General features: G+C 40.6%; 1 long non-coding RNA gene and 2 pseudogenes across 1 annotated transcript; 2 read left to right on the forward strand and 1 right to left on the reverse strand.

Moving 5' to 3' along the window:
- Positions 1 to 28,950: 28,950 nt before the first annotated feature.
- On the forward strand, positions 28,951 to 37,401 carry LOC101060199 (acyl-coenzyme A synthetase ACSM6, mitochondrial-like; annotated as a pseudogene).
- Positions 37,402 to 41,999: 4,598 nt separating this feature from the next.
- Positions 42,000 to 117,585, reverse strand: LINC01284 (long intergenic non-protein coding RNA 1284). The gene is made up of 9 exons (NR_110382.2): positions 117,492 to 117,585; positions 55,115 to 55,136; positions 52,833 to 52,910; positions 47,721 to 47,781; positions 47,575 to 47,610; positions 47,433 to 47,494; positions 47,218 to 47,312; positions 44,062 to 44,214; positions 42,000 to 42,161 (listed from the first exon to the last, which is right to left on the reverse strand). It is a non-coding gene; the product is annotated as a long intergenic non-protein coding RNA 1284 (long non-coding RNA).
- Positions 109,057 to 109,651, forward strand: LOC100420331 (MAGE family member A10 pseudogene; annotated as a pseudogene).
- Positions 117,586 to 133,724: the final 16,139 nt, after the last annotated feature.

The raw sequence follows: 133,724 nt of genomic DNA on the forward strand, positions 1-133,724 counted from the left end.
CTGGACTGCCTTTCAACTTCACTTAGAGACCGAGAGCACTTTTGGCCCTCAATGGTTAGATTTGCAGGCAGACCGCAATTCCCCTCTGGTTAGGACTGATTTAAATGCTCCCTCTGTGAGTAGGTGTCAGCTGAGCTTGGTCCAGTTTTTTTTTTTTTTTCTGCTCTAACAGAACAGCACTGAGTTCATTGCCTCACAATTGCTGTGTTCTCCCTCCCCCCACACCCAAAGATGCTGTCAACACCACGCTGCTGCTTCTAGGGGTTTGGGGAGGGGTCGCATCAGTGATTCAGGACTGTTTTTTCTATCTCTTCAGTGCCTCTTTCAGTGATATGAAGTTAAAGCTAGCGATGTGAAATTAAAATTGTGAGTGCTTACCTGATTTTTGGTTCTTGTAAGGTGTTTTTGCTTTGTAGATAGTTGTTAATTTTGTGTCTTTGTGGGGGGACAATCAGTGGAGCTTTCTATTCTGCCATATTGCTCCACCTCCTTAAGCCACAATGGAATATCATTAGCCATACAAAGATGAAATCCTGTCATGTGTAGCAACATGGATGAGCCTGGAAGACAGACAGTATGTTAAGTGAAATAAAACATGCACAGAAAGACAAATATCGCATGTCCTCACTCAAATGTAGGGGCTAACAAATTAATCTCATGGAAGGAGAGAGTAGAATGGTGATTATCAGAGTTTAGGCAGGGTAGGGGGAAGGGGAACGAAAAGAGGTTGTGTTCAGGCACAAAAATACAGTTAGAAAGAAGGAATAATTTCTAGTGATCAATAGCAAAGGAGGTTATAATTTATTGTATATTTCAAAATAGCTAGAAGAGAAAGTTCCCAGCAGAAAGAAATGATAAATGTTTGAGGTGATGGATATTTCCATTACCCTGATATGATTGTTGCACATTGCATGTATCAAATTGTCACATGTATCCCACAAATATGTACATTATGTCTCAATAAAACATGTGCACATAGGAGCATGTATAAGAATATTCACTGCAGCCTTGTTTGTAAAAAGTGGAAATTTCTAAACATCCTAGGTGTCTATCAATCGGAGAATAATATGTGGTTGTTTAAAGAATGTGCTATCTCTACACATTGTCTTGAATTATTCTCCAAGACACGTTCAGTGAAACAAAGCAAATTTTTCAATGATATGTTGTGTTGGTCTGTGTACTCTGAGAAGTGGATGACAAGATAAGATTAAAGGTCATTTATGCTCTCTGTAGGAGGCCTGTGACACACGTTCTCCTGGCCACCACACAGATCAACTTCTTTACTAAGGTCTGGGGAACATCCTCAGTTCAGGATGACTGTACATGTACATTCATAGTTACAAGGGGGAAGAGAGTACTAGGAGGCACCAAAGTGAATCACCCGGGCTTCACACATATTTCTCCCTGCCCTCATTGTGTTGCTGTAACCTTATCCCCTCCTCCTGATCAGGAGCCTACCAGTATGATGACTCCTCTTCGCACCTGCTAGCTTCTGAGTACCAGTCCCAAATGACGACAGAAGATGTAAGGAAGTTATAACGTGTAGTTCAATGGGGCATTTTCTGTGTTCCCCAAGAAGAGTGAATCAGAACGTCTCTTTGGAGCCAAGACCTCCAACAGTGCAGAACACAGAGTTGTGAGTACAAAATCCACAATGGGTGATCAGAAGTGATGGTAAGTGGGGCCACTCTTGCCTCTACCACTAGGTTCCTGGACCCATGTGTCCTCCTTACTGAGGTAAAGGCACCTTATAAGTTTTCTGATTTAATACATACACTGGTTCCTGAAAGATAGCAGCCCATCCTCCCAGAGTGTTTCCTCTGAGTTGTGCTTCAATTGTGCATTGAGATTATTCTAGCATTCTCTGAGAATGGCTATCTCTGGATTTTGTAGCATGTGATATGACCAGTGAATCCCATAGTCAATGCTGTACCTACTTTTTTATATAATGGGCCCCCTCATCAGATGCTATGCTATGAGAAATCCCATGCCTGTCTACGGGGTATTTCATAAGCTCCTGAGTATTTTTGCTGGGTGAAGTGCTGCAGGCAAGGAAGACAAATCTATAGCTGGGATAGGGATTAATCCCTGTGAACACGAACCACTGGCCCTTCCAGGATAGATGAGACCCAGTGTTTTCAACTGTCCACAACAATGAATAGTGTAATATTTGGGACTCAGAGTTGGTCCTAGTTGCTGGCAAGTTGAACGCCCAGAGGCATCAGACTATATATTGGTCTTGGTAAGTGGGAGTCCATACCGTTGGACCTGTATGAAGCTTCCATTTCTGCCACCATGTACACCTTATTCATGTGCCCATTGCTGGTTTGGCAGTGGCTGACAAGGGCTGACTAATGTCAACTGGTTGAATCATTTTATTTACTTGATTTTCAATTCCTTTCCCATGGTGTATACTTTGTGATGGATGTTAAGGTATGGTCCAAAAATCCTCATACGTTGTTTCCATTCCAGCATGGCAAACCACAAGCTTCTATTTCAGACCTCATTGTCTCTGATTTTTCAATCATTTTCTTTCTAGCCCCAAGCTAGACAGGTAGGGTATTGTCCACTCCCCAGAAATCTGTATAGATAATTAATTTTAGATGTCAATTTGACGGGACTAAGAAACACCTAGAAACATCATGAAAAATTCTTCTGGAGTGTGTCTGAAAGGGCATTTCAATAGAAGATTAGAATGTGTGTCTGAGTGGCCTAGCTGGAGAAGATCCATCATCCAATTTGCCAGGGGCCCAGAGGGGGAAAAAAACAAACATAGAAAAGACCAATGTGTCATTCTATCTTCTGGAACTGGTATACACACTTCCTCTTCTGTCCTTGACAACTCCAGACTCTGGGGTCCTTAAATGCTAGGATTGACACAAGTGGATCCCAAGGTTCTCAGGCCTTTGGCCTCGGACTGAGACTAAGAGTTACACCATCAATTTCCCTGGTCCTGAGGCCTTGGCACCTGGATTGAGGCACGCTACCAGCATCCCAGTGTTTCCAGTTTCCCTACAGCCTGTCTCTGGACTTCTCAGCCTACATGATAATATGATATAATATTCCTAATAAATTTGCTCTTATATATTGATTGGTAGGGTTGATTCTAGGGGCCAATTATTTGGATTCCAACTATGAACTCAGGAACTGAGCAAATGGTCAGGAAATTACTATTGGATAAATCTGGATTCACATTGGGTACATTGTGAGCCGACTTTAGCCAGGATTTCATTTACTACCTATTTCCCATGAACTCCTACTTTAAGAAGTAGGCATTATATACATTTTGGGTTTCTGAGTATCAGTGTCAACTTTGACCCTGTGTCTAAAATTCCTTGAACTATTTGGTCATTCCATCCAGTGTCCTATATGGCCATAGATCCCTCTATAGAAGAAAGAGAAGAATCATTGTAGCATATACTTACCATGGTTTGCAGTGTCCTTACTCCTACGAAGCTAATCACCTCTTCAGTCTGTGGGTTTCAGATCAGAAAGTTGGCTCAGAACTGGGAACTGAGGAAGGAATTATAACTTTTTCTTGGAGTGACTGTACTTCACCCTCTGCTTCTCCATTTTTGCTTTTTTCTGTTATACATGCTAAACATCACCCTTATTGGATCCGTGTTTATTTTGCCCCTAGGAATACCATTATCTATTAGCCATCTTTACAATTCCCTGCAGATTAAGCCATATTCACTGCCCTTCTGAACTTTTTCATCATTATAGTAATTGTGGTCTCTGGGCCTATAGCAGAGAAGTGCCACAACATAGCTCTGTTACTCCAGGTATCCAACAACAGAATCAATACTGAGCTGTGCTCATTAATATGTGACCATTTCTCCCATCATCATCCCTGCTACAGGAAAGAGCTACCCTCAAATTTCCTAGTGATTTAAGTGCTCCTCTCACTAGTGCATTCCTCATGGCTTTGGTGAATCAGGTGTTCTCTAGGCCCGGTGAAGAAACACAATCCTCTCATGTGTCTTCTAGCTTTAAACAATCTATCCATTCCAGCATTCTCACCTCCTTCACCTTCTTTATTCTTTCTTATATCTTCCTTCCGGGGGAACTCAGGCATTTCTATTTCACTGAGATTTGGCCATTTTCTTCAAGGTTTTTAGAACCATCCAGCTGTAAATTTTCACCATTTCCTGGGGCTCTTGCTGGTGTATTTACTCCCATACCCTGAGGAAGCACCCCCAAGTCAAAGAATTCTTGCATATTCAGCCTTATATTTTAATCTGCTTAATTAATCCCTCGCAAGACACACTTCCAAGGACACTCCTCTGCTTTCTGCCAGTATGTGCTAGCTAATCTTTGTAATTTGTGAGGTCTATAGTCTCTTTCTTTCCGTTTTAGGCCCAGAATGTCCCCATTTGCATTATGCTGAGATTCAACCTTATTTTTCATCCTGGCATCCAAGATCAGAGGTAAGGGTAGCTTGTGAGCCACCTGCTGCCTCATGGGGGTGAAAATCCTGCAGCATCTTCCACAAAGTGGAATTTCTAGTCCTTAAAAGGGGAGGATGGGCCACTTCTGCATGCTCAGAGGGCCCAAGGTGGTTACAGAGGCAGCATCCTCCAAGGTGACCATCTTGATGACCTCTTCAGAGTTTTTGGGATCTCAATCTTCCCTTGGATTGGCATTCAAACATTTCTGGAGCTCTATAATCTCATAATTGCATCTTCAGACTGCCTATTAACAGTATCTTCTCTTCCAATATAGGTGATAAAGACCTCTTTATATCCTACAATGAGGCTCTCTGGTTCTCACATTTACTATTAACTGATGGTTACCTGCTCTCAGTCTTTCATTTTTCTTTTGCAAGTATCAATACAACTGAGCAATTACCAGCCAATTCCACCTTCTTGGTAGACATATTCCTACCAATAGTTTCCAGATATTGGCATCACTGTACCTATTGCAGTGTTCCCCTGAATAGGAATATGTGCCCGAGTCACCACAGTCGAAATCTTTAGAACAATTTGTGCTTTGAGCCATCATCCTGTGTTATGTGCCCCACACATGAATAGAGATGCCATCCTCTTTGCCTGCAGAGAAGTAGATGAGCCAGTTCCAAATCCTGTCTTTGCACCTATTTTCCAAACCAGTCCTTGTACTATTTGAATCTTTCAAGAAGCAGACAAGAAAGCTGTATTAAACATGCAAGTATTTAAAAGGGGAAATGCTTGTATGAGGAAAATATGGAGGGGTTAATGTAAAGCTGAGGAAATCATCAATCATGAAGCAAGTCTGAGCCTGAGAGAAGGATACAGAGAAATTTGAGTGGAAGTGTATTAGACTGCCCTGTAGTCTGTGAAACGTTTGGAAAAGTCCTGAGGAAGTCTTCAGTCATTAGTTGGTTCTCAGAAAAGTTCTGTGTCTCAGGAATAATTATTCCTCAAGAACAAGTTCCAGGATAGGTCCAAGATGGCTGACTAGAAATGTTGGACAACAGTTATCCTCAGAAAGAAGAACCAAAGTCACATGTGAATAATCATAACTTGAATAGACTATCAAGGGGAAAGTATTGGAGCCTAGTGGAAAACTAATGGGAATAAGCTGGGGCACAGAAAAAGAAGGTAGCAAGAGGCTGGCAGGGATTGTCTAGGCATCCCAAGTGACTTAACATTTCTTTTTATTTTTTTATTTTTTTTGAGACGGAGTCTCGCTGTCGCCCAGGCTGGAGTGCAGTGGCGCAATCTCGGCTCACTGCAGGCTCCGCCCCCTGGGGTTCCCGCCATTCTCCTGACTCAGCCTCCCGAGTAGCTGGGACTACAGGCGCCCGCCACCTCGCCCGGCTAATTTTTTGTATTTTTAGTAGAGACGGGGTTTCACCGTGTTAGCCAGGATGGTCTCGATCTCCTGACCTCGTGATCCGCCCGCCTCGGCCTCCCAAAGTGCTGGAATTACAGGCGTGAGCCACCGCGCCCGGCCGTGACTTGACATTTCATCAAAGTGGCAGGTTGGAATGATCTGAGTCCTCTTGGCTCTGTGGCAGACCACTGGTATCCAAACTGTAAGAGAGTTTCTCTGCCCACATGGACCCAAACACTAATGTTGGTGGTGATTTGGGGATTTTTTGAGGTCTTTATACCACACTACCAACTCACTCCCCATTGCTCTCCCTCCCCAGGACCAGAACTGTGGCTGCGGGTGCCATACTACAGGAGCAGGCCTCAGGGGAGCATTTTCTGCCCAGGGAACCTCAGCCTCTGTCTGTCCACATTACAGGAACCACCCTCTTCCACAGACATTCCCCCGGGCCCACACGGATTGCCACAGTTGCACAGGGGTGGCCAGACCCAGGGGAGCTACAGAATTTTCAGTGGTCTAGCCTTTGGACTGGTGCTTATAAGGGAAGGGAGAGTGTAATGAAGCGAGGGAACAGTTTTTGGGACAAAGGAAAGCAGCTCATGCATTTTCCAGTGCACAAGAGCTCCTTGCTTGTGAGCTCTCAGGGATGGTGTCACTTCCAGCAGAGACACAGGGGCTGTGCTACACTCTGCAAAGGAGGAGTGTAGTTTCATTGCAGCAGCCAAGTGGCCTCAGTGCTCAAGTCAAGGCATGGAGAGGGGCACTTCCCCTCTCCTCCCTGCTACTGATACAGACAGAACCATGGCTGCTCCCATGGGAAATTGACCTGGGCATGCTGGGGGACAGACTTTCTGGGGCTGCTAGGGGCAAATGCTAGGTCCTGCTCCTCCTATGAAAGATACGTGCTCCCACTGGCAGTGTGGCCACCAAACTGCATGAAAGGTGCCTCCCAACCTCTTACATGTGGTGGCAGCATTCCTGCAGGGGAGAGCAGGAGAGCTGGTGTGTTTTGGTCTGATGGAATAAGTTCATCACAGCCATTTTGGCAGTGAGCTCTGGGACAGGCATTTTTCATGGCTCTCAGCTACACTGCAGCCTAGAGATAGATGGACTTTAAATTAGGAACAGTTACTAAGGAAAACAAAGTTCATTATGTAATGATAAAGGGATCAATTCAAGAAGAAGATGTAACAGTCCTAAATATATATGCACTCAATGCTGGAGTAACCAGATTCATAAAACAAATGCTACTAGACCTGGAAAAGGTATACAAATACGTCAAAACTAAACAACCTGCTTCTGAATGATCTTTGAGCCAATGATCAAATTAAGACAGAAATTTGAAATGTATTGTAATTAATGAAGATGGAGGCACAGTATACCAAAACCTCTAGGATAAAGCAAAAACAGTGCTGAACATCTACATTAAAATAATAGGAAGGTCACAACTCAACAATCTGATGTCACTCATCCAGAATAATGCTCATCAATAAAAAAGAAACAAACCAAACCTAAAGCTAGCAGAAGAAATAAAAAAGATCAGAGCAGAATTAATTGAAAATGAAAACAATAAAAATACCAAGTGATATGATTTGGATCTGCATCCCTGCCGAAATCTCATGTCAAATTGTAATCCCCAGTGTTGGAGGTGGGGCCTGGTGGGAGGTGATTGGATCATGGGAGAAGATTTCTCTTTTGGTGCTGTTCTCATGATAGTGATTGAGTTCTTGTGAAATCTGGTTGTTTAAAGTGTGTAGCACCTCCCCTCTCTCTCCTGGTCCTGCTCCTGCCATATAAGATGCCTGCTCCCACTTTTCCTTTCACCATGAGTAAAAGGCTCCTTGAGGCCTTCCCAGAAGCAGATGCAGCCGTGCTTCCTGTACAGCCTGCAGAACCATGAGCCAATTAAACTTCTTTTCTTTATAAATTGCTCAGTCTCAGGTATTTCTTTATAGCAATGTGAGAATGGACTAATACAGAAAATTGGCACTAAGCAGAAGGACATTGCTATAAAGATACCTGAAAATGTGGAAGCAGCTTTGTAATTGGGTAATGAGCAGAGATTGGAACAGCTTGGAGGGCTCAGAAGAAGATGATGGAAAGTTTGATACTTCCTAGAGACTTGTTGAATGGTTATGACGAAAATGCTGATAGTGATATGGACAGTGAAGTCCTGGCTGAGAAGGTCTCAGATGGAAATGAGGAACATATTGGAAACTGGAAAAAAAGTCACTTTTGTTATGTTTTAGCAAAGAATTTGGAGGCATTGTGCCCCTGCCCTAGGGATCTGTGGAACTTTGAACTTGAGAATGATGATTTAGGGTATCTGTTAGAATAAATCTGTAAGCAGCAAAACATTCAAGGTATGGCCTGGCTGCTACTAACAACCTATGTTCATATGTGTGAGCAAATAAACGATCTAAAACTTGAACTCACATTTAAAAGGGAAGCAGAGCATAAAAGTTAGAAAAATTGGCAGCCTGGCCATGTTGCAGAAAAGCCCACTTTCTGGACAGGAATTCAAGCAGGCTGTGGGAATTTGCGTAGGTAAAGAGGAGCCAAGTACTGATATCCAAGACAATGGGGAAAAGGCCTTGAAGGCAATTCAGAGACCTTCATGGCAGCCTCTCTCATCACAAACCTAAAAGCTCAAAAGTACTAAATGGTTTTGTGGGCCAGGCCCAGGGTCCCACCATCCTGTGCAGCCTTAGGACACTGCTCCCTGTGTCGCAGCTGCTCCAGCTCCAGCTGTGACTCAAAGGGGCCCAGGTACACCTCTAGCTGCTGCTTCATAGGGTGTACACCATAAGCCTTGACAGCTTCCATGTGGTGTTAAGCCTGTGGGTGCACAGAGTGCAAGAGATAAGGCTTGGGAGCCTCTGCCTAGATTTCAGAGAATGTATGGAAAAGCTTGGATGTCTAGGGAGAAGCTTGCTGCAGGGGCAGAGCCTTCATGGAGAACCTATGCTAGGGGAGTTTGGAGGAAAAATGTATGTGGGGTTGAAGCCGCCTCCCCACAAAGTCCCCAATGGGGCACTGCCTAGTGGGGTGTGAGACTCTTCTCACACCACTGTCCTCCACGCTCCAGAATGGTACGTCCACCAACAGCTTGCACCCTGTACCTGGTAATGCCGTAGGCACTCAAAACCAGCCTGTGAAAGCAGCTGTGGGGACTGAATCCTGGGAAGCTCCAAGGGTAGAACTGCCCAAGGCTTTGGGAGTCTACCCCTTGCACCAGGATGCCCTGGATGTGAGACATGGAGTCAAAGGAGATTATTTTGGAATTTTTAGATTTAATGACTTCCCTGCTGAGTTTCAAATGTGCATGGAGCCTGTAGCCCCTTTCTTTTGACCAATTTCTCCCTTTTGGATAGGGAATATTTACCCAATGACATTGCATCTTGGTAGTAACTAACATTTTTTTATTTTATTTTATAGGCTTATAAGTGGAAGGGACTAGCCTTGTCTCAGATGAGACTTTGAACTGTGGATTTTTGAGTCAATGCTGGAGTATGTTAAGACTTTGGGGGACTGTTGGGAAGGCATAATTATATTTCACAATGTAGAAGGACATGAGATTTGGGAAGGGCTAGAGGTGAGGTGATATGGTTTGGATCTGTGTCCCTGCCTGAATCTCATGTCAAATTGTAACCCCAATGTTGGAGATGGGGTCTGATGGGAAGTGATCAGATCATGGGGGCAGATTTCCCCTTTGGTGCTGTTCTCATAATAGTGGGCATATTCTCATGAGATCTGGTCATTAAAAAGTGCGTAGCACCTCCCTCCTCTCTCTCGGTCCTGTTCCTGCTATGCAAGATGCCAGTTCCTGCTTTGCCTAATGCTATGAGTAAAAGCTCCCTGAGGCCTCTCCAGAAGCAGATGCTGCCATGTTTCCTGTACAGCCTACAGAATTATGAGCCAATTAAAACTATTTTATTTGTAAATTACTCAGTCTTAGGTATTCCTTTAGAGCAATGAGATAACAGACTAATATACCAAGGGTCAACAAAATGAGAAATTGGTTGTTTGTAAAGGTAAACAAAATTGATAGGCTAACCAAGAAAAGAATAGAGAAGATTCAAATTGGCACAATCAGAAATGTAAAATGAGACATTGCCACTCATATCACAGAAATACAAAAGACGATCAAAGAACATCTCTATGCTCACAAACTAGAAAACCTAGAGGAAATGGATAAGTCCCGGAAACATACAACCTTACAAGATAAAGCTAGGAAGAAATATGAATCCTTAACAGACTAATAATATCTAGTGAGATTGAATCAGTTATAAAGAATCTTCCAGCAAAAAATGGTACAGGGCCATTTTTTGGAACCACAGCCAAATTCAACCTGACATATGAAGAATAACTGGTACCAATCCTATGGAAACTGTGCTAAAAATATGAGGAAGAGGAATATCCCTAATTCATTTTATGATTCCAGTATCACCCTGATACCAAAGTCAGACCAGGATGCAACAAAAACAACAAAACTACAGACCAATATCCCTCATGAAGCTAGACGCAAAAATCTTCAACAAAAGACTAGCAGACTGAATCCAACAGCACATTAAAAAGATAATACACAACAACCAAGTGGATTTTATTCCAGAGATGAACAATGCTCAACGTATGGAAATCAATAATTGTCATTCATGACTTAAATAGAATTCAAGACAAAGATCATATAAGCATCTCAATGGGTGCCAAAAAGCATTTGATAAAATTCAACATCCCTTCATAATATATATCCTCAACAAACTAGGCATAGGAGGAACATAGCTCAAAGTAATGAAAGCTGTATATGAAAACCCACAGCAAACACCACATATTACACTGAAGAGGGAAAGGTTGAAAGCATCCTTACTAAGAACTGGAACAAGGCAAAGATGCCTACTTTCAACCCCCTATTCAACATGGCACTGGAAGTCGTAGCCAACACAATCAGGCAAGAGAAAGAAATAGAAAGTATCCAAATTGGAAAAAATAATGGCAAATTTTCTCTGTTTGCTGATGATATAATCTTTTGTTTTCATATCTTATTTTTAATAGCTTATTGAATTACTTTAAGGTGAACATCCTTGTGACCAACATGAGTCAAGAAATTCAAGTTTACCAGCCACCCCAGAAGCCCTTACATATGCTCCATCCCAATTACAGCACTCTCTTTCCCTTAAAAAATGACAACTATCTTAAATTTTATAAAGTGATCACTTGTTTGCATTTTTAAAGCTTTTATCACCTAAGTGTGCATCATTAAATATTATAGTTTAATCAGGCCCATATTAAAATTTATATGTTTCAGTCACTTTTAATCTAAAGCTCCCTCTTTGTGCCTCCTTTTTTTCTTACAATTTATACCAGCCTATTTGAATTTTAGAATTTCCCAAAGTAGAATCTTATGCCTAGAAAACCCTAAGGGCTCCTTCAAAAAACTCCTTGATTTGATTAGTGAACTTAGTAAAGTTTTAGGATACAAAATCAACATACAAAAATCCGTAGCATTTCTAGACACCAATAAAAATCAAGCGGGTAACCAAATTAAGAAGTCAATTCCATTTACAATTGCTACAAAAAAATGAAATACCTAGGAATACATTTAACCAAAAGGGTGAAAGATCTCTACAAGGAAAACTATAAAACACTGATGAAAGAAATTGTAGATGACACAAACCAACAAGTGGAAAAATATTCCATGTTCCTGAATTGAAAGAATCAATATTGTTACAGTGATCATACTTCCTAAAGAAATCTACAGATTCAGTGCAATTCCTATCAAAATACCAATGTCATTTTTCACAGATTTGGAAAAAATTACTCTAAAATGCATATGGGACCAAAACATAGTCTGCATAGCCAGAGCAATCCTAAGCAACAAGAACAAAGCTGGAGGCATCATATTACATGACTTCAAATTATAATACAATGCTATAGTAACAAAAACAGTATGGTACTGATATAAAAATAGATACATTGATCAGTGGAACAGAATGGATAACTCAGAAATAAAACCACATACCCTCAGCCAACTCATCTTTGACAAAGCTGACAAAAACATACACTAGGGAAAGGACACCCTATTCAATAAATGGTGCTGGAAAAGTTAGATTGTCACAGGCAGAAGAATAAAACTGGACTCCTATCTCTCAACATATACAAAAATTAACCAAGATGGATTAAAGGCTTAAATGTACAACATGAAACTATGAAAACTCTAGAAGAAAATCTAGGAAAAACTCTTCTGGACATTGGCCTACGCAAATAATTCATGACTAAGACCCCAAAAGAAAATGAAACCATAAGAAAAATAGACAAGTGGGATTTAATTAAGCCAAATAGCTAAACCAAGCAAAAGAAATAATTATCAGAGTGAACAGACAACCTAAAGAATGGGAGAAAATATTTGCAAACCATGCATTTGACAAAGGACTAATATCCATTATCTACAAGGAACTTTGACAATTCAACAAGAAAAAAAACCATTAAAATGTGAGCAGACCTTTTACAAAAGAAGATACACAAGTGGCTAACATGTATATGAAAAAGCCCAGCATCACTAATTATCAGAGAAACGCAAATTAAAACTATGAGATACCATCTGACACTAGTCAGAATGGCTATTATTAAAAAGTCAACAAATAACAGATGTTGGTGATGATGGGGAGAAAAGGGAACATTTATGCACTGTTGGTGGGAATGTAAATTTGTACAGTCTCTAAGGAAAGCAGTATGGTGATTTCTCAAAGAGCTAAAAATAGAACTGCCATTCAATCTAGCAAGCCCACTACTGGATATCTACCCAAAGGAAGATAAGTTATTATATTTAAAAAGACATCTGCACACATATGTTTGTGACAGCACTATTTACAATAGCAAAGACATGAAATCAACCTAACTTGTCCATCAACGGATAATTGGATGAAGAAAATGTGATGGAATACCACTCAGCCATGGAAAAGAATAAAATTATGTCTTTTGTGTAAACATGGATGGAAATGGACGCTATTATCTTAACTGAAATAACTCAGAAAGTCAAATACCAAATGTCCATATATTAGTGAGAGCTAAAAAATGTGTACACATGGACATAGAGACTGGAATACTAGACACTGGAGACTCAGAAAGATTGGAGGGTGAAAGCAGGGTGTGGTATGATAAATTACCTACTGAGTACACGTACGTTATTTGAGTGATGTTTACACTAAAAGTCCGTACTTCATCACTATGCAACAACATATCCATGTAACAAAACTGCACTTGTACCCCCTAAATCTATAAAAGTAAATACATAAAAATTTAAAAAATAAGAAAGAAAGAACAAGTCCCTGCCACACTTGGTCATTGGCTAAGACAAGCCAATGTGAGATTTGCCTTCGACACCAACACAGAAATGCATTTACAAGGACAGCAGCTGACGTCTTTTGTCAATTACACTCTCTATAGGCAGAGTTTTGCAAGGAATATTATTGCGGCCATTACATATATACTCCCAAGGATGCTATTACTGTTACAAATACCCTTCAGAAAAATATGGCTATTTCTAATTATACATCTAAATGTATGTATATGCATGGGAAAAAAGGTGTGGAGGAGATATACTAAACTAACAAGAGTGGTTACATATGGTTGGAGGGGTGGGAGGTGGCATGTATAATGGATAGTCAAGAAGGATTAACAGATTTAAATGTTTTGTTTAAAATTTAAACATAAAATTATATTGACTCATGTATTAATTGTAGAAGGAAAAATATAAATTTTTTAAAGTAGAAAATCCAAACCTAGTCAACATTTTTGAAACAGTGGAGGAGAAAGATGTGATTATACAAGACCAATGCCTTACCACTTGGCCACAACACCTGATAAAAGATGTTCATATAATGGCATGATCTTGCTTATTGATCTTTGTCATTTATTTAAATGATGAGAGAGAATTGAGCTTCTTTAAGTGCTGATTAGAGGGAACAGGTATAGAAAAGAGATAGAGAATAGTGAAGGGCAAAGAGATGAATGATAGAAGACATTTCCTGATAAGGTAGAGAAAAATGGGATCTGGTACAGAGTTGTAGGGATTGGCCTTTGGTTAGAGTGGGAAAACCTCTTCCACTGCAACAGGAGAGAAGGATAAGGAGATGCTTCAGATGAAGTGGAATTCCTACATCCTAGAGGATGTTAAGAGATTTCCCATACAATGGCCTTTACTGATCCTTGTGATATGAGATAGAGTGATCTTTTAAGAGTGAACAGGCAAACAGGAGCCCATGGTCAAATGTTTGAGGAGAAAGGAACAGGCTCAGAAGAGTTCTTGAATAAATTGAAAAGATTTGCTGACATGTGATCCACATTGCATGAGTGTTTAGCATAGCGGAAAATCCACTTGCAATTGGTGATCACAAATCCGGACTGGAACCAGTATGACTGGCTGTGTAATTTTATCCAAGTGGGTGAGAAAGTCCCAACGAAGGTAAGAAAGGATAGATGTTTGGGTTCATTTAAGGTTCTGTGTTGCTGAGTAGGTGTGACAGTGAAGATATGGAGAATAAGGAAGTCTTATGTAATAACAAGAGAGCGAATGAAAAATAGAAGGGTGGAATTCTAGACAAGATTTTTTCAAGATGTTGAGGATAAAGCATCAAAAAATGGTAAAGTAGGCAGCTCCAAGCACCTGTCTCTCCACAGTAACACTGAAAATTAAGCAGAAGTTGTTAAAACAAAGTTTGTCAGACACTGGCAAACAGCCAAAGTCTTATAGCAACAAAAACAAAATGTGGTGAATCAAAAAGAAAGCAAACTTGAAATGGTAGGAAAGCTTTGTAGTGTTTACTTCACATTGCCCCACCCACTCCATGGCTCTGCAGCCATTTTAAAGATGGTAGCCTGTGTTTCCAATGTGAAGCCCCGATTCCAGATTCTAGAAGGAGCAGAACAGATCATACTCACAAATCATTCTATTTGTCTGTCCTAACCTTCTGGGAGCTGCCTTAAGGAGTGACACAGGCACCCATCTCTGTTTCACTAATGTGGAATCCACTAAGTGTGGGAAAGCAGCAGTCATTGCTGAAAAACATTGTGCAGATAACTAAAACCTGAAGCTTCTTTGGGCAAAATGCTATGGTTGAGACATACAGTAGACTGCCTAAAGACTCATAGGAAAAGTCAGGGAGAGCCTGTTTGAAAAGTTAGGGCATTGGATTGAAGGAAAAAAAGGGGGCTTATGTCCAAAATATATATGAAACTCAATCTACTCATTAAGAAGAAAACAAATCATTGAATTGAAAAATGGGCAAGGGACTCGAGTTGACATTTCTCAAAAGAAGACATACAAATGGCCAACAGATATATCAAATAATGTTCAACATCACAAATCATCAGAGAAATGCAATTAGAAGTGTAATAATATATGATCTCATACATGTTAGAATGCCTATTATCAAAAAATTGAAAGATAAGGGTTGATGAGGATGTGAAGAAAAGGGAAAAATTGTATGCTGCTGGTGGGAATGTAAATTAGTACAGCCATTTTGGGAATAGTATGGAGGTTCCCCCAAAAATGAAATATAGAATTATTGGATGATCTTGATATCCCCTTCTGGATATATAGCCAAAGGAAATGAAGTCAGTATGTCAAAGAGATGACTGCACTACCATGTTCATTGCATTATTATTCACAATAGCCAAGGAAAGGAAAACTTCAGTTCCCATCAGCACATGAATAAATTTTTAAAGTGTGGTATTTATATACCATGAAATAGTATTCAGCCATAAAAAAGAAGGAAATCTTGTCAGTTGTAAGAACATGAATGACTCTAGAAGATGGTATGCTAAGTGCAATATGTCAGGTGCAGAAAGACAAATATGGCACAATTTCTTTTATATGTGGAATCTCAAAAAGTCAAACTCATAGAAGTGGAGAGTAGAATGGTGATTACAAGAGGCTTGAAGTGGGTGTATGGGGAAAGGGAAATGTTGGTCAAAGGGTGCAAAATTTCAGTTAGACATGAGGATTAAGCTCTGGTGATCTATTGTATTGCACGGTAACTATTGTTAATAATAATGTATTGTATACTTGAAAATTATTTAAGGACTGGACTTAAATGATCTCATTACAAAGAAATAGTAAATATGTGAAGTGATGGATATTTAGTTAGCCATTGATAATTCCACAATATATACCTGCACGGATGGAAGCATCACATTGTACCCCATAAATGTATACAATTTTTATTTGAAAATTAAAAATATGAAAAAATGTATAAATGGATTAAGTTCTCTAACCAAAAGGGATTGCCAGAATAATTTTTTTAAAGCCATGATGAACTACATGCTTCCAACAAAAGACTCACTGTAGATCCCAAAACACAAATAAGTTGAAGGTGAAATGAAGCAAAAAGTGATTCCATGCAAACAGCAAAGAGAAGAGAGCTGGGGTAGCTATACTAATATCAAGCATTTTGGAACTGAGTAAAAAATTGTCACAAGAGACATGGAGGGACATTACACAGTGATCAAAGGGTAAATTTATCTGGAAAATATGCCAATGATAAATATAGGTGTACTTAACAACAGAGATCCATAATATATGAAGCAAAAATTGACCAATTTAAAAGAAAAAATATAGACAGTTCTAAAATAATAGTTGAAGGTTTCAAACCTTACGTTCAATTATTAAATGGAAGACACATAACAGCATAAACCAACTAGATATAACAGATATATACAAAATAATCCATCAAATATCAGCACAATGCACATTATTTTCAAGTACATATGCAATGTTCTCAACCATAGGACATATGTTAAGCCACAAGACCTGTGGCATAGGCCTATGGTAGGTCTCAATGAATTTAAAAAGAATGATCTCATACAAAATGTCTTATCTGAACACAATTGAAAGTAGAGATCAGTAACTGAAGGAAAACTGGAAAAATCACTAAAATTTGGAAAGTAAACAACACACGCTGAAACAACAAATGGATTAAATAAGAAATCACAAAGCATACTAGAAAATAGGAAGAAATGAAAATGAGAAAAAAACATGATAAAAAGCATAGGCTGCCATGAAGTCAATGCTGAGAGGGACATTTATGTGATATGTAATATAAATATCTACATTATAAAAAAAGAAATATTTCAAGTGAACAGCCTAACTTTATACATTGAGAAACTATAGAATGAAGAGAAAACTAAATCTAAAGCTAGTAGAAGGAAAGAAATAACAAAGAATAGAGTGGAGAGAAATGAAATAGAAAGTTAAAGAAACAACACAGTTGTAGCTCAACTTACAACTTAAAAAAAGAAAAGACACAAATAACCATAAGCTGAAATGAAAGTGAGAACATTACTACAGACATCACAGAAATAAAAATGATTATAAGAGAACACTATGAATAATTGTATGCCAACAAATTAGATAACCTGGATTAGAGAAATCCCTAGAAGCACATAAATTACTTAAACTGACTCACAGAGAATGAGAAAATCTCAAAAGACCTATAACAAGTATAGACACTGAATCAGTAATCAAAAACCTCCCAAGAAAGAAAACTCCAAGCCAAGATGGCTTCACTCATGAATTCTGCCAAATATTTAAAACATAGTTAACACCAATTCTTTTAAGATTTTTCAAAAAATTGGAAGATGAAATAACACTTCTTAACTCATTCTATGAGGCCAGCCTGCATTACCCTGACACCAAAAGCAGATACAGGGAGCATAAAAAAGAAAACTATAGACCAATATCCCGTATTAATATGGATGAAAAAAAGTCAACAAACGAGTAGCAAATTGAATCCAACAGAATATTAAAGGAATTGTATACCATGACTAAATTGAATGTGTTCCAGAAATTCAAGGGTATTTCAACATACAAAAATCAATCAATGTGATACACAACATTTGTATAATGAAGAAAAACCACATGATCATGTCAATGGATTCAGAAAATGCATTAAAAATCTATCGTGCTTTTATGATAAAAACATGCAGCAAACTAGGAAATCATGGAAGCTTCCTCAATATCATAAAGGCCATTTATGACAAATTCACAGCTAGGATCATACCCAATGGTGAAAGATTGTTTCCTCTAAGATTAGGAACAAGACAGGGATACCCACTTTAACCACTTCTATTCAACATACTACTGGAAGTTCCAGGAAGAGCAATCAGGTAAGATTAAGAGTAAGTAATCCAAATTCCAAAAGAACAAGTAAAATTATCTGTATTCATGGATGATAAGAACTTGTATAGTGAAATTCCTAAGAAAAGTCCACGAAATTGTACGGTTAATAAATTCAGGAAAGTTGAGGATATGAGAAAAACACACAAAAATCACTTTTGTGTTTGTACACTAGTACCAGAATCTGAAAAGGAAATTAGTAAACCAATTCCATTTAAAATAGCATCCAAAAGAATATAATACTTACAAATAAATTTAATCAAGGAAGTGAAAGACTTGTACAATGAAAACTACAAAAGATTGCTGAAAACAAAAGAAAACCTAAATAAATAGAAAGCTATCTCGTGTATGGACTGGAAGACTTAATATTGTAAAGATGACAATACAGGTCGGGTGGGGTTGCTCACGCCTGTAATCCCAGCACTTTGCGGGGCCGAGATGGGTGGATCACTTGGGGCCAGGAGTTCGAGACCAGCCTGGCTGACATGGTGAAACCCTGTCTCTACTAAAAATACAAAAAATTAGCCGGGCATGGTGGCAGGCACCTATAATCCCAGCTACTTGGGAGGCTGAGGCAGGAGAATCGCTGGAACCCGGAAGGCAGAGGTTGCAGCGAGCTGAGATCGCGCCATTACATTCCAGCCTAGGTAACCAGAGTGAAACTGCATCTCAGGGGGAAAAAAGAAAAGAAAAGAAAACAAAACAATACTACCCAAGGCAATCTACAGATTCAATGCAATAGCTATCAAATTAGCAATAGGATTTTTTATTTTTGCAGAAATGGAAAAGCCAATCCTAAAATTCCCATGGAATTGTAAGGGGCCCCCAATTCTCTCAAACATTCTTGAACAAAAAGAAAATAATTAGAAGACTCATATTTCCTGATTTGGAAACTTAATAGAAATCTGCAGTAATCAAAACAGTGTGATACTGGCATATGCATAGACATATAAATCAACAGAATAGAACTGAGATTCCAGAAATAAACACATACATCTACAGACAACTGATTTTTGATGAGTGTGTCAAGTTCATTCAATGGAAAAATAATGCTCTTTTTAACAAATGGTGCTGATACAACTGGATAGCCACATGTAAAAGAATGAAATTGGACCCCTACTCACACTATGTATAAAAGATAACTAAAAAGGGATCAACAACCTTAATATAAGAGCTAAAGCTATTAAAATTTTAGAAGAAAACATATGGGTAAATATTCATGGCCTAGGATTCAGCAATGGATTCTTAGACATGACACAAAAACCATGAGCAACAAAAGAAAAACAGATATATTGTACTTCATTAAAATTAAAACCTTTTGTACATCAAAGGTTATTATCAAGAAATTGAAAAGAAAAATCTGTAAAATGGGAGAAAATATATGCAAATCATACATTTCTTACAAGCATTTATTATCCAGAAGATGTAAAGAACTCCTGCAACTAAACAACAAACAAACAAGCAACCCGATTTTTAAAAATGATAGAGGACTTCAATAGACATTTTTCAAGGAAGATACAGAAATGACCCATATGCACATGATAAAACCTCAACATCATTAATCATTAGTGAAATGCAAGCTGAAACCAAAATGGGATATCACGGCACCTTCTAGGATGTCTATATTTAAAAAAAAAATGAAAATATCCAGTGTTGGTGAGGATTTGGAGAAACTGGAATGCTCATTCATTACTGGTGGGAGGGTAAAATGGTGCAGACACTGTGGAAAAAAATTGGGTGGTTCCTGAAATAGGTAAGCATAGAGCTATATGATCCAACAATTTCACTCCCAGGTAATTAGTGAAAAAAAAAAAAGGTAAACAGTAACTTGAACAGATACTTGCATGTCCGTGTTCATTATAACATTATTCCAAAAAGTCAAAAGGTAGAAACCCATGTTCATCAACAAATGAATGCATAACAAAATGTAGCATACACATACAATGGAATATAATTCAACCATAAAAAGGAATGCGTTTCTGATTGATACATGTTACAACATGGATGAAGCTTAAAAACAATTTCCCAAGTGAAATAAGCCAGACACAAAAGGACAAATATTTTATGATTCTGCTGTTATGAATTCTCTAGAATGGGCAGATTGATAGAGACAGAAAGTACATTTGTGGTTTTCAAGGGCTAGGGGGAGAAGGCAATGGGGTGTTACTAATTAATGGGTATGGAGTTTCTGCTTGGAATGATGGAAAAGTTTTGAAAATAGTAGTGATGGTTGTGCAGCATTGTGAATATTACTAATGCTGCAGAATGGTACACTTAAAAATTATAGCCCAAATGCCTTTCAAATGTTGTTGGATAAGCAAATTGTTGTACATCCATACAATGGAATACTACTCAACAGTAATAGTAAACTATTTGATATGCACAACACTTAGAACAATCTCAAAGGCATTATGCTGAGTGAGAGAAGTCCATCTCAAATGATCACACTCTGTGTTATTCCATTTTTGTAATTATTCTTGAAGTGACAAAATTATACTGATTAAAAAGATATTGCTAGGTTCCAAAGGTTAGTGTTGGAGGGAGAGTTTGGCTGTAAAAGAGGAGCAACCAGAACAGTCTTTGTTGTGATAAAACACTTCTATATCATGACTGTGATGATGGTTACACAAATATGTACAAATGACAACATCTCACACACACATATGCCATAAGAAAGTATATATAGGAATGTGAAATCAGAATAAGGTCTGTAAGTGAATTGATAGTATGGTGCCATTATAGATTTTCTGACTTTTATAATACACCAAGATTATGTGTCATGGTTATGTTATATTTTGGGGAAGCTGGGTGAAGGGTGAAAGGTACAGTGAATTCTCTGTATTATTTTTGCAATTTCTTGTGAGTCAAATTTTTTCACGATAAATAACATATAAACATAAGAAAGGAGGCAAGATTGCAAAATATTTGATAAACTATACTTGATGATGCTCTTCAGTAAAGAGGAGGTAATGTCTTTGTCAAGGAAAGCAGCAATAACTTCGACCTATAAATACCTATACAAGTTATTGCAACACTGTTTACTTCAGGAAATGAAGCTCTAATTCCATTGTGACTATATCGTACATGCAATAATTTTTGGAATGCGTAGTACTACCTGATAGGGAGAGTGATAAGAAAAATCTGGTCTAACATAACTAAATTTCATTTTGGGTTTAATATGAACAATTATTAGCCAAAATTCAGAGTCCATCTAGCTTCTACATTTTGTTTTCAGGAGATGACTATTAACAAAAAAAAAATACAGTAAGCAGCTTGGAAAATGACAACAACATCAGAAGCCCCTTTGAGACTAGATGGATGCCTTACCCATTGTGAAGGGCTTTAACACTTGGCCTGCCTCCCTTCCTGTCTCCCTTTCATCGGCGTTTATTCCTGAAAAAGAGCTGCCAACCAGAACCAGCTATTACTTGGCATATGGGAGGCAAAAGCCCTGTCTCAGAGACTCACACAACTGACATCTGAGCAAGGGTGTTGCATTCATTGTTTTCTCTATGGGGAGGCACCAGTAAATTACTAAGAGACTTCTAAAAAGATTTCCTCAGGTATTGTCTCCTGGTCAATGTTCACATAATATTTAGTTGAGTTTTATAATACAGAAACAACCAACAATGTAGGCAGTAGTCTGAAGCAGCTCTATGACTCAGATCCAGCCTCTTTTATCTGCAGACCAAAGCCAGTACTGTTTGCCCGGGGCCCACACAGTGACCCAGTGGGAGCCCTCCCACAGACCTGGAGGAAGCCACCCCTGTGTGTAACCAGGCTACAGACTTTTAGTGTATGGGCCCTGAAGTGGACCCTAATCCCAGCACCAGCCCTACTGACCAGATCCTGAAAGCAGTCAAGTTCACCTAGAGACCAAACTGGATTCAGGCCCTCTTGAATTAACAAGCCCACCAACCATAGACCCTGCTTGCAGAACCTGTAGCAACTACATGTCATTGCTCCCTCCCCACTCAACTGTGATCCTGGAGGCAATCTCATCAGACTGAGGACCCAACAGGAGATGGTCTTTATCAGTCAAAACCAGTCCATAAAGACTGGGGTTGGCTCCTTCAAATTACAGACACCAATAAATGTCTACAGGGATCACAAAGAATGAGGCAAATATAACAGCACCAAAGGAAACAAATGAAACTCCAGTAAACTACCAAACAATTTGAAGTCTATAAATTGCCTAAAAAAGAACTCAAAGTAATCATCTTAAACATAATTTTGATTCATGACTTAAACAGAATAAAGAACAAAAAACATATGATCATCTAAATAGATGCAAAAAAGCATTTGATAAAATTCAACATCCTTCATTATATATAATACATCATGCCATTCTCTTTTCCAATTTGAATACCTTTTATTTCTTTCTCTTGCCCGATTGTGCTGGCTAGGACTTCCAGTGCCATGTTGAATAGGAGAGGTGAAAGTAGGCATCCTTGGCTTCTTCCAGTACTTAGGAACTGCTTTGAACTTTTCCCTGTTTGGTGTGATGTTGGCTGTGGGTTTTCATAAATGGCTTTCATTATTTTGAAGTATGTTCCTCCTCCGTCTAGTTTGTTGAGGATGTACATCATTAGTTTCTTTCTATTACTAGATATTGGCAATGTTTTATTATAAATGCAGTTTGAGTTTTTTCATACACTTTGCTATGCTGTATAATTTGCTATACTTGAGTTTTATCAAACACTTTGCTATGTTGTATGATTAAATTTATTGAGATAATCATATGATTTCCATGCTTTATTCTAATAATATAGTGGATTATACAAATTTATTTCTTAATAGAGCTATCTTGGTCTTGATATATTCTTTTGTGTATAGATTGCTGAATTAATTTACCAACGTTTTCTTGAGGATTTTCCATTTATTTTCATCAGTGTGATTGATTTCTTATTGCCCTTTATTTATGCGTCCATTGTCATATTTACTATCAAAATTATCATTATCACATGATATAAACTGGGAAATGTTCTTTCTTTCATATGTTCCTTAGGAGACTTTGTATAAAATTGAGATTATTTTCTTCTGTAATATTTGGTGAGTCTAGCGTATTTTATTATTGCTTTTACTGTTTGGGGGAAGTATTTTAAATTACCCACTCATTTATTTTAATGGCTATAGGTCTAGTCACAATTTCTGTGTCTTCGTGAGTCAAGTTTGTTGAGTTATATTTTTCTAATGTTTGTTAATTCACTACATTAAAATGTTCAAATGTATTGTTATAAAATGTTACATGTTTTCTCATAATCCTCATTTATCCCTATGATATATCACTCATACACAAAAAGTGAATGAAATATAAATATGTGTGTAAAAATGAACACCTATAGATCATTACCAAGGTAAAGAACTAGAACATTGTTGGCATTCTCAAAGTCCCCATGTGCCTCTTCCTGGCATCTTCCACCCTCACTCCTTGAGGTGACCACTATTCTTTTTTAGTAATTACTTCTTTGCTATGCTGTATAATTTTCCAACTACATATGCATCTCTGGAAAAACAGAGTTTCATTTTCCGCATTTCTTAGATATATATGAAAGTTATCAGAAGGTGTGCATAATTCTGTGTCTGGCTTCACCTACTCATCATTATAGTTGTAAAAATCATTTTCATTATTGCTCCCTAGCATTCCATTATATTAATAGGCCAAAAATGCATCTATTTATCCTTCTGTTGGTGAACATTTAATATTCAAATTGGACAGTCAATTTCCCATGGTCTGCAATGCCGAATTATCATTAATGAAGTATTTCATATGCAAATGAGTCCGTGTCAGCACCATGCCAACTTCACACCTGGTTCTTTCTAAAATGAATCTTCTTTTTCATGAACATTTGAATATTATATAAATTTTAGAATCGGTTTACTAATTTCCACACACTAAAATACAGAGTTTTTTGGATTGCATTGAATACGTAGATCAATTTTGGGAGACTACGCATTTCAAAACTATAGAATTTTCCAGGCCATTTACATGGACTATCTCTCCATTTATTTGTTCTCTCTCACTAGAGCAAAATTCCATGGCAGCTATGGTGGCCACCCTAGGATGGCCTGCACTCTGGCAATCCTTCTGTATCAACAGGATCTGTGGACCTCCAAACACAATGTCCTGAATACCCAGCAATAAAAAAAGGATCGGCATGAAGCTCACTCTGACAGGATGAGGGAACCACCCATGGGAGCCAGAAAAACCTAGGAACCTGATTGGTACTGGATCTAAAGTTATGCTCATCTCCCAGGAACTTGATCTGCATAGTCACTGAGGTCATCAGTCACAGGGTTTTGCCCCTCTATTTACCCACCTCATGCAGCTTTGCACTTTCTCCCTTGCTCCTTGCTTCTCATGGCCTTCCTTAGCTGCCTGTCACTTCTCACCCCTCCACCCACCACATATCCCTAACCCCACAGGAGGGAGATACACTGTAGACAAGAGAGGAAAGACCTGGCCATTGCCAGCAATAAATAGCTCCCTGTACTGGTATGCCGGACCACCAGGGGATACAAAAGATGTTGTTTCCCAGAATCCTAGAGAGTGGCAGTCACTGGGTGATCTTAGCGTTTATAGACTGGATGTTTTTGTTCCTCGCAAACCCATATGTCGATACCTAGCCCCGTAGTGTGAGGATATTAGCAGGTGGGGCCTTTGAGAGCTAGTTAGGATTAAATAAGGTCATAATTGTGGAACCCTCATGGATGGGATTCGTGTCTTTATGGGAGTCAAGACAGAGCTTGCTTCCTCTCTCTGCTCTCTGCCATGTGGAGGTACAAGGAGAAGTCAGCTGTCTGCAGCCCAGAAGAGGGCCCTCACCAGAATCCGGCCACACTGGTATCCTGATCTCAGACTTCCAGCTTCCAGAACTGTGAGAAATACGTTTGTTGTTGATAAGCCACTCAGTCGATGGTGTTTTGTTATAGCAGCCCAAGCTGATAAAAACAAGGGTGTTCTAAGAATGGGCGAGGTGTCCGGCCTTCCTCTGGTCCTTTCAGCCAGCAGATCTCCCACTCACCTTGCAGCAACCAGCAGGTACTGATGAGTCTGAGATGCCGTGAGTCTGCTCAAGTAACTTTTCTAGACACTCATTGCAGATTCCTCAACTTCTCTCACTATGGTTTCTTGTTCACCTGATAGGGCCCACTAGATCCAGAATCCGGAATTTAATGAAATAGTTGCTAACAAAGTAACGTAAGTACAAAATTATGTGAAGGTTGAAAGTAATTAGTTTTAAATGCCTCATTATTTTATTATTTCAAACACATGGACATTATACAAAAATTGAAAATACAGATTAACACAAAACAATAAAAATCAGAGATTATGCATTATTTTAATTTAATGTTTGTTTTCTGTTCACTTTGTACAGTATGCATAGATTCTGTTTCTAGTCATAAAAACATTAAAAATGCTGAGTCTATTTGTGTTTTGGTTCATGTTGAGCACTGCAGTGGGTCTTTGCTTTTCTAGTTTTTGTAATCATGAATTCAAATTGCTGAAGTCATAGGGCCCACTGCTCCAGCATTAATTTGCTTTGTAGCTTTCTTGAGTTTTCCCAGGCTGTGACATTTGGAACTTGACAAGTCAATGTGCCGAGCAATGAAGATGACTTATTTGATGAGACTGGTGTTCTTTTCCAAGCAGCTGATATTATGCTAGAGTCAGCTTCATTTAAAAAGCAGGTGCAACAGGAACCGTCCCTTGAAAATGTAGATCCCATCCCAGTATTAGAGGCAGCAATTCCTGTGATAAAGGGATAGGGGGAGCAAAAGATGAGGCCACAGGGAAGGGTCTCTAAGGGACCCTAAAAGCTGCCTCATGAATCCAGAGTCCATTCAAAGCTCTCCCTCCTATTTCTTGAAAAGATTGGCCACTGGGGTGTTGAGTTTAGAGAAATAGGTATGAGCCTCATAATCTCAACCCCCAGCCACTCCCAACAGATCTGACCTTTACTGTCTGGGCTTGCCATGTGGGGATTGTGCTTACCATGCCTGGCACCCTCTCCACTCACCAGGTGGTGAAGTGCAGCTGAGGCTTGGGGTGGGTCATATGTATAAGGGGTGGGGGCAGGTACATTCTGAATAAGGGAACTGTGAGACAACATGCCTCCTCTCGAGCACCTCAATAGACATTTACATAACCTAAGGACACGTGAAGATGTTTTCTTTTGGAAGTTTTACTGGTGATCCACATTTTTAAAAGGAATATAATTGTCACCAGAAAATACTGTTGACCTTTTGTTCTCCAACAATGACCAAACAACAAGACCAAAATTAAACAAAACAAGCACCTTTCACTATTGTTATTGCACTCAACAGCAACTTCTCAAACTAGGTCCTCTCAGCCAAAACTGTACACTTGAATCTTACTTGGAACGATAGCTGTATTTTTGAAAAGTTATATACATCACATTTTTTCTTTGGTTATGCATTCATTAAACAAATATGTATTTATCTCCTACTATGTACCAGGTCAAATTCTAAACAAATGTAATTGTGCTAAAATGTTCTATTAGAAAGAATTCTTGTTTTAGAAAACAAAGTGAATAAAGTCCCTTTTACCTGTAATATTTTAGGATTCTAGTTAAAGTCACCCAAATGGATCCCTTTTATGAAATACAGTCCTTCAAATTTGTTTATTTGAAAAATTTACATTTTATATATTTTGCTTAATTACGGGATACCTATATCACCTTCTTTTAATAAAATTATAATGTCTGTCTAGGTGTTTGTGTACAGTTAGAATAAAATCTTAAGAGGTCCTCTATGTGATCCCACCCAGTGAGTGATTCCTTCCTACAACTTCCCTGGGAACGGGCATTTAACTTCTGCTGGAACATCGCTGGTGATGGGAAGCTCACTACCTCACAAAACATTTTGTTCTAGGATCATTCTCCTCCTTTAAAAAGGTCCTTGGTGAATTTCACCTACAATGAGGGTGAAATTACTAGTGTGCTGCCAGTCATCTGGGTTTATCTGGAAAAATAGTAAAAAGAGTAGTAGCTCATATGGCCTGAGACAAACATGGTATAGGAGAGCTTCAAGAAAGGATAGCGGGTATTGGGGAAGAAGACTCTGAAGGTCATAGAAAGATCTAGTCTGAGTCCATGGTGGAGCCTGCTAGAGACCAGAGGAGGTTCTCTTGGTTTTAGAAATCCAGCTGGCAAGCAGGGAAGCCTTTGTGACTGGAGCAGAATGAGAGAGGAAGCAGGAAGAGGCAGCTGAGGGCAGAGAGGGAGGCAGGGGCTGGATTTGGATTTTCTTCCCTAAGTTTGGAGGAAAACATTTGTGTATTTTTCAGCAGGCGGTGATGTTTTTGGCTTTTTGCTTTTAAAATACCATGATTCTATTTGGTCAAATCTCTCAGCATTCCCCCTGCCCTGTCACTTTATACCTCACTCCAGAAAACCTGGACTACTCATAGTCTCCTGAATGTACCAGGTGGAAGAAGCCTATCATGGTTCCTTACACTTACCTGCCCATCAGCTTCCCTGTTCCTGTCATTCCTTCCTTCCCCTCCTTGTCTACCTGGCAAAAATCTCACTTTGCTGCCAAGTTGGGCTCTACCATCACCTGCTCTGGTAGACTTCCTTTACTCTCTCAAGCCAGTCTGGGTGCTTTGTATCTCCATTACCTCAGGTAGTTACAATTGGTGATTTATGTGAAGCCCTCGAGGGCCAGGGCAGTATTTGCTTCACCTCTGAGTCCCCAGCATCTAACACTGTGTCTGGATTAACCAACTAATCCATTTACAAATTGTCGAACTCTTCTAAAACAATGAAATAAAAATTTGGGAGCAGATGTATTCTAAAATATAACCAGTTCATGTTTGGTGATACCATATGGTACATTTTCATTTCTTTTCTGGGTATCTTTTGTAACTATTTTTTCCTGGTAAGATCGTATGAAAATAGCATAGCTCATATTAGCTGTTTCCTGAGTGCATTATAGAGTCTTTTCAGGATCTGTGATAGATGACCCCTGACAACTTCTTTAAAAAGTTCCAAGTCAAAACCATCTACGCCATGCTGTAAGGAGTAGAATCTGGGGTCCTGGACAATTGTTTGCTCCAATAGCAATAGCTACAAAATGTAGGACTTACAAGAATAACTAAGGAAAGTTACCAGGGCAAGGAGCTGGAGGCCAATAGCAAAGTTTATCAATTCATCAGTCAATAGATATTTAGATTGTTTAGATTGTTTGCACATTTGGGCTATTATGAAAAATGACTTTTTTATGGTGCCCAAGAATTTCAATTTGAGAAGCAGAAGATAAAGGTAGGGTATGTGGGAAAGGCCTGTACTGGTTAACTAGATCCTTTTCCATAATCAGTATATCTATAGTAGGGAGTGTAAGCATTGAAAGACAAGCAATGTCATCATCAGTTGCTCCTAGAAGTATTCTAGTTCTCCAAGCTTGAAAAGTGAAGAGAAGCCTCTGTTAGAACAGCCTCTGGCACACAAGTGCACCCAGCATGTCCCAGTCTCATAGAAGGCCCCCAACAGGTGTTAGATGGATGCAAAAGAATCTACAGAAACAGCCAAAGGCCGGAAGTTGTTTGTTGTTGTTGTTGTTGTTGTTTTTCGTCTCCAATGCAAATCCAGAAATCCATAGCACAAGCCATTCTCAAGCCAGGAGGAAACAACAAAGGGGAAGTTTTCACAACCCCCTTGCATCACAGTTTCAAAATCAGGCTACATTTCAAGTAACTAGTGGTCTGAAGCCTAACCATATAAATTTAGGACTGCTCGAGGGGAAAGGATAACAGCAGCAGAGCCACTGATCACTGGATTGTTTCAATGAGCTCAGTCTCCTGCATGTCTCAGTTCTTCCTCAGCCACCATCATGTTGCTTCCCCAGTACAGAGGAGAAACTCCCAAGAGAAAGGGTATTCCAGAGACCTCATCTGTGCCTTCCGGGATGTTTGAGGAAATATTCTCTGCTCAAAAGATATGTATGAAGCATTATTTGAGACCTTTTCAGGAATCATCTTTGTGCCTGGGAGTCTCCAGCTGACTGCCAAGGAAATTTGCTAACAATTACACGTGTCTAAAGCCCAATGCTTTGGTGCGAGTGAGGCTATGTTCCCAGTCATGGTCTCTGCCATGTTTGACTGCCCTACCTTGAAGACCAAGCTCCTGGTGTCAGATAAGTGCTATGATGGGTGGTTGGATTTCAAGGAGCTGATTCAGTAAGTGGACATTGCAAATGAGAAACTTAAATCAAGAAAATGTCTGATTTTGGAAGATAGAATGTTGTATGAGAAGGTGGTGTGAGTGGTTGTAATGAGAAGCTTAATGGTAATTTCTAGTCCTGAAAAAAAAAACAAAACAGAGTAACTCCCCAACACCCTCAACAGAAGAATCCCTGATCTGGCCTACAAGTTCTCAGTCTGAGTGAACGTCTCATCTTCTGATTCATACTTGACCATTCATTCTGAGATGGTAAAAAAATAGGTGATAAAAATATAAACACATTACAAAACATAATAAAAAGCTTATATATATACAAAATTATATAATGGAATACCATTCAGTCATTAAAAGGAATGAAATTATGTCTTTTGCAGCAAGTTGGATGGAACTGGAGGCCATTATCTTAAATGAAATAATAGAAATACAAAGTCAAATACTGCATGTTCTCACTTATAAGTGGGAACTAAATAATGTGTACACACAGATATAGAGTGTAGAATAATAGACACTGGAGACTCGCAAAGGTGGGAGGTTTTGAGAGGGTGAAGAATGATAAATTACTTAATGGGTACAATGTACACTATTTTGGTGATGGTTACACTAAAAGCCCAGATTTCACCATTATGTAACAAAACTGCACTTGTATCCCTTAAATTTATACAAATAAAAAAAAACCCACTGGCCCTGGGATATGAGAAAATACATATTAAAACAACATGATGCCATGTTTATCCTCAGGTTAGCCAAATACAGTAGTCTCCCCTTATCTGTGGTTTTGTTTTCTGTGGTTTCAGTGACATGTGGTCAACCATGGTCCAAAATAGTTGAGTACAGTACGATAAGATATTTTGAGAAAGAGAGAGAGATCACATTCACACAACTTTTATTACAGTATATTGTTGTAATTTTTCTATTTTATTAATTATTGTTTTCAATTTCTTACTGTGCCTAATTTATAAATAAAACTTTATCATAAGTATGCATGTTTAGGAAAAAAGATAGTGTATATAGGGTTCAGTACCATTTGTGGTTTCAGGCACTCACTGGGGGTCTTGGAACATATCCCCCAGGGATAAGGTGGGACTACTGTATTAAGTTTGATAATTATAAATGCCATCTTTAGAGAGTAATATTTTAGTGTCCAGAGATGTAAAAAAAAAAACCATGAACAAGACAGACAAAGCCCCTATCCTCATGGATTTTATATTCTAGACAACAAAATGGACAACAAGAAAACACATAAATGATCAAGATAATACAGTTTCCAAAAGAAACTCCCAACAAAAACAGGCAAATTAAATAGAGTGATCTCATGTGGAGATGGGGGAATTATCTTAGATTTGGTGGCTTCTTAGGAGAGGATGAGCTGAGACTTGAATACTATAGAGCCAGCCTTTTGAATATCTGTAGGAATAATATCAGAGAGAATACTAAGGTACAGGACCTGAGGTGGGAAAGAGCTTGACTTGTTTGAGGAACAGAAAGAATACCAGGGTGCCTGAAGTGTGGTGAGTGGAAAAGAGAGTAGGAGGAGAGGAGGTTGAATAGCAAGGGAGAGCGAGATTACAGCGGGTCTTGTAGGTTATGTAGGAAATGTCTGTGGAATGTGGAGGAGAAGGACTTGATCTGAGTGACGTTTTAAAAACTCCTTCAACTGCTGTCTGAACAATGAGAGACAAGACAGGTAGTAAAGGACCTGGCAGAAGGCCAGTGCAGTCGTTTAAGTGAGAAGCCGTGTTGGTATGGACCATGATGGTGGCAGTGGACACAGGACTGGGAATTTGCAAGGCGAATAAGGAACTCGTCTCAGGCACAAAATGTAAAGGGGCACTGAAAAATCCAGTGATCAAGAGAAATAATATTTTAATTTTCAAATACATTTTAAAAATCAAATTATAAAATAATTTTCATAATTGAAGTTTAAAAATTTGTATATAATTTTACATATTTATTTTATATATTTATATCATCTGTTTATAATTTATAATTTCATAAATTTTATGCTTTTAATACAATAATTTAATTTTTTTAATTAATAAAATCATATTGGCAAACTTCTGCTGACAGATCACCTGCTTCTATTTTTATAAATACAATCTTATTGGAACCAGAGACAACATTAGGGTGACCAAGTAAGGTGAGTCATGCAACTGCCTGGTTGGATTACAGGCTGTGTGAGAACTATACTTTGAAGCTGGCTTGGCTGAATCCCATTCCTAAATCGTATTGGGTATACTTGGCCACTTTGGGAGCATTCATTGTCATGTACTTATTTTAAATTTTGTGGCTGGGCACGGTGGCTCACACCTGTAACCCCAGCACTTTGGGAGGTCGAGGCGGGCAGATCACTTGAGGTCAAGAGTTCAAGACCAGCCTGGCCAACATGGTGAAACCCCATCTCTACTAAAAATATATAAATTAGCTGGGTGTGTTGGCAGGTGCCTGTAGTCCCAGCTACTTGGGAGGTTGAGGCAGAAGAATTGCTTGAACTCGGGAGGCGGAGGTTGCAGTGAGCCGAGATCACACCATTGCACTCCAGCCTGGATGACAGAGCAAGACTCCAACACAAAAATAAATAAATTAATTAATTTAATTAAATTTGGATATTTTATTATTAATTTTTGACAGTTTTGATTATTTTAAAAATATTTCACTAAAATATTATTTATCTTGACTACTGAATTTGCTGGTATCCCCTTAAATATCATGTCTGTCACAAATGTTTCACTTGCTCCACCTTAGTCCCAGCCCTGAGTACAGATAATGAAGAGAGACAGACTTGTGACACGTTGTAGAGGTAAAGTTGTCAGGGCTTGCCAGTGGTTAGGATGTGGCATAGATAGCTGGGTAGATAAGTAGATACATAGGGAAAGACTGATAATAAGGATTACTACAGATTTTTGCCTTGAGCAATTGAGTAAATAGAGGGTATTTTACTGAGAAAAATAAGGCTGGAACATAAAGGCATCATATATTACTTATCCAACAGAAATTAATGCAAAAAAATTAAGGGAAAAAATGGCAGCTGCACCTCTAACAAATCATCACCCAATATACCAAGATACTAGCTGTTATTTTAAAAAATCAAAGATTACCAAACCAGGAGCCTAGGCTCTAAGTCAGAGAACCTAAATTTAGAACCTTGCTGTTGCATCTTTTGCAATTTACAGAGTTGTACCTCCAAAGCAGACCTTCATGGGGACCAAAAGTCAACATCCAATGGCTATATTCTTCACCAAAGGGACAATGGGAGTTTCCAAACTGGCCGAGTATTCCCAGTATGATTTGGGAATGGATTTCAGCCAGCCTTCCAGATATAGTCCTCACACACCCTATTCAGGCTTGAAAGCTCTTCTCTGGAGTGGTAAAGGGAGAGTTTCATGAGACTAAAGCTAAAAAAAAGAGTTCGTTACTCAAGATTGCAGAAAACATCAATATTGAGAGAAGGAACAGGGCTGAAAGCAGGGTGGGAGGGTGTACACCAAAGGATCGAAAGTAGATTACTATAGATCAAAAATCTAAGAGTACACGGTAAAAAGAGGAAGAGCAGTGAATCCATGCAGTTGAGGAGGGATCCAGGATGATTATCCCAAAGACGCACCGTTGGATGTTACTTGTTCTTCAGTGCTACCAGCACCGGGGTGAATAATTGTGTTGACCCCTATATGTAGTGATAAACACAGAGATAGAGTCACAATTTATGAGGGTTTGGGGTTCTAGAGTCAGATTCTAAGATGAGAATCACATGTCATCACACTACCCCTTAAAAAAATTATTTAAGTAGCTCACGAATACTTTTGGGCATGAGTCACTGGGCCAATGCTAATGCCTCTTTCTAGCATCAGTAAAATTGCCACAATTTTACTGGCAATATCCAGGCTTATTAATCAAAGCAACAATGATCAAAACAAGGCTTCTGGGGTTCAGAAGTAAACGTCTCTCTTGGCAAATTCAAGGGATGCTGAAACTGATTTCAATCTCTTTGGTTGAACACTCAATTAAGTAATTAATTGGGTTGCATTTGTTTTAGTTTGGTTTGTCTGTGGTTAAGTTTCTCAACCTTACATTCAATTCTGCCTAAGATAAATGGTTGTGTGTTGTGACTCCACACTCAAGTTCTCTTAACAAACTCTACTCAAAGCTTCCTTAGGGGAAACAGGTGTATGTGATGTTCATACTCACCTCAAAGGCTTTGACTCTCATAAGCTATAATGGCCAGTGGATATCAGGTAGAGAATTAGAACAGGAGAAACTATTCTAACTCATTTATTAAAATGGTTTAGGAGATCATTCATTTATTCAATTAATTAATTAATAAAAGTGCTTACTAGAACACTTCAGAGACCCCTGAAAGCCATGAATCCTGGAAGGCAATATCATACCAATTAAGTGATACTCACAGAATTTAAGGAGACTCCATTAGCCTCCTGGCCTCATAGCCTTTGTTTGTTTTCATTTGGGTGGTCCTTGTTTCTCTCCACAGATTAGTACTTGATAATAGCAAGTATTATTGTTGTTGCTAGTACCAACATGAGAAAATCCAAATGGCTTTCCTATTCCTCTTTAGATGGTGGATGGATCTCCAGCCAACAAATATTTTTTGGTGTAAGTGATGCCTTTGATGGATCTTTAAGTACTGCCTTGGGAGCTCAGCTCCAAGGAGCCTGTGTGTTTCTGTGTCACATGCCAATTTTCTGTCCCGAGACTGTTCTAAATGTAAGACCAGGTCCTTGTTGTGGGACATGTGGGGCAGAGGCCAGAAAGAGGCATTAGCAATGGCTCAGTGGCTCATGCCCCAAATGGGGCAAATCAAGAATTAAATTCGGAATGTGATCTTGACTTAAAGATGCTCTCCCTACTTCTGAGAGCAATGCCCCCTCACTTCTCTAGGGCCTTTGGAATTAGGAGGACTTGGCTACTTCAGTTGTAGCACTCAAAAGAAAGCTTTTTTTTTTTTTTTTTTTTTTGAGACAGAGTCTTGCTCTGTCACCCAGGCTGGAGTGCAATGGCGTGATCTCAGCTCACTGCAACCTCCCGCTTCCCGGGTTCAAGCGATTCTCCTGCCTCAGCCTCCCGAGTAGCTGGGATTGCAGGTGCCCGCCACCACGCCCAGCTAATTTTTGTATTTTTACTAGAGACAGACTTTCACCATGTTGACCAGGCTGGTCTTGAACTCCTGACCTCCGGTGATCCACCCACCTTGGCCTCCCAAAGTGCTGGGGTTACAGGTGTGAGCCACCGTGCCTGGCCTGAAAAGAAAACTTTTAAAGGACAATAATGACATTGAAGAAGACAATATTAATATCAGTTACTATTCATTGACTATCCACTGGTACTTCATATGCATTATTTCATTTCATCTCTCCAACAACCCTGTAAGGGAAAAACTGGGGAAACTGAGTCTCATAGAAGATAAGTACCTAGTCCAAGGAATCACAGAGGTGGAATTAGACATTAAGCAATCATGGTCTATTGGACTCCACAGCACAATCTCTAAACTGTTGTGCTAACCTCTTAAGTGCCTCCACAATCCACAATTTTACTGGCAATATCCAGGCTTATTATTCAAAGCAACAAAGATCAAAACAAGGCTTCTGGGATCCAGAAGTAAATGCCTCATTGTGTATCTATTCAGATATCAGTGAATAACATGATAGCTGCTAGGTTCACACAGCTAAAGCTAAATTATCTCCCAAGGTCTGGAGGGTGAGGAATCACTAAATCTCCAAGACAAATGGCATGACCCAGCCGAGTCTCAAAGTTAGTGGCCTTCCCTGGACCTTCCCCCGCCACGGTCTCAACTGTCTTTCCTACTTAACATATAGATTTGGTTTTTTCTTCCTTGGGGTCCCAGGCTCTGTCCAGGTCTTCCGTCACCACTCTATCTGCAAATCCACTGATGTACCAGGAACTGCTTCAGCACAAGTGTTTCGCCAGGTAAGAGAGGATCTTTCAGGAGAGAGTCCATTTCCACTCACGGTATCATAAATAAGATTAGGAATCCTCAGTTTGTTGAAGTAGATCCAATCCTATCTTTCATTAACACACCTATCTTGTTGCCATTTATGACAATAACTTCATTAGAGTGTGGGATTTTTTTATTCTCTTGTGACTTTTCAAAGCCGTATCTTCTGGCTCCACAGGAGTCCAGAATATAGAACTAAATTATAATCATAAGGTTGAGTTTGTTTAATCAATTTGTAATTACACCTCCCTTTAAAAAGATAAACATTAAAGACAAATACATTACCTATAAATAAGGTAAATATTAAAAACAAAGACCACCTTCCTTATTGGATATAAATCCTTTTAGGCCTTTTAAAAATAAATTTATATTTATCTACCCATCTTCATTGCAATATACTGAAATATTGGGATGGGATTATATAGATGGTATCATACTATGTATATCATAGTAAAACCTGCATTTTCACTCCACACTGTTCCTTAGAGCTCTATTTATGATAATATGTGTAATATATTTTAATCATTGCATAGTATTCCTTAGTATGAATGAATTATATGTTAATGAGCCCCAAGTACCTATCAAGGATACTCGAATCTTTTCCAAGCTGCTGAAATAAGAATCTTTGCACATATCCTAGAATTCTCTAGAGTAACCACTGAGAAGTGGAACTGCCAATGTTTTGTGGAGTCTGGGTGATGCCCAGATTAATCATCACTAAAGATTAATGAGAAAGCACAGGTTCCAAAGCATTGTATCATGCCTTAGAGTTTGCTAAATAATTATTTAACTCTAAATTTTACTTTAGCTGTGTGAGCAAGGACATATACTCTCTGAAGGGAGCATTTGTGGGAGGAAAGAATAGCAACGTATTAAATTATGATGACATAAATGCCTAGTTCATTGGCATTTTATGGAGCAATTAAAAATAATTAAGTTAAAATACAGTATATCTTTATTCATCAACATGCCATCCCATATAAAATGTTCAGATTCTTTCTTTCTTTTTTTTGAGACAGGGACCTGCTCTGTTGCCCAGGCTGCTGAGGTGCTCAAGGGATCCTCCCATCTCAGCCTCCCAAGTAACTGGGACTACAGGCACATGCCACCACACCTGGATGTTTTTTGTTTTCATTTTTTCTAGAGACCTGGCCTCACTATGTTGCCTGGTCTTGAACTCCTGGGCTCAAGCAAGTCTCCCACCTCTGCTTCCCAAAATGCTGGGATTACAGTCATGAACTACTGTGCCCAGACAGATTATTTCTTATACTCTTGATAGAAAAGGACTTAAAATTTTACAAATAGTCAACTCTCACTTGTACCCTTAAATTAATAATAAAAAGGCAATGATAAAATGGTGCCTTTGGAATTAACTCAGAAACAGTTCTCCAATTCTGATCTTTCTTAGTCTCAAGACCTAACTCGGTGGGCAGGTCAGGTATTATCTAATACAGATGAGCTACCACATAACAATTAATTGACACTCTTGTGTTCAAAATACATAGTCATTCTATCTCTATCTGAGACCATGAAGAGGTTTGCTCTAATCATCTTCCCACACTGGACCCTTCTACCATCACCAAAATAAAATACACATAAAATGAATTGTGGGTTTATAAAAAGTGTTCGCTACTATTTATCTATGTCTGGGGCCCTATGGAAACTTCTCATATATCCAGAGACTTTCAGCCCAGTTTGTAAAATTGGTGGCTGTCTCTCCATCCCCAGACTTCAGAAAATTAGTTCCTTCTTTACCTTACCATTGCTGACACATTCTTCATGCACAGGTAAGGTTTTTGGGGTGATAATAGAACTCAGAAGGGTTTCTACAGAAGGCTGGCTTCCTACCATCAGTTAATACTTACTTACTTTTAGCATTAATACTTCTTGTCCAGAAGAGTAAATGAATCTTCATAGAGACTGATGTAACTGAGATGTCTGAATAGATTATCTAAAAGACTAGTAATAAGAACATAAACTACCACTTAATGAGTACCTCCTATATGTTTGGCAATATCTGTATCATTTTTGCAAGTTTCTTTCTCACAACAGACCTGTTATTGGTAGAAATATTCACTAAGGCTAAGAACAACTTTTGATGCCTCTCCAGCTACAGATTCAAGAGTCTGAAGCTTTGTGTGTCTGTAGGAGGATCCATCAGCCCTGGGGTGATTGAGGACTGGAAACACATCACTAAATTGAACATCTATGAAGGCTATGGGAAGACAGCAACTGTAGGTTGATGCTGATTCACCATTCAGCCAGAAACCAAACTTGTCCATTCACTGTGTAAGCACATTGTCAAATCACTAGCACACACTAGAAATGCAGAACTGGATATGAAGCACGGGAAAAGGAATTGCTTTAATCTAAAGGGACCCCCCTTCCATTGCAAGACAAAGAATTACAAGTACAGATAACTTATAAACTTACAGATTTCACAGCAGGAAGTTGAGCTAGTTTCCACCTGACAATTCCTGTTTACTCTGTGAAGTATGAGGCAATGTCACCTGACGAGAATGTGAAAATGATGTGATAGAATTCTGAGTGGAGGATGTTTAAAATGATCATTGCTGAATATGGAAGAAAGAGCAGATTGCGAAAATAAAGGAGAAATGGGTAATTATAAGATCACATTTGAGGTTGCTGAGCATTCATTTTCAAAGTCACTAATCTATGTAGTTATGTGATTTTCTCCAATATCACTCTAAAATACAGATATAAGCATAGTGAAAGTAAACAGTTGGATTGAAGCAGGATTAAAGTTGTGCCAAGAAGATCCAATAAAAGGGCAGTGGGCAAGGGATCTAGTGATATTGGAAAGAAAATAGTTAAGATGAAAGACTAAGAAACTAAGCTGACTGGGGAAGGAAGAGAATTCAAGAAAAGGCAGATAAGTTGTGTGAAGGCAAAGCACTGGGGATGTCAATGGAGCTGGAATGACTGAAGGTAGTTGTTTTAGGCTGCTGTAACAAAATATCATAGATTGGGTGGCTTAAACAACCAAAATTTATTTTACTCACAGTTGTAGATGCTGGATGTCCAAGATCAGAGTGCCAGCATGGTCAGGTTCTGGGGAGGGCCCTCTTCTGAGTTGCAGACTATTAACCTCTGGTGGTATTCTCACATGACAGAGAAAGAGAGAGAGAGAGCAAAAAGTCTCTTTCTCTGTTTTGTTGTTGTTACTTTTTTTTTTTCTTAAGAGTTAGGGTCTTGCTCTATTGCCTAAACTGGAGTGCAGTGATGCAGTCATAGCTCCCTACAGCCTCAAACTCCTGGGCTCAAGTGATTCTCCAACCTCAGCCTCCCAAGCAGCTGGGACTACAGGTACACACCACCACACTTGGCTAATTATTTATATATTTTTTAGTAGAGACAGGGTCTTACTATGTTGCCCAGGCTGGTCTCAAACTCCTGGCCTCAAGTGATCCTCCTGCCTCAGCCTCCCAGAGTATTTAGGACAGGCACGAGTCACCGTGCCCAGTGTCTCTTCTTATGAGGGCAGGAATCCCATCATGAGGGCATCACTCACATGACCTCATCTAAACCCAATTACCTCCCAAAAGCCCCATCTCAAAATACCATTACAGTGAGGAGAAGGGCTTTAGCACATGGATTTGGGAGAGATACAATTTAGTCCATAGCAGCAGTGGTCAAACAGTGAGATACATAGACTTAAGATTTCAGAGGTAGAACATTTGCAGGTGATGCTAACACAAGAGTATAGCCACAGGTGGATTAAGTGTCATGACACTCCCTAGAGATCAGGGTCAATAAATGAAGAGACCAGAGGGTAGAACTTGTCATTCATATAGATGTAGGAGGCACTCAGGATGATGGTGGGACGTGGAGTAAAGGAAAGATCATGAACCTCGTGATGAAGGCTTTAATGGATAAGGAATGACTGGGAGATTGGTAAATTATAGCAACCAGGAGTAGTAGAGGGTGGTAAAGGTAAGTGGTGTGAGTCTTAGAAAGACAGGGGCATTGTACATAGGGTCAGAAAAGTAATGGTTAGGAGTAATCATCTCTTATGTTTTAAAATATTAGACAAAATGTGAGACTGGTGATATTTTGACTAGAAGTCACATGACCTAGATTCTAACACAACTCTGCTACAGAACAACTGAAGGAGTCGTAAGAGGGCCCTCTGTCTTTCTCTGTGCCTGGTTTCTGATTCATTCATTCACTCACCCATTCCATGAACACTTATGGAAAGCCCACATTCTCCTAAGCATGGGGACATCGTGATAAGCAAAGCCACAACAACCTTCACAGGGCTGTAGAGTAGCAGAGCAGATTTAATCAAAGAATTGTGTAGTAGAAGTATAGCCAATACCAGAAATAAGTGATCTGAAGTGAAGGACCAGAACTCATTGAAGGTATATTACAAAGAACCTAACTTCTTTTACGGAATTAAGAAAATCTTCCCTAAGAAATTCCTGTTCTGAGAGCTGAAGGATAAATAAGGGTTCACCAGGTAGGGGACGGGGCATCTTGGGTGGAAGAGATCAGGTTGCACTAGAGAAACCCTCTGAGGGTTCATGCACAGACTACAGAGGGTCAGGGGGCTGGGATGCAGGAGTCACTGGAGAGGTGGGGACCATCCAGACCTTCCAAGTCCTTTAGAGCCAATACAGCTCATGGTCACCCAATGTTCGTCCTGCCTTCTCTCTCATGATAAGACAATAAGCTGAATGTGCAATGAATCAGTCAAGGTAGAAAAGCTAAACAAGTTGCCAAGGTCACACAGCTACTTGCTTTAAAATATTTTAAGTGAGATATGATTCATATATTATAAAATTCACCATTTTAAGTATATACCTGAGTGGTTTTTAGTATATTTGTAAGGTTCCAAAACCATCAATAGAAGCCCTTGTTTTTAGGCACTACTTACTTTGGCCTCTTTTAACCTCCAGAAGAGATCATTTACATATATATATATATAATTTTACATTTTAAATATATATTGTTTAATATTTTATATCTATTAAGTATATTATATATTGTTTAATATTTTATATTTATTAAATATATATAATACATATAATATTTATGTGTTTAAGTGTGGCAAAACATTCACACAATAAAGCGCATGACTTTTTTTTTCTTCAACTTTTATTTTAAGTTCAGAAGTACATGTGCAGGATGTGCAGGTTCATTACATAGGTAAACTTGTGCCATGGTGATTTGCTGCACGGATCATCCCATCACCTAGGTATTAAGCCTGGCATCCATTAGCTATTCTTCCTGATGCTCTCTCGCCTGCCACACCTTCCTCTGACAGCCTCTACTGTGTGTTGTTCCCTCCCATGTGTCCATGTGTTCTCGTCACTCAGCTCCCACTTATAAGTGAGAATATGTAGTGTTTGGTTTTCTGTTCCTTCATTAGTTTGCTGAGGATAATGTCTTCCAACTCCATCCATGTCCCTGCAAAGGGCATGATCTCATTCCTTTTAATGGCTACATGGTGTATATGTACAACATTTTCTTTATCCAGTCTGTCATTGATGGTGCTTAGGTTGATTCCATGTCTTTGCTATTGTGAATAGTGCTGCAATGAACATACACATGCATGTATCTTTATAACAGAATGATTTAAATTCCTTTGGGTATACACCCAGTAGCGAGATTGCTGGATCAAATGGTATTTCTGTCTCTAGGTCTTTGAGGAATTGTCACACTGTCTTCCACAATGGTTGAACTAACTTACACTCCCACCAACAGTGTAAAAGTGGACCTAAACTATACCCTACAATAAATGGACTTAACAGATATTTACAGAACATTCTACCCAACAGCTGCAGAATATACATTCTATTCATCAGAACATGGAACATTCTCCAAGATAGACCATATGATAGGCCACAAAACAAGTCTCAGTAAATTTAAGAAAATCGAAATTATATAAAATACTCTCTCAGACCACAGTGGAATGAAATTAGAAATGAACTATAAAAGGAACCCTCAAAACCACAGAAATACATGGAAATTAAATAACCTGCTCCCGAATGATCATTGGGTCAAAAATGAAATCAAGATGGAAATTAAAAAATTCTTTGAACAATAATAGTGATACAACCTATCCCCTCACCTGGGCCTTTGCTCCCTGCTCTCTCTTTCTCTGCTTCTCTCTGCTTCCTCCTTTTCCCCTCCTTTCTCTCTCTCTGCCCTTCCCGCTACCCCCTTTCTCTTCCCCACCCCCATTCTCTCTCTGCCTGTTCCTTTCTCTTACAAACCTCACCCCCTACACTCTGTGTTCCTTTCCAGCCCTGTTCAGAGGGAGCCTCTCACGACTGACCTCTGCACATCCCACAATTTGAAAATTATAGAAAGATGGTGAGGGGGACACAAAACTTATTGAGAAATGTCTGCTCTCCGCTCAGCTTCTGTCAGACCTACCTGCATTTGGTGCTACTAGGGGCAGCTGGTTCAGTGGGGATAGGGCTCTGACAAACCCTGAGCTTCTGCAGGGTCTCATCACTGGCTCCACAGCCACTGCTGGTCCCTCTTCTATTCCCTATTAAGATAAATCAGCCACCTCATGGGGATACATTCCTGTCCATCTTATCACAAGGAACCCCTGTGACTGGCAGGCATCAGGTGCCCAATGACTATTTCTAAAATGAATGAGCACAATCTCCACTCATGGCTTGATGCGGGACATTTCCCCACCCCAGAAAGCCCCCTTGGGGCCCTCCCAGTCGACACTACCCAAAGGGCAACCCTGCTTCTGCAGCCAGCACTGCAATATCTGCCTGGGTTTGAACAGTGTATGAGGAATCATACCTGGTACACCGGGGGGTCATCTGGTCCTCCAGAAAACAGACGCCCAAACAGATAGGACTGCAAACCTTTATTAGGGGAAACACTACAGAAGATTAGAGACAGATGAGGCAGCACTGGGCAGGCAGCGTAAAATGTATTGGATACTTTTCCAAGTTATGTAGGAGCCACAGCATGGCTGTCACAGCTCAGGGGCCTCTTCAAATTTCAGCTTGTCCTTTAAAGCAAAAAAAAAAAAAAAATTATTTCCATGTGATCTTCTTTTGTCTTATATACACTTTGTCTTCTATAAAATATCTGTGCCCCTGATAAATACTTCTGTGTGTGGCTGCATCTGTGTCTATATGCCATGGAAAGCAATTATCTATGGGTCTCAGGTATAGGTCTTACAGTTTAACTGTGTACACATTCTTATAATTATCTTTTCTTTTATCTGGTAGAATCTGAATTTTAATCGTGGAGACAGGGGCTTTGCCTTATCTTTTGAAACAGGGATTGGAAATCTCTGGGCCTGAGCTATTACAGCCTATGGTTTATCTAATGAACTTCAATGAACATCTTTTGATGATCTTCTGAGTGGGAATATTTTCATTTAAACAGTGAGGGGGTGAGTGTCTAACATCTGTCAGCTATTTTGGAAAATGCTTCCTTTATGGGCTTGGTCTCTTTGTCCTCACAATGACCTCATAAACCACATCATCCCCAGCTCATTTATAAGAAAGCTGAGGCCCTGAGCTCCACTGAAAGTTGGTATCTGGGCTCAGACAGCAGGGACAGAGGGAAGGGTGACAATTTTGCATGACAATGTTGGAGATGCAAAGCTGGGAGTCAGAGGTGAGAAGCAGAGGGTGCCAGGAATGAGCTGAGACCCGACCTGCCAGGGCAGCTCAGGATTGGCCTTCAGTTCCCCAGCAGAGTCGGTTTCATTCTGAAGGCCAAGGCCGCAGCTCCACTGAACCACTGTTAGTCTCCTTGAGCCATAATAAACTCAGGCAGATAGGGTCCCCTTATAGAACCAAGTTAAATTTCCCAGACCTCTAGGCATTCATTCACCCTGATCCAGAGCCTTCACACATCCAGGGAAAGAATCATCCTTCCCGCAGATAATGGACTAAAGGCTTTAGGGCAACAAGCAACTTCTGGGAAAGATAATTCTCTTGTCTACACTGTGCCATCTGAGCTCTCCCATAGTGGCTCTGTTGTGGCCCTCACGCAGCCGCCACGCTCCTGCTCACACTGCTTGCGCCTGCCAGAAGTGGCCTTCCAGCTCCACCTAAGTGAGTTCAACAAACCCCCATGTGACATCTCCCAACTTTATCTCTCTTCCATGCCCTCCTCTTTATTCCCAGGAGAATCTGTCTTCCTCTTTTGCATTCTGGGGCCCTTCACTCGTGCTTCCATTATGGATGGTCACAAGATCCCTGCCCTTTGGTGTGTGTCTCTCTGCTGTAGGACATAGGAAGCGCTGCAGGTCAAGGGTGCGTCTCATCCCTCACAGAGCTGGCCACATGGTCCAGGTTCCATACATGCCTGCAAAATTGGTATTTATGGCTTCTATAAGCAATCTCTTTCCTCATCTACAAGAGATACCTGCTGCCTTGCTTGTGATGGGGAGATGATGCAACCCACTTTGTGCCCTCAGAAACTTGAGAAAAGTAACCACGTCACTGAGTGCGGTGGCTCACGTCTGTAATCCCAGCACTTTGGGAGGCTGAGGCCGGCAGATCATCTGAGGTCAGGAGTTTGAGACCAGCCTGACCAACATGGAGAAACCCCGTCTCTACTAAAAATACAAAAAAATTAGCCCAGCATGGTGGCACATGCCTGTAATCCCAGCTACTTGGGAGGCTGAGGCAGGAGAATCTCTTGAACCTGGGAGGTGGAGGTTTTGGTGAGCCAAGATTGCGCCATTGCACTCCAGCCTGGGCAACAAGAGTGAAACTCTGTCTCAAAAATAAATAAATAAATAAATAAAATAGCCATGTCCCCAGCCAGTGTTACCCTCGTATTGCAAAGTCCTGCAGTACCATCTGTGACATTTCTTTCTACTCATTCAATGAGGAGAAAAAAGATGAATCCGCTTTAAAAGTCAGTCCATACTTTTCAGATCAACATACCAAGTGGTGTGCATGGAGGCAGTGGTCGTGTTCCCAGAGGCCACCCAGGCAGAGGAGGTGTCTGGCAGCCCACAAATGGTCCTGAAGAGCCAGCCATGCAGTAGAGCAAGTAGGGCAATCCTGAAAAAGGGGCCCTCCCAAAGCCATATTGACCTGCAGAGCAGAAGGAAGAAAAGTTTCAAAATGCATTAATATGATGGACAAAAACACCAACACCAACACCAACCCCATGCAGCAGGTGACAGTCCCTGGCACCTTTCTTTCCTCCAGATTTCAAAATAGCAGTGTCAGTGCCAAAAAATCTCCCTTCTACTGAGTCCTGAGGACAGCTGGGGTGTGAAGGGAAGCCATGAGGATAACCTGCTGTCACCACATGCCACTGTGTCTGTCTGCAAATGCAGGCACTCTGGGTCCTGTTCCAGGGAAGACAGAGCCATTACACAGTAATAAAAAAGCATATTCCAGACACATGAGTGTCCAGCCCAGGTATACTCCCATCCCTCCCTCACCACCATCACTGAAGTTGGTTCCTTGCATATGATGAACAGAAAGAAAAGGAGGAATGAAAAGTCCATTATTCATACAAGAATCACAGCTACTCTTGGGAGAACTTTGTATAGGCCTTTTATGTCCTATCTCTGATTCTCAGAATGCTGCAAGGTCAGTGTGGCCACTCTGCACTAAATCGAAAGAAAGAGGATCCCAGAGGAAGGAGAGAATTTACCCAGGGTCACACAGCTTGCAAGAGGCAGAGTGGAAATTGATCCCATCTCTACCTGTAAGACCCTCTTGTCCCCCTCTGCCTCCCTTCCTGACAAAGGGTCTTCTCTACTCTGGAGGTACAACCTGTGGGCACAAAAAGCTCTGGGGAGATATGAATTACTGAGGTCCTGCAGGGGAACTGGGAAAGGATTTTCTGATAGAACAATCTAATCTATAGAAGTCAGTTAGGCACAGCTATAATATTTATTTTAACTCACAGGTATTACCAAATTTTAAATGCACTATGACATAAAGAACAATTTTGTCCATGGAAAAATGAGATGGGAGTTCTAAATAACAGAATTAAAACAACCGTGACTTAATTTCAAGTGCAGAAATCCTGTCATGTGTGATCGGAGGACTCACCAGCTGTGAAAGCTACAGGGACCACATGAGAAACAGCTTAGCTGACCATAATTTAAGGCCTTTGTTGGGAATTGTCCTTGTAGGTAATTAGTGACTTTCACTCTTCACTATCTCACATCCAGTGTACATTTTCTATTACAAATATAAAACCTCTGACAACTAGAATGTTCGATCAAGGGCACCACTGGATGGAGACGGGGCATTTTTGCATAGCAAAGTTGCCAAGAGAGATGGGACAGTGATGAATTATGGAATTTGCTTTGTCAAAGAGCATTCAGAATTGCACAAAACACATATTAATACTGGATGAATGAGTTTTCATATTTTTCACTTATGGGGGTTACAGCAGATATTCTAAAAGTTAGTCACCTACCCCATAGAATTAAATAACAGCAACAAAATATCCCCATATATTTGGGGAGGGGACCCAGCAACATCTTGAGTAAAAAGGATCAGTCAGGGTCTACTGGGCCATGAGACCGATAGCAGTGGAGTTAAGTGGCATCTTCTCATGTTATTTCTGGAAATAGAACAGTTAAAGCTCTTCAGCCTTTGGCCCTTAAGCATTTATGGTCTCTGGAAGTGCCACCAAAGATGACCAGCTGGGAATGGAGAAGACTGAAGCCTCGTGGAGAATATTTTGCTTTTTAAAAAGTAAAGAGACAGAAAAGTTACCACAGAACACACAAACCAGAGACAAGGCCAGGAGAGGGTGCTATATGAAAAGACAAAAGTGTCCTGAAATAGGCACAGTGAAAATGACCACAGCATTTACCTTTATCTCCTCTGTGCTCTCAGTTGGGATGCAGCTGCTGTTCCTCATGGGAACCAAATAAGGTCCTGAATCTGCTAAGGGCCAGAGAAGGGATCGGGGCTTATTCTGGCTTGCATGTTCTTTGCAGAATAAGAATCCCTCCATGTCCACCTCTGCCATGTCACTGTCTTTGTCACAGTCAGGTCCCTTACCAGAGTTACAGACTTTATTAACCAGATGCCACAGAGGACCCTGGAACTCTCTGGACCCTTGTCCTTGAGAAGGACACCACAGAGCCCTGGTCTTAACAAATCAACTAACTGCGAACAGGTAGGTCTCGAACTAGCTGGAAATCAACTGTAAATCAGAAGTTCCCAGTGCATATCAGAGGGAACTACTTATAAATTAAGCACAGACTAAAAATTAAAATAGGAGCATTCAAGGATAAAAAGAATATCAATAAACCCTGGACAGGAATAGCACTGCTCCTTTTTTTCAAGCCATAGAGACATTCACAATTCTTTGGATTCATATTTAATCTAACTTCCATATCAGACCAGGTATTATAAATATTAATGAACAGAAATAACTTAAAGAGACTAACAGTAATGAGAAAAGGTAAGAACTATGGGAATTAACTGTAAAGTTTTAGGGTTACACTTAAAATGTTAGAGGAGTAAAACTGCATAGAAATTTATTACTAATGGAATTGTATAGTTCACAATAAACAATTTAAACAAACAAAAATAATAAAGGATGCTCCAAAAATAGTAAATAAATGCCTCTTTTCCTAAAACATATCTCATTGTACAATATTGATTCATGAAGACATAGCAATAAAATTTCCTCTCTCATTAGGACATACAGTTCCAATTCTAAAATGTTATTGGTGTTGCTTTTATCAAATGAAAGAAAAATAAAGCCTTCACTCTGACGCAAGGTGAGAAGTGGAGCTGGCTCATTTCCCTTCTAGGCTCATCACCTCTGTTAAAAGTAACCAAAAGCTCAGGATGGGGTGGTGTCCACAGTCAGTGGAGGGGACTGAGCTCCACCATTCATGGGGGACTGGACGAGAGCCATTTGTCTGGGGCATTTGAGGAAAATTGTGTCCTGACACCCAGTGAGACAACTGCTCTCTTTAGTAAGTGCTTGAAACTCTTTCCAGGAAACATAACAATTACCCTCCACCCTGACCCCTCACCCCCAAAAGGAGAAGCAGAGTGTGTGGATTGTACAGCAGAAGTTACATGGCTGCCTTCACAGTGAGCTCCTACCTCTTTGGGGATGATTCTCTATGCCTGGTTGTCCACTAGCTGGCTCCTGACTAATGTGTCTCTCCAGCACTCTCTGTTTTTCAATCATTTCCTATCTTGGAGATAGAGAAAGAATGAACTTAAATAAGAATTAAAACACCAAGTTCTTTACTAGATACTCAAAGCTTTGTCTTAAAACAAAAACATCCTTAGAAATGTCCATCACAATTACCTACCTGTGCTGCTTGTAGGCAGCCTTCTTCTCTTGCATCTCCCTCTGCGAGGCTTAAACACAGAGCTGTGGGGGAGAAAAATACATCCACGTCCTGACCTGGCAGATTATGTCCAAAAGCAAGGAAAGAAAAAAAAAAAACTTACCCAGTTGTCGTAAGCCTTTCTTTCAGAAGTGGCGATCTGAAAAAGCCAACACATGAGAAACCATATGTTTAAGGAGTCTAAGGGCCATGAGATCATTTGCATCAGCGCTGAAGGATTCTGCAACTGCTGGGAAGAAGGCTCCTTACCTGGCATCTGTAGTAGTCTTCTACCCAATTCTGCTGCTCTTCTGTGTCTTCCATCATTTTCCTATGGTTTAGAATCACTTTTATCAGGTAAAGTGCCATTTTAAGTATGATTTTAAATAAACTGCCATGTTCCTGTTATCCTCACAACTGTACCCTTACACAATCTATCCATAGATAGAAAACGCATTCCACATGGTTATAAAAATACAGTACTATAAAAAACTGTTGCTATATTGATTCCTTATCTATTATTTAATGCCTGCTGGGTTCTGAGTTGGCAATTTCCTTACCTACTCTCAGTATGTCCTTAATTTATCCTTCATTGAGCATCACTTATCATAAATCTCTATTCTCCTTGTACTAATATCCTTACCATATTTCACAGGGAAGAACAACTGGGCTTATAAACAGGCACAGTCCTTTTTAAGGATGTGATTGATCCTACAACAATGCACTTTCCTAAGGATGATGACAATCATCCCTAGAAAAGTTTGCGTAAACTGAGTTTCAACACAGTCTGCCCAGCATTGGAGTCAGGAAACGTTTTATTACTTCACAGTTTTTGGTCACTGGTAAATCTCTTTTTTTTTTTTTTTTTTTTTTTTTGAGACGGAGTCTTGCTCTGTTGCCCAAGGCTAGAGTGCAGTGGTGCGATCTCGCCTCACTACAAGCTCTGCCTCCGGGATTCATGCCATTCTTCTGCCTCAGCCTCCTGAGTAGCTGGGACCACAGGCGCCCGCCACCACGCCCGGCTAATTTTTTGTATTTTTAGTAGAGACGGGGTTTCACCATGTTAGCCAGGATGGTCTCAATCTCCTGACCTCATGATCCGCCCGCCTCGGCCTCCCAAAGTGCTGGGAATACAGGCATGAGCCACTGCGCCTGGCCAGTCATTGGTAAATCTTAAAGTACTTTGTTTTCTCTTGTGTGAATTTTCTCTCTCTCTCAATATGTCTTCTGACCATTTGTTTATCTTTCTGTGTTAATTGGGTATAAACATTGTACAAAGGTTAAAAACAAAATACTCCAACAGGGGTTTCCCAAGAGGTTGGTATTGAGTCTCTGAAGTCACTTGTAGGTGTGTATTTCCTCAATTACTAATTTCAAGCTTCCCTGCGCCTCTGACAACTGCCTCTCCTTTGCTGCTCGCTCACGTTCTTTCATCTCAGCTTCCTGAGATGAGAAAGGAAAGAAATGTATGCACATGATCCAGTAGCCAGTGTGGGATTCTTTCTTCCCTTCCAGCATCTGAAGACTGTGATTAAAAGGTCCTTTGCCAATCTTCCCATATATATACCAACAGATCTTCATAATGAGAGGGAGAATGGAAGCCTCCCATTGAGGGACAAAAAAAAAAAAAAAAATTCACACTCTGGCCTGCTGGCAAGTCCTCTGTAATTTCCAGCTCCTCTTCATAGCTCTATACTCCTACTCACTAGTAAGTAAATCAAGGACTATAAAAAGCTTCTATGAGATGCACTATGTGTCCTTCTGGGGTCAGTCTTGTGCTTGACACAGTGAAAGCTCATTTTAGTTCAATGTGGAAAACCAGACCTGACCAACTCATCACAACTAAATCAATCAGGATGGAGCAGAGGATCATTCTTTGTCTGACTCCTCCCATGGGGAGACCTGATTCTCAGTCAGAGGCTGGTGCCAGAACCCAGACAATCAGCCTTAGAGAGATCCTTCCAGGATATGGTGTCATTAACCCTGTAGTTCACCACTGCACGTTTCCATGATTCAGAATTGGAACTCTTGTCATCGACTTCAAAGATTCTGGTTGACAGAAAAGGTAAATCTGAGTGCTGGGCACATCTACTGAATCAAAAATAATCTGAGTGGCTCCTTAGTCAGGGTGTTATGTCCTGGAAATAGGTGATAACTGCAAACCATCAACCCTGGTGTTGATCGAGTTTAACAAGGTTCAGTTCATCGATAGTGGAGGCAGAAAATGGCAATAGCCTAAAAAGATAGGTTTGCTGTGTTGCCCTCACACTACTTCATTCACGACTCTGATTCAAAGGATCTCATTTGAGAATTGATTTCATATGAAGGACACGTAAAATTCGCCAAACTTTAGGAAACAGGGACAAAGACACTTTAAAGAGAAAGTGAATGCACTTGTTTCTGAATACCTAAGCCATCCTTCAGCACATGCTGTCTGGAGTAGCCCAAAGCAAGGAGTTTGTTGTGAGGTACTGATGATGCAAGGGGAGCAGGGACTTGTTCCCACCCTAAAGGAGCTCACAGTTTAATGCAAATGAGAAGCCAGTGAGAACATCATTACCCCTGCTGTGCTCTTGAGAACTAGGAACACAAAACATGAATCTTAAGAAAAGCAAAGGAGAAGTTCTGCTTTTGAGTGGGGATGAGTGCATCTGAAGCTTCTGATCTCCCACGAGAACAATGGAGAACACCAGACAGAATATAAAACACATGATTGAATGCATCCAATTGCTAACATGGCATTAAAGGACATGAGGACAAGATGGATAAGAAAACCTAGGACAAAGGTCAGCCCAGCATTCGGGGCCCATTTCCCTGAGTTTCACTGCTTAATTCCAGAAGGGACTACTGAGATGTAAAGAAGCAGAGCACCCTTTGCACACTGCATGGGATTGGATGGAAAACAAGTGGAGTTGAGGGTCTTCCATTGAAGGTGACCCCTACTAAAGTCCAGTAGCTTTGGTTGGGACCCAGAAGAGTCACACGCTAGGAATAAAGGTGGACAGGAAATACATTTGCCTTTATAAGGACTGAGCCTTCACTGATGACCTCAATTGCTGACTGGATAAAGGGAGTCCAGGTCTGCTAGTACCCCTGACCATTCACCAGAAGTAGACTCCCATTTTTTCTGCAGGATAACATCCAACTAGGCCTCAGTTTGTTTCTGAATATTTTTTACAGTGTCTCACATTTAATAAAAAATGATTAGCCATATGGCAGGAAAAATGCAATGTAATATGACCAAAACCTAAAGGACTATGAAAATAGATCTAAAGGTGACCCAGGTATTCAATGTAAAGACGTCAGTACCAGTTCCTCCTCTTCTACCTAATCAATTACAAACAAGAATGTATGAAGGGAAAGGAAATATGCAGATTACAGAAATCATGGCAGGAAGGACAAGCACAATTTTCTAAAGACTTAATTTGCCACAAATATTGCATAAAATATTTTAAAGGAAATTATAATTGTCTCCTTTGGTTGACACATGGTTCATACAACAGCATTTGTGTCAATGAACACATTGACATCTTACTCTTCCTCAGTAGTCGTTCTTTGTCTGTAGATTTTGTAAACACTATCTACTTTCATCTTCATCTTTTTTATTTCAGGTTGCACTTCTGCTTCCATAGAACTTCGTGAAGCAAAGAGGACTTTCTGGTCATTTTTCATTCCTGGAAAGGATAAAACCATTTTCTTTGTGTGCATGCATGTGTACCTGAGACCTTGGTTAGGGTGGGGAGAGGAGAAGGTGAGAAATCTGAAGGCAGGAAGCTGTTCTTCACCATCCCAGGGCAAACTCATTTCCATGCTATCGGGACTCCATCAAATAGTAAACCTTCCAGCTTATGATTATTGGACCTCCAGGGTCTCAGCTGTAAATCTTTGAATCTGTCATTTACATTTTGTGACTTTAAGACAGATTTGAGAAAAGACATTTAAGAAATAATAATTGTACAACAACATGAATATACTTAACACAACTGAACTGTACACTAAAACATGGTTAAGATGGTAATTATTATGTTATGAATATTTTACCACAGGTAAAAATGTTTAACAATTTGAAAAGCAAGTAATTATACTTAGCTCTCTGAGTTCTATAATTTGTAACATTTCACCACCTGCTCCTTCTTGATCTTCAGCGGAGTACCTCCCTTCTGTCCCTGCCCTACTTCAGATTCCACTTTCCCTTCCCTGACACCACCTTCATTAAGGCCAGTTTGAACCTGATGCGAAATATTCTCACTAATGACTTAATTTCCACAAACAAAGAATTCCATGTGGATATCATATGATTTTAATCTTCTAAGACATGAAATATTTGTTCTCCTCATAGCTAAGATGCAATGAAAGTCTTGTGGCAGATGTGGGTCATTTACCTCTGAAATTCCTGAGGTATTCATTGAAATAACATCTTTCAAGTTCTTTGTAGAATTTTGTTTCCAACTTTTGCATATAGGATAGAAGCAAAACATGTACCAGGATTTCAGTAGATGCACCAAATGGTCTGCTAAAAAGATGAAACAGCAACCATGCCTATCCCACAGCTACTGCTATATTTCATGGGGAAGTAGCTGGCCCAGTATGAGGATAGGAGAAATGTTGAGCACATTTATAAATGAAGAGCAAAGAAACACCATGAGGCATGAACATTTTGTGGCACCCATGATATTCCTGCTTACAAGATAATGGGATAAGTGAGTAGATGACAAGGAGAAAGTAGAGACAATGCGAAATTGTTCAAGTCAAACAGCTCAACTGAACTTTTCTTAATGGAATATTTAAAAAGAGGCACGTAAAGAAAAACTTCCCCCAATTCACACTGAAACATTCTCTGTTCAGCACTAAGTGGGGTAGGGACTGTTCAATGTGCCTAGATATCTTCATCACTCATATATTTTCTGTTTTCTGTATATCTTGAAGGGCAGTGCCAAATAATGTGACAATTACCTATATTGTAAAAATAAAACACACTTCCTATTCCCTTTAATATAAAAAGTCATTGTGGTATTAGTACTTTTATTCCAGGTCATTGTTCAGAAGAAGGTTCAGCCCCCAGACACCCACACTTTTACTGTGGCGGGCAGCAAGATAAAATGTAGAGCTCAATTCACCCAATGGACAAAAAGGCTCAAAAGCCAAATTGAATCATGGTACAATTTAGCAGCCAAATTCTTATCAAGTTCAGACTTTTGACATGCTGATCCCTCTCAATTGCAACTGGGAACATGTACTTTGAATGACATCATTCAAAATGTTATTTTTCCTTCAAAGTTTTTGATGTTATCCTTCAATAAAACATATGAAATCATTAACAATTATTCATTACTCTTCTTTCTGTTTTTAGACTGTAATCCAGGCAAAAACAAGGGATTTTACCTTATACTTAAGCATTTCATCAGAGAGAATCTTGTGTTGTTTCTTAGTTTCTTGAGGATGTTTCTTTGATCCACTGATCTATATAAATATGTAATAAAAACCAGAATTTAAAAATATTATACTGCTAGAAAAACCTATCTTGAACTATGTAACTCCTAACACAAATGAAAACAACAGTACTTTACATATATGAAGCTTACTTTGAATGTGGACAGTTTATAGACCATATGAACTAGGACACTAAGTGAAAGGGGAAGGACCAAAATAACAGAATTGTGGGAGGTGGGAGCTATTTAAAGTGAAACCATGAAAAATTAAAAAATTGAAAAGACAATGATACTTTCTGTTCCCAAATGTATATTTCTTCTACAAGTTCTGACTTTTCCTTCTTGACATTAATCTTCTCAGAAACTGGTTGTAAATTAACTAAAAGAAGATAAAAACAATCTCTAAGATTAGGAAAACCTCATAAAATTGAATTACCCTAATGTATTAGCTGCAATCACACACTATCTGGCACTATGATCATAAAATAACTTTTTTTAGCTTTATTATTGCACTTGAAGATAGCAAGTTAGTTAATTGCTTTTTGAGCCTAAGAAAAGAAATATGAAAATAACAACCCTATTTCAATGAGAATCCTATTTGATAATTTTCCAAATATTGGGAAACATTTAGTCTTTGCCTAATTGCTCTCCATCAATAGCCACTATTCTTCTTGGAAAATTCCATCAGTTCAAACAGTTTTACCATCATCAGAGATGAAACACAGTGAAAATTAAATATCCTATCTATAACTCTTCTGTCCTCTAATTATCAAGGCAAATAAATAGGTCCCTTCAAAAAAGCCCCTCATTTTGGCAGGCTTGATTCACTTCCAGTCACTCTTTGCAATTCCATAGAAGGAACATTCAAAGTATCAACTGATTGGCTATTCAAAAGCCTCCAGTGTTCTCCTGCTGCCCAGCAGGCTGTCCTTCTTGAGAACCAGTGCAGGGGCTTCTGTGACGTGGTGTATGAAATCCAACAAGCTTAGGTACAATCTCAGGTTTACCACTTAGTCTCTCCAGGATCTGGATGATTCACAAGCCCTCTAAGACAAGCCTTTCATGCCCAGGATGAGAATGTCACCACCCACCATAGACATCAACAGCATGCAGGAAGCTCCCATCCTATAGGTGGAACATAAAACACTTGGCACACAGCCCACAATTCCAGACCCCACTGCCAGGCATTTAATCCTCTCATCTGACCCCAAAGTGCAATCTTCTTTTCTATTTGCCCATTGTAAGAGCTTTGCTGCCTTGAGGTCCCTCTTCTCAATACTACCAACGTTGTAATCACTGTAACCAACCCTAGCCTCTGAGGGCCTACTATGTGCCAGACAGTGCAGCTCTCAACAGACAGCAACAGGTAATCTTCACAGTCTATGAAGAATGTGCAGAATTCATTCTCCACATTGTACATCAAATTCATTTCCACATATTCTACATTGGCATTAATGGCCCTCTTCACTTAACACTCAAAACACATGTTATAAACCTCTAATATGATACACATTTTGTTCAGCAATATCTGGATTTTTCTCTAGGCTCAGGTAGTGTCTTAATCATCTTTCCATTTCTCCAAGAGCCAGGTCATGCAAAAGTATTCCTGCCACACTTCAAATTCATATCAGCACTTGCTTCTTAAATATTGCTGTGATAAGCTAAACTCATCCTATTCTCTCTACTCTTATGATCTCTTCCTCCTCCTACTCTCTTATCTCAATAAATGGTAACTCCATCTATGTTGTCATTTAGACTTTAACCCAGGAAGAGTAAAATTTTCAAGAAGTAAGAAGTCAACCGGATCAACCGGATATAAGGATTCATTGTATTTACTCCCAGTTGAATTTGAGCCCACATGAAATACTAGTGTGAGAAAATATTGAAAAGAAATAGACACGGCCAAGCACAGTGGCTCACACCTGTAATCCCAGCACTTTGGGAGGCCAAGGTGGGCAGGTCACGAGGTCAGGAGATTGAGACCATCCTGGCTAACACAGTGAAACGCCATCTCTACTAAAAATACGAAAAAAAAATTAGCTGGGCATGGTGGTGGGTGCCTGTAGTCCCAGCTACTTGGGAGGCTGAGGCAGGAGAATGATGTGAACCCCGGGAGGCAGAGCTTGCAGTGAGCCGAGATCATGCCACTGCATTCCAGCCTGGGCGACAGAGAGACTCCGTCTAAAAAAAAAAAAAAAAAAAAAAAGAAAAGAAATAGATACCTAAAAATCTTACCTTGATATACTGAAGGCCTTATCTGCAACAAGAAGAAAGAAAATCAAATTTTATATCAAATCATATTAAGAAATATTTATAGTTCTTGATAAAATAGCAAAACTTGTAATCCAATGAAATTATAATAATCATTTAGTTCAACATAATAACTTCATAGTGTTGACTCTCAGAAGACAATACTCCAGAAGATGATGCTTTGGCATACTCACGGCTTCGAATTAGTGGAGATTGTAAGGCCTCAGAAATAAGCCTCAGAACCCAAGGTCTCCTTCTGAACTTCTCCTACCCACTATATTGCTGATCCGTCCTGGAATCTCTAAGAGGGGCTTTTTCTGAAGTTTCTTTATCTAATTAATGGAAGTTCCTCCAGAAGAAATATAATTGTCTTAAAATTCCCTCCTAGGAATTTCATGAAGTAACCATGAAAGATTAATCACTGGAGAAGAGAAAAAATTAAAAGTCATTACCTTGCCTAGACATACTTTTCATTTATTCTTCAGAGAGCAGTTCCAAGAGATTACCTGGGACTTTATCTGCATCATAAGACAACCTTTGTTCAAAGTGCCATTCTGCCCCTCACCTTCTTGCAACTTGTCACCACCTCCCTCACATCTCAGAGGAACTTTGTCCCAGGCCAATTGTTTGTTGCTTGGGCTGTTTCATTTCCCCTAAAAATCATTTACTGCCCCTCTAAATTGCCTACGTCTCCATCTCCCTTTCCCCAGTGAAGAGGGTGCTGTTTAAGCTTTAACCTTCTGGCCCTTCTTGCAGTCTCACATTTTGTATATTTTGTATGGCTCTCATGTTTATGCCTGTTAATAAGTTTGTATGGTTTATCTTATCCTCTTAAGCTGTGTATTGTCAGTTCATGTCTGCAGTGAACCTTTGGAGAGGAGAGTGGAAGCTTTCCTTCCACCCATACAATAGAAATATAAATCAGAAAGGTTTAGAAAGGATTTCCTATTTAAGTGGTGACACTTCATAATCTATATCTGATAAAGAGCGCAAAGGTAAAAAACTTATTTTTGACCAAAAGATCTGTTTGCATTCTCTTAAACAAACACCTATCTATTTAATTTTTATAATGTAAATGGTTGTCATAATTATCATGCTAATAAATCATTTACCTGATTTTTGTGAAACTCAATATTCATAATGAAGTCCAAAACCATGAATTGTTTTAAATAATTTCTTTTTATTTATGATTAAGAGTATATCTCTACAGTAAGTTCATATACTCACACCAAGGATAGTTCTCCGAAAGAAAATGGCAAATGTAGAAATTCTCAGGAAGGCAGCAATAATTATTGGTTTCCCAGCTTAGATCCAGCTGGGAACAAGCTACATAAGCAAAAAACTCCATGGCTCAAACAGTTACACAATTTGCAGCTACCAAAGAAAAAAGTGATTATTCTCTCCTCAGTCAGTTGCTACGAGTAACACGTCTGCACAGCATATCAGAAGGATAGAAGAGAGCAAGAGCCCCCCCACACAGTCTCTCACACATGCATCCTCTGCAGATGTTAAAAAATCTCCATGGATTAGATGCTCATATTAGTAAGAATTTGAGAAACAGCAGAAATGAAGGACCATGGCAAAAAAAGGAAGATTAAAACAAGCAAGGAGATTTCTTCCTTCTAACCTTTCATCAACACATAAAATTTAACATACTATCTTACTTTGCACAATGAAAATGAGAACATAATCCCCAATTTCACAATTATCAGTTATAAAGAACTAGACATTAAATATTTCTGAAAGTAGCTGAATAAAATGTCAACTATTAGATCACATTTGCAAAGTAATCCACTAAAATTTATTTATTTACTTATTTATTTTTTTCTTTTTTTTCTTTTATTATACTTTAAGTTTTAGGGTACATGTGCACAACGTGGAGGTTAGTTACATATGTATACATGTGCCATGCTGGTGCGCTGCACCCATTAACTCGTCATTTAGCATTAGGTATATCACCCGATGCTATCCCTCCCCCCTCCCCCACCCCACAACAGTCCCCAGAGTGTGATATTCCCCTTCCTGTGTCCATGTGATCTCATTGTTCAATTCCCACCTATGAGTGAGAACATGCGGTGTTTGGTTTTTTGTTCTTGTGATAGTTTACTGAGAATGATGATTTCCAATTTCATCCATGTCCCTACAAAGGACATGAACTCATCATTTTTTATGGCTGCATAGTATTCCATGGTGTATATGTGCCACATTTTCTTAATCCAGTCTATCATTGTTGGACATTTGGGTTGGTTCCAAGTCTTCGCTATTGTGAATAATGCCGCAATAAACATACGTGTCCATGTGTCTTTATAGCAGCATGATTTATAGTCCTTTGGGTATATACCCAGTAACGGGATGGCTGGGTCAAATGGTATTTCTAGTTCTAGATCCCTGAGGAATCGCCACACTGACTTCCACAATGGTTGAGCTAGTTTACAGTCCCACCAACAGTGTAAAAGTGTTCCTATTTCTCCACATCCTCTCCAGCACCTGTTGTTTCCTGACTTTTTAATGATTGCCATTCTAACTGGTGTGAGATGGTATCTCATTGTGGTTTTGATTTGCATTTCTCTGATGGCCAGTGATGATGAGCATTTTTTCATGTGTTTTTTGGCTGCATAAATGTCTTCTTTTGAGAAGTGTCTGTTCATGTCCTTCACCCGCTTTTTGATGGGGTTGTTTGTTTTTTTCTTGTAAATTTGTTTGAGTTCATTGTAGATTCTGGATATTAGCCCTTTGTCAGATGAGTAGGTTGCAAAAATTTTCTCCCATTTTGTAGGTTGCCTGTTCACTCTGATGGTAGTTTCTTTTGCTGTGCAGAAGCTCTTTAGTTTAATTAGATCCCATTTGTCAATTTTGTCTTTTGTTGCCATTGCTTTTGGTGTTTTAGACATGAAGTCCTTGTCCATGCCTATGTCCTGAATGGTAATGCCTAGGTTTTCTTCTAGGGTTTTTATGGTTTTAGGTCTAACGTTTAAGTCTTTAATCCATCTTGAATTGATTTTTGTATAAGGTGTAAGGAAGGGATCCAGTTTCAGCTTTCTACATATGGCTAGCCAGTTTTCCCAGCACCATTTATTAAATAGGGAATCCTTTCCCCATTGCTTGTTTTTCTCAGGTTTGTCAAAGATCAGATAGTTGTAGATATGCGGCGTTACTTCTGAGGGCTCTGTTCTGTTCCATTGATCTATATCTCTGTTTTGGTACCAGTACCATGCTGTTTTGGTTACTGTAGCCTTGTAGTATAGTTTGAAGTCAGGTAGTGTGATGCCTCCAGCTTTGTTCTTTTGGTTAAGGATTGACTTGGCAATGCGGGCTCTTTTTTGATTCCATATGAACTTTAAAGTAGTTTTTTCCAATTCTGTGAAGAAAGTCATTGGTAGCTTGATGGGGACGGCATTGAGTCTATAAATTACCTTGGGCAGTATGGCCATTTTCACGATATTGACTCTTCCTACCCATGAGCACGGAATATTCTTCCATTTGTTTGTATCCTCTTTTATTTCCTTGAGCAGTGGTTTGTAGTTCTCCTTGAAGAGGTCCTTCATATCCCTTGTAAGTTGGATTCCTAGGTATTTTATTCTCTTTGAAGCAATTGTGAATGGGAGTTCACTCATGATTTGGCTCTCTGTTTGTCTGTTGTTGGTGTATAAGAATGCTTGTGATTTTTGTACATTGATTTTGTATCCTGAGACTTTGCTGAAGTTGCTTATCAGCTTAAGGAGATTTTGGGCTGAGACAATGGGGTTTTCTAGATATACAATCATGTCGTCTGCAAACAGGGACAATTTGACTTCCTCTTTTCCTAATTGAATACCCTTTATTTCCTTCTCCTGCCTAATTGCCCTGGCCAGAACTGCCAACACTATGTTGAATAGGAGTGGTGAGAGAGGGCATCCCTGTCTTGCGCCAGTTTTCAAAGGGAACGCTTCCAGTTTTTGCCCATTCAGTATGATATTGGCTGTGGGTTTGTCATAGATAGCTCTTATTATTTTGAAATACGTCCCATCAATACCTAATTTATTGAGAGTTTTTAGCATGAAGGGTTGTTGAATTTTGTCAAAGGTTTTTTCTGCATCTATTGAGATAATCATGTGGTTTTTGTCTCTGGCTCTGTTTATATGCTGGATTACATTTATTGATTTGCATATATTGAACCAGCCTTAGAATGAAATGAAGCAAGAAGGGAAGTTTAGAGAAAAAAGAATAAAAAGAAATGAGCAAAGCCTCCAAGAGATATGGGACTATGTGAAAAGACCAAATCTACGTCTGATTGGTGTACCTGAAAGTCATGGGGAGAATGGAACCAAGTTGGAAAACACTCTGCAGGATATTATCCAGGAGAACTTCCCCAATCTAGCAAGGCAGGCCAACGTTCAGATTCAGGAAATACAGAGAACGCCACAAAGATACTCCTCGAGAAGAGCAACTCCAAGACACATAATTGTCAGATTCACCAAAGTGGAAATGAAGGAAAAAATGTTAAGGGCAGCCAGAGAGAAAGGTCGGGCTACCCTCAAAGGGAAGCCCATCAGACTAACAGTGGATCTCTCGGCAGAAACCCTACAAGCCAGAAGAGAGTGGGGGCCAATATTCAACATTCTTAAAGAAAAGAATTTTCAACCAGAATTTCATATCCAGCCAAACTAAGCTTCATAAGTGAAGGAGAAATAAAATACTTTACAGACAAGCAAATGCTGAGAGATTTTGTCACCACCAGGTCTGCCCTAAAAGAGCTCCTGAAGGAAGCACTAAACGTGGAAAGGAACAACTGGTACCAGCCACTGCAAAATCATGACAAATTGTAAAGACCATTGAGGCTAGGAAGGAACTGCATCAACTAACGAGCAAAATAACCAGCTAACATCATAATGACAGGATCAAATTCACACATAACAATATTAACTTTAAATGTAAATGGACTAAATGCTCCAATTAAAAGACACAGACTGGCAAATTGGATAAAGAGTCAAGATCTATCAGTGTGCTGTATTCAGGAAACCCATCTCACGTGCAGAGACACACAGAGGCTCAAAATAAAAGGATGGAGGAAGGTCTACCAAGCAAATGGAAAACAAAAAAGGGCAGGGGTTGCAATCCTAGTCTCTGATAAAACAGACTTTCAACCAACAAAGATCAAAAGAGACAAAGAAGGCCATTACATAATGGTAAAGGAATCAATTCAACAGGAAGAGCTAACTATCCTAGATATATATGCACCCAACACAGGAGCACCCAGACTCATAAAGCAAGTCCTGAGTGACCTACAAAGAGACTTAGATTCCCACACAATAATAATCAGAGACTTGAACACCCCACTGTCAACATTAGACAGATCAACGAGACAGAAAGTTAACAAGGATACCCAGGAATTGAACTCAGCTCTGCACCAAGTGGACCTAATAGACATCTACAGAACTCTCCACCCCAAATCAACAGAATATACATTTTTTTCAGCACCACACCACACCTATTCCAAAATTGACCACATAGTTGGAAGTAAAGCTCTCCTCAGCAAATGTAAAAGAACACAAATTATAACAAACTGTCTCTCAGACCACAGTACAATCAAACTAGAACTCAGTATTAAGAAACTCACTCAAAACCGCTCAACTACGTGGAAACCGAAAAACCTGCTCCTGAGTGACTACTGGGTACATAACGAAATGAAGGCAGAAATAAAGATGTTCTTTGAAACCAACGAGAACAAAGACACAACATACCAGAATCTCTGGGAGGCATTCAAAGCAGTGTGTAGAGGGAAATTTATAGCACTAAATGCCCACAAGAGAAAGCAGGAAAGATCCAAAATTGACACCTTAAAATCAGAATTAAAAGAGCTAGAAAAGCAAGAGCAAACACATTCAAAAGCTAGCAGAAGGCAAGAAATAACTAAAATCAGAGCAGAACTGAAGGAAAGAGAGACACAAAAAACCCTTCAAAAAATTAATGAATCCAGGAGCTGGTTTTTTGAAAGGATCAACAAAATTGATAGACCGCTAGCAAGACTAATAAAGAAGAAAAGAAAGAAGAATCAAATAGACGCAATAAAAAATGATAAAGGGGATATCACCACTGATCCCACAGAAATACAAACTACCATCAGAGAATACTACAAACACCTCTACGCAAACAAACTAGAAAATCTAGAAGAAATGGATAAATTCCTCGACACATACACCCTCCCAAGACTAAACCAGGAAGAAGTTGAATCTCTGAATAGACCAATAACAGGAGCTGAAATTGTGGCAATAATCAATAGCTTACCAACCAAAAAGAGTCCAGGACCAGATGGATTCACAGCCGAATTGTACCAGAGGTACAAGGAGGAACTGGTACCATTCCTTCTGAAACTATTCCAATCAATAGAAAAAGAGGGAATCCTCCCTAACTCATTTTATGAGGCCAGCATCATCCTGATACCAAAGCCGGGCAGAGACACCACCAAAAAAGAGAATTTTAGACCAATAGCCTCAATGAACATTGATGCAAAAATCCTCAATATAATACTGGCAAACTGAATCCAGCAGCACATCAAAAAGCTTATCCACCATGATCAAGTGGGCTTCATCCCTGGGATGCAAGGCTGGTTCAATATACACAAAACAATAAATGTAATCCAGCATATAAACAGAACCAAAGACAAAAACCACATGATTATCTCAATAGATGCAGAAAAGGCCTTTGACAAAATTCAACAACTCTTCATGCTAAAAACTCTCAATAAATTAGGTATTGATGGGACGTATCTCAAAATAATAAGAGCTATCTATGACAAACCCACAGCCAATATCATACTGAATGGGCAAAAACTGGAAGCATTCCCTTTGAAAACTGGCACAAGACAGGGATGCCCTCTCTCACCACTCCTATTCAACATAGTGTTGGAAGTTCTGGCCAGGGCAATCAGGCAGGAGAAGGAAATAAAGGGTATTCAATTAGGAAAAGAGGAAGTCAAATTGTCCCTGTTTGCAGACGACATGATTGTATATCTAGAAAACCCCATCATCTCAGCCCAAAATCTCCTTAAGCTGATAAGCAACTTCAGCAAAGTCTCAGGATACAAAATCAATGTACAAAAATCACAAGCATTCTTATACACCAATAACAGACAAACAGAGAGCCAAATCATGAGTGAACTCCCATTCACAATTGCTTCAAAGAGAATAAAATACCTAGGAATCCAACTTACAAGGGATGTGAAGGATTTCTTCAAGGAGAACTACAAACCACTGCTCAATGAAATTAAAGAGGATACAAACAAATGGAAGAACATTCCATGCTCATGGGTAGGAAGAATCAATATCATGAAAATGGCCATACTGCCCAAGGTAACTTATAGATTCAATGCCATCCCCATCAAGCTACCAATGCCTTTCTTCACAGAATTGGAAAAAACTACTTTAAAGTTCATATGGAATCAAAAAAGAGCCCGCATAGCCAAGTCAATCCTAAGCCAAAAGAACAAAGCTGGAGCATCACGCTACCTGACTTCAAACTATACTACAAGGCTATAGTAAGCAAAACAGCATGGTACTGGTATCAAAACAGAGATATAGATCAACGGAACAGAACAGAGCCCTCAGAAATAACGCCACATATCTACAACTATCTGATCTTTGACAAACCTGAGAAAAACAAGCAATGGGGAAAGGATTCCCTATTTAATAAATGGTGCTGGGAAAACTTGCTAGTCATATGTAGAAAGCTGAAACTGGATCCCTTCCTTACACCTTATACAAAAATCAATTCAAGATGGATTAAAGACTTAAACGTTAGACCTAAAACCATAAAAACCCTAGAAGAAAACCTAGGCATTACCATTCAGGACATAGGCATGGACAAGGACTTCATGTCTAAAACACCAAAAGCAATGGCAACAAAAGACAAAATTGACAAATGGGATCTAATTAAACTAAAGAGCTTCTGCACAGCAAAAGAAACTACCATCAGAGTGAACAGGCAACCTACAAAATGGGAGAAAATTTTCACAACCTACTCATCTGATAAAGGGCTAACATCCAGAATCTACAATGAACTCAAACAAATTTACAAGAAAAAAACAAACAACCCCATCAAAAAGCGGGTGAAGGACATGAACAGACACTTCTCAAAAGAAGACATTTATGCAGCCAAAAAACACATGAAAAAATGCTCATCATCACTGGCCATCAGAGAAATGCAAATCAAAACCACAATGAGATACCATCTCACACCAGTTAGAATGGCAATCATTAAAAAGTCAGGAAACAACAGGTGCTGGAGAGGATGTGGAGAAATAGGAACACTTTTACACTGTTGGTGGGACTGTAAACTAGTTCAACCATTGTGGAAGTCAGTGTGGCGATTCCTCAGGGATCTAGAACTAGAAATACCATTTGACCCAGCCATCCCATTACTGAGTATATACCCAAAGGACTATAAATCATGCTGCTATAAAGACACATGCACACGTATGTTTATTGCGGCACTATTCACAATAGCAAAGACTTAGAACCAAGCGAAATGTCCAACAATGATAGACTGGATTAAGAAAATGTGGCACACATACACCATGGAATACTATGCAGCCATAAAAAATGATGAGTTCGTGTCCTTTGTAGGGACATGGATGAAATTGGAAATCATCATTCTCAGTAAACTATCGCAAGGACAAAAAACCAAACACTGCATGTTCTCACTCATAGGTGGGAATTGAACAATGAGAACACATGGAAACAGGAAGGGTAACATCACACTCTAGGGACTGTTGTGGGTTGGGGGGACGGGGGAGTTATAGCATTAGGAGATATACCTAATGCTAAATGACGAGTTAATGGGTGCAGCACACCAGCATGGCACATGTATACATATGTTACAAACCTGCACATTGTGCACATGTACCCTAAAACTTAAAGTATAATAATAATAAAATTAGATTAAAAAAAAAGAACATTCTTTTTCTTTTGAATGGACTTGACACCCTTCTCAAAAATCAGTTGTCCACAGATATATGTGTTTATTTCTGGAATCTCAACTCTAGTCTATTGATTTATATGTCTATGCATATGCCAGTACCACACTATTCTGATTACTGTAGCTTTGTCACAAGTTTTGAAATCAGGGAATGTTAAGTTTTCTAATTTTTTTTCTTCTTGTTCAAGATTGTTTTGGGGACTAGGGGCCACTTACAATTCCATGGGAATTTTAGGATTAGCTTTTCCATTTCGGCAAAAATTCCTGTTGATATTTTGATAGCTATTACATTTAATCTGTAGATTGCTTTGGTTATTATTGTCACCTGAACAATATTTAAGTCTTCCAAACCATGCGCATGAGATAGCTTTCCATTTATTTAGGTTTTCTTGTCTTACTTTCAACAATGTTTTGTTGTTTCCAGTGTACAAGTGTTTCACGTCCTTGATTAAATTTATTTGTAAATATTGTATTTTTTGGATGCTATTTTAAATGGAACTGGTTTACTGATTTCCTTTTCAGATTTTTATACTAGTGTACAGGCATAAAACTTTTTGTGTGTTTTTTTCTTGAACCCTGTAACTTTTCTGAATTTGGTTTACATTTTTTGTAGACTCTTTAGGAAAATCTCTATATAAGATCTTTTTTTTTTTTTGGATATGCTTTTTTTTTTCTTTTTAGTATTTATTGATCATTCTTGGGTGTTTCTCGGAGAGGGGATTTGGCAGGGTCATAGGACAATAGTGGAGGGAAGGTCAGCTGATAAACATGTGAACAAGGGTCTCTGGTTTTCCTAGGCAGAGGGCCCTGCAGCCTTCCACAGTGTTTGTGTCCCTGGGTACTTGAGATTAGGGATTGGTGATGACTCTTAACGAGCATGCTGCCTTCAAGCATCTGTTTAACAAAGCACATCTTGCACCTCCCTTAATCCATTTAACCCTGAGTGGACACAGCACATGTTTCAGAGAGCACGGGGTTGGGGGTAAGGTTATAGATTAATAGCATCCCAAGGGAGAAGAATTTTTCTTAGTACAGGACAAAATGGGAGTCTCCTATGTCTACTTTTTTCTACACAGACACAGTAACAATCTGATCTCTCTTTCTTTTCCCCACATTTCCCCCTTTTCTATTCGACAAAACCGCCATCGTCATCATGGCCCGTTCTCAATGAGCTGTTGGGTACACCTCCCAGACAGGGTGGCAGCCGGGCAGAGGGGCTCCTCACTTCCCAGACGGGGTGGCCGGGCAGATGCGCCCCCACCTCCCGGACAGGGCGGCGGCCGGGCAGAGGCGCCCCCCACCTCCCTGGTGGGGTTGCTGCTGGGCAGGGGCTGCCCCCCACCTCCCGAATGGGGCGGCTGGCTGGGCGGGGGTTGCCCCCCACCTCCCTCCCGGATGGGGCGGCTGGCCGGGCTGGCTGCCCCCCACCTCCCAGATGGGGTGGCTGGCTGGGCGGGGGCTGCCCCCCACCTCCCTCCCGGACGGAGCGGCTGGCTGGGCGGGGGCTGCCCCCCACTTCCCCGACGGGGCGGCTGGCCAGGTGGGGGCTGCCCCCCACCTCCCTCCCGGATGGGGTGGCTGGCTGGGCGGGGGCTGCCCCCACCTCCCTCCTGGACAGGGCGGCTGGCCAGGCGGGGGCTGCAACCCACCTCCCGGATGGGGCAGCTGGCCGGGCGGGGGCTGCCTCCCTCCTCCTGGACAGGGTGGCTGCCGGGCGGAGACGCTCCTCACTTCCCAGACGGGGCAGCTGCCAGGTGGAGGGGCTCCTCACTTCTCAGACGGGGCGGACGGGCAGACATGCTCCTCACCTCCCAGACAGGGTGGTGGTGGGGCAGAGACACTCCTCAGTTCCCAGACGGGGTCACGGTTGGGCAGAGGCGCTCCTCACATCCCAGACGGGGTGGCGGTTGGGCAGAGACACTCCTCAGATCCCAGACGGGGTCGCGGCCGGGCAGAGGTGCTCCTCACATCCCAGATGGGGCGGCGGGGCAGAGGCGCTCCCCACATCTCAGACGATGGGCGGCCGGGCAGAGACGCTCCTCACTTCCTAGACGGGATGGCGGCCGGGAAGAGGCGTTCCTCACTTCCCAGACTGGGCGGCCAGGCAAAGGGGCTCCTCACATCCCAGATGATGGGTGGCCAGGCAGAGACGCTCCTCGCTTCCCAGGCGGGGTGGCAGCCGGGAAGAGGCTGCAATCTCAGCACTTTGGGAGGCCAAGGCAGGCGGCTGGGAGGTGGAGGTTGTAGTGAGCCAAGATCATGCCACTGCACTCCAGCCTGGGCAAGATTGAGCACTGAGTGAGCGAGACTCCATCTGCAATCCCGGCACCTCGGGAGGCCCAGGCTGGCAGATCACTCGTGGTCAGGAGCTGGAGACCAGCCCGGCCAACATGGCAAAACCCTGTCTCCACCAAAAAATACAAAAACCAGTCAGGTGTGGTGGCGTGCGCCTGCAATCCCTCGGCAGGCTGAGGCAGGAGAATCAGGCAGGGAGGTTGCAGTGAGCCGAGATGGCGGCAGTACAGTCCAGCCTCCGCTCGGCATCGGAGGGAGACCGTGGAGAGGGAGAGGGAGAGGGGGAGGGGGAGGGGGAGAGGGAGCTATATAAGATCTTATCATCTGTGAATACACAGAATTTTACTTCCTGTTGCAATTTGGATGACTTACTTTTATATCTTACCTGATTGCTCTTCCTGGAACTTCCAGTACTATGTTGAATAGAAGTGGCAAAAGTGCGTATTCTTGTCTTGTTCCCAATCTTAAGGGGAAAGCAGTCAGTCTTTCACCATTGAGTATGATCCTAGCTGTGAGTCTGTCATAAATGTCCTTTATACTATTGAGGAAGCTTCCTTTATTTCCTAGTTTGTTGTACGTTTTTATCATAAAAGCATGATAGATTTTTAATGCATTCTCTGAATCCATTGGCATGACCTTGTGGTTTTTCTTCTTCATTATATAAATGTGCATTACATTGATTGATTTTTGTATATTGAAATGCCCTTGAATTTCTGGAACACATTCAGTTTAGTCATGGTATATACTCCCTTTAATATTCTGTTGGATTCAATTTACTACTAATTTGTTGACTTTTTTCACCCATATTATTAAGGGATATTGGTCTATAGTTTTCTTTTTTGAGATGTATCTGCTTTTGGTGTCAGGATAATTCAGGCTGACCTCTAGAGTGAGTTAAGAAGTGTTCTGTCATCTTCTAATTCTTGAAAGAGTTTTAAAAGGATTGGTTTTAATTCTGTTTTAAATATTTGGTAGAATTCATGAGTGAAGCTATCTTTGCCTGGACTTTTCCTTATTGGGAGGTTTTTAATTACTGATTCTATGTCTGTACTTGTTACAGGTCTTTTGAGATTTTCTAGTTCTCTGTGTCAGTTTAAGTAATCCATGTGCTTCTAGGCTCGCTTTCATTTCAGCTTATGGTTATTTGTGTGTTTTATTTTTCTTAAGTTGTAAGTTGAGCTACAACTCTGTTGTTTTTTTAACTTTCTATTTCATTTCTCTCCACTCTAATCTTTGTTATTTCCATCCTTCTACTAGCTTTAGATTTAGTTTTCTCTTCATTTTATAGTTTCTCAATGTATAAAGCTAGGTTGTTCATTTGAGATCTTTCTTTTATAATGTAGGCATTTACATTACATATCAGATAAACTTCCCTCTGAGCACTGACTTCATTGCATCCTATACTATTTATCATGTTGTTTTTTCTCATTTTCATTTCTTCTTCAGTGTTTTCTAATATGCTTTGTGATTTCTTAATTCATTGTTTCAGAGTATGTTGTTTACTTTCCAAATATTTGTGATTTGTACAGCTTTCCTTCAGTTATTGATTTCTACCTTCACTCAATTGTGGTCAGAGAAGATATTGTGTATGAAATCAGTCTTTTTAAATTAATTGAGACCTACCATACACCCCCTATGCCTATGCCATAGGTGTTGTGGCTTAACAGATGTCCTATACTTGAGAATATTCCACATGTACTTGAGAATAATGTGCATTGTGGTGCAACTGGGTGGATTGTTTTGTATATATCTGTTATATCTAGTTGGTTTATGCTGTTATTCATGTTCCATTTCATAATTGAACATAAGGTTTGAACCCTTCAACTATGGTTTTAGAACTATTTTTTCCTTTTAAATTAGTCAATTTTTGCTTCATTCATCATGGGACTCTGTTGTTAAATGCACCTATGTTTATCACTGACATATTTCCCAGGTAAATTTACCCTTTGATCACTATGTAATGTCCTTCCCTGTCTCTTGTAACAATTTTTTACTCAGTTCCAAAATGCCTAATATTAGTATAGCTACCCCCAGCTCTCTTTACTGTTTGCATGAAATAACTTTTTGCTTCCTTTCACTTTCAACTTATTTGTGTTTTGCGATCTATAGTGAGTCTTCTGTTGGAAGCATATAGTTCATCATGGCTTTTAAAAATCACTTATGGCAATCTTTGTCTTTTGGTTGGAGGGTTTAATCCATTTATACACTTTTTAGTATTTTTAATTTCAAAATAAAAATTGTATACATTCATGGGGTACAATGTGATATTTCTATGCAGAAATATATTGTTGAATGATCAAGTCAGGCTAATTAAATATCCATAATTTCACATACTTATTATTTCTTTGTAATGACAACATTAAAATCCAGTCCTTAAATAATTTTTAAGTATACAATACATTATTATTAACTACAGTTACCATTCAATGAAATAGATCACCAGAACTTAATCCTCATGTCTAACTGAAATTTTGCACCCTTTGACCAACATTTCCCCTTTCCCCATACACCCAACCCAAGTCCACCATTCTTCTCTCCACTTCTATGTGTTTGACTTTTTAAGATTCCACATAAGTGAGATCATGTCATATTTATCTTTTGTGCTTGGCTTATTTCACTTAACATACTATCTTCTAGGTTCATCCATGTTGTCACAATGGAAAAAACTTCCTTCTTTTTTATGGCTGAATACTGTTTCATTTGAGATACATATATATATAGTTAAAAATGTATTCACGTGTTGATAGGTGATGAACTTTTCTTTTCTCAGCTATTATGAGTAATAATGTGATGAACATGGCAATGTAGTCATGTCTTTGACATACTGACTTCATTTCTTTGGATATATATCCAGAAGGGGACTGCTGGATCATACGCTAATTGTATTTTTATTTTTGGGTGGATCCTCCATACTGTTTTCCAAAATGGCTATACTAATTCACATTCCCATCAACAGCATACAATTGTTCCCTTTTCTTCACATCCGCATCAGCACTTACCTTTCATCTTTTTGATCATAGGTATTCTAACATGTATGAGGTGACATCTCACTGCACTTTTGATCTGCATTTCTCTGATGATTAGTGATACTGAGTATTATTTGATATATCTGTTGGTCATTTGTATGTCTTCTTTTGAGAAATGTCTACTCTGGTCCTTTGCCCATTTTTTTTCAATTCAGATATTTGTTTTCTTGTTAATGAGTAGTTTGAGTTTCATATATATTTTTAATATAAGCTCCTTTTCTGATGTAGTAATCCATCTTGGCCAATGCCCTAACTTTTCAAACAGGCTCCCCATGACTTTCCTGTGAGGCATTAGGCAGTCTATTGTATGTCTCAATCATAGCATTTTGCCCAGGGAAGCTTCAGGTTTTAGTTATCCACACAATGTTTTTCAGCAATGACTGCTGCTTTCTCACACTGAGTGGACTCCACATTAGGTGAAACAGAGATGACTGCCTGTGTCACTCCTTCAGGCAGCTCCCAGATGGTTAGGAAAGACACATGGAAAAATCTGTGAGTATGGTCTGTTCTGCTTCCTCCAGAGTCTAGAATCAGGGTTTCACACTGGGAACACAGGTTGCCATCTTTAAGATGGCTACAGAGCCATGGAGGGGGCGGGGCAATGTGAAGTAAAACACCACAAAGCTTTCCCACCATTTCATATTTGCTTTCTTTTTGATTCACCACATTTTGTTTGTGTTGCTATAAAACTTCGACTGTTTGCCAGAGTTCTGACAACTTCGTTCTAACTTCTGCTTATTTCTCAGTGTTACTGTGAAGGAACAGCATCTGGAGCTGCCCACTTCACCATTTTGTTGATGTTTTATCCTCAACAGCTTGAGAAAATCTTCTCTAGAATTCCACCCTTCTATTTTTCACTCACTCTTTTGCTAATACACAAAACTTCCTTATTCCCCATGTCATACCCACTTCCTTATTCCTCACTGTCATACCCACTCAGCAACACAGAACCTTAAATGAACCCAAACATCTACCTCTTTCTTACCTTCATTGGGACTTTCTCATTCACATGGATAAAAATCACACAGCCAGGCATACTGGTTCCATTCCACATTTGTGATCACCAACTGCAGGTGGATTTTCCACTATGCTGAACAATTATACAATATGGATCATATGTCAGCAAATCTTTTCAATGTATGCAAGAACTCTTCTGAGCCTGTTCCTTTCTCCTCAAACATTTGACCATGGGTTCCTGTTTGCCCCTTCACTCTTAAAATATTACTTTATTTCCTACCTCAAGGATCAATAAAAGCCATTCTATGGGAAATCTCTCAACATCCTCTTGGATGTAGGAATTCAATTTCACTCGAAACATCTCCTTATCACTCCCTCCTGCTGCATAGAATAGGTTTTCCCACTCTGACCAAAGCCCAGTCCCTACAACTCTGCAGCAGATCCCATTTTTCTCTACCTTATCAGGAAATGTCTTCTATTATTCATCTCTTTGCTCTCCTCTATTTTCTATCTCTCCTCTATGCTTGTTCACTCTAATTAGCACTTAAACTCAGTCCTCTCTTGTCATTAAAATAAATGATAAAGATCAATAAGTGAGATCATGCCATTAAAGGAACATCAGGTGCAGGGGCCAAGTGGTAGGGCATTGCTCTCATATAATCACATCTTTCTCCTTCACTGTTTAAAAAATGTTGACTAGATTTGTTTTGTGTACTTTAAAAATATTTATAGATTCTCAGGCAAGATGGCTGAATAGGAACAGCTCCGGTCTGCAACTCCCAGCGAGACCAATGCAGAAGGTGGGTGATTTCTGCATTTCCAACTGAGGTACATGGTTCATTTCATTTGGACTGGTTAGACAGTGGGTGCAGCCCACGGAGGGCGAGCAGAAGCAGGGTGGGGTGTTGCCTCACCCAGGAAGTGCAAGGGGTTGGGGAACTCCCTCTCCTAGCCAAGGGAAGCCCTGAGGGACCCTGCCGTGAAGGATGGTGCTATCTGGCTTAGATACTATGCTTTTCCCACGGTCTTCGCAACCCACAGACCAGGAGATTCCCTCAGGTGCCTATACCACAAGGGCCCTGGGTTTCAAGCACAAAACTGGACAGCTGTTTGAGTAGACACCAAGCTAGCTACAGATTTTTTTCGTACCCCAGTGGCGCCTGGAATGCCAGTGAGACAGAACTGTTCACTCCCCTGGAAAGGGGGCTGAAACCAGGGAGCCAAGTGGTTCTGCTCAGTGGATCCCACCCCCACAGAGCCCAGCAAACTAAGATCCACTGGCTTGAAATTCTGGCTGCCAGCACAGCAGTCTGAAATCAACCTGGGGTGCTCGAGCTTGGTGGGGGGAGGGGCATCTACCATTACTGAGGCTTGTAGGCGGTTTTCCCCTCACAGTGTAAACAAAGCCACCGGAAAGTTCAGAATGGATGGAGCCCACCACAGCGCCGCAAAGCCACAGTAGCTAGACTGCCTCTCTAGATTCCTCCTCTCTGGGCAGGGCATCTCTGAAAGAAAGGCAGCAGCCCCAGTCAGGGGCTTATAGATAAAACTCCCATCTCCCTGGGACAGAGCACCTGGGGGAAAGGGTGGCTGTGGGCACAGCTTCAGCAGACTTAAATGTTCCTGCCTGCCAGCTCTGAAGAGAGCAGTGGATCTCCCAGCACAGTGCTCAAACTTTGCTAAGGAACAGACTGCCTCCTCAAGTGGGTCCCTGACCGCCATGCCTCCTGACGGGGAGACACCTCCCAGCAGGGGTTGACAGACGCCTCATACAGGAGAGCTCCGGCTGGCATCTGGTGGGTGCCCCTCTGGGATGAAGTTTCCAGAGGAAGGAGCAGGCAGTAATCTTTGCTGTTCTGCAGCCTCTGCTGGTGATATCCAGGTAAACAGGGTCTGGAATGGACACCCAGCAAACTCCAGCAGACCTGCAGACAAGGGGCCTGACTGTTAGAAGGAAAACAGAAAGCAATAGCATCAACATGGAAAAAAAGGACAACCATGCAAAAACTCCATCCGAAGGTCACCAATGGCAAAGACCAAAGGTAGATAAATTCACGAAGATGAGGAAAATCCAGCACAAAAAGGCTGAAAATGCCAAAAATCAGAATGCCTCTTCCCCTCCAAAGGATCACAACTCCTCACCAGCAAGAGAACAAAACTGGATGGAGAATGAGTTTGACGAATTGACAGAAGTAGGCTTCAGAAGGTGGATAATAACAAAGTCTTCCAAGCTAAAGAAGCATGTTCTAACCCAATGCAAGGAAGCTAAGAACCTTAATAAAATGTCAGAGGAATTGCTAACTAGAATAACCAGTTTAGAGAAAAACATCAATGACCTGATGGAGCTGAAAAACACAGCACGAGAACTTTGTGAAGCATACACAAGTATCCATAGCCAAATAGACCAAGCGGAAGAAAAGATATCAGAGATTGAAGATCAACTTAATGAAATAAAGTGTGAAGACAAGATTAGAGAAAAAAGAATGAAAAGGAACGAACAAAGCCTCCAAGAAATATGGGACTATGTGAAAAGACCAAACCTACATTTGATTGGTGTACCTGAAAGTGACGGGGAGAATGGAACCAAGTTGGAAAACACTCTTCAGGATATTATCCAGGAGAACTTCTTCAACCTAGCAAGATAGGCCAACATTCAAATTCAGAAAATACAGAGAACACCACAGAGATACTCTTCGAGAATAACAACCCCAAGACATATAATCATCAGATTCACCAAAGTTCAAATGAAGGAAAAAATGTTAAGGGCAGCCAGAGAGAAAGGTCAGGTTACCCACAAAGGGAAGCCCATCAGACTAACAGCGGCTCTGTCTGCAGAAACCCTACAAGGCAGAAGAGAGTAGGGGCCAATATTCAACATTCTTAAAGAAAAGAATTTTCAACCCAGAATTTCATATCCAGCCAAACTAAGCTTCATAAGTGAAAGAGAAATAAAATCTTTTACAGACAGGCAAATGCTGAGGGATTTTGTCACCACCAGGCCTGCCTTACAAGAGCTCCTGAAGGAAGCACTAAATATGGAAAGGAAAAACCGGTACCAGTCACTGCAAAAACAAACCAAAATGTAAAGACCATCAACACTATGAAGAAACTGCATTAACTAATAGGAAAAATAACCAGCTAGCATCATAATGACAGGATCAAATTCACACATAATAATATTAACCTTAAATGTAAACTGGCTTAATGCCCCAATTAAGAGGCACAGACTGGCAAATTGGAAAAAGAGTCAAGACCCATCAGTGTGCCGTATTCAGAAGACCCATCTCACATGCGAAAACACACACAGGCTCAAAATAAAGGGATGGAGGAAGATTTACCAAGCAAATGGTTATAAAAAAAAAGGAGTGGTTGCAATCCTAGTCTCTGATAAAACAGAGTTTAAACTAACAAAGATCAAAAAAGTCAAAGAAGGGCATTACATAATGATAAAGGGATCAATGCAACAAGAAGAGCTAACTATCCTAAATATATATGCACCTAATACAGGAGCACCCAGATTCATAAAGCAAGTTCTTAGAGACCTACAAAGAGACTTAGACTCCCACACAATAATAGTGTGAGACTTTAACATCCCACAGTGAATATTAGACAGATTAACGAGACAGAAAAGTAACAAGGATATTCAGGACCTGAACTCAGCTTCTTGATTTTGCCTTAATGTCATTACTTACCCAAAAGTCATTCAGGAGCAGGTTATTTAATTTCCATGTAAATTTATGGTTTTAAGTGAACTCCTTAGTCTTGATTTCTAATTTGATTGCCCTGTAGTCCAAGAGATTGTTTGTTACAATTGCAATTGTTTTTAATATGCTGAGGAGTTTTTTCCTTCCAATTATGTGATTGATTTTAGAGTGCCATGTGGTGATAAGAAGAACATACTTTCTGTTGTTTCTGGTTGGAGAGTTCTGTAGATGTCTATTATGTCCATTTGATCCAGTGCTGAGTTCAGGTCCCAAATATCCTTGTTAATTTTCAGTCTTGATGATCTCTCTGATATTGTCAGTGGGGTGTTAAAGTCTCCTACTATTATTTTGTGGGAGTTTAAGTCTCTTTGAATATCTCTAAGAACCGTGAATCTCCTCCTGTGTTGAGAGCATACATATTTAATGTGATTAGGTCTCGTTGTGTTGAACCCTTTACCATTAGATAATGCCATACTTTCTCTTTTTTGATCGTTGGCTTAAAGTCTGTTTTGTCTGAAATTAGGATTGAAACCATTGTTTTTTTTTCCTGTTTTCCATTTGCTTGATAGATTTTTCTCCATCCTTTTATTTTGAGCCTGTGTCATTGCATGTGAGATGGGTGTCTTGAAGACAGTATACCAATGTGTTCTTTATCCAGTTTGCCATTGTATGCCTTTTCATTGGGGCATTTAGCCCATTTACATCAAAGGTTAGTATTGATATGTGTGGATTTGATCCTGTCATCATGATGTTAGCTGGTTATTTTGCAGACTTCTTTATGTGGTTGCTTTATAGTGTCACTGGTCTGTGTACTTCAGTTTGTTTTTGTAGTGGCTGATAATGGTCTTTCCTTTCCATATTTAGTGCTTCCTTCAGGAGTTCTTGTAAGGCAGGTCTGGTGGTAAGAAATTCCCTCAGCATTTTCTTGTCTGAATATGATCTTATTTCTCCTTCATGTATGAAGCTTAGTTAGGCTGTGTATGAAATTCTGGGTTGGAATTTCTTTTCTTTAAGAATGTTGAATATAGGTCCCAATCTCTTCTGGCTTGTAGGGTTTCTGCTGAGAGGCCTGCTGTTAGTCTGAGGTGCTTCCCTTTGTAGGTGACCTGTAGCTTTCTCTCTAGCTGCCTGTAACGTTTTTACTTTCATTCGGACCTTGGAAAATCTGATGATTATGTGTCTTGGGGATGGTCTCCTTTTGAAGTATTTTATTGTGGTTCTCGGCATTTTCTGAATTTGAGTGATGGCCTCTCTAGCTATGTTGGGGAAGTTCTCATGGATGATATCATGAAATATGTTTTCCAGGTTGGTTCCATTCTCCCCATCTTTTTCAGGGATACCAGTGAGTTGTACTTTGGTTCTCTTTACATAATTCCACATTTCTTGGATGTTTTGTTCACTGTTTCTTTTTTCTCTATTCTGTCTGACTGACTTATTTCAGAAAGCCAGTCTTAAAGCTCTGAGACTTTTTCCTCTGTTTAGTCTATTGTGCTACTAATACTTGTGATTGCATTGTGAAATCCTTGTAGTGTATTTTTCAGCTCCATCAGGCCAGTTACATTCTTTTCTATACTGTTTATTTTGTCCGTCAGCTCCTGTATTTTTTATCGTGATTTTTAGCTTCCCTGCATTGGGTTTCAATGTACTCCTGTAGCTCAGTTATCTTCATACCAGTTAATATTCTGAATTCTCTTTCTGCCATTTCAGCCAACTTACCCTGGTTTAGAACCCTTGCTGGAGTGGTGATGAGATCATTTGGAGGAAAAACGGCTTTTTGAGTTATCAGGGTTCTTGTGCTGATTCTTTCTCATCTTTGTGGGCTTATCATCCTTCAATCTTTCAGGTTGCTGACCTTTGGATGGGTTTTTTTTTCTTTTATCCTATTTGATGACCTTGCGAGTTTGATTGTGACATAAGGTGGATTCAGCCAACTGGCTTTATTTCTGGAAGATTTTATGGGGCCAATGCTCAGCTCCCAACTTCTGGACTGTTGCCCTAACTCTGGGGGACTTGTATTGGGCCCTAACTTTCCTCTCTAGATCCTTGAGGTTAGGAATCCACTGTGCTGGGGAGGCTGAGGTGCTCCCAGGCTGCTGGTCACTCCACTCTGATGGGTGGTTTCAGCCAAAGCATTTCATAATGTGGTGAGAGCAGGATCTGTCCTCGTTTGCACATGCCAGTAGCAGTGGTAATGGCAGCTGAAGCAGAATGTTTGTGGATGCCAGGGTGCCTGCTTCCCTGCAAGCATTCACCACAGTGGTGGAGGCAATGCAGGTGTGTGGGGATGGGGTCCCTTGCTGGCAGCCATGTACGTGGTTATGCTGGAGGTGGTGTTTGTTCCGGGATGGGGTGCTGGCAGGCACAGGTCTAGATGCCTTCTTTGTGCCCCACAAGCAGGAGTGCATACTAAGGGGTAGGATCTGCTCTACAATTTCCTTCATCAATGTTTTGCAGTTTTCCTTGTAGAAATTTTTCACCCTTTTGGTTAAACGTATTCTTAGGTATTTTATTTTTTGTAGCTATTGCAAATGGGATTAGCTTATTGATTTGGTTTTCAGCTTGATTGTTATTGGTGTATAGAAATGCTACTTATTTTGTATGTTGATTTTGTATCCTGAAGCTTGAACAAATTTATTTATCAAATCCAGGAGTCTTTTGGAGGAATCCTTAGGGTTTTCTGGTCAGAAGATCATATGATCAGCAAACAGAAATATTTTGCAGTTCTCTTTTCCAATTTGAATACCTTTTATTTCTTTCTCTTGCCTGATTGTGCTGGCTAGGACTTTCAGTGCCATGTTGAATAGGAGGGGTGAAAGTGGGAACTCTTTTATTCTTCCAGTTCTTAGGCAGAATGCTTTCAACTTTTCCCTATTCAATGTGACAAGTTGAATTTGGCTGTGATTCAGGCTGGTCCTGGACTATTTTTTGCCTGGGAGATTCTTTATGACTGATCAATCTCACTGGATGTTATTCATTTTTAAAGGATTTCTACTTCTTCCTAGATCTATCTTGAGAGATTGCATGTTTCCAGGAATTTACCTATTTCCTGTGGGTTCTAGTTTTTAAGCATAGCGATGTCGCTTCATGATCTTTTGTATTTCTGCAATAGGAGGGTTGCATATGTGGGTTTTCACATATGGCTTTCATTATTTTGAGGTATATTTCTCCTATGCCTAATTTGTTGAGGGTATATATGATGAAGGGATGTTAAATTATATCAAGTCTTTTGTATGCATCTATTGAGATGATTAATTTTATTTAAGTCACGAATCACAATTATTGATTTGCATATGTTGAATCGCCCTTCATCTATAGAATAAAATTCATTTTTTTGCATTATATTTTTGATGTGCTGCTGGATTCTGTTTGGTAGTCTTTTGTTGAGGATTTTTGCATCTATCTTCATGAAGGATATTGGTCTGTAGTGTTGTTGTTGTTGTTGTTGTTACATCCTGGTCTGACTTTTGGATCAGGGTGATACTGGAATTGTAGAATGAGTTAGGGAGGATTCCTCCTCCTGTTTTTGGCACAGTTTCAGTAGGATTGGTATCTGTTATTCTTCATGTGACAAGTTAAATTTGGCTGTGATTCAGGCTGATCCTGGACTATTTTTAACTTCGGAGATTCTTTATGACTGATCAATCTCACTGGATGTTATTCATTTTTTAAGGATTTCTACTTCTTCCTAGATCTATCTTGGGAGATTGCATGTTTCCAGGAATTTACCTATTTCCTGTGGGTTCTAGTTTTTAAGCATAGTGATGTCGCTTCATGATCTTTTGTATTTCTGCAATAGGAGTTGTTATGATTCATTTTACATTTCTGGTTGTGCTTATTTGAATCTTCTCTCTTCTATTCTTGGTTAGTCTATCAATCTTGTTTACCTTTACAAAGAAACAATTTTTCATTTTGTTGACCCTTGGTATTTTTTTTCATTCTCATTTTCATTTAGATCTGCTCTGATCTTTCTTATTTATTTTCTTCTGCTAGCTATGGGTTTGGTTTTCTTGATAAGCATTGTTCTTGATAAGTGACATCAGATTGTTGAGTTGCAACTTTTTAATATTTTTAGTGTAGGCATTCAACACTATAAACTTCCCTCTCAGTACTACTTTTGATTTATCACAAGAGGTATTCATATACTGTCTCTCTAATTTCATTCATTTCCAAAAAAATTCAAATGTTTGTCTTTACTTTGTCTTTGACCCAAAGATCATTCAGGAGTTTGTTTAATTTTGATGTATTTTATAGTTTCAAGAGTTCATCATGGTATTGAGTGCTAGTTTTATTCCACTGTCATCCAAGAAGATATTTGATATGATTTTTAATTTTTTAAATTTATTGAGACTTGTTTTGTTATGTAACATATGGTCTATATTGGCAAATGTTCCATGTACTGCTGAAAAGAACGTACATTCTGTGGATACGTGTAGAGTGTTCTGTAAATGTCTGTTAGGTCCATTTGGTCTAAAGTCCCATATAAGTCCAGTGTTTCTTGATTTTCTGTTTCAATGATCTGTCTGCTGTCAGTAGGGTATTGAAGTCCCCCCAATTATTGTATTGTTGTCTATCTCTTTTTGTAGGTCAGGAGCATTTGTTTTATGAATCTGAGTGCTCCAGTGTTGAGTACATATATATTTAGGACTGTTACATCTTCTTCTTGAATTGATTGCTTTACCATTACCTAATGAACTTTATTTCCTAAAGTCTGTCGATCTCTAGGCTGCAAGGTAGCCAAGAGCCATGAACAACACCTGCCCCACAGCTCTCCACTAAAATGGCTGTGGTGAAGTACTTACTCCATCAAACCAAAACACACAGCCCAACAGCTCTCCTGCTCTCCCCTGCAGGAGTGCTGCCACTCCATGTAAGGCATGGAGGGCACCTTACATGCAACACAGTGGCCGCACTGCCAGTGGGGACACATTTGCCCCTAGCAGCCCCAGAAAGGCTGTCAGCATTCTTGGGCCAGTTTCCCATGGAAGCAGCCATGGTTCTCAGTGGGGGTAGGGGAGGAGAAGTGTCCTTCTCCATGCCTTGGCTTGAGCACTGAGGCCACTTGGCCACTGGGATGGAACTATATTCCTGCCTTACAGAGTGCAGCACAGCCCTTGGATCTCTGCTGGGAATGGTGCCATCACTCAGAGCTCACAAGCAGGGAGCTCCTGGGCACTATAAAGTGCATGATCTGGTTTCCTTTGTCCTAGGAAGAGTTCCCTCACTGTGCTGCTGCACTCTCCCTTCCCTTAGGAGAAACAGTCCCCTAGGGCTAGACTACTGAAAATCCTGCATTTATCCACCCTGTGCAACTGCTGCAATCCAAATGAGCACTGAGGAATGTCTGAGAGGGTTCCTGTAATGTGGACACAAAAGGGCTGAGGTTCCCTGGGCAGGAAACACTCCCCCGAGGACTGTGCCTGGAGTATAGCACCTGTAGTCACAGCTCGGGTCCTGGGGAGGGAGAGTGACCAGGAACAAGTTAGCATTTTGATATAATGCCCTCAAGAAGTCTGCAAATTATCACCCATGCCAGTGTTTGGATCTGTGTGAACAGAGGAGCTCTCTGACAGTGTGGATGTTTAAGCCCAGTCTTACTGTCTATTTCTTGAAAGATCCAACTAGTACAAGGACCGGATTGGAAAATACATGCAAAGATAGGATCTGGAACTGGTTCATCTACTTCTCTGCAGGCAAAGAGAATGGCATCCTGAATCATGGGTCAGGCACATAACATAAGATGGTGTGAATCAAAGCACAAATGGTTCTAAAGATTTCAACAGTGATGACTCAGGCACACATTCGTGTTGAGGGGAATACTGTGGTAGGTACAATGATGCTGATATCTGGAATAAATATGCCTACCAAGAAGGTGGAATTGGCTGATAATTGCTCAGTCATATTGACGCTTGCATAAGAAAAATGAAAGACTGAGAGTCAGTAACCGTCAGTTAACAGTAAATGTGAGAACCAGAGAGCCTCATTGTAGGATATAAAGAGGTCTTTATCACCTGTACTGGAAGAGAAGACACTGTTAATAGGCAGTCTGAAGATGTAATTTTGAGATTATAGAGCTCCAGAAATGTTCGAATGCTAATCCAAGGCAGATTTGGGATCCTGAAAACTGTGAAGAGGTCATTTAGATGGACACCCTGGAGGCTGTTGGCTCTGTAAATGCCCTGGACCCTCTGAGCATGCAGAAGTGGCTCATCCTTTCCTAGTAAGGACTAGAAATTCCACTTTGTGGAATATGCTATAGAATTTTCACCCCCACAGGGCAGCAGGTGACCACCCATGAGCTTCCCTTACCTCTTCTCCTGAATGCCAGGATGAAAAATAATGTGAATGGGAACATTCTAGGCCTAATAAGGAAAGAGACTATAGGCCTTACAAATTACAAGGATTAGCTGACATGTACTGGCAGAAAGCAGACAAGTGCCCCTGGAAGTGTGTTTGGAGAGGGATTGATTAAGCAAATTAGAATATAAGGCTGAATATGCAAGAATTCTTTGACTTGGGGGTGCCTCCTCAGGGTACAGGATTAAACACTCCAATAAGAACCACAGAGAATGATGAAAATCCACAGATGGATGGTTCTAGGAAGCCTGGAAAAATGGCCAAATCTCAGTGAAATATAAATGCCCAAGTTTCCATGGAAAGAAGATATAAGAAAGAATAAAGAAGCTGAAGGAAGTGAGAATGCTGGAATGGATAGATTACTTAAAGCTAGAAGACACATGAGAGAATTTTGTTTCTCTGAGGTGCCCAGAGGACACTCAATTCTCCAAAGCCATCAGGAATGCACTGGTGGGAGGAGTATTTAAATCACTAGGAAGTTTGGGGGCAGCTCTTTCCTGTAGGCCAGGGATGATGGTAGGAGAAATGGTCACATATCAGTAAGCACAGCTCATTATCAATGGTGTTGTTGGACACCTGGAGTAACAGAGCTATGTAGTGGTACTTTGCTACTATAGACCCAGAGACCACAATTACTATAATGATGAACAAAGTCAGAAGGGAAGTCAGTAGGGCTCCATCGCTCCATCTGCAGGGAATTGTAGAGATGGTTAATAGATAATCGTATTCCTAGGAGCAAAATAAACAGGTATCCCACAAGGGTGATGTTTAGCATGCATAACAGAAAAAAAGCAAAAATGGAAAAGCAGAGCACTGAGTACAGTCATTCTAAGCAACAGTTATGATTCCTTGCTCAGTTGCCAGTTCTGAGCCAACTTTCAGATCTGAAACCCACTGACTGATGAGGTGATTAGCTTTGTATTATAGAAGGAAGGGCCCTGCAAACCATGGCAAGTATATGCTATAATTATTCTTCTATTCCTTCTACAAGGGATCTATGGCCATATAGGCCTTTGGGGTGGAATGACCAAATATTTTAAGGAATTTTATACACAGGATCAAAGTTGACACTGATACCCAAAGACTCAAAATGTGAATATAACCTACCTCTTAAAGTAGGAATTCGTGGGACATAGGGAATAAATGGAATCCTGCCTAAAGTCCAGCTAAAAATGTATCCTGTGTGAATCCAGATTTACCCAATATTCATTTCCTGTCCATCCCTGAGTTCATAGCTTGAATCCAAATAATTGGCACCTGGAATCAACCCCACAGTGGGTTCCTGATTTGTGGAATAAGAGCTGTCATAATGAAGAAGGTTAAATGGAAACCTCTGAAACAACCCCAACCCCTGATGATGCCCAAGATAGTAAATCAAAATAAATTACGATGTCCTGCAGTGGAGACTAATGACAGATACTGCTGCCATTAAAGGCTTAAAATATGCATGGTGGTGATATGGTTTGGCTCTGTGTGCCCACCGAAATATCATGTCAAATTTTAATTCCCAGTGTTGTAGGAGGGAACTGGTGGGAGGTGATTGAATCATGGGGGTCAAGTTCCCCCTTGATGTTCTCATGATAGAGTTCTCATGAGATCTGGTTGTTGGAAAGTGTGTAGCACTTCCCCCTTCATGCTCTCTTCTTCCTGCTCCAGCCATGTAGGACGTGCCTCCTTCCTCTTCACCTTCACCATAATTGTAAGTTTTTTGAGACCTCCCTAGCCATGCTTCCTGTACATCCTGGAGAACTGTGAATCAATTAAACTCCTTTTCATCATAAATTACTGAGTCTTAGGTAGTTCTTTATAGCAGTGCAAGAATGGACTGATACAAAACATTTTTAATTAACTCACGGTTCCATAGGCTGTACAGGAAACCTGGCTGGAGAGGCCTCAGGAAACTTACAATCACGGCAAAAGGTGAACAGGAAGGAGACATGTCCTGCATGGCAGGAGCAGGAGGAAGAGAGAGCTACGGGGGAAGTGCTACACACTTTCAAACAACCAGATCTCATGAGAACTCTATCACAAGAACAGCAAGGGGGAAGTCTGCCCCATGATTCAATCACCTCCCATCAGGCCCTTCCTCCAACAATGGGAATTACAATTAAACACGAGATTTGGGTGGTGACACAGAGCCAAACCATATCAGGTGGTCCTCTTTATCGTGTCTCCATTTAATTCTCCAGTCTGTACCCTGTATAAAGTGGGTGGGTCCTAGAGAATGCTATAGACAACAACAGACTGACCCAAGTGATAGCTCTGGTTACAGCTGTTGTACCAATCATGGTGTAATTGCTAAGGTACATGGCATGGTACATGGTGTAAAGTCCCAGGTATATGGCATACAGCCACTGATTTGGCAAACATATTCTCCATTTCATTGAACAAAGAATACCAAAGCTAGTTCACATTCACACTAGATGGAAAACAATATCCTGCTATAGTTTTACAGCCTGGCAATGTTATTCTCCAGCCATCTATGCTAATATACTCTGGGAATATCTGAAATACTTGGCCAGCCCACAGAACATCACAACAATACGCTACATTAACATCATCATGCTGATTGAACAAGATGAGCAAGAGTTGACTGTTGGATGCCTTGGTAAAACACATGTGATCTGGAGAATGGGAGGTAAATCACATGAAGATTCCAAGACCAACCACTTCAGTAAAGTTTGTAATGGGTCCAGTGGTCAGGGGCCATATTAGTCAAAGTTTTACCAAGAGACAGGATGCATAGGATGCAAGTATATAAATATATAAGGAAATTTATTAGGAGGGTTATCTCATGTTATTATGGAGGCCGAGAAGTCCATAGACAGGCCATCTGCAGGCTGGAGACCCTGAAATGGATAATATGCCTCATTCCAGATGCCAAGGTCTCAGAACCAGGGAAACCGATGATGTAATTCTTAGTCTCAGTCCGAGACCAAAGGTCTGAGAACCTGGGGGTCCATGGGTGTCAATCCTAGCGTTTAAAGGCCCCAGAACCTGGAGTTGTCCAAGGACAGGAGAGGAAGAATGTATCCCAGTTCCAGCAGATAGAATCACACATTTGTCTTTTCTCTGTTCTTGTTCTCTGGGCCCCAGCTATTTGGATGGTGCCTGCTCACATTGAGGGCAGATCTCTGCGTAGTCCACTCAGACACAAATGCTAATCTTCTCTGGAAATGCCCTCTCAGACACACCCCAAAATAATCCTTCATGAAGTTTCTAGGTATTTCTTAATCCAGTCAAATTGACACCTAAAATTAACAATCACTGGGGCATGTCAGGATGTCACTTCCAAAGTATGAGAAAAATTGTCATGTCTTGGTTCCCCCACCACCAAAGGAGGAAGCACAGCAACTTGTAGGCCACAGTAGGTTCTGAAGGCAACATATTGGACAACTAGAAATATACCAGCCCTCACATCTATAGATGAGGAATAATGCTTAGTTTTGGTAGAACCTGGAGTAGGAAAAAGTACTGTAGCAGGTCCACACAATGGTGCAATTAGCCCTGCCTCTTCAGCCATAAGTGCCAACATAACAAAGAGTTTGTAGTAGTCAGTGGTGTGAAAATTGGCAGTATAATGCTTATGGCAAGCTCTAATGTAAGCCCCTGGGTTTCTGGGGTAGGGCCATGCCATCCACAGCAGAGAGTTCAGCAGATAGTTATTTACCCTTTAATAAACAGCTCTTGATATGTTTCTGGACCCAGATAGAGACAGAACATATACGAGATACCAAGTGACCATGCATTTGCATTATGAGCTGAGGTTTCTCAGACAAACAAAATCATAAAGTTAGATGAGTCAGGCAGCAGTTCATCAGAAGTTGGAAACTGAATATCAAGGATAGAGCCCAAGCAGAGATATATGCCATGAGTAAGTTACATAGCCGGTGGCCCAGACCTCTATGACACCCACCAAAGTTGCATAATTTCCACTGTTCCAGTTGACACCTGTAGCTGTGTGGAGAATCCTGAATGATCAACTGAAAATGGATAGAAAATGCCAAGCTTGGTTTACAGATATCCTAACCCAACATACAGGTGGTTACCAGAAATGGAAATTGGCTCCATTAGAGTCACATTCAGGAGTGGCCAAAAAAGGGAAAATCTTACCAATGTGCAGAGCTTTGAGTAAGGCATTTGGCCAGCCACCCAATGTAGAAGGAGAAATAACCTGAAGTAAAAATCTATACAGATTTATGGGGAGTGGCCAATATCTTAGCTGTCTAGTTTGGGGCCTAGAAAGAAAATGATTGGAAAATCAGAGACAAGGAGGTCTGAGGTAGAGGCATGTGTTTAGACATGTTGGAATGGACACAAAGTGTGATGATTTTTGTAATACACATTAACATTCATCACAAAGTCTACACCATGGAAGAGGAACTGAAAAGCAAGTAAATAAAACCATTCAACCAGTTGACATTAGTCAGCCCATGTTGTAGGCTATTGCAAAACTAGCAATGGGCACATGAATGAAGTCGCCACACTGGCAGAGATGGAGGCTTCATATGGATCCAATGGTATGGACTTCCATTTACCAAGGCCAATCTATTGTCTACTGCCTCTGGGTGTTCAACTTGTAAGCAACTGGAACCAACTCTGAGTATCCAATATTACACTATTCCTTGTCATGGCCAGTCCAGTTTACCTTCACAGGGATCAGTCCCTATCCCAGGTATGGATTTCCTTCCTTGCCTACAGCACTTCACTCAGCAGAACTACTTGGGAACTTATGGAATACCTGAATACACGAGCATGGGATTTCTCATGGCATAGCACCTGATTAAGGGGCCCATTATATGGAAAAATAGGTACAGAAGTGACCATGGGATTCACTGGACATATCACATGTTACAAAATCCAGAGACAGACATTCTCAGAGAATACTAGAATAATCTCAATGCACAACTGAAGCACAACTCAGAGGAAACACTCTGGGAAAATGGGTTGCCATCTTTCAGGAACCAGTGTATTTATTAAATCAGAAAACTTATAAGGCAACTTTTCCTCAGTGAGGACACACGGGTCCAGGAACCTAGTGGTAGAGGCAAGAGTGGTCCCACTTACCATCACTCCTGATCACCCATTATGGATTTTGTACTCACAACTCTGTTCTGCACTGTTGGAGGTCTTGGCTCCAAAGAGACTTTCTGGTTTCACTTTTCTTGGGGCAACTCAGAAAATGCCCCCATTGAACTACAAGTTATAACTCCCCTACACCTTCTGTTGTCATTTTGGACTGGTACTCAGAAGCTAGCAGGTGCACAGAGGAGTCACCATACTGGCAGGGTAATGGCTCCTGATCAGGAGGAGAGGATAAGGTTACCACAACACAATGAGGGCAGGGAGAAATATGTGTGAAGCCTGAGTGATTCATTTTGGTGCCTCCTAACACTTTCTTCCCATTGTAACTGTGAATGAACATGTACAATCATCCTGAACTGAGAAGCATATAATTATCAAGGGTTCACCTTCCTCAGGAATAAAAATTTTGATCATACCATCAGGTAAGCCAGCAAGGTCTTTCAAAATGATAGCTGTTGATGCAGGGAATTTAAATGAATAGTGAAGGAGGAAGAGGATGAATACCAGTTATGGCCCTGAGATCTACTGCAGTAACATCTCTTCTGATTTTCCCCTCAGGAAGAAAGGCCCACAGAAACAATTATGGAGCTGTCCCCCAAATCTCAGTAAAGAAGTTGATCTGTGTTGTATAAGTAGTGGACAGTGGTGGCCAGGAGTATGTGTGTCACAGAACTCCTACAGGGAGCGCAAATGACCTTTAATCCTATCTTGGCATCCACTTTTCAGAATGCACAGACCAACATAACATATCATTGAAAAATTTGCTTTGTTTCACTGAACAATGTGTCCTGGAGAATAATTTAAGACAATTTGTAGAAATATCACATTCTTTAAACAACCACATATTATTCTTCAATGGATAGACACCTAGAACATTTTGAAATTTCCACTTTTTACAAACAAGGCTGCAGTGAATATTCTTATACATGCCTCTTTGTGCATGTTTCATTGAGATATAATGTACATATTTGTGGGATACATGTGACAATTTGATACATGCAATGTGTAATAATCATATCAGGGTAATTGAAATATCAATCACCTCAAATATTTATCATTTCTTTCTGTTAGGAACATTCCAAATCTTCTCTTCTAGTGATTTTGAAATATACAGTACATTATTGCTAACTGTAGTCACCCTACTGGGCTATTAAACACTAGAAATTATTCTTTTTTTGTAGCTGTATTTTTGTGCCCAAACACAGCCTGTCTTCATCCCTTTTTCCCCTACCCTTCCAAACCTCTGGTAGTCATCATTCTACTTTCTGCCTTCATGAGATCAATTTTTAGCTCCCACATTTGAGTGAGAACACATGATATTTGTGTTTCTGTGCATGGCTTATTTCACTTAACATACTCTCTGACTTCCAGACTCATCCATGTTGCCACAAATGACAGGATTTCATTTGTTATATGGCTGAATATTATTCCATTGTGTCCATATGCTACATTTCCTTTACCCATTCATCCACTGATGGGCACTTAGGTTGATTGCCCATCTTGACTATTGTGAACAGTGATGCAATAAACAGAGAAGTGTAGCTATCTCTTTAACATAACAATTTCCCTGTGGACATATTCCCAGAAGTGGGATTGCTTGATCATGTGTTCTTTTTATTTTGTTGAGGAACCTCCATATTGTTTTCCATAAAGGCTGAACGAATTTACACTCCTACCAACAGTGTATGAAAATTCCCTTTCCTCCACATCCTCAACAACATTTGTTATTTCTATCTCTTTGTTAACAGTCATTTTAACTGGGTTGAGATGATATTTCATTGTGGGTTTGATGTGTAGTTCCCTGACAATTAGTAATGTGGAGCATTTTTAAATGTACCTCATGGCCATTTCTCTTTTTTTTTTTTTTTGAGAAATATCTATTAACATCATTTTCCCCTTTTAAAATCAGATTATTCGGCCCTTTACTGTTGAGTTATTTGAGTGCCTCATATATTGTTACTAATCCCTGTTGGATGGCCTGTTTGTAAATATTTTCTCCCACTCTTTAGATTTTTTCCTCACTCCATTGTTTATTTCCTTTGCCACGCAGAAGCTTTTAGCTTGATATAATCCCATGTGTCTATTTCTGCTTTGGTTGCCTGTCCTTTCGTGGTCTTATGAAAAAAAAAATTTGCCCAGGCCAGTGTCCTGAAGCATTTCCTCAATGATTTATTCTAGTAATTAGTCTCAGGTCTTAGATGTAATCCTTTCATCCATATTGATTTGATTTGTGAATATGGTGAGAGACAGAAATCTAGTTTCATTATTCTGCATATGGATGTCCAGTTTTTCCAGCAGCCCTTATTGAAGAGACTGTCCTTTCCTCAATGTCTGTTGGCACCTTTGTCAAAAATAAGTTGGCTGCAAATGTGTGGATTCACTTCTGGGTTCTCTATAATGTTCCATTGGTCTATGTTTCTGTTTTTATGCCAGGACCATGCTGTTTAGTTACCACAGTTTTGTGGCAGGTAGTGTGATGCCTCCGGTTTTCTTTTTTTGCTGAGAATTGTTTTTGCTACTCGCGGTTTTTCGTGGTTACATCCTCATTTTAGGACTGGTTTTTTTTTCTACTTCTGTGAAGAATGTCATTTGTATTTTCATAAGGATTGCATTGCATATCCATCCATATTGCTTGGGTTGTATGTCCAAAGTTTAACAATGCTTTCTTTCAGTTCATGAACATGGGATATCTTTCTATTTTTTGTGTCCTCTTCAATTTATTTCATCAGTGTTTTGTAGTTTTCATTGTAGAGCTCTTTCCTCTCTTTGGTTAAAGTTATTCCTATGTATTGTTTTGTTGCTATTATAAATGGGTATGCTTTCTTGACTTCTTTATCAGATAGTATGTTGTTGATATATTAAAATGCTATTGGTTTTTTAATTTTGATTTTGTATCCTGCAACTTTACTGAATTTATCAGTCCATCAGTTTTTTGGTTAGCTGTTTAGTCTTTTCTAAATACATTATGTTATGTGCAAACAAGGACAATTTGACTTCTTCCTTTTCAATGTAGATTTCCTTCATTTCTTTCTCTGGCCTAATTGTTCTTGAAAGGAAGGACTTCCAGTAGTATGTTGAATAAAAGTGGTGAATGTGGATATCTTTGTCTCGTCCCAGATCTTAGAGGAATGGCTTTCAGTTTTTCCCCATTCAGTTTGATGTTAGCTGTGGGTTTGTTACATACGGTCTTCATTGTTTTGGGGTATGTTCCTTCTACACCCAGTTTGTTGAGAGGTTTTACCATGAAGGACCATTGAATTTCATTGAACACATTTTTTTAGCATCAATCAAAATGATCATATGGTTTTTGTCTTTCATTCTGTTGTGATGATATATCAGTAAATGTTAACTGATAACATTTACTGATTTGTGTATGTTGAAACATCTTTGTGTTGCTGGGCTACACCCCACTTTATCATGATGAATCATCTTTTTAATACATTGTTGAATTCAGTTTGCTAGTACTTTGTTGAGGATTTTTGTATCTACATTTATCAGAGATATTGGCACATAGTTTTGTTTTTCTATTGTGTCTTCTTCTGGTTTTGTTTTCAGGGTAATATTGGCCTTGTACAATGAATTTGGTAGTATTTGATTCTCCTTGATTTTTTGGAATAGATTGTGGAGGATTGTTATTAGTTCTTTCTTAAATGTCTGGTAGAATTCAAAGGTGAAGCCATCAGGTCATGGGCTTTTCTTTGATGGGAGATGTTTTATTACAGCTTCTGTATCATTACTTGTTATTAGTCTATTCAGATTTTCAATTTCCTCCTGGTTCAATCTTGGGATTGAATTGTTTTGTTTGTTTCTAGGAATTTATCCATTTTTTCTAGGTTTTCCAAATTGTTGGCATATAGTTGTTCATAATACTCTCAAATGACTTGAATTTCCGTGGCATCAGCAGTAATGTCTCCTTTTCATCGCTGATTTTATTTGGGTAATCTCTGTTTTTTTTCTTAGTCTGTCTGGCTAAAGGTTTCTCAGTTTTGCTTGTCTTTTCAAAAAAAAACCAACTGTTTGTTTCATTGATCTTTTGTATCATATTTTTGGTGTCATATATTTTCTTTGGCTCTGATCTTCATTATTTTTCTACTAATTTGTGGTTTGGCTTTGTTGTTCTTTTTTCTTTCTTCCTTTCTGTCTTCAAAAGGGGAGAAATCATTTTCTCTGGTAGTATGTTTTAATTTTTTGCCTTCTATTTTTTGTGTATCTGTTGTGGGATTTTAATTTGTGGTTACCATGAGATTTGCAAATAACATCTTATAATCCATTATTTTAAACTGATGACTAATTCTCTCTGATTACAAAAAAGAACAAAACAGATAAAACTAAAAAACCCTACACTGTAACTCCATCTCCCAGGCCCACCTTTTAACTGTTTGTTGTCTCTATTTATATTTATTTATACTACCTATCTCTTAAAAAGTTGACATGGTAATTATTTTTGCTAGGTTTGCCTTTTAATCTTTCTACTCAAAATATAAGTAGTATATACATTGCAATTACAGTGTTAGATTTTTCTGTATTTGTCTTTGTACTTACTATTAGCAGCATGTTTTACACCTTCAGATGATTTCTTGTTCATTAATGTCCTTTTCTTGCAGGCTTAAGAACTCTCTTCAGCATTTCTTGTAGTACAGGCCTGGTGATGACACAATCTCTCAGCTTTTGTTTGTCTGAAAAAGTCATTTCTCTTTCATATTTGAAGGATTTTTTTGCTGGATATAATATCCTAGGGTGAAAGGATTTTTTCTTCAGCACTTTGAATATGTCATCCTGCTCCCTCCCGGCCTGTAATGTTTTAGCTCAGAATTCTGCTGCCAGACATATTGGAGCTCCTTTATAGGTTATTTGTTTCTTTTCTCTTACTGCTTTTAGGATCTTTCTTTGACTTTTGAGAGTTTGATTATTAAATACCTTGAGCGAGTCTTATTTTGGTTGGATCTGCTTGGTATGCTATGATTTTATCATACCTGGATATTTATGTCTTGCTCTAGGTTTGAAAAGTTCTCTGTTACTATTTCTTTGAGTAAACTTTTTACCCTGATTTTCCTCTTTATCTCCTCTTTAATGCCAATGACTCTTAGATTGGCTATTTTGTGACTATTCTAGATCTTGTAGACATGTTTTATTATTTTGTATATTTTCCTCCTCCGAGTGTGTTTTTCATATAACCTCTCTTCTCATTCACCCTTTCCTTTGCTTGATCAATTCTGTTGTTGAGAGATTCTAACGCATATTTCAGTTTGTCAGTTGAATTTTTCAGCTCTGTCATTTCTGCTTGATTGTCTTAATTATTTCAATCTCTTTGTTAATTTTCTTTTATAGAATTCTGAAATCATTCTCTGTGTGGTCTTTACATTTTATTGAACTTTCTGAAAACAGCTATTTTGAATTCTCTGCTTGAATGTTCACATATCTCCATCACTCTGGGATGGATCACCGAAGGCTTATTTAATTAGTCTGGTGAGGTCATATTTTCCTGAATGTTCTTGATGCTTTTGGATATTTGTTGATGTCTGGGCATTATGTAGTTAGGTATTCATTCCAATCTCAGCAGTCTGGGCTTATTTGCACCCATTTCTCTTGAGAAGGCATTCCAGGTATTCAAAGAGAATTGAATGTGGTAATCTAAGCCTGTAGTCATTGCAGTCATATTACCACTAGGGGGCTCCCCAAACCCGGTAACCCTGTGACTCTTGCAGACTCCTAGCAGCACCCTCTTGGTGGGCCTGGGTAAGATCAGAGAGAATTCCCTGGGCTATCAAACAAAATCTCTCCCTCTCTTCCCTCTCTTTCTCTCATCAAGAGTCTCTCTCCATGCTGGGCTCCCTGGAGTAGGGGGAAGAGTGATGAAAGCACTCCTGTGGCCACCGCTGCTGGCACTGCACTGAGTCACACCTGAAGCCAGTAAAGTGCTGGGTCTCACTCAAGGCCTGTGGCAACTACTACCCGGCTACCACTGATGTTTATTCAAGTCTCAAGGGCTCTTTAGTCAGCAGTTTGTGAATCCTACCAGGACTGGGTCTGTCCCAACAGGGCAGCAGATTCCCTTCTGGTCCAGAGTAGGTCTAGAAATGCTATTAATATATGATCTATGGCCTGGAATCAGGGGCTTCAGAAATCTTTTAAATTTCTTCAGGAATATTACAGTGGCTGAACTGGCACTGGACCTGCAAGACAACGTCCTCGGGACTCTTCCCTCTGCTTTCCCAAAGCAGAAGGAAACTCTTCTCAAGCTGCACTGCCTGGAGTTTGGGGAGGGCAGACAGGTACTCCCATGGCCACCACAACTGGTGTCTCACTGGGTGATGCGCAACCCAAGTCCACTGCCTCTGAGCCTAGTGCAGCAACAGGGCTTGCCCAAGGACTGCATCCTTGTGGCCTGACTGCCTCTCAAATTTATTCTGAGACCCAGGCCGCTTTAGTCAGCGAGTTGGGGAGCCAGCCAGAATTTGAGTTCCTTCCACTGGGGCTAAGAATTAGCCTCTGGCTGTGGCTGGTCTAGTTGCTTTTTCTGTGGGCACCAGCAGAATTCTGCCGTTTTGTGTTCCACTGTGACAGAGCAGAACTGAATTCCAAAGCAAAGTTCCACAATCACTTCACTCTTTTTCTTCCAAGTATAGATTATCTCTCTGCACGATGCTGCAGGGGCTTGGAGGATGGGTGGTGTATCCAATGCAAAACTATGTTTCTTACCTTCTTAAAACCACATTCCTTGATATTAGATTGGTGCAAAAGTAATTGTGGTTTTTACCATTAAAAGCAATGGCGAAAACCGTGATAATTTTTGCACCAACCAATATTATGTTAAACCAGGTGCTGTAATCACTAACCTGATTTTTTTTGGTTCTTATGATGGTGTTGTCTTGCATGAACAGTCATGTAATTGGTGTTCCTGTGGCAGGGGACAATCACTATAGGGTTCTATTTGGCCATCTTATTCTCGTCCTTCTCTCTTTCTTAGTCTAGCTAGAGGTTTGTCAATTTTGTTTATCTTTTCAAAAGACTAGCTTTTTGTTTTATTGATCTTCTGGGGGTTTTTTTCGTCTCAATTTTATTTATGTTTTGCTCTGATCTTTATATTATTCTTTTCCTTCTAGTAATTTGGAGTTTGGTTGGTTCTTGCTTTCCTAGTTCTTTGAAGTCCATTATTCATTTGTTAATTTGAAGTCTTTCTACTTTTTTGATGTAAGCATTTATTGCTATAAACTTTCCTATTAGTGTTGCTTCTGATGCTTATCATAGCTTTTGATATATTATGTTTCCAATTTTATTTGTTTCAAGAAATTTTTTTAATTTTCTTTTAATTTCTTCATTGACCTTTTGTTTGTTCCAGAGCATGTAATTTAATTTCCATGTATTTGTACATTTTTCAAATTCCTCCTGTTTTTGATTTCCATTTTCATAGTGTTTTGGTCAGAAAAGGTGCTTGATAGGATTTTAATGTTGTTGCACTTACTGAAACTTGTTTTTTGGACTATAATACAGTCTTTCTTTGAGAATGTTTCATGTGCTGATGAGAAGAATGTGAATTCTGTAACAGTTGGATGAAATGTTCTGTAAAAGACAGTTAGATACATTTGGTCTAGAGTGCAGTTTAACTCTGATGTTTCCTTGTCAATTTTCTGTCTGGATGATCTGTCCAACACTGAAAGTCGGGTGTTGAAGTCCCCAACTACTATTGGATTTCAATCTCTCTCTTCCTTTATATTTATTAATATTTACTTTATATATTTGAGTGCTCTGGCATTGAATGCATATATATTTATAATTGTTACATCTTCTTGCTGAACTGACCACTTCATCCTTATATAACAAACTTCTTTGTCACTTTTTACTGTTTTTTACTTGATGTGTATTTTATCTGAGAGCAGCATAGTTACTACTGCTCTTTTTGGGTTTCTATTTTAATGTAATATCTTTTTTCTGTCTCTACACTTCCAGTCTATGTATGTCTTTATAGGTGAAGTAACATTAAGCATATAATTAGGTGCTGGTTTTTATCTATTCAGTCACTCTATGTCTTTTAATTGGAGAATTCAGTCCATTTACATTCAATGTAATTATTGATAAGTAAGGACCTCCTAGTGCCATTTTATTACTTGTTTTCTGGTTGTTTTTTTTTTAACTCCTCTCATCCTTTCTTCTTTTTTAATGTCTTCCTTTATGGTTAGGTGTTTTTCACTGGTGGCATGTTTTAATTCCTTTCTTTTCATTTTAAGTGTTTCTATTATAGAATTTCTGCTTGTGGTTACCATGAGGCTTACAAAAAAAAACTCTATAGCAAGCTATTTTGAACTGATGATAACTTTTATCATAAGGAAAAGAAGCAAACAAACAAAGCAACAACTAAACAATTTTACACTTTAACTCCATCCACCCACAATTACGCTGTTGCCTCAATTATCATCTTTTTATATCATATACTTCTTAATAAAGTATAGTAGTCAACATCAGTTTTGATAAATTTGAGTTTTTAGTCTTTACACTAAAAGTAAGGTCCATTTACATGCCACAATTACAGCATTAGAGTATTCTGAATTTGCCTGTGTACTTACTTTTATCATTGAGTTTTATAGCCTCAGATGATTTTTTCTTGCACATTAGCATCTTTTTCTGGCTAATTGAAAACTCCCTTTAGTATTTCTTGTAACACAGGTCTGGTGGTGATGAATTCCCTCAATTCTTGTTTTTCCTGAACAGTCTTTATCTTTTCTTCATGTTCGAAGGATAGCTTTTCTGGGCACAATATTTTTTTTTTCCCTTTGGTACGTGGAATATGTCATCCCTCTCCCTCTTGGCCTAAAGGGTTTCTGATGAGAAGTCCATTGTCAGAGAAATCAGAACTCCTTCATATGTTATTTGCTTCTTTTGCTGCTTTTAGGATCCTCTCTTTGTCCTTGACCTTTGAGATTTTTCTTATCATATGCCTTGGTATAGGCTTCCTTTGGTTGAACCTGTTTGGTGATACTTGACCTTCCTGTACCTGGATATTTATATGTTTCTCTATGTTTGAAAAGTTTTCTATTATTGTCTCTTTGAATAAACTTTCTACCCCTTGCTCTTTCTCAACTCCCCCTTAAAGGCCTATGACTCTCAGATTTTCTTTTTTGAGGCTATTCTGAACTCATATGCATTCTTCACTTTTGACATTTTTTTCTTTCCTATAAATGTGTATTTTCCACATATCCTGTTTTCATGCTCACTAATTTGCTCTTCAGCTTGATCACTTCTGCTGTTGAGACCCTCCATGTGTTTTTCATTTTGGCTATTGTATTTCTGTTCCAGAATTTGGGTCTTTTAATTATTTAAATATCTTTGTTAAAATTCTCTGATAGATTCATTTATCGCTTTTCTGTGCTTTGAGTTTACTGAGTTTCCCCAAAACTGCTACATTGAATTCATGAGCCGAGAGCTCACACAGCATTATCTCATTAGGGTCATTAGCTGGCTCCTTGTCTTGACCATTTGAGGAGGTCATGGTTCCCTGTTTGCTCATGTTTCTGATGGACATATGCCTATGTCTTTGCATTGAAGGAATAGTTGTTTATTCCTGTCTTCACTGTCTGGCTTGGTTTGCTTTTGCTAGGGTATGTCTGTCTAGAGGTTTTGTGTCAATTGACTATTGAGTTTCCTTAGCTTGAGATTGCTGCCTCCTTTTTGGCACTAGATGTCTCCCTAAGCCTGGGGTTGCTAAGGCTGTTGGAAAATTTGGAGCACTGCCTGTCCTGGACGGGACTTCACGAAGAACATACCCTGGCTTTGTGAGAAGGCTGGCTACAAGTCTGTGGCCCAAAGGATCTCTGTAGAGTGCCACCTACTGTGTGGTGCTGCTAAACAGCCTCTCTGATTTGATGTCTCTTTTGGCTGCAATAAAGAAGAGGCACTAAGTTTCATGTGCAGGGTGGTGCTAGCCACATCTTCATCCTTTCTCTAGCTATCCTCAGGAGTTTTCACCCTACAGGCACTTGTGATTCTTCTCATGGAGTGAGGCAGGAATGGTTTTCTTGTGAAGGAACCCAAGTTTGTGGGCAAGCTGAATATCCACCTCAATGTCACTTTTCCAGTGTAGAAACCATGAGTTCTAGAGATTTTTTTGCACAGTGCTTCGGGGAGGACTATTGCAGTTAGAGAGCTCCATTTTTTTTTAACCTTCTGCTCATGATTTTTCACTTATCTTGGGCCCAGGAGTCATCACGACCTTGATTTTGAGTTTTAAGATATTACTGGTGTTAGTCTTGTACATTTACTTATAATTACAATTAATGTTTTTGCACATACTCTGTGCGTATCTCTAGACATTTTACTATTGCTTTCATTGACTTCACGAGTTTGCATAAAATCCTTACATATTCCATATGTTTATCTTTGCCTCTTTTCTACATTTCAAATATTTTCTTCCAATTTTTCTCATTATCTTTACTTGTAAGACATTTAAAATCTTATGCTGTCAAATTTATCAATCTTTTTTATAATTACTTTTATCTTCAAGAAATCCTTCTCTACCTTTAGGTAATAAAATTAGTGTCGTATTTATTTTCTAAAATGTTTATAGCTTTGATTTCTCATTTAGGTATTTATCTATCTTTTTTTTTTTGTAAGTGAATGCTCTCAGAAATAATAGTTATAGCCTCCTCCATAACTCTTTCCCCAAGTAGATAACCTATTTTCCCAACACCATTTAAAAAAAAATATTCCACCTTTTCCCCACTGGCTTACAATGGCTTGTTTCTTGAATACAAATTCCCATATTTGATGTGTCTGCTTCCAGAGTCTCTCTTCATTTCCATTCATCCAGTCATGAATTAGTATACCATTATCATTCCTTTTAAAAATTCACTAGATACCTTATTGTCAAACTACCCACATTGTTTAACATTTCTTCAAATTACCATGTCGTCTTGTCTATATTTTATGACAGATAAATTTTTAAATCATCTTGTTAGGCTTCTTTTTTTAAATCTATTTTCTTAAACTGTTGGGATATTATTTGGGATGGCCTTGAATTTACGGATTCATTTGCAATACCCATCTATCACATCAAGGAACATGGTGTATCTCTCACTTAATGTACCTTTTTTTTTTTTTTTTGATACAGAGTCTTGGTCTGTCGCCCAGGCTGGAGTGCAGTGACATGATCTCGGCTCACTGCAACCTCTGCCTCCCAGGTCCAAGCGATTCTCCTGCATCAGCCTCCCGAGTAGTAGTTGGGATTATAGGCGTGCACCACCACAACCATCTAATTTTTGTATTTTTAGTAGAGACAGGGTTTTGCCATGTTGGCCAGGCTGGTCTTGAACTCCTGGCCTCAAGAGATCCACTCGCCTCAGTCTCCCAAAGTGCTGGGATTACAGATGTGAACCACCACACCCAGCCCGTACCTTTTCTTTATAGCCTTCAGTGATGTTTTATGTTTTTTCCTGTAGTTCTTGCATGTATATGCCCATATGAAGATAATTTATGGATTTGGGACTATTGGCAGTGTATGGGACAACACTTGATATTTGTGGAATGATACAGACTTTTCTGTATCATTCCACAGAATTGTTCAATTAGTTAAACATAACTTATTAGTTCTGAAATTTTAATCGTTGATTCTTTCAGATTACTTAAATAGGAAAAAAAATCCAAACTTTTATTTCTAGTCTCATTAACTGACAAGATCTTTGTTGTACTAGTGAATGTTAGTGGCAACTGTAGTTATAATGGTTTCAAAATTTAAGTATAGTGATTCCTATAGCTTTTTCATACATATAGTATTTATATAGTTAAGAGCACTCCTATTTTAGTTTTTACCAGTTATAAAGGTTCAATGTGTCAATACTTGCTGCACAACTAGTAAGGATGTTATGTCTGCTATTTGTATTTTCTCACCTCCTATTGGGTATAGGGTCTCAGTTGATGTGGACACCTGGAGATCTGCAGTGTCATGGCAGCTGCACTGTTGGAGAGGGTTAAAGAGTGTAAAAACTGCCTTAGGTCTAGAAATTGTACAAGAATTTGTGCTTTTTTTATTTGAGCAACTTCCCTCAGACCCCTTGGTCATTTATACTTAATTTTTTTTTTTTTAGCTGGTACAAGCAAAGTAGTATCCTTATCATCTGTCTCTCTACTTTTGCATAGGGGCACCATGTTCTATTAATCATCTCCATGACTCTCAACACCTCCAACCTCCTTGGCTGTCTTTGTTAACTTGCGTATCATTATGACAACGTGAACCCTTGGCTTCTGGTGGTTAAGAGCTGCCACATCACTATTGTTTCAGAGTCTTATGTTCCCAAATCCTGCAACAAGCCAAGATCTTCAGCAGCATCTCCTATACTCAGTTCCTACATATAGTACAAAAGAGGAGAGTCACTGTTGAACTTCTTAGAGATTCTAGTATCTCCTTTAGCAGTGCATTCTTTATGGCTTCAGTAAATGGTGTGTCCTCTGGTCTTTGGCATGGAATGAATGTACTCGTCTGGAGGGGCTTCTGTTCACACATAGTTTATCAACTGCAGCATGTACATATCCCTGACTCATTTAATCCCTTCCAGCACAATATACCACAACAATTCTTGCATTTCAATCTCACTTAGCATGGGCTATTACATTTTCAATGCTCCTATGAGTCATCTTGCACTGGTCTCCCTCCTGCTTACTATGCTGTAATCACACTTAGAAGCATTGCTATTTGTTTTGACTCCAATAGTCCCAGCTCCTTCCTCACTCAAAGCCTTCCAAAGAGTTATTCTCTCAGTCTGAGGGACACCTCCCAACTTCTCCCACTGTTCCTTGCCTGGCTAATTCATGTTCACCCTTCCAATTTCAACTTAATCACCACTGACTCGAACAAGCTCCCCCCACCGCAACCCCCGATCTGATCTCCCCTACAGTAGGTCAAGACCTTGTGATATTCTCCCATAGCTTTCTGTACTTCATTGTGTATGTGAATCCCAATTTTACTTGCTGAGACTAACTTAATGCCTGCTTTGCCAGCTAAATTGAAAGCTTCATGAGGGTAGAGATCCCGTCTACTTGTTTACTTCTGTGTCTTCAAGCTTTCTCTTCCTAAAATATATTTTCCTGCATTCTTGACTAAAAGTCTCTGTAGTTTTTTTAGACTTCTAATCCTGGTTCTTACGCTCATGTGATTCGCTCTGGGCTTTCTTCCATTCTGTGCTATAGTTGCCTAAAGAAAACAGTAATTATTATTAACAACACAATAAAAATTATCACCAACAGTGATGTAACATCCAAACTAAAAATTCCATTCCCTCCGCAGAAAAATGACCAACAAGATAGTTGCTTGTTTCATCTTTGTATCATCCACAGAGCTTGGAAAAGAACATTGAAAAAATTGATTCTTAAATAAATATATGTTGCGTGATTGAGTCCTGAATCTGAGGATGGGGTAAAAAATGTCATTCTTTCTAAATAAAAATATTAATCAAAAAAAAAAAAAGATAGTTGCAAAACTCCCAATGGTCCAGTGTCACCTTGCTCTGAGTCTATTCCAATGAATACTCAATCAAATCTTCTGTATGTCAGCCTCTTTTCCAATTTAAGCAAAAACAGGAAACACCAGAAATTACCCAGAGCCATTCTGTTAATATTCCTCAAAAAGTAGTGTTGTAACTTATGTGCACACAACCAAATGGAGAAAACATCATTTGCCCAACTGCCCAATTTTACATTCTGTGATGCCCATACCCACAAAGTGCATGAAATTTTACTATGATAATAATATCAAACAACAAAAATAACACATTAACAAGAGCAAGTAAGTAAATCTCTTACAAGGGAATAAATCTTGTTAGAATTATTTCCATATAATACTATATTTTCACCATTTTTTCTTATTTAAACTTTCCATTGGTTTTAAACATGTTAACCCCAAAATACAAACACTCAGTTGTTCTGTGAAAAGTCACACCTAATTGCAGTTTCATTCTCACTTAAATTGAGCAGCTTCCTTACTGTGGCATTTTGGTAGCTCTGCCCAGCTGCTTAGTTTTTCTCTCTCCTGGAGGATCCTCTCTTGGAAACTGAGAAATTCCCAGGAGAAATGAGATCCCAGGTGCTTGTAAATACCAGGAGATAAGGTACCTCTGCTGGTCTGCAGCCATCCTGAATCCAGCACTGTTCCATCTTCCACCCTCCCACTCTTTCACCTAAGATGGCACAATTAGTGGTGAGTGACGAATCATTCCAACTCTCATCCTGAAATGTTACAGGGGTCAGGAGAACTTTTGCTCTTTGTGGGTAATAATAGAAAGGATTACTTAATAAAGCATGGAACCTAAAACAGTATGTCAAGTCCCATCATATGCTTATTATCTCACAAACTGAAAGTGGTCATTTCTGCAAAATACACACTCAGAAACACACACTTAAAATAATATGTCCAATATTTAGCCACTTACCTCTATCTTAATGAAGACCCAGTTTCTAAGAGCATTTTGTATTAAAACAGTCATGATGTTTCTTTATCATGCCAACAGACATACGACAATCATGAAAAACCATGGACGTACTTCTGTGGTTTTGAATTATTTAAAGTCCCATGAAGGAGCAGTCAAAGAAATGGATGACGAAGCCGTATTTCACAGCAATTTATCACTATATATTCACACTCAAATATTCATCTCTCCCCAGTATGGACACAGCTACACATTTAAAATCTCTTGTAATTTACTCAACAGGGGCTCACCCATCCAGTCAACACAATATTTTTGTTTTTGTTTTTGTTTTGAAAGCCAAGCACAAAATTGCAGTCTGTGCACAGATGCCTGTGTAGAAACACGATGGGGAGGCCTGCATCTGAGGAAGGCTCTCCTGACAGAGGACATTGCAAAGAGTTTATAAGGAAGCCCTAGGATTGTGGGGGTGAGTGTCCAAGCTCACTATGCTGAGAAGGAAGAAGAGGTGCTGAGTGGGCCAGAGCCTAGGCTCACAGCCCCCTGCTCAATTACAGCTCCTCTGCCATCCTAGTCTTCATGGACTGGGGATTATGCAGACCAAAATGATTGCTACCCTTTCTTAAAGAAATTATTCAGGTGGATAAAAGAATTATGCCAATAAAATATCTGGAAACAACAGCTTACTAGTTTTATGTAAGAGTACTGGACTCAAAGGACCATGGACCAAGTTCACCCATGGGCTGTCTCGTGCAGATGGCGTGAGAGCATTTAAGGTACTTAAAGAGTGATGGCAGAAAGCAGTGGAGTAGTTTAGGGAATGGAAGTGGATACTTTCGGCCTTGGGCAAAAGGGGCCAGGTGGGGGTCCAGGAAGGGGGACTTGTCTTCAGACAACCAATGATAGAGCAGACATAATAGGATATGTAGGACATGAAACTTCCGTGTGTATGGTGGGGATAAGGTTGAGGGAAAACAGGGGATAACAAGTGCTGTTTGGGTACAGATAGGGGGCAGCACGGGGACACTGGGTGGCCCACAGCTGTAGAAGGGTGAATATTAAAAGAGTAGAAGTATGACTCTCTAATTAGCTTTCTGATTTGGTATTTGGGCAATCTTACTACCTTAACTGTAGCAACTTGAATACTAATGTGGCTAGAGCATTAGACAATAAGTTGTCTCTGAGCATATCAGGGTGGCCAAGTTACTGGGGCTATGATGGTCTTGTGTCAATTCCAGGGTTCATATTGAAGATGGAGAATCCAGTGGCATTCTGAATTTAACCTTAAATTCTGACATCATGAAATAGACAGTAAACATATAAACACACTAATCATTAATCATTAGTGATATGGAAAGACATTATCATCAATTCATCATAAGAAAAGATACTAATCATTGATTCATTAATCATTATGGAACTGTGAAATAAAACTACAATGTGAAACCATTACACAAACACCAGAATGGCTAAAATGACATCAAAGAGAAACACCTTGCATTATAGAAAATGTAGAGCAGCCAGGACTTTCTCACAAAGCTAGTCAAAGTAGAAGTTGGTACAACCACGTGAGAAAACCTTTCCCCTGTAGCTATTAAAAACTGAGCAAGTGCATATCCTATGACTCAGTAGTTCAACTCCTAGTTATATACCCAACAGCAATGAGGGTGTATGTTCAGGAAAGGACATGTAAAGGGGTATTCATAGCAGCATTATTCATAATGGTCATAAACTGGCAATAACCCAATTGTCCAACAACAGTGGAGTGGATAAATAAACCACCTCACAATGACACTGAACAACATGTGCTGCTCTCCTTGTCAAACAAGTTGCCTAAGACTTTTCTATGTTTTGTCAACTTTCCATGATTAAATTTGTATTGCTTTAAAACAATGCTGAAAGAAAAACTAAAGGAAAAAAGCCATATAAACCCCATATTAATCATTTCTACTGAAACGAAGTGTCTGTGGCTCCAGGCAAGGCCGTTTGAACATTTGATCTTTCCAAGCCACACTGTTCAGTCAATCCGATTGTCTTATGTCAAAGCACCTGACCTTCAGAGCTCCCCTCACAGGGTTCAGGTAATCCCCTTGTGCCTCTTCCATCTTCCACAGATGTTTCAAGTTCGTTCACTAGACAAGATGTGGGCTAGAAGTCTCTAATTAGACATTCCTCTTTCTGAACACATCTTCCTCTCCCACCAGCCTGCCTAGAGAACTGCTCTTACAACATCACCTGTTCTTCATCCACACAGGAACTTCCATCTGTCCTGTTGTCCTTCACATGAGCGAATGGCACAAGCAGGTTGGGCTCTGAGTGTTCAGAATGACTTGCTGTAAGGATTCTGGTAGTCTGAGATTGCCTTGAGGTTAACCTTGGGCTGCCTGGGGCACTCCTGTGTTCTCTGTTCCTCCCACTAGGTCAGGCTTACAGCTGACCTCTAAGACGTTAATCCCTCACAACACACACACTGCTTAATGCTATTCACTGTCTTGTGATGTCTTGGGCCATCTGTGGAAGTGAGGAAGCTCTGTCCTTCTGAGGGAGTGGTAGGAGAGCTACCTCAGCATCCCTGAGTGGGTTCAGGAAACTAGCTGATCCTAAGCTTGTAAAAATGCCAGGTGATACCAACATGACAGGAATGCAGTCCTCAAGGCACTTGCTGACTTTATCCCTCCTGCTCATCCCTTCTTCACCCTTCTGCCCATATCCCACTGCCCAAGTTGTTTTGCAAATCCTGCTTTTGGGAGTAGGCAATGTGTGGCATGGGTCAAGACCCACTCTATGACGACTATGAACTGAGAGAAGGCAGAAACAAACTTTCCTTGCTGATGTCAGCTGTTCTCTGAAAATGGATGAAGGGTGTGAATATGAACAAATTCCAGGGAGGAGAGAGTGAGGACAACTGTCCCCTGGAAGGTTGTTATCCTCCAGTATCTGGAAATCTTCCTTTACCTGGGAACTGAACAGGGCTATCTTTTTTTTTTTTTGAGACAGGGTCTCTCTCTGTTCCCCAGGCTGGGGTGCAGTGGCGTGATCATGGCTCACTGCAGCCTCAACCTCCCAGGCTCAAGCAATCCTCCCACCTCTCAGCCTCCCAAGTACCTGGGACTACAGGCGTGCAGCACCACACCTGGCTAATTTTTGTACTTTTTGTGGAGAAGACATTCTGCTATGTCTCCCAGGCTATGAACAGGGCTTAGAGTGTGGCATCAGAGGTGGATATATACACTGGAAGTCCCTTGCCCTGAAACATGGAAAACATGCAAACCAGGAGTCATACCATAACCTGAATTGCTCCTTGCACTGAAGGCAGTCCTCCATTCTTTGCCCCACATCCCCAACATGACCACTACTTTTGCACAGCATATCGAGTGGCTGTTGAACTGGTTTTATTCCTTCCAGTTGCCTGCAGCAGTTTCTAAAATTGCTTTCATTTTCAAAGAAATACAAATACAACTATCTTTTGACCCAACAGTTCCATTACTGAGGATATACCCAAAGGAAAATGAATCATTCTACCAAAAAACAAAAAAACAAAAAAGCACACATGCACCCGTATGTTCATTGCAGTGCTATTCACAACAGCAAAGACATGAAATCAACCTAAATGCCCACCAATTGTGGACTGGATTAAGAAAATATGCTACATATACACCATAGAATAAGACACAGCCATAAAAAAGAATGAGATCGTGTCCTTTGCAGGAACATGGATGCAGCTGGAGGCCATTCCCCTGAACAAACCAGTGCAGGAACAGGAAACCAATTATCACATGTTTTCACTTACAAGTGGGAGCTTAACATTGGGTGCACATGAACATTAATGGAAACAGTAGACACTGGGGACTATAAGAATGGGGAGGGTGGGAGAGGGGCAAGGGTGAAAAAACTACCCTTTGGGAACTATCCTCACTACCTGGGTGACAAGTTCAATCATATCCAAAACCTTAGCAGCACACAATATAGCTGTGTAACAAACCTCCATGGGTACCCCCGAATATAAAATAAGTTGAAAGAAAAACAACAAAAAATGCTTTTATTGCTAAATGTGTTCACCCTGCCTCAAATTTCATTTCATTTTGCTCTGATTTTCATATAACTCTCTTTCTTCACTCTCTTTTTTTTTTTTTTGAGACTCGCTCAGCCTGGAGTGCAGTGGCTCGATCTCGGCTCACTGCAACCTCCGCCTCCTGGCTTCACGCCATTCTTCTGCCTCAGCCTCCCGAGTAGCTGGGACTACAGGCACCCACCACCATGCCTGGCTAAGTTTTTGTATTTTTAGTAGAGATGGGGTTTCACCGTGTTAGCCAGGATGGTCTCGATCTCCTGACCTCATGATCTGCCCGCCTTGGCCTCCCAAAGTGCTGGGATTACAGGTGTGAGCCACCGTGCCCAGCCCTCTTTCTTCACCTTTCTTAAGTGGTTTATCGCTGACGGACTCTACAAAATTGTTCTTTACCCCAGAATTCTGACATCTATAAATGTTTGAGTGAAGTACTCAAGAAGCTGTTAGGCTGGGTTACCACATTTCCATAGGTATGGCCAGTAAGGAGGCCTTGAGTCCAAATGGATTTGGACACTTTATTATGCATTACATGGCAGGCCACATGAGCTTCATGTTTACATCAGTTACTGTGGTTCCCCAAGTCCTACCTAGTGGTCTGTGACACAGCTGAGGAATTCTGAGCTTAGGAATTTCCCAGTCTTATAAGGGCACAGCTAACATACCTGATCCAATGTTGCCATGGAAGAAGCCATTATCATTATTATTCTAGTTAGAAAACAAATCTGCCCTCTGACCGAGAGAGAGACATTAGCTATAATCTCCTTGCAATGTCTCTGGGTTGGGCAGGAGACTCAAGCATTATTACACTGGAATGTAAGCAAATATGCTTCCTGACCTGGAACAACTTTGCAAATATCCTCAAACAGAGCTGTAAATGTCATTTGTTGAGAAGATGTGCAGAAACACCAGGCCCATGCCTTTGGGTGGAGAAGGGAATGCCACCTGGATCAATTAAAAAAAGGTCATTTTGAAAATTCAACATTCAATCTTAATGAAATTTCTCATTAATAATTATCAGGCAAGCAACCTAGATGCCTGATATCACCACTTCAGTCAAGACTTTACTGCACATTCTATCAAATTATCTAAGACAAAAACAAAAAGAATAGATATGAATAATGAATAGAAGAGCAAAATTTTATCACCATTTTCAGAAAATTTCATCATCCACCAAGAGGAGTAAAATGTAGGAGAATCAATGGAAAAATATCAAAAGTAAAATAGAAGAGTTTATTGAGTGGGAATTACATCAAATAAATATACAAAAGTTTACAGTTTTCTACATGCAGCCTATCACAAATTAGAATATAGTAAAAAAAAAGAGTGCATTCTAAACAGTAATTATAAATAATAATATATCTAGAAATAAACTTAGGAAAAATGGTTCCATTGTTAAACAAAAGAAAATGAAAAACTTTAATGAAGGTCATGAAAATTCTGAACACATGAATATGTCATATTCTAATAAAACCTGCATGAGATATGAGAAAATGTTTAGGATTATAATTGAACTTAAAGGTGAACTGGATAAATACACAGCAATGTAACAGCTGTAAAACCAAGATTGGATTGAAGAAAAGCAGATAATGAACAGGGAATTGGCTTAAGTGATAGCAAAGTTAATGCAACAGTTAAGCAGTATGGTTCTGGATTAGGAACTGATAAATTGATTAATGGAAAAGGATAGCAGGTCCAGAAATCAAACCCTGTATACATGAAAATGTCACACACACACACACACACACACACACATGCTATAGGGGAAGGGAAAGGAAAAGAGACAGAACAAGTCTGACTGCATTCTGAAGAAGCAGCAGAACTCATTCCTGCAGAAAACTTTCTTACCTTCAGAACAAATGAGGCTCTATAGAGCTCCGTCACCACCAGCCCTGCTGTCAGCCCTGGAAGATCCCAGGAAGGGGAGGCCAACTGACTCTGGCAGTGCATCCTCACTCCTCCTCAGGAGACTGGGAGGTAAGGGTGTTGGTTTTCGGAACAGAAGCCTCAGATCAGCAATGGATCCCAGGCCCTGATTGCAGCCAAGGGGTTGACCACAGCATGAGGACCCATGTTGTACTAAAGCCAGATAGAGTGGGCCCTGGAGTCTGGCTGGCCCCTGCTGTCATCCCCTGGAGACCCCAGGCAGGATGAGATTCCTCAACTTCCCCATCAGAGGTCTCCTGGAGGTGAGAGCCATGGTCTGAGGGGTCAGGACTCAGATTAGTAGAAAAGAGAAAGTCTATTCCATTCCAGGAATCACGGTGAGGACCCCGAGTGAGTATTCAGGGGATCAGTCGCTCTGGAGCAGAGAGGATGCCAGAGTCCCACCCCTGCTGTCGGCTCTGGAAGGCCTGGGAAGGGCTAACAAGATGAAATGTTTCCTTGCTTCCCTGCAGGTGTCTCAGGATGGTGAGGCCTTGGGTAAGTGGTGGTGGAGGACTCAGTTCAGCAGAAGGGAGGCCACCCATTCCCTGCCAGGTACCAAGGCACAGACCCTGGATGAAGATGAAAGGCACAACCCACCCCAGAACAGAGGGGGTCCCACAAAATCTGACTTCTGTGGTCAGCCATGCAAGGCCCCCAGTAGGGCTATCTCACTGAGGCCTCCACTGGCTTTCTCCTAAAGAGGCTCTCTGTGTGGCTCAGACTGGATCTAAGGGGTTGACCTCAAGTGAGCAGAAAGAGGAGACCCAGGTCCTCCTAGAAGTCTAGCTGAGGAGTCTGAGGGAGGATGGAGGAGACCAAGCAAACCAGAAGGTGCAGAGACCCTCACCTGTGCTATCTGCTCTCAGAGGCCCAGGGTAGAGGTTACTGGAAGACAGGCATGATCACTTCCTCCTCGGTGTTTTCTCTGCGGTGGGGCCTGACAGCAAAGGCATCAGGTCAACAGAGGAAGGAATCTCAGATCCTACCAGGAGTCAAGGTGGAGACCTGCAAAGTTCAGCAGCCCCCAAGACCACCCTCACATCTGACACCAACTGCAAATTCGGGTGTCCCCAAGCCCCACCTCAGGTTTGATAATGTGCTAGAAGGACTCACAGAACTCACAGAAAGCTGGCATACTCATGGTTATGGATTATTACAGTGAAAGGATACAGATTAAAATCAGCCAGGAGAAGAGGCACACAGGGCAGAGCCCAGGGAGTTCCAGGCACAGAGCTTCCAGCGTTCCTCTCTGTGTTGAGTCCCAGACAGCACTAACTTCTAGGTATGACAGTACACATGGAGTATTGCTAACTCCAGAAGCTCACCTGAGCCTTTGTGCCCATTGTTTTTATTGAGACTGAGTCGGGTTGACGTGGTTGACCACCCACACAACTAACTTCGAGCATTAGCACCTCTGGAGGCCAAGCGAATACCATGTGACCCAAGGCTGCCATCATAAGTCATTTTCAGCACAGCCTATCCAGTGCGGCCCAAGGTTTCCAGATAAACATGGACACGATGATCAGGCAAGACATCCCAAGGGCTTAGAGACTGCCTCCCAGGAGCCACGGCCAGACCTCTCTCTGGGCAAGGATTTTTCTCTAGGCATTTCCTTGGACAATGTAATCTTTTACCACAAGGTACAATAGAAGAACTAAGGGGGCCTCCCATGCCTGACCAAAGGGATCTCTGCACAACTCCAGCCCTGCCCTCAGTCTCAGAGACCCTGGCAGGGCTGTTTAGCTAAGAACCCTGTCGCTTCTTCTTCTAGACTCTCAAAGAGTTGAGGGCTTGATTTGAAGGGGTTGATCCTAGGTCAGCAGATTGGATGGAGCTAAGGCCCTCCCTTTAAGTTGAGGTAAGAACCCTTATTGAGAATTGAGGAGACCACCACCTCAGATTAGAAGAGAACCAGCACAGTCTGGCCCCTGCTGTTCACTCTGGGAGTCCCCCACCCTCACTCTCTTCTCAGAGATAATAGGAAGTGAGAGCCTTAGTCTGAGGGGACAGTCCTCAGGTTGGCAGATGGCAGGGAGTGCAGGCCCTGCCTGGAGTCAAAGTGAAGACCCTGAGCGAGAATGGAGGGCACCACTCACCCCATCACATGGTGGACTCCACAGAGTCCCATCCCTGCTGTAATCCCTGAGCCTTAGCAGCTCCTGGGAATGGCTTCATTGAGCCTGAGGCATCCCTCCACCTCCTTCTTGGGGTCTCGGGTCTCAGGGTATAGGCCAACAATGTATGCAGGGCATTTCTCACTGTGAGCACTTTCAGCACCCAGGAATAGAGCTCAGGTGTTTCATGGATCCTGCCAAGTACAGTCTCAGTGTCCAGGAGCATGAGGGATTTAGGTAGCCATGACTCATGAGACTGAGGTGCACCCCGGAAGGATAAATCCACCCCAGTCCTCCTGGATATTCCCACCCCTCCACAGGAAGTAGGGAGAGATGGTTTTAAATTCTCTCCTAATTCTACTGCTGGTATTTGGGAGTTTGTGGTTGGAGGATAAACTTGAGCTTTCTCTGTTGAGGGTGGAGAGTGTGGGGGTTTGACGGGGACAGCCTCAGATTGAGCAAGACAGGCCCTTCCAACTGCCAAGGCGATGACCCCTGAATACAGGCTGAATGTGCCACCATCTGATGCTCCTCTCTCAAGGCTGGGAAGCCCAGAGAATGACTGCTTGCTACTGAGGAGCTAGTTCACTCTATCCTCTAGGGTCTCAGGGAATAGAGTGAACAGAAGGACCAAAGCATGGGTCAGTATTCTAAAGCACAAATGGCAGAGACAGCCTTCCTTCAATCCATGGGAGAGATTGCTTGCTGAGGCCCCTCACGTGTCCCTCACTCCATCCTCCTCCTTCCTCCCTGCTCCTCCTCTGGGGCCCCATGTCCTGCCCTCCTGCCCACATTCTTATCAAGGCCCCTGAGCAGAGTCGAGCTTGGGGCTCAGAAGAGTTGAAGCAGAGCCCACAAGAAACACTGCCAGGCCTGAGGTGAGAACCAGGCTCTTGAGGCTGAGGAGGAGGCCTTCTCCCCACTCTCCTGTTATCAGATCACAGGCTGCTAAGGGGAAACCTGCTGGTGGGACACTCAATGCTCCTCCATGTCCTTGGAATCCCCGTTTCACCTCCACTGCCACCTTACCTCCCTCAGGGAACAGCTCAGGTGAGGGAGCAAGCAGCCACGAGGAAAAGCAAGGGCCCCACCCCTTTCTGAGTTCAGGCCCAGGGACCTCTTGAGCAGTAATGTGGCTGAGTTGGAGGTGTTCCTGCTGCTCGAGAACCAGAAGAAGGAACCCACACAAAAGGCAGAAATGCTGAAGCATATCATCCAACAGCAAATGGATCACTTCCCTGAGGTCCTCAGCAAAGCCTCTGAGAGCCTAGAGTACTCTTTGGCCTTGAGTTGAATGAGGCGAACACAGATGCCAGGAAGCAATGTGACATCCTCATCAACAAAGTAGAACTTTCCTCTGCTGAGGGACTGAGTGAGTAAAGACTGGGGCTTGCTCCAAACTGTTATTCTAGACCTAGTTTTCATGGAGGGCAACTTTGCTCCTGAAGAGGACATCTGGAATATGCTGAGAGAGTTGAAGATGCTGAGGGGAAGCACATCATTTCTGAAAGTCCCAGAAAGCTTTTCGTTGAAGATGTTTTGCAGCAACAATATCTGAATTTGAGGCAGATGCCCAACAGGGATCCTATATGCTACAAATTTCTGTGGGGCCCTCATGACCACACTGAACCCAAAACCGTGTACATTTTGGGGTTTGTGGACAAAATTATTCACGTTGACTTCTGGTCCTACAGTTCAGTGTGCAAAGAGGTCCTGAGAGAAAATCAGGACAAAGTCCAAGCCAGGATTTCAGGGAATAGGGGTACTAATGCCATGGAGTGTGCAGGGGTCAGGGCCATTGCCAGTTGTACAACTGGTGCCAGTGCTATGGCCAGCAGGAAACATAAGTCAGGCTGAGGCAGGTAATTCACTCTGTTTTTAAAGTAGGCACTCAAATATGCTGTAGTGAGAAGTAGTGAATAGCTGCATGTGTGAGGGGAACACAAATGGTGTTCCATTGCTGTTCGCTATGGACTGAATTGTGTATCCCCAGCATTTATATGTTGAAGCCCTAACCCCCAATGTGACTTGGAGGTAGAGCCCGGAAGAAGGTAATTAAGGTTAAATGAGGTTGTAAGGGTGGAGCCTTAATTCAATAGGATTATTGCCCTTCTAAAAGGGTAGTAAAATGTCCGGCTGACAAAAGGCCGAGTGGCAATGCCTTCTGGAGTGGGGATCATGTATTCTAGAGGAAAGAGTTTTAGGGACCCTGAATAGGGTTGGGCGAGGAAGGTCTACAGATATCTAAATATAGGAATACATGGAATTCCTTTCGTGTGACATAAAATGTCTGCTATACATAAGATTCTACACTTCTATCTTTAACAGAATTGTGAGGTATGCAAAAGGACTGGGTATATTAGATTTAAATAAGCAAAGCAAAGGTATGTGTCCTGCTTTCATAAGCTAATAACAACTCTGAAAACCTCTAAAGCAATGAGTGTAATGAGCACTATGTGGGGAGTGTAAGCTTTCATCTGGATATAGGCCTGGTCTGGAGTCTCAGGGGAAGCAGTTTCCTGTAGCCGTGGGCTTCTTCTCATCCTGGTGTTGGAGCTCCAGGCATCTTGCATTTGGTATCAGGTATTGGGGCTGAATTCCAGACGTCTGCATGTGCCTTTTGTAGGTGGGATATGTGGATCCAGCAGTCAATGACCTGTAACTTAGCAACACATAGTTGAGTCAGGAGTACCAGGAATGGACCTTTGCTGCGGGGCTTGAGGAAGTTTTTTAGCTGGCGTCTTTTCTAGTAAATGAAGTCTCCTAGCTAGAGTTCATGATATCAGAGTTCATCTTTTGATGGACGACCATAGAAGGATTCCACAACCAGTTTATGGCGAGTTGTTAGAGCCTGAATGAGTCCTTGGCAGTAGGTCAGGAGGTCTCCTTGTAACTGAGTAGGGTAAAACATTCCCTCAGTTAAATGCATGGGATGGCCTGCGACAATCTCAAAATGGGAGAGGTGGTGTTTTCCAGAGGGGGTAGACAGCAGGATCAGTAGAGCTAGACGGAAAGCCCTAGGCCACGACAGATTAAGAGTGTTTGTAATCTCAGGCAATGGGCTCTTTATTATTCCATTGATTCATTCTACAAGCCCAGAAGACTGTGGGCAGTAGGTGGATGGAAGTGTTACAGAATAGGCCAGACATCACAAACTCATTCTAATGCTTGGCTAGTAAACTATGTTCCTCAATCACTGTGGAGTTCAGTAGGAACTTCCCAAGTGGGGATAATTCTTTCAAAAAGAATTTTGGCTAATACGGCCATGATTTGTTTGTAAGCAAAGGCCTCTACCCAATGGGAATACATACCTATCATCTCAAGTACATACTTGCACCCAAGTGAGGAGGGGTACTTAGATAAAATCAAGTTGCCAGCTTGCAAAAGGGCCATTTGGCAAGGGGAATTCTTTGGGGGCAGCCTTTGGGAGCTTCCCAGCATTATACAAAGAACAGATTTTGCAACATTTATAGATTTGAGAAGCAACCACTGGGAGAAGACCCCAATTGTACTGTTTTCCCCACTGGATTATTTTGTAAAGGCTCCAATGGGTGAGGTTATGTTTAAAGGTATGAGTGGCCCTTTGTAAATTTTCTGGAAGGACAGGATGAATGTTAAGCCTCTTCCATAACTGAGATTATGATTTGTAGGTATAACCCTGTTTTGCCCATTTTTTCTTTTTTTCTTTTTTTTTTTTTTGCCATCTGTGGACATCTTTTGAGACCTTGAGAGTCTGGAGAAAAGTTTTTTGGAAGGTACAAAAAACTTCTGAGAAGAAGCCTCAGGCAGAGTATATCAAGGTTGTGTCATCAAGGAGAAATTAGGGATCCAAGCTCTATGGCAGACCACAAGTCCCCAGAAACCCCTAAGTTACCTTTTAGTATTGGGCAAGGGAAAAGAATATATGCCTTGAAAGCAGGTGAAGTCAGTGTTTACTCTTGATGCCCAAGGAGCTTGATGGAGTCCCAGCAAAAATGTCATTTGTCTTAGAGCCTTGTGTGCCTTAAGGGCTAGCTGGTGAAGTAAGAGGCGAGTGTCAGTGTGGCAAGCCTTTTGAGAGAGGGAGCATAAAAGCAAGTCATCAATGTATTGTAATGGAGTCAAATTATCTGGGAAGGTTATTTCTTTTAGGTCAGCCTGCAGAATCTGGGAAAGGTGGGAAGGGCTTTTGGTGTATCCTTGGGAAAGCACCATCCATGTAAATTGTTAGCCTTTCCAAGCAAAGGCAAAAAGAAACTGACTTTTGGGGCCGACAGGAGGACTGAAGAAGGTGCCGCAGAGATCAATAGTGGAGAAACAGTGAGTGTCAGGAAGAATCGTGGGTAAGAGTGGTTGTGGATTAAGTACAACAGGGTATCAGGGACAGACAATGTTGTGGATAGCTCTAAGATCCTGGATGCATCTCCGTCCCTTCATATTAGGCTTACAGACTGGCAGAACGGATGTGTTACAAGGAGTGGTGTAGAGGACTATGAGTCCGTGGAAAATGAAACCGCTGACTATAGATTCTATATCAGCCTAAGTTTCAGAATTGAGGGGACATTGTTTTAAATTTGGAAGAGGACTGTTAGTGTCTATCTGTATAGAAATAAGTGATGCTGAATGGAACAGGCCAACAACTGCATCCACTTTCACCTAAAGAGTTTCAGGCAGTTGTTTTAGAATTGGGTGTTCAGTGACAACTGCATAGCTAGAAACTAGCAGGGAGGAGATATGAGTGACACTGGAGGCTGAAACCTTGGCTGGGGAGACTTCTAAGACGATATCTCCCCTCTGGGTGAAAGAAATGTGGGCTTGGTGTCTTTGAGAACGTCTCTCACTATCAGGTGGATTGGGGCAGAGAGGACAACAGCAAACTGTGTTGGCCGGCAAGGGGCCCTAATTGATAAGAAACTGACTCAGACTTAAAGGCGGTCATAGTTTGGTTAGTGACCCTCACTATTTCAATTGTTTGATTACTCTGAGGGGGGTTTGAAAAGGAGTTGAGGGTAAGCACCAAGAGCAGAGCTCCAGTGTTGACTAGAGCTTGGATCAATTTGCTGTTGATTTTAAGACCACCTTCTCCTACTTAGTTAGGAAAGGAAAAAATCCCCCTCATTTCCCCCAGAGAGTCCTCAGTTTTATCCAACAAAAACTTCTTACAATTTCTCACGAGTAGGAGGGGTTCCTTGCCTTACTTGGGTATTTCTGAAGCCATTGTTTGTATTTTTCCCAATCTCATTTTATATATTCAGGACCCTTACAGGAAAAGCAAATCATGCCCTTTAAAGTAGACAAGGCTACTGCTTTCTGTCTATTTTGTGGGGCTTGCTGATTTGAGGCTTTGAGTTGTTGAATATGTAAGGCCACAAGTTTAGTAGTCTTTTCCTCATTTCTGCTTTAGCCTCTTTTTCTTTTTGCATGGTTTTTGAGAGGCATTCAGCCAGGGAAGCTATTTCCTGGGGTCTCTTGAAGCTTAGTAGGGATTATATTGTTTAGCTAAAGTACTAAGGGCTTCATTGAGACCTGAAAGGATAAGTGAATTTTAAAAATTTACTGTATCATCAGTTAGATCTTTGACACCACAGTTCTGTTGGCAAGTTTTTAAAAATCAGTCAAAATAGTCACAAACAGGTTTTCTTTCTGAACGCATCACAGAATAGCCTTCTGGTTACTTTTTTTCTGGAAGGAGCATTGGAATGGATTTAATCAATTTAGCGGGAATTTTTCCCACTGTCTTGAAGGCCCTTTCACCAGTAAGATGAAAATCTTCTTGGGGCCTATCTCAGTTACATAATCCAATCTTCAGACCCACTTCACTCACTGCCTGGACTGAGACAAATGTCTCTTTCTATTCAGATCCAGTTTTCTTTTTCTGAAACTGTTCTTCAGATCATCCCTTCATTTCACAACCTTGGCAGATCTAAAGAGCAGAGGTGACTCCAAGCTGGAGCTTCCCACCATCTTCTCCTGAGCAGATGCAGACCCATCATTCACCACAGGAACACCCCGGGCTGATGCTGTGCTTCTCCTCAGTGTAGCCCACCAGGAGCAGCACAGACCCACCCACCCACCTCTGGTGATTTCAACCTGATAGTGGTTAAATACTCCTTTACAAACACAAATTTTGTCATGTCACTCTCCTGACTTAACTTTGCCAATGGTTTCCCACTGGCCTTAGAACAAGGACCACAGTGCTGACCATAGCCCCCTGACACCGAGTGCTCCTGCCTGCTGCCCTCTCCCTTCCAGTCCACCCCAGTTGCCTGCCATCTAGTCTGCTCTCTTGGGGACACAGCAGACTCTAGGGTATCTGGGGGATTGCATACATATTCTTTCAACCCATTCACCCAAAGCCCACTCTTACCACATTTTCTAAGACTTTGTGCAGCTAAATCCTTAAAGGATCATGAAATTTCATATTATGAAAATTTCATAATGTCATTATTCAAAAGACAAAAAAAAAGTTACTTGGCAAATCATCTGTGAGAATAACCCTCAATTTATAAAGCAAGAAAATAGTAGCTGAATACCGAGTCCATATTTGGGATAATTAGTAGAGAAATGCTGAGTGAAAGCCAAATTGAAAGAAAATTGATCATTAAAATTTCATAAGAATTGAATGGAGAGTATATTACCTTGTTGTATTCTTACCCGTGTGTGTGTATATATGTGAGTGTGTGTGTGTATGTTTACGTGTATATATATATAGACCCGTTGCAAGATATTTTAGGTTTAGACACTGATGTGTACATGATCAGTCAATACAGTTAACTGATAAAATGTCACAGTCCACATCCTGACAATCTATATAAATATTTAAAACAACTTTGTTTATACAATTAACAATTAGTACAGGAAACAGATAATTGTTCAGATGACTTATTAATATTTATGGATATTGAAATGCAGTAAAAAGGTGTGATTATTATATCAAAGCTTTGTTATGGGACTTAGGGCAAGTACACATCCAACACTAAAATTGCAATGCATCTCAATGAACCAAATGGCTGCCTCTGTCGCCCCCTGATGGATGGCAAATTCTTGTCCCCATGGACCTTCACTGAAAAACATTAGTTCAGCAGGAAAGTTCCCATAATTCAGAATATCATAAGGAAGGAAAAAAATTTTGCCCCAAAATATATTTCTTTTTTTTTTGAGACAGAGTCTTGCTCTGTCACCCAGGCTGGAGTGCAGTGGCGCGATCTCAGCTCACTGCAACCTCCTCCTCCCAGGTTCAAGCAATTCTCCTGCCTCAGCCTCCTGAGTAGCTGGGACTACAGGCACATGCCACCACACTTGGCTAATTTTTTGTATTTTTAGTAGAGATGGGGTTTCACTGTGTTAGCCAGTATGGTCTTGATCTCCTGACCTCATGATTCACCTGCCTCGGCCTCCCAAAGTGCTGGGATTACAGGTATGAGCCACCGCGCCCAGCCCCCAAAATATATTTCTTTGATATAATTGGAGATTATATAAAGACAGCCAGCAAGAAGAAGTAGCCCTGCAAAGCTGTCTTTTGTGGGGGAAACTTGCATGTGTAGAAAATTTGCATGAACTCAGCCAAGCCTTCCCTTGTCTGGACCTAGGAGAAAGGAACTAAGATTCTGATGCCTTAATGACTGGAAAGCAACATTTACCATCTATTTACTCTGAGGGCTGCTACCTACCTGTGAGAGTTCTTCTACCTAACAAGACCACCCTTGCTAGCCAGCCTCCTCTTCCCTCCCTCCCATAACCTGTCTTGCCACTATAACCTGTTTTACCACTATCACCTGCTTGTGGCCATTCCCTAAGCCAACGTTTTTGCTGTAATCTCAGGATGGTATATAAGCTTCCTCAGGTCATTGGGTGGTTGGGTCATCATGCTGTGATGTTCCCTGTGTACACATCAGTAAAGTTTCTATGCCTTTGCTGCAATTAATCTGTCATTTGTGAGTTGATTTTTTAGCGAACCTTCCGAGGGCGAAGGGGACACTTTCCCTTGGTTCCTACAGTTTGAGGCTGTGAGCAGGCTCTGCTCTCCTGACCCACAGCCAAGTGAATCCAGGTCCTGATGAGCCATCAAAAGGGTAAGGATTTCTTACCAGTCAGGCTCCAGGTCTCTGTCTTTCTGTGGAATCTGGTCAAGTGGATGGTAAATATTGTTATTTGTTTTTCTTCTCCAAAGTCTTGATTAATAGGAGGAAAGGATTTGTTTAACTCATCTTGTTCTAGTGACTCTGGTATACTTTTTGGTACTTTGTGGTTTGAATATTCATAGTGTTTGGTCCCTTTTCTACCAGAAATAGTCTTTTCCTTTGTCTTTGGGTGTCCTTCTGTCATGAAGAGGAGTATCATTTTAGGTTCTCTCTCATCTTGTTTGATGTCCTTGAAAGCTTGACTTGTGACCAAGTGGAAGGACTCTCTTGGTCTGTGCCATCCAGGCAGCATAATTTTCGAGTCCCATTGGGTGGCCAGTCTCAAAAAGGCTGCAAAACCAAGACATTTTGCTTCGAATATGTCAAGCTGTCAGCTCTCAGGAGAGTTTGTCTTAAAAAGTTCCATTCCTACACGACTTTTGTCATCCTAACCCTTGTTGCCTAGTTAGTGCTGGGAAAGCCCAATCCCAGGCAGGCCTATGCAGTGTCACAGATTAAAAGGTCTGTGAGTGGCACCCTCCCCCACAAATTTTGGGTTGCCAAAGGCAAACACCATCCTCGACAATCTGTGGTAACAAGAGTCCTCTGCTATCTCCTTGATCTCTTTGGCTATTAAGTACACACATGTGTACATGTGAATATATGTTGTCTACATATATGTATGTGGTCATACATATATTTGCATATTACCTACACGTGGTACCACATTAACTCGAATGAGTACTCATAAAATTAAACCTATTCCAGGGAGAATTTTTTGGGGAGGGGGTCTTTGGGTTTGCTTCTCTCCAGGGAACATCTTTTTTTAAACCTGGAATATTACATGCTGGGCTTTCCATGAAGAAGCTATTGGATTGAGTCACTATTGGAATGAGTACAGCATTGGAAATTCAATGACCAGAAGGTGAATCTTTTAAATTAGATTCCTGAAATTTTTTCTTGACCCAGCAATCCCATTACTGGGTATATACCCAAAGGATTATAAATCATTCTACCTTAAAGACCCATGCACATGTATGTTTATTGCAACACTATTTACAATAGCAAAGGCTTGGAACCAACCCAAATGCCCGTCAATGATAGACTGGATAAAGAAAATGTGGCACATATACACCATGGAATACTATGCAGCCATAAAAAAGGATGAGTTCATGCCCTTTGCAGGGACATGGATGAAGCTGGAAACCATCATTCTCAGCAAACTAACACAGGAACAGAAAACCAAACACTGCATGTTCTCACTCATAAGTGGGAGTTGAACAATAAGAACACATGGACACAGGGAGGGGAACATCACAAAACAGGGCCAGTCAGGGGGTGGGGGGCAAGGGGAGGGATAGCATTACGAGAAATACCTTTGAAGATGACGGGTTGATGGGTTCAGCAAACCACCATGGCACATGTATACCTATGTAACGGACCTGCACGTTCTGCACACGTATCCTAGAACTTAAAGTATAATAAAATAAATAAATAAATAAATAAATAAAAAGTCTTTTGAGATCTCTCATTCTAAACAATTGATGGGAAGATCAAATTCAAAGAAAGACATGCAATAGTGTCATGGCCAGCCCTAGAAATTATCTTGACACAATTAAGAGCAAAAACCTAACCTAAACAAATTTAAAATCTTTGTGAGCTCAAACTGCCTGCTTTGGATTCCCTGCAGGATTAATAATGAACGCTGCTCAACCTTGTTGCACAGTAGTTCCAATTCCACACTTTCACAGCCTTCGCTTGGGTTTGATTTCTCCTCAGGAAACCAGTCCCTGTTCGTTTTATATTTGTGTGACTTTTAATTTTGCGGGTACCCACTTACATGTTTGGAGATGCCTTGTGAATCCTTGGTTAAGTCACAGCTTTGGTTAAGGCTTATTGCTTTCACTTGGGAAGGTATCTCTAGAAAAAAAAGTAAAAACAGAAATGTCAGCTGTTTATCCCAGCTAAAATCTTTTAACAAGAGATTTTAAAAGTTTTTTTTAAGAGCTCTATAGTCAAAAGCTGACTTAATTCAAACTGATATTTAGGTTATGTATGTACACATATATATATATATATATTGTTTAAGGCTTCTATTCGCTCTGTAAAACCTTCTCAGTCAACTGAATTCCTGTCTTTTTAAACCTCTGCTAACCATATTTGCTCCCTCTGTCTGCTTCTCCTTCTATTCCGTGTGTCCCTCCTTCCCCTTGCAACTTTCAATGCCACAGGAGGGGACCTAAAAACAATTCTAACTGCCTGGGATCCTTTAATTAAAACAGAAAAGGCAACATGAGTTTCTCTTTAGGGGAGGAAGCTTTGATTTTCCTCATGGAACCCCAAGAGTTTTAAGTGGACAGATTCAAGTCTGAAGCTCTACGACTCTCTTTTGCACTAAACTCCTTGATCTCTTTGGCTATTAGGTACATACATGTGTACATGTGAATGTTATATGTTGTGTCTACATATATGTATATGGTCATATGTATATTTGCATATTATTTACACGTGGTACCACATTAACCTGAATGAGTACTCAGAAATTAATTAAATAAGACCAAATATTTTTTCAAATTTATGTGACTTGAATAAATCTTTTGGTAAATAAAACTATGTTGTTATTGTTGGTTTAATAAAAATAACTGTCTTCTGAGCTAACAAAAAAATATACATGTGCTTAATGGCAAGGTTCTTGCTTTTACGATACTTGCCTAATGTACAGTAATATAAAAAACAGTTAATAAAAAATTTAACTTGTGATGATGACTAGGTTTTTCTAATGTCTCCTAAAATTGCCTAAACATAATTGTTAAAATTAAATGAATAAAACAGATGTAAATGAGATAAAGGTTTATAAATGAACTTTCCACAAGAATGTTTTATGATATGTTTACTTAGGTTTCTCAATGCTTTTTGGTAATCACATACTTAGAGTTTTCCCAAACTAAATTAAATGATGGGTTAGGGTTCAGATGCCATGGAGACTGTGGAACAAACTGTCTCACCTTCATCAGAGACTAGTCCAGCAAGAAAGTTCTCATAGTTCATAATATCATATTGAAGGAAATAAAAATGTTTTACCACAAACATTGGCCAGATCTAGGCAAGATTAACTGAGAGTCTGACTCTTCCCTTCACCCCTGATTAACTGAGAGTCTGACTCTTCCCTTCACCCCTGCAATATCAGGCCAGATATTTTCTTTTCTCATCCGAGAAAACCTCCAAAGTAGCATTGTTAAAATGGCTGTTCCTCAGGTAGGAGTGGAACTACAGAAAACAGGAATATCGGTACAACATGAAACTTTGTGAATATCATAAAAGATAAAATATGGAACACTTGGTAAACAAAACTTTATGTATTAAATATGCTAATTAATATCTAAATATATGTAAATATCAATTGAAATGCTGACCACACATTGGAACTTGAAATCAAGAGGGCCTAATAATATACTATGAAAATGATGAGAACTAATATGGTTTGGCTATTTGCCCCCACCAAATCTCATGTTGAAATGTGATCCCCAAAGTTGGAGGTGGCCCCTGGCAGGAGGGTTTGGGTCATGGGGGAGGATCCCTCCTGAATGGGTTGGTGCCCTCTGCGTGGTAATGAGTTCACAAGAGATCTAGTTGTTAAAAAGAGTCTGAGATCATCCCCTACTCTCTTGCTGTCTTTCTCCTCATGTGACACGCTGGCTCCCCTTGCCTTCCACAATGAGTAAAAGCTTCCGTAGGCCTCACCAGACAGAGATGCTGGCGCCATGCTTTTTGTGTAATCTGCAAAACCATGAGCTAAATGAACCTTTTTCCTTGATAAATTACCCAGCCCCAGGTATTCTTTTACAGCAACACAAAATGGACAAACACAAAAACTCAGCAATATTTTAGTTTGGAACCCAGCTAACTCCTGCAGTCACCCTATGATCCTGGGTCACAGACTTGGGTCATGGTCTCTCTTAGCATTACATTCTTTGTCTTTAACACCAGCATAGAAGAAAACTTTCCCAGGTTGTCCAGGATTCAGTGAGATGAATTATGCAAACCTGTCAGTTATATGGGCATACACTCCAAAGAACTAAAAGCAGGGATGGGTATATATGGGTATAGACTCAAAAGAACTAAAAGCACCCATATGCACAGCAGCAGTATTCACAATAGCCAAAAATTGGAGGCAACATGAGTGTCCACCAATGGACAAGTAGATAAACAAAATGTGGTATATAATATTATTCTGCCTTAAAAACAAAAGGAATTCTGATACATACTGCAACATGGATGAAACGTGAGTCATTATGCAAAGAGAAATAACCTAGGCACAGAAGGACGAATGCTGTACTCTTCCACTTATCTGAGCTACCTAGAGTAATCAATTCACTGGAACCTCAAGTAGAGAGGTAGTTTCCAGGGACTGGAGGAGAGAGGAATAGGAAGTAGTGTTTAGTGAATACAGAGTTCCTGTTGGGGATGATGAAAAAAGTTCTGGAGATGGATGGTGGTGATGGTTACACAACCACTGTAAATGTGGTTAATGCCATAGAACTGTATAATTAAGATGGTTTAAATGGTAAATATTAAGTGTATTCAATCAGAAGGAACACAGGAATGAAGTACTGATGTATGTTATAACATGGATGAACCTTGAAAACATCTAAAGTAAAAGGAACAAGACACTAAAGGCACATACTGTATAACCCCATTTATATGGAATGTCCAGAAGGGCAAATCCATAGAGTTCAGGAAGTAGATTAGTAGCTTCCAGGGACTGAAGAGGGGGAAATGGGAAGGGACATCCTAATGGGTACTGAGTTCCCTTTGGAGGTGATAAAAAAGCTCTGGAACTAGATAGGTGGCTGTACAACACTGTCAAGGTGTTAAATTTCACCAAATTGTATACTTAAAAATAGAAGTCATCATTCTCAGCAAACTAACACAGGAACAGAAAATCAAACAGTACATGTTTTCACTCATAAGTGGAAGCTGAACAATGAGAACACGTGGACACAGGGAGGGAAACAACACACACCGGAGCCTGCCAGGGGTGGGGGGCAAGGGGAGGGAGAGCATTAGGACAAATACCTAATGTATGTGGGGCTTAAAACCTAGAAGATGGGTTGATAGGTGCAGCAAACCACCATGGCACATGTATACCTATGTAACAAACCTGCACGTTCTGCACATATATCCCAGAACTTAAAGTAGAAAAAAATTGGTAAAAGTGGTAAAATTCATATCAAGTGAATTTGCCTCCAAAATACTCATCTGTTATATTTATTTCACTGTGCATAGGATTTGTTCCTCAAAGGACACGGTGCCAAGTTGTAGCCTTCCTGAGCCCTGGCTACCACACTAACTCTTGGGGCCCAAGCCCAAGGTCTTGAGAGATGCCTTTCATAGCTGGACAACAAAGCACAAAACAGTGCCTTGAGACTGACTTTTTGGCTGACAGGCAGGCATTCCTACCCCCTCTCCTCTGTCACCTGCTCTGACAGTTGCGTACACATTCCCAGGACCTATTTCCCCATCTGCAAGAGAAAATGATTCCCAAGGCCCTTCTGGTATAAACCCACCAGTGAGATCTCCTGGGGACACCCGCTCCTCGAGTATTCCCATAGGGCTTTTCTCTCTCCTACTCTGCTCCCCTCCACCTACACCCCAGCGCTGCACAGCCCCCGAGTCCTTGGCACTCAGTCAGGCAGAAGGCAACAGGCTCATGCCAGAAACGGCCAGTCAAGGCTGGTCACTGCTGGTCATGGCCAGGTCAGACTGGTCAAGCCTGGTCAAAGATGGTCAAAACCTGCCTTATACTACACACGCTCAACACAGAACAGTTCTGGTCACCAAATGAGGGGATTTTTCACACATTAACAAGTTTTCCTATTATCTGCAGACACCGGCTGGATGTCCTACAATTCAGTTCAATTCTATCACTAACTGGAGTTAGCATAGATCCCGCACTTTAAGGGTGCAGTCCCACAAGACTGCCTCCCACCCCAGAAGCCAATCTTAAGCCCCAGGTTTTCACCTGTACTTCTAACTGGCTATCATTCAGGGTTCCTATGACTCTTGGCTTTGATAATTTGCTAGGAGAACTCACAGAACTCAGGAAAGAACTCAGGAAAAACTTGTTACATTTACCAACTTATTATATAATGAAGGATATAGATGAACGGCCCTTGAAGGGATACATAGGGTGAGGTCTGGAAGGATCCTGAGTGAAGGAGCTTCTGTCCCCATAGAGTTGGGGTGTGCCACCCTCCTGGCTCATAGGTGTATTCACCAACCTGGAAGCATTCTGAACCCCGTAGTTCAGACATCATGGGCGATGTCAGGAGGACTAGCTCCCAGGCATCATGTGCCTGGTTAACAGGCTGGTAAACTTCCTCTCCTGGCCACTCTCAGGCCCAGCTAGAGGGAGAGAAGAACAAGCCTACTGGTCTGCAGGTTTTTCTGGGCTACAGGTTAGTGTTTCCTAGAATCCAGTCTTCCAGGTCAAAGGGATTCCTCCTTTCCCGTAAGAGATCGTTGTAAATCAGGCATGTGAGGGATGGCAGGAGTCCTCCACATCCTTTTCAGTGACCAGTGAAGTGACTGACTTGAATATACTTTGTGAAGGAAAGGGTAGTCTATATTCTATCAGGAGCTCCCTAGGGTTGACAGGGGGGAGTGTCCCTTGAAGTTCAGTTCTGTGCAGGGATGAGCAGAGCAGCCAGGGCTATGCCTGGCCACCATTGAGCAGGGGCCACACAGAGCAGAGGCCTCTGTTTGGGCGAGACTTTGCAGAGATACTGTCAATGTTCCTGATATGGAAGGAGCCTGCTACAGGACCGTCCTTACGTGTAGGGTAGAACATAAACTTATACAAGGAAAATGAAAAGCAAAATATGTTCTCGTGTGTCTATACTTCCTCATCTAAATATCTATCTCTACAGGGAGCATAGGCTGGAGTGTGCATAGCAGTCACAGCTCTTGCAGGGGTGTGTAGGGTCAGAAGAATATGAGGAGATATACATCATTCTACACCCATTTTGCCATCTGAATATTTTTCAGCAAGCGCTTATATTATGGCAGATAATGACCATGGCATGAATGTCAGGGCCTAGCATCCTATCTTTCAGTTTTGTCTCTTCCCTGGTCTCTGGCCATGACCACAGGCTTAGCAGTCTCCCAGCCTTTGGCCGTCCTCTCAGTCTTAGGCTCAGCAGCCTCTGCTGTTCTAAACATATTGTTTGCTGCACCCCAGAGGAAAGAGCAAAGGGCCATGAGGGGGTCATGAGGCTCCTCTCCACCTGACTTTGACCCTCAGCTGGATTCCATGGGAATGTGAGGCCACTGGGATTTTGAATTTGTAGGGTCCAGCCCTATGGGGCTTAGCAGGTGTTCTCCCCATGTGCGGAGACGAGAGATCATAAGAAATAAAGACACGAGACAAAAGAGATAAAGAGAAAACAGCTGGGCCTGGGGGACCACTACCACCAAGACATGGAGACCGGTAGTGGCCCCAAATGGCTGGGCACGCTGATATTTATTGCATACAAGACAAGAGGGCAGGGTAAGGAGGGTGAGTCGTCCAAGTGATTGATAAGGTCAAGCAAGTCACATGATCATGGGACAGGGGGCCCTTCCCTTTTAGGTAGCCAAAGCAGAGAGGGAAGGCAGCATACGTCAGCGTTTTCTTCTATGCACTTATCAGAAAGATCAAAGACTTTAAGACTTTCACTATTTCTTCTACCGCTATCTTCTAAGAACTTCAAAGAGGAACCAGGAGTATGGGAGGAACATGCAAGTGGACAAGGAGTGTGACCACTGAAGCACAGCACCACAGGGAGGGGTTTAAGGCCTCCAGACGACTGCGGGCAGGCCTGGATAATATCCAGCCTGCCACAAGAAGCTTGTGGAGCAGAGCATTCCCTGACTCCTCCAAGGAAAGGGAGACTCCCTTTCGCGGTCTGCTAAGTAACTGGTGCCTTCCTAGACACTGGCATTACAGCTTGACCAAGGAGCCCTCAAGAGGCCCTTATGCGGGCATGACAGAGGGCTCACCTCTTGCCTTCTTGGTCACTTCTCACAATGTCCCTTCAGCACCTGACCCTATACCCACCGGTTATTCCTTGATTATATTAGTAATACGACAAAGAATAATATTAAAAGCTAAGGATTAATAATGTCTATACTAATGATTGATAATGTCCATGTTCATCTCTATATCTAATTTGTATTATAACTATTCTTATTCTAACTATTTTCTTTATTATACTGAAACAGTTTGTGCCTTCAGTCTCTTGCCTCGGCACCTGGGTAATCCTTCACCCACATGAATTCACATAGAAGTCTTCTTCAAAATCCCTGGCTTCTTTTCCCCAGAGGATCTGGGAATGATGAGAAATGAGTGGAACCAGCCAAGCAGGTGAAAGGCATTTTCATTGTGAAATATGACACTGAAGGTGAGTGGGAAGGTCAGTGGAATAACACATATGACACTGAGGCTCTGGGTGGAAAGCATGAGGTTGCAATTGAGTGTGTGTTTCCTGGAGCCACAGTCCCTTAGTTTCTGCACTCTCCAGCTATTAAAACACTGTGTGTGTTCCTTCTCTGCTCCTAAGTTGACCCCACTGTCATAGCAGTCTTTTTCTTAAATCGATTTACTCATTGTGGCGTTGTCAAGACAACTATTCAGACGCAAGCAGAGCTCTATTGCATAAAGGATGCAGATTCATCTGGAAAATTAGATTCATGTCTCTTTCCACCCCCACATCCACACTCCCCACTCATTTCTGTATTAAACCATTCCAGTCAGAGCAGCCCACTATGTAAATTCATCCTGCATTCTAATCAGCACTGCCCAAAAAGCTAAGCGGAAGGAAAAAGTACAGCCCTAGGGCACAGGATCACAGAGTAACAGGGACAAGTATGTTCTTATGCTCATCCACCCACAACCTCTACACCTCCAGATCACCCAGGCCACATCTACCGCATCTCAAGCAAGCACATGTCCTTCTGGAAAGAAGCAATAAAATATGTGGAGCTAAAAGAATCATTTAAGTATTTACTTCCAATATTTAAAAGGGAAGCTGGAGCTGCCCCAGTCTCAAAATTTGAAGGATTCCAGAGGGCCATATCCCAAAGCTGAGGGTGAGCTGCGCCCTAGAGAAATGCAGTAGTCAGGGTTCTCCAGAGGGACAAAGACAGGACCAATAAGGTATATATGTATATATGTAGCAGGGAGTTTATTAGGGAGAATGGGCTCACACGATTACAGAGATGAAGTCCCAATCTGGGGAATAGGAAAAGCCGACAGCATAGCTCAGTCCAAGCCCAAACACTTCAAACCCAGGGAAGCTAATATGCAGTCCCCAGTCTGAGGCTAAAGGCTTGAGATCTCCTGGGAGGCTGCTAGTGCAAGTCCCAGAGTCCAAAGGCCAAGGATCCTGGAGATGGCTGTCCAAGGTAAGGAGGAGAAAATGGTATCCCATTCCCAAATGTGGGGGGGAGAGAGAGAGAGAGAGATTGAGAGATAGGAAGTCCCCTTCTTCTGCTTGATTTGTTCTAACTGCACCAGCAGCTGATTGGATGATAACCACCCACATTAAGGGGGCTCTTCCCCTCCCAGTCCACTGATTCACATCAATCGCCTCTGGCTACACCCTCACAGGCACACCCAGAGACAATGCATCACCAGGCACGGAGGCATCCCTCAACCCAGTCAAGGTGACACTAATATTAACCATTTCAGGAACCTTGGGTGTGCTCCCACCTTAGCAAGAAGGAGAGGTGGGTTGGCAGTGAGGCTGAGGCTTGGGGTAATACTCTCACCTCATGAAAGTGGCGAAACATGACAATAATCTCTAGAACAGCAGTCGTTCAAGACACACAAGGATGGTAGATGGGCAAAGGCTCATTCAACAAAACTCCCTGAAACAGTAAATTTTCCATGGAGCCCACCACACCAACCGAGAACCGAGTGATTAGGTGAGATTGCTTCATTCTACAAGCAAGAGAACACAGACTCCTCCCACTGATCCTTCTTTGGGAGTGTCTGGGCAATCAGGTTTACTATATGGGAAGCAGCAGCGACATCACCAGGTCATGTAGGTCATGCTTCCAGGAAGATGTGATGAGCTAGTAGTTCCAGAAAGGAATCCCTGGCAATCACCAGTTGAGCTTCTTGCCGTGCAGGCTGCAATGTAATGAGCAGTCCAGGCTTTTCTATAAGGTGCCTTTGCCACCCTTAGTCTGCATAAGGGACCTTGATCAAAAGGTGATGCATTGCTGGCATGTACCATGTCTGTGTTCATTTCTCTGACTTTATCCCCATCTTTCTAGCTCTAGTTTTTCCTTTTGCTGGTTCTCCCAGCCTTATCTGGAAGTTTCAGACTCAACACCATGTTTTAGTTTGCTGAGCAGAACAGGGACAACAACAAAAGCCCAAACTGAAGAAAGGATATTGAAAATTCTTCCAATTCATTTTGTTGTGCTAAAGCCTACATTGTTTTTCGAACATTTCACAGGCTCTCTCATGATTTGTAGAAGAAAACATACAAGAAACAAGCATATGGGTATCAGGAGATTTTTATCATGAAATATAAAGGAGTGTATTACACATGTGTATGTTAATATATATACACAAGGGTGTGTGTGTCAAGAAATAGAACATTACAGCCTCCCAGGTGCTTCCTGAGGTCTATTCACACTGGCTGCTCCTTCTAAGTCTGTCTTCATTTTTATTTTAAACATATTATTAAATATGTATCAGTAACATAACATATAAATTATATGCACACTTAAAACAGTAACTATGGGGCACACACCACTACCTAAAGAACAGAATACTTCCTGTAATTTACAAACTGCTAGTATGTCCCTTCCTGAACACATCCCATTCAATCAAATCTAAATGTACCCCTTTCCTGACTTTTGTAAAACTCTCTACTTTGCTTTCATTGATACTTTCTACAATCTTCATTTGCACCCCTAAACACTATCATTTTGCCTACTATTAAACTTTTTAACATGCAATTATACTGTTTACTTCTTTTGATTTGCAACTTTTGCTCACTCTAATGAGGGTCATTTATCTTGATGCTAGTAGCCATAATTTCTTTACTTTATTGCTGCATATATTTCGTTCTATGAACATTCCAAAATATCTTAACTAGTTCTAACAATGAGGAATATTTCTATTGTTTCCAGCTTCAGAGTATTTTGAAGTGATGCTATGAACATAGCAAAAAACCTTCATATTAAAGGATCTCCATAGATATTTGAGACTTTAATTCTCTGTCTGATGTTTTAAATGACACTTAGCTTTACAAATTTTTAAATTTTCTTATACGTGTATAACCGAAAGTAAGAGAGTTTTAACATTTTGACAAAAATATTTAAAGATCAAAGAACAAGCATAACTTTTCCTATGGTTATTGAGATCACATGGTATGGTTTCAATTTGCATGGTCATTTCATGGTCCTCCAGTAGGTGCAAAGCGAGGACTGCCTGTACTAGTAAAACTCCTCCTACCTTTTTCTTAATCTTTGGAATTCTTGACCTGCACATCACTGTATCATAGTTGGAATCACCTTGTCAAATGCCACACGAAAACGATTGCTTGGGATTTTGTTTGTGGTCACATCGAATCTTTAAAATGATTCAGAGAGAACTGACACTATTACAACATGAAGTTTCACAGTCAGTGAACAAAGTACATTTCTCTATTAATTGAAGTTATCATTTATTACTATCTGTATTAGTTTGCAACCCAACGTCATGTGCATATTTCTAGGTATTTGTTACAGCAGCACCCCACTTCTCAGTACCAGAATCCATTCATTTGCTATGGCTGCCGTAACAAAGTACCACAGTTGGTTGGCTTAAACAACACAAATATATTGTCTCACAGTTCTGGAGGCTAGAAGTCCAAAATCAAGGTGCCAGCAGACTTGGTTCCTTCTAAGGGCTATGAGGGAAGGATCTGTCTGAGACCTCTCTCTTTGGCTTGTAGTTGGCTATTTTCTTCGCATGTCTCTTCATGGGGCCTTTCCTCTATGTGTGTCTGTCTCTGTGACCAAATTTCACCTTTTAATGAGGACACTGGTCGTACTGGAGTAGGATCCATCTTAATGACTTCGTCTTGCTAATTATACCTTCAATGACTCCATCTCCAAATAAGGCCATATTCTGAGGTACTAGGTGTTACAACTTCAACGTATGAAAGGTGGTTGGGAGGGGCACAAGTCAAACTATAACAGGAGTATCTCTTTAAAAATGTTACAGGTTTCTTTTCCATGTAGGTCTTTACTGTGTAAGATTTATTCTATGTACTTTCATCCATTATCAATTTATTGCCTCTCTGCTTAGACTGAATCCTTCCATATATGCTGTTTGATAAACAACGTAATTCCATTAAGCATTTCTCCTTTCAAGTGAGCATGATGAAAGTGAGCTTTTTCAGTAGAGGATGGTGGAGGAACACTGAAGGGAAAAGAGGCATTCCTTCCATTTCCAGCAGAGGCAGGGTGAGTGAGTGGTGTGGGCAAGGCGATCAGTTGGAGCTATGCCACAACCACTGGCCCAGAACTCAAGGTCCCTCTGTGACCATGCAGCCTCCATCTGGCAATGATCTGTCCACAGTCGTCTTAATACAGAAACCAGGGCCCCGGAGGCTTCCTATCCACAGGAGCAACAGCGCAATTCCTCTCAACACTCCCACACTCCAAGGCCTCTCACCTGGGCCTGTGCACGTGAAGGCTTCTCTCCTGGCCCAGAGCTCTGATTCCCTGTGCAGGCCCTAGCACACGGCCCCCTTGTGGCCTGAAGGGTCCACACTGAGCTGCAAGCCCTCTGCAAACCTTCCACACATCTCGTGTGCAGTACAGGGCACCTGCTGCCTGGAGGGGTCCCACCCTATCTACCCACCCACATACACCCAAGCCACCCAGCTGCTGATCATCACCTCCCTGCCTGCACTCTGGAAGGTTGCCTTCTGCTTTTCCAGGGACTGTAAACCAGCACCAGCCTGGCTAACCAGACAACTTCTCTACCAAACCAGTGGACTGAACTACAACTTATGCCATGAGAGATCCTTCCAACTGTTTCCTTCCTTGCGTACTTTCCCCTAGCCCTATGGTGTCATATCAAGGTTCCATAAATCTCAGAGTTGATCATAGTTGAATTATTTGTATTAAACTTATCCTGTTTAACCTATGTAGTTCCTATCTTTTGATTAGACCCATGCTGATTTCTGATGGCATTATTATTAGTATATTTTAACTTACTCATTCTCTGTCACTCTTTTGCCAATATATTGGTTTGTAAATCTTATATGTGTGTGTTGATGTATGTATATGCATATACATATATCATCTAGTAGTGATACTTTTGTCTAACAATTTATGTATAAGTTATTTTGGGTTTTCTAGTCCATAATCAAATCACCTATCAATAATGACAGATTTGTTTCTTCATTTGTAATTCTTACACTTTTATTATTCTTGCCTTACTGAGTAAATTAAGATCTCCAATAGAATCAAGGGAAACTATTTCTCAATCTCAAAAAAGAAAGCTTTCAATATTTCAAAATTTAGTGGACATTTATTAAAGTTATTAAAGATGTCCTTCAGTTAAGAAACTTTCTTTCTCTTCATAGATATCTGAAAAGTTTTATTATGAATGCAGTTTGAGTTTATTGGACACTTTTTTACTACATGTACTGAAATAATGATATGATTTCCATGCTTTGGATTAATATGGTGGAGGACACTAATTTATTTCTTAATGATAGACCGTCTTGGTCTTGATATGTTACTTTGTTCATACATTGTTGAATTTACTTTGCTAATATTTTCTTGAGGATTTTCCATCTATTTCCATGAGTGTGATTGATCTCTTATTGTCGTTTATTTTTGTGTCCATCATCATATTCACTTTCAAAATTTTACTACATGATATAAATAGGAAAATGTTCTTTTTTTCTCATATATTCCTTAGAAGACTTTGTATAAGATTGGGATCATTTTCTTATTTAATATTTGATGAGCTTAGAGGATTTCATTTTTGGTTTTAATTCTTTGGGGAAACTTTTTTAAATGACCCATTTGTTTCTTTTAATAACTATAGGTCTATTCTTGATTTTCATATTGTCTTGAGCCAAGTTTGTTATATTTTTCAAGCATTTGCTAATTCATCTACACTTTCAAAAATATTACCACAACGTATCACATATTTTCTCATCATCTTTATCACTGAGACACATTATGCATATACAAAATGTGAATAATATATAAATATGCATATAAAATATGCATATACAGTCCTATATTTCAAACAGTGTATGCTTTCTCTTTCAAATTTAGGTCCATGCAGAAGGAGTGTTTTTATGATGGGACGGAAAGGCCCAGTTTTTCCAAGAATAATTATGAAAAAGACAATTTCCCATGGTCTGCAGTGCTACAATGATCATTAACCAAGTGTTTCACATACAAATGAGTCTGACTTCACACCTTGTCCTTTCTCAAATGAAGCTTCATTTGCTTGGACATTAAATTTTATGTAAATTTTAGAAGTGGCTTATCAATTTCCACACACCAAGAATACAGAATTTGTTATGGGATTGTTTTTACTATAAAAATTTCAGAATAGGCATCTTTAAAATATATAACATTTTAGCCTATTAACTTGAACTATCTCTTCACTTATTTGTCCCATTTTTACTCTCCATAACATTCTATTGTTTTCTAGTGAAAGATGATTTTATTTTTATTAGTTATGCAAATGTTTTATTATTTTAAGTGGCAGAAGAAAGGTCTGAGGTCCAGAACCTGGTGGACAGTGGGGTGAGTGGAGGTGGGATAGCTGTGTGAGGGAGAGATTACTGGATAAGGAAATACTGGATCTGAGAATGGAAAGATAAAACCTGTGCAGATGGAGTGATGTCACGCAGATGGCAGAATAGGTAGTCACCCCTTTGTATCCTCTCACAACACAAATTCTGCACCCATCCATGGACAAAAGTCTCTTTGTGGGAACCTTGGGATTCAGGTAGAAGGTGTAACTCCTCAGTGGTGTCCAAGACCTAGGAAGGTCATTTGGCCAGTGCAGACCTGCACCCAGGTGGAAGATCCCCATGACTGTGATCCCAACTTCAGACCCCAAAACAATCGTGTTTCCCAAGGAGCTTGGTTACAGCCCCATGTGGCCTTGAGCCTGGTACCAAAACCATCCAACAAGGGGTCCAGGAGAAATCATGCACACTAGTGCCCTGGCAGACAAACCCATCTTCCCCAAACACTGGTCTCGACAGTGGACCTGAAAGTTATCCTGTAGCTTAATTCTAGTCCTCCTCAGATGTGGTTCCAGCTTGGTATGCTATAACAAGGATCCAGAGGGACACTTTCCCATTGGTGCCACCAGTTTGGGCTTGCCAGCCTCTGTCCCACAGCAGATTCTGAAGGGGTCCTGTGGGACTCCAGCCCCTCTCTGCCACAGCCTCAGAGTTATCCTGCTCATGCTGAAAACTGCTGGGAGACTAGCCCATCTGTGCCACTATGAAAAGCTTGCAAGCCTTCACCTCACAGCAAAGCCTGAAAACCCTGAATCTCAGCTATAGCTCCTTTCAGCTGTGGTTTGTGAACAATCCTAGCTGGAGAGGGATCTGCTGGGAGTCTCATCCACTAGTGCCACTGGGTCAGGCTTGCCAATATTGGTCCCATGGAAGATTCTGAAGTAGCCCTGAAGCTTCTTTCCAGCCCCTCCCAGCTGTAGTTCAGAAGCAGTTCTGTCCAGCTATGGTACCCCCAGGAGACATACCTGTCTGATTCTCTGTGGCAGGATTGCCAACTTCTGTCTCACAGCAGATCCTCAAATTACCCTGGATCTCAGTCCCAGCATTTCTCATCTCTGGACTAAGAGCAGTTCTGCCCACCTGGGGACCCGAGGGGAGGCTTCTCCAACAGTGCCTCTGTAGGCAGATGGTCTGACCTTTGTCCCATTTTGTGGATCTTAAAATGGCCCAATAAATTGGGTCCAGGCTTTCTCATCTGCAGCTTGACAGCAAGTTTGCTTACCCAGGATATCACCAGGACACACACCTATCCATGACCCTGAAGACAGGCCTATAGATCTCAGTTTTGGCTGTGGATCCTGATCCAATCTGGGTCTCAGTTTCAGCCCATCTTAGCCACAGACCGGGGCAGTATGGTTAGTCCAGTGACCCATTCGGTGATCCAACAGAAACCTCTCAGAGACCTGGAGAAAGCCACACCAGTCAGCACATTTGGAAGTAGGCCCAACATTTGCCAACCCTGAAGCCAACATTTATCCCAGCACCAGCTTCATAGATCAAAGTCTTAGACACAGTTCAGTCCACTCAGGGGCCAGACAAAACCCACACCTGCTACAGCCCCTGGTAAGAGACCTACCAACTGTGGTGTTTACTGTGAACATAGCATTAGCCATGGGACTTGGATTCTACCCCCCTCAGTGCAATCCTGGAGGCTATCCCATCAGCCCAGAGACGTAACAGAAGATTTTACCTTGCCAAACCAGTCTGTAAAGACCGAAGGAGGGGTTTGGGCCTCCAAATGTGCAGATACTAACACAAAGCTATATGGTAACAAAGAATAAGGCAAACTTGACACCACCAAAGGAAACTTATGAAGTTCCAATAATCAACCCCAAATTAATAAATATATGCAAATTATCTGAAAAAGAATTCAAAATAATTATCCTAAAGAATCTCAATGAGATGTGTGAAAACCCAGATAGACAACTAAATGGAATCAGGAAAACAATTCATCAACAAAATGAGAAGTGTCATAAAGAAATAAAAAGCCATAAAAAGAATAAAACAGAAATCCTGGAGCTGAAGCATACAATGACAGGACTGAAAAGATGCAATAGTTTCAGCAGCAGACTCAATCATGCAGAAGAAAGAACTAGTGAACTTGAAGATACCTATCAATAATTACTTTAAATGTAAGTGGATTAAATTATCCAATGAAAAGACAAAGAGTAGCTGAATAATTTTTTAAAAAAAACAAGATGCTGCCTACAAGAGACTCACTTTAGCCTTGAGAATACACATAGACTGAAAGTGAAGGAATGAAAAAAGATATTTCAGGCAAATTTTAAGCAAAAGAGAGCAGGAGTGGTTATGTGCTTATATGATACAAAATAGGCTTTAAGTTGTCATTCACCATTATCAAGTGGGACTTAACATCTGTGATGCAAGGATGGTTCAACATATGCAAATCAATAATTGTGATACACCATATTAACAAGATAAAGGAAAAAATCTATATAATCATCTCAATAGATGCAGATAAAGCATTTGAACAAGATTCAACACGCTTTCATGAGAAATACTCTCAAGAAATTATGCATAGAAGGAACGTACCTTCACACAATAAAGGTCATATATATAAAAAGCCCACTGCTAATGTCATATTTAATCATGAAAAGTTGAAAGTTTTCCCTGTAAGACCAGAAAGAGGACAAAAGTGCCCACGCTCACCATTTCTACTTAACATAGTACTGGCAGTTCTAGCCAGAACAATTAAGAAAAAGAAATAAAAGGCATCCAAATAAGAAAGGAAGAAGTGAAACTGTCTCTGTTTGCTGA

Source organism: Homo sapiens, chromosome X (assembly GCF_000001405.40).
Source record: "Homo sapiens chromosome X, GRCh38.p14 Primary Assembly".
Taxonomy (NCBI): Eukaryota; Metazoa; Chordata; class Mammalia; order Primates; family Hominidae; genus Homo; species Homo sapiens.